Below are 109499 nucleotides of genomic sequence, written 5' to 3'. Positions count from 1 at the left end.
GCTTGAGGCTTTGTTGTGTTGTGTACAAATGTAATATTGATGGCTTTTATACCTTGGCATACATGAGAGAAATGGGCTCGGGCCCAATTGACTTGCCTTGTGGACTGATCTTGACTTTAGCATTATTTGGAGAGTTGAACCTTGACCTTGGGCCTTTAATTGGATCATTTAATGACTTGGCCCAATTGGACTAAATTGGACCCAAACACCATGGATACTAGGAATTTTGGATGAAAACGGGACATTATTAGTGCGATAAGTATTAAATATAGGTTAGAAATAAATGAAAATAGAAATAAAGCATCTCTCATTTTCAAGAGTTTTATTTGAAAGTTGGTTGTAAGTTATATATTTCGTTTGTTTCTTTTTAGTTATCGCGTTTTTTTATTTTAGACATGTGTGATAATGTTTAAATTCAAATCGTCAAAAATGAGCTTTTAACAAAATATAATTCACTATATAAATACAAATGAGCTTCTAATAATCCAAAGCTATATATATGATAACAGAAGACTTTTAACCTTATAAATTAATTAACTCCCTCTTTGTTTATCAATGTCAGATACTTACATAAACTTATCTTTAAAACAAAATAGTAAGTATAAAAAATTATTCATACTTCTCAAAATTAACATTATAAACAAGAAAAACAAAATGGAACGGAACTGTATATCACAATATCACATATATGGGTAATATGACCTAAACAAAGAAGTGGTTATGCATTTTAGGAAACTGATTCAGAAAACGACAACTTGTTTCTCTAAATGTTAATCAACTTTGTAGTTTTGTATTTTAAGTTTCTCGGTTGTAATAATTAAAGGCATGTTTATTAGGGTATTGTGGGGGTTATAATTGAATGTGTACAATACTCATAATTCTTATTTTGTTTTGGAGAATTTGAAGGTAACATGCTATAACTTGGCCAATTAATTGATGCCATTTACACCATCTTAGATTCTTAATCCACTTTATAAATTAGCACTTGTTTTCTAATTACTGCCTACTTCCCTAGTATCCAGAAGGTTACACTATTAAGCTATTTTTTTCTGCCAAAGTTGTCTTTAGTAATTATCTCATTTATATATACTCTCTCTTCATCTCATATTGTTACTCTATATATATTTTTCAATTTTCCATTTGTTACACATAGAAATGTCAATGCGCCGTGATAAGTTGAGTATTTATAACTTATGGAGCTACTTCGAATTACTTAGGGCCGGTTCTCGTTTATTGAACTGAGTTGAACTGAACTGAATTGAATATTTTATGAGAGAAAGAAATTAGAAACTTAAGTGAACTGAACTGAACTGAAAATAAGGTGAAGAGAACCTGCCCTTAAAGTCATATCAAACTTTAATCAAACTTGGCTAGTGAATAGCTTTTTATATTTATAGGGGTTACTGAGTAAGTACGTATTACAAGGGTTATCTCATCAGTGTTATAGGGGTTACTGAGTTAGTACGTATTACAAGGCCAGGGTTATCTCGTCAGTGTTATAGGGGTTATTCGATCAGTGTTATATAGTTTACTTTATTATTTTACAAGTGGTCAAACTGGTCATCATGTGAACGGTTGCACATAAAATGCATAGTTTTCTTTATTTCTTAATTATACTATTACTATAGATAATAGAATCAATATGTAAATATGTGACATAAATATATTTAAAATAAATAACTAGGTTTATCAGATATATATAATCTGTAATCTGTTTTGAGCCATCAATCCCAAATAATAACTTATCGTGTAAAACAAAAGCTCTATAACTACTTCTGTGTCTTGAATTCTTGATTTGGAGTTATCAAATTTAGCCCCCAACTTGTCATCGCTTACGTAAGTACCTCCTGTCAAAAAAAAAAAAAAAAAAAAAACGTATTGTATAATGAGTCTCCCTCCATGTTTTAACAGGATTACACTACATAATAAATGCGGCCGTATTTTAATAAGTGTTATCCTTCTTTTTTTGGCAAAAAGCTACATTTTAATACTATATCTCTCTCCTCTCATGACCCCCCAAAACCCACAACTATTTTTTTATTACTTACCTCCGTTTTTTTTTTTTGTTGATGACACATATTTCTTTATATGAAATTTATTTTTAGTTGATATGTTTTCTTTTTGTGTAAGTTTTATACCTTACATTTACTAGTATGCCACATTTGCTTTATCATTATTCTCTTTACTCTCCTTAATATGTATGCCTAAATTGAACGCGTCAACTAAATAGAAATGGAGGAAGTATATTTTTCCTCTTACATTCATTACTTTTCAATAAATTACTAACCACACTATCTTTCTTATACAATTTTTTAAAACTCCAACTACCCCACTTATTATTTTATTTAAGTTAATTAAATTTCTTTAAACTATGTGACAATTAAAGTGTAACACTTATTAAAACATAAAAAGGGTAACTGTATATAAACTTGACACTTGTATTAAAAAGATTATGCTCTCACATAAAACCCAGATGTACCAAAAATCAATTTTTGACATGTAAAAATTTATTCTCTTGTATTAATGTATTATGTAAAGAGAAAAACAAGAAAATCTTTTACAACATTGTGAGATTGTTCTAATTCAAAAGGGGTTGTTCTAATCTCTTACAAAAGGTACAAATATTGTGTAGGGAGTGTTCATTTGTTCTAATTCAAAGGGGCACGTACTAAGACTTACTCTATGAAGTAGGATGCGTGTTTTGTGGATTGTCGCCTTCCACCTTAGTCATCGCACATATGATATATATCAATCCATTTTTAACTCCAATGCATAGCTTAATTAATCACATATATACTAGCTTACCTTATTTGTTTAATTATACCATTTATTCAATTCTTGCTCCTTTCACGAGAGTGTAGTAGTTGTCACGGAGTACTACATTTGTCTATAAAATTTCTCAACACTTTCTGTTTTCGTCTTACGGTTTCTCTTACACACTCACTCAACATAACATACTTTCACTCTAATAGTTTGTGTGCAAATTGCTATAATTAGTTAAGAAGTTTGGTTCAAATTAATTCAAGTCTTGAGTCCAATTACGAGTAAAATTTTCAAATTTCCCTCTCTTCATGACGGAGGCTTAATTAGCTTTATCTAATCAAGTTTACGACTCCGAATAAGCACCACTATGTCCATAATTACGAAAATATCTTTGATTAGTTTAAGAATCCAATTTTCATAATAGTAAAATACATTTATATTAATATCGACAAGAAATATAAGATCTTTTTCCGAAACCTTTTATAAAATAATGCTGACTTGAGCATTAGAGGGGCGAATTGAACTCAAATCACTCTCCAAGGCAGGTCACCTTGGAGAATTACCCTTGGATGATCTCGTAAGGACACCTACTTAAACAAGTCTCTATAGCACCTTGGTTTCGTACAATTACTGCTGTTCCAAATAGTCAAAAACAGCAGTGAATAGTGTAAGATCCACTCTACGTACCTAACATAGGAACAATTATGTACACCTCATGGACTCATGGTTGCCTTTGAAAGGAGAGCATCGAATTTCACGCACACAGTGAGATTTTGTTATAAACTTCGTATGTTATTTTAAAAGTCTTTTTGAATCCTTTCAATATATTACTTCCGTTTAATATTATTTTCAACGATTTGACATAAACTAGAGTAGAAAAATGTCTAATCATTGCAAATAATATGTAACGGAAGTAGTATATCGAATTTTCCAAAAGACCTCACTTTTTTTTTTTTTTTTGATAATACAGAATTAAAGATATCAAAATCAATTCATTAATAAAATGTCATCCGACATCTACAAATGAAATCTAAATTGATAAATAAATAAAATTGAACCAAATAAAGGGTTCCTTCATCAAAGCTACGATCGTTGAAAAGATCTTACATTGTAGTACATGCCTCGTACATATCACTGAAAAATGCAGCTTTTCGGAGAGACGGTCTAACGAGTTGTTGTAGCTGTAAAGATGATTAGTATATGATTTGCTTCAAGGCATTTGAAAATTCGACAATAGTTGCGGTCCCGAACAAATGTTTACCAACGAGCTGATAATAGGGCAAAGGATAATTACTTTTTTTGTTAAGCCCTGACACACAAATAAACCCAAATGAAAAACAAACAACTAAACTAACAAAAACTAATGACTCCACCATAAAGAGACACTCAACTATAGGGAGACAACGAATACCTACACTACTCTCGTGTAGATTTATTGAAACCTAAAAAACAACTATAAAGGAAAAACAAGATTAAAGGGTCGGAAATAGTCTAATTGTCTACTTTTTTGAAGAAATTAGACTATTCCGGCCTAATAGCCAAAAAATAATAAACCCTAGAAGTGAAGAGGACATATACAGGAGGTTTTGAAATGTACACACAATTTAAAAGAGTGCTTTAAATGAAAAAAAAAAAAATTAAGTGAATTAAAGAAAAGAATACAGATCGAGAAAGTCAAAATGTAACAGTTACAAAAACATAGAGGGAGTTAATCAAGAAAAAAAATGAGTGAAAATAGTATAGAACAATCTGAATAAGAAATGAGTATAAGGTAGGTAAAAATAATACGGAGTATAATGGGGTTTGACAAATTAAAATGAAATATTCCCGTCAAAATAAAAATTTAAATAAAATATTGTAAAACTATATCGAACTTATTAATACCTCATCAAAATGAAGTGATATATACCATCACATATATATCTTCAGTGCTGTCAAAGGCATACTAATGATTGAAATTAAAATCAAACATAAGTGTGGTTTTCATAATGATTATGATTTGAATCTTCCTAGCTTAGTATCCATCAATAATTAGTCATTTTAAATAAATAAATAAATAAATATATATATATATATATATATATATATATATATATATATATATATATATATATATATATATACACGTATAAAAAACAGTATCATTACACATTCTAATTATAGAAAAACCTTACTCATTTAACATTTCTTTTGACAGGAAGACCTTTCTATTTGTTAACCAACAATTGAGGGTCAAAATAAGGACCAGCAAATTTTATTTGGACCATTACTTTTGTTTTAGGGGTAAATAAATAAATTCTAATTATTTTGGCATTAACATAATGACATTGTATCTTTCCAAGCTGAAAAGTAAAAATACCCATAATTAGTAGGTAATCTAATTTGAGGATGAACAATTAATTACGTAATCTAAATTAATTAGGACTTAATACCAATTCCTTCAGTTCTTTACAGGTCAAGTTTTTAGGTTGTGGACACAAATCTATAGGTTTACGTGCATATCATGGATTCCACAAATTCAAACTTAAGACAATATTTTATACAATTTTGTCCAAACTTATTGACAGCATTAGAGACTAACTAAGACCAATGTTGTTTAGGGGGGACCATTAATTAAATAATTAACTAATTTAGAATAATTAATCTTGCTTAATCACCTTTTAAATTCTAGCTTTAGTGTGTGTAGAATACTCTTAATTCTAAATCTTAATTTAATGGGTACCTACCTCATACATTAGAGGTTTGCCTGCCATTGTGTCCCCCCTAATTAGTCATCTAAACATTAATATTAATTATGTGAACAAATTAAGTTGCTAGGTGTTGATACGTGAGGCAATATAGTGGACATGTATAAAGCATAATTTTTCCCAACTAAATCTAATTAATTATCCAAATCTAAATCCAAATCCAAATAGGAAAAAGTTTATCAAAATGATTGAGAAATAGGTTAAAATGACTGCGTTCATGCTTCCACTTCTCCCGCATTGTTGGTTTAAGCTCCCATTAGACTTGTAGTTTTATTAAGGAAATTTTCACAAGGCACCCGGCCTTGAGGTTTAGCGCGTCTCACCATGTACTCGTATTTTTTTTTTTAAATGCATAACTTTTCCTGTTCTATGAAGCTCGTCGTAATCTACCTCATACACTAAGAAAGGACACGACACATGCCTCTACTTAAAATTTAATGAAAATCAGACAACTCTTGAATGACTTGAAGTAATATATATATTGATTGCAATTGCAAGTGGTCTAGTCATTTCTAACGATTGTTAATGAAGATCTTCATAGTATATATGTTTCTTTTTACTCTCTTTTACTAGTCAGGAGTTTTTTTTTTTAAAAAGATAGCAAGTACTCTACTTATAAGTAGTTTGTGACGAAATGTTTAGAGAAGAGAAGATAAGAGACCGGAGAATCTTGCCATTATTCGTTAAAACAGTAGTATGTAATTTATCAAAGTATGAAATCTAGACCAATTCAATGTGTAGTTGGTCTTTTGTGCGTTAAACGCTTGTTTGATGGTGTAACCTAATTAACAACTCTATCAAACCATTACCGATATCCTCTTAGAATCATTATTAGTAATCTCATCAATTCTTTAGCTATCTCATCACTTTAGTTAATATAGTGATCTCAATTATGCATGTGTGACCAATTCCTCCATCATTAGCCTCATATACACATTCTAAATAACTTCATTTGAATTTGTCACACCATAACATAATATTGTGGTGTATCACAATGCATATTGATTATGAAATAATATAAGATCATTAGATATTACGGAATTCTTAAGATTTTGAACAAGTTGCGTCCCCAATTATCTAATATAATTAAACTATTCAATCAATAGATTCACAATTTGTAAAAAAAGATTTTAAAAATTATTCTGAATATATAACGGTACAATATTTACAATAATGCTCTTTGAATTAATTGTTTATGAATCAAATGCGTTTAGAAAGCTTGTTGTTATTGTCATGTAATGTGTGTAGTGGGAATGGCTTTGAATCACAAACATAGTACGTAGTGTATGATAATGGAATATAACAATTTGATAACTTCTTTTTGCATGTATGTTTGGCAATAATACATGCAAAAAGAAGCTGAAATTAATAAAGCAATAGTTGAAATTAATAGGCTGATAGAAAATTACTTCAACAAGTATTATAATGTAAGAGTAAAGTAATTTAGATTGATGTATACAAAAATTTTAGCACCACTTTCTAAATAGTACTAAAATTAACATTTTAATTTAAGTCCTTTTTATTTGTTTAAAGCATTTGTCAAACAAGTATAATAAGTTTCACAATTTTTTATATGGGACTAGCCATACCATGTGGCAGGGGTTACTTGTAGTCTTGTAGAGGGTTACTCGTTTGGTCAGGGGTTACTTGTAGGTGGTTGCTCGTTCGGTCAGGGGTTACTTGTAAGGGGTTATTCGTTCGGTCAGGGGTTACTTGTAAGGGGTTATTCGTTTCGTCAGGGGTTACTAATTCTAAGGTTATTTGTTTGGTCATGGGTTACTTGTTTAGTCAGAGGTAAATTATAGTGGTTATTTATTCAAGGATTACTTGGTCCGTTAGGGGTTACTCTCACACGGGAATCGTGTTAAGCGACTGAGTAAGTAACCCATACAAGTAACCCCTGAATAAGTTACCCATACAAGTACGTAACCCTTGAATAAATAACCCCTGTCACGTGGTGTAGCCACTCACACTAAAAAATTGCTGAATAAGTTTTGATAAAGTGTCTGAAATGTGTTGTTCAACATATCCTTTATACATTAAACTTTACAAAGCTGAAATAATATGAAAGTATGTAGATTATCCAATAAAATCTAGATACAATAATAAAACAAAAATTAATCAAATTAAATAGATAAAATTTGGAAAAGGAATTAGAAACTTAAGCTAAAATCTATCCCATTCATTTTGCGCACAAACTTTTGGTAAAGGTTTAGTTACATAGTCATAATATAATATTAAAAAATAAATTGTGAATAAGTGCCTATATATATAAGACAACACAATGAGCAATTTGAAACCATTAGCAACGTGTCTCTCGTTAAGAGGATCTATCAAGTTTCTCTTTACTTTCTTTTCTCTCATTCTTTTTAATACAAAACACAAATAATAATGGTTGATAACATAACTTCTTCTTACTCAAATAGAAGTTTACTTCCCAACTATAACCCTACACCAAATTCTTCATCATCTCAACAACAACATGGTAATTACAATCAAAATATTTACCATGAAGGTAGTAACATAAGGAACTCGAATGAGCACGATGATCACGAGCACGAAGATCAAGCCCTAGGGACTATTAAAGAGCAAGATCGTTTGCTCCCTATAGCTAATGTTGGGAGAATAATGAAGCATATATTACCCCCCAATGCTAAAATCTCTAAGGAAGCTAAAGAAACTATGCAAGAGTGTGTTTCCGAGTTTATTAGCTTCGTTACGGGTGAAGCCTCCGATAAATGTCACAAAGAGAAGCGCAAAACTGTCAATGGTGATGATATTTGTTGGGCCTTGTCTTCTCTTGGGTTTGATGAGTATGCTGACCCTTTGAAGAGGTACCTTCATCGATACCGTGAATTCGAAGGAGAAAGGGTTGCTAATCAAAACAAGGAGAGGGAAAATATCCATGGTTGATGCTTGTCATCGATCAACAACTTTTATGAGTTGCTAGCTTGGTAATATATATATTTTGGCTTCTTTTTCTTTTTTAATTTTATTTGTTATTTTAGCTTGTTTATGGTTGTTTAATTTATGAGATAAAAAAAATATGGGGTTTTAATTTACAACCTAATTTGTAAGGAAGAGATTTGTTAATTAATTACTAGATCTCTTGTGTTAAATTAAAAAGTACTAATTGAATTTGATAGGATCGTAACTGGGTAAAAGAAACCCTCAATTAATTTCGCGATATTTTTTGCCCCGTTACCCTATTATCAATTATGAAAAATCGCTTTTTATTAAATTTATATATTGAATTTGGTTCATTCAACCTCAATTTTTGTTCGGGTGGGTAGAAAGCCACAAACAACATATGTAAATAAGAGTTGATTTTAGGTACTGGATTCTACCACAAATCACCAATACAAATCTAAATTCATGGGTAATATATTAGAGTTTATTTATCTAATTTCATCTCTATATAGTTTAAGTGTATAGTTATAATTGTTGATTGATCTAATTAAAGTCTATACGAATAATCTTAAAAGGTAAAGTTTGCATCTTTGACAATTAGGTCATGACTTAGTCAAATTAATTATTAATTAATTATATACTTTGGTAATTTTAAGTTGAATTTTTTCCCAAAGATTCCTTTCGTTTGAGTAAAATGAGATAGATGATTCGTTTCTCTTTAGCTAAATAAAGTAACCCTATAATTATTTAAACATAAATTAGGGTTTTAGACTGACTAATATATATGACAGTAATGCAGTATATATTGATTTGATTATTTATGTTTGTCGTTCAAGTACATGAAATATAACTTATTTGTGTCTTTTATTTCAAGACATTCTTCTCCTTATGTGCTGGAAACATGTGCCCCTACTAACCTACTTGTACTTAATTTTACTTGAATTAGTAATTAATCTGGAATTATATTCAATTATTCAGTGTCACTTTTATAAATATGACTGTATGCATGTTAATTAAAAAAGATTAGCTTTTCTAAGGCACAAATTAAACTGTAAATTTATAATTGTATCATGATTATAATTACTTGTATATTATGTTAGTATGAGACTATGACTCTATGAGTGTCGAAATCTGTTATCCAAGTTGTAAAAGCAAAAGAAGGAAGCTTTGTGTGTATCCTTTTGGTACTTCCTATGTGCTTCAACACTTCTGCACTCGTGTTGTCTGTCTTTCGAATTAGATCATAATGTTCAACACTTCCTATGCTTCAATCTTGTTTTGTGCTATACGACTGCCCTTATTATGACTTGTATATGTTACATCGGACATGGCTTGGGATGGGTTAATTTAGGTTTTTTTTCAAAGTGGTGATTTATATAATTGTCATCAACCCGAATGGCTAGATTGATATTCAATTCAAAAACACCCTATTACCATATGATCGACCTGAGTATTCTTTGAAACAAATCTTGAATTGCAACATTCTTTGTGTAAGAGTGTTTAAAATCTTTGTTTGTCATTTTGATTTCTTTTTTTTTTTTTTTGTTTTCCATTTGTGTTTATGATAGTTAGAGAGATGCTATGTAATCAATATTGAAAAATATATTTGTGTGATTAATTTTACAATTTGATAAGTAATTAGGATATATGTGTTTCACTATTGATAACATATAACTAACATAGCTTTTTTATTTTATTATTATGAGTAAAATGCCAAAATTGAGTATGTACGTAGAAATAATATAGAGGATGGAATAATAAAGAAGAAATAAAAAAAAGGCATACCACATATTTGTTATTGATATTTAAATAACAAAGGGAAGAGTGAAAATTCATAGTGACCACTTGTAAAAGAACAAAGTAATCCCTATAACACTGATCAAGTAACCCCTATAATGATACTGATTGAGCAACCCTTAATAAATTGACAAAGTAACCCCTGTATCACTGACCGGGTAACCCGTATAAAACTAACGAAGTAACCACTATAATGATTGGCCATATGGTGTGGCCAACCACATATAAGAATTTGTGCAATATTTTTCTTGGTAGAATTAAATGACTAATATAAGCTATTAAAAAATATCTATCTTTTTTTTAAAAAAAAAAAATATATAGTAATCCTTATTATTCTTTAATATTTCAAATATGTAGAGTAATCTTTTGATAAATATTTATGATTTTATCCAAACATTTATCGTTCTAATGTTGGTTAATAATAAAAATAATAATAATAAAGTAGTCTTTTTATTCAAGTTTTTGTAGTATCTCACGGTGCACGATCTAACCAATATTGTTGTTATAGCCTATAGGCCATTGATTTTGTTATTTATAGATGCAATTGCTGTCACTTCTTAATAAAGAAAGTTACTAATAGTAGTAGATTTGTACTATAGTACAATTTAGTATATTATTTGTCTTTCATTCTCACCCAAACACTTGCTATGTGACTTCCTTCATCTAATTATGAATATTATAAACTAGCTTATCATATATAATAACTCAATGAGTTGGTTAAACTAACATTTTCTCTATTTACTTATTTATACATAAACTTTGACATTGTGACTTATAAGTTACTACCCCATAACATATACAACTAATACAAGTATGTTTAAACATGACAAATTAATTGATCAAAATCAGTGAACATTATCTATATATTACTAATCACTTTGTGGGTGTGAATAATCCGGAGTGATAGTTTTTGTTTTAGTTTCTTTCTTTTTGTTGGTTCAGCTAATTGATTTGTTTGCAAAAAAATGTAACGAGTGAAAGATGAGTTGAATAATCCTCGAAAATTATATGGTAGAGACTTTGAACATGCTCGGGTAAAAGTAGCTATTATGAAAACCTAATTGTAGTGTTTGTTAGTTGCTGTATTAAAGGTTGGTACAATTAGTTGTTGATTTATCGGGTTGTTTTAGATTTGATGTCAAGATATTGGTGTTTAATTACAATATTAAACAATTTTTTAAAAAAAAATGTTCGGTTGCAAAACACTAATCAAGCACACTGGTTTTGAAAGCCTTTTCAAAGCATTAAACTTTTTCTCACAGGATTATTATTCAAAACATGAACCTAAACTCTATAAAATAGTGCTTGAGAATTGCTACTATTTAATTTGTTGAACAATACATGGAATAATAATACTTTCACTTAATCAAAACAAGCAACTACTACATGAAAAGGGTAAATGCATTATACCTATTACCTAAAAATAATACTTTTGTACAAGGGTTTTTGCTAGAGATTTAAACAATATACTACCTCCGTTTCATGTTAGTTGCAACTTTGGGGTATTATTTATGAGATACAAAATATTCTAAAGTTGCAACTAATACGAAATGGAGGTAGCATATATTTTGTGATTAAGCAAAAAAGTGATTTATTTATGTATATGGTGCGATTAAAAGGGTTAATACATCTAAGATTAGTTTAAGTTTTTCCTCAAAAATCAAAATCATTTTGGGACCACATAATTGTACAAGTCGCTAATGACAAATTGAGCCAACCAAAATGCTGGTCTTTGTCACACAAGTACTTTAATCAGTCAACTCATCGATTGGATCTTAAGAATAGGTCAATTATATTTGTCACCACAACAAATAATATCACTAAGAATAGCTCAATTTTTAAATCAAGCTTTATTATGAATAATCCAAGTTGACAATGTAGGCCATAGCAATTCTTGATTTATGCACAAAATTTGTGAAAAAAATATATATAATAATATATTACTCCGTAAAAGATGTTTCTAGAAACGTTTATACGTCACGTAAATCCCCTCATTTTGCCACATCACTTACATGACTTTTTATTATGCCACGTCACTTACATGACTTCTTATTATGTCACGTCATCCACACAACCAACAATACTCCATGTTGTCTCAACTATATATATTAGAAAAAATATATGGATGAGATGGTTCGAATACTTGACCTCTTAGAAAAAAGGTTATTGTTTAACCATCTATGTTAATTGTCAATATGCTTTGACCTTGAACAATAAATAATATTATACTACAAAGTATTGAAGACACATAATACATACAAACTATTAGATGCCCTTAAAAATCAGCAGTTGCACAACTATACTCACTAGTGTATCAATAATAAATAGTCATACTACATCTATAATAATAACCTAGATCTATAAATCACATATTTAGAGAAAATAACATAACTTTTACAATCAAAACTATAACTATTTTGCATATTTGACATAACTCACACTCCCCCGCTCCAAGCTTGACGCGAGCACTGATTTTCGATATATTTGCATCTTTTCAAATAGAGACTTTCACAATTGTTTTGATCATAGAGTTCATCAAAAACCCTAAACTCATTTGAATCCAAATCAGCTTTCCTATTATTATTAGAACCATAAAAAAAAAAAAAAAAAAAGTAATCCCGAAAAATTGGAAAAAAGGAATAACTTTCACGAATAAAGGGAGCAAAGCTAAAAGCGAAAAAAAAAAAAAATTAATTAAAGAAAAAGGTTTGAATAGTCTTATTTTTAGAAAATTAGACTATTTTTGACCTAAACGACAAAGAAAACTAGAACCTTAAAAGAGGATAGGGAAGAGAGAGAAAAAAAATAGTTATGGATAAGAACTTTTGCACTTGTTCTCTTCACCTGAAACAAGTAGATCTGGTCTAATATTTTTAAGGTCTGATATGGTCTGATCTGAATTTTTATTATCTTGTATGGCATGATCTGATTTAACAATTTGACTAAATTTTGACCAAATTTTAATACTAATCTATAAAGAAAAACATTATCGAAATGGATCTTGTTAAATTTTGACCAAATTTTAACAGAATAGTTAGGCCCTGTTCTTTTGAGCTTCAGAGCAGAGCAGGACTCAGCAGAGTAGAGCAGATTGAAGCAGAGCAGAGCAAAACAGATTGAAGTAGAGCCGAGCATAGCAGATTTTATTATTATTATTATTATTATTATTATTATTATTATTATTATTATCGCATTATTATTATAATCATTAAATATTATTATAAAATATCAATTATTATTACAATTACTATTATTATTATTAAATATTATTTAATTATTATTTTTATTATTATTATTAAAAATTTATTATTATTATTATTATTATTATTATCATCTTCAAATATTAGTTATTATCTTTAAATATTAATTTTTATTATAAAAAATCAATTATTATTATTATTATTATTATTATTAATTATTAATTATTATTATATATTACTATTACTATCATTATTATTATTACTATTATTATTAAATATTAATTATTATTATTATTATTAAATATTAATTATTTATTATTATTATTATTATTATTATTATTAAATATTTATTATTATTACTGTAATTCAATGTTAATTATTATTATTATTAAATATTATTTATTTATTATCAATATTATTAAATATTAATTTTTAATATTATTATAATTGTTATTTTAATTATTAAATATTTTATTATTATTATTATTAAATATTAGTTTTTAATATTATTATTATTATTAAATATTAATTAATAATTATTATTATTAAATATTAATTATTATTATAATAATGCAATATTAATTATTTATTATTATTATTACTATTATTATTATTATTATAATAATTCAATATTAAGTATTATTTTTAAGCAGAGCAGAGCATAACAGATTTCAGCAGAGCAGAGCAAATTTCAGCAAAGCAGAGCAGGACTCAACAGAGCAAAGCAGCTCTAAAGAATGGGGCCTTAGAACACTATTCAATATATCACATGACTTTTTCACTACCACTAGTATGTTCTAACTATACTACTAGTATCATACTAGTAGTATAGTTAGAACATTGTTCAATGTATCACATACAAGTAGTATCATATACAGAGAGTTTTCACTCTCCCTCACATTCAACAAGATAAATAAGATAAATATATATGAAGTACTTCACTTCATTTCTTTTAATTGACACGTGTTTCATTCTAATAAGTTTATGCTTAGTTGACACATATTTAATTTTAATAAGTTTATTTTTAGTTGACATGTATTCTATTTTAATTAGTTTATTTTTAGTCGATACGATTTCTTTTTAGGTAAGTTTTATACCTTACATTCACTAGTTTACCTCACTTGCTTTATCATTTTTTCTTCTCCTTAACATGTGTGTCTAAATTAAATGTGTCAACTAAATAAAAACAGAGGAATTATATTATATGAATATGTTAATAAAATGATACTCCACATTTGAATATCTCTTTATAAATCCACATATTTGTTCTATAATTATTAGTGTCTTGACAGCTTATCACCTACGAAGTAAATAAATATAAAAAAAAAAAAAAAAAAAAAAAAAAAAAAAAAAAAAAAATATTTGTTAGAGTGATGCGAAAAGAGTATTTCATTAATGAAAATTTTGATTGAGTGAGGGCAAGTGTATCGTGTGTGTAAAAGAATGGTGCACGTAGGTGCTTGGGTGTTGGAGGGGAGCAGATTTGGAGAGGTGAACCGATGGTTATGGAGCTAGGCAAGGAGAGGAGAGAGAGAGTGATGTAATTGAAAAAAAAAAAAAAAAACTTTACTTTACCTGCTTAATCTTTATACTACCTCCGCTAATTATTATGTGCAACTTTAAAACAGAGGCGGATCCGGTGCAATTTTATTAAATTAGGCCTTAAATTTTATTTTATTTAGGAAAAATATGTTACTAAATTCAAAAAATGAGGCTCTTTTATAGTAGTTTCACTTAAGGGACCCGTGCGATCGACCACCCTGCACATGCTCAAAACCACTACTACTTAAGGGTATGCCATTTTAATGTTTCGCCAATTGTCGCACTTGTAAGCAACAATTAATTATAAGTATGACACGTATGATTTACTTGAATATATTTCTATAGGATAAAATAAGTTGGATAGATTTAGATAGACTTTTTAGAAAGAAAAAAAATTGCTTGAGTTTTATTTTCAATAAAATTTGGATATATTTTTAGGAGAAAATTTAGATAGATCTTTAGGATAAAATTGTTGGTTTTGATATAAAATTTCAATATTTCGTAGGTACTTCCTCCGTTTCACAATGATGTTCCTGTTTACGAATTGATGTAAATTTTTACCTTTTGACCGCAAATATCTTTAGTATCACATTAGCAAAAATTATAAAAATTAGACATTAATAATGTATTCATCAAGATGAATCAAACTAGATCCTACATAACTATGTTTGTTCTTATAAATTGGGAGAAATTTAGAAGATTCTCTCTTATTTTTAAAAAGTCAAAGATTCCAAACAGAAAAATCATTGTAGAACGAAGGAAGTATAAATTAAAGAGTATCATATTCTTATATATTATTGTTTTTATAATATAATACTCCTTTAAAAGAGTACCCAAAATAAATCCATTTATGATGTCTATTAAAAAACGACCTGCTAAAAAAATTTATTTCAATCATTATTAAATATATAAAGTTGTAGATTAGTCAAGTCACGATATAACGACACTATACTTTAGTCGTATGATTAGTCAGGGCACGAGACATCAACACATGACATTTCAACTTTTCGTCAGTGTGTCGTGCCACATAGACAACAACTAATCATTATTATAATATGATATATTTGGATAGTTTTTTTAGGATAAAAAAGTGGATATATTTGGATATATATTTTTTAAGTTAAAAAATTGGATTAGAGTTTTATTTTGATCAAATTTCAATATTATTTCATATATGTAGGTGTAAAAAGTATTTTAACATTCAATAAATATCTTATATATTGTTAATGTTTCGCTAAGTGTTGCACCACATAGACGACCAATAAACATTAATATGAGACATTGACACGTATATATAGTGTTAAATCAACGAAAATAAATTATTTAAGATCAAAATTTGATTAACTTTTTTTTGGTGTTTAGAAAGCCACAAGAACAGGGATGAGAATCAATTTTTTGATAAACTTTTAATACATCATAGGTATCAAATAAAATTTATAAGTAACTACTTTCAATAAACATCTTATAAATTTGTTATTTTTTCAACGATATATTATTTTTACATACTTCATTGTAATATCAGTTTCATAAAGTGCAAAAGTTTCTCATATTATTAGGCGTAGCAAAAGTGTGGCTATTTGTTGGAACGAAAGTAGTAGACTTATCTTATTAATATTTATGATAATTATGCATTAATATGACATGTATGATATCAAATAAACAAAATTATTCTATTTATTTTAGGATAAAAAAATTATTTTTGACATTTTTTTTAACTTCATATGTTATAGAATATTTTTTAAATATCAAAATTCGTTTTAAAAGGGATTTTAAAGCAAAAATCATTTCATATATATTTAAATCAAATAAAAATGAAAAAGTTTACAATGACTGTCATATCGTACATTATACGAATTATATTTTTTATGAAAAACGTTGCAGATATAATTAAATTGAATCAAGAATCGCCAATGTTTAAAGACTTGGGAAGTCAGTTGCATCTTGCATTAAGTATTCCAAATTTATATGAATTTCCCATCTAGCTATCAAATGAGCAGACGTATTACACAATACCATTGTTAAAGATATTAAAATCACAACTCATCTCTATAACATCAGTGATGGTAATATACTACCTCCGTTAACATTTACTTGCAACTTTGGAATATTTTATGTCTCTCAAATAATATCCCAAAGTTGCAAGTAAATGTTTATGGAGGTGGTATTTTTAATTATTAACTTATGATAATTTTTTCAGGTGTATATTTCTATAATATATACCAGACTTTTCGATGAGTTAGAAATTTGGAAAATGATGTTTTTGGGAGGAGAGAGGGGTAATGTGAGTTTGGAGGACTTTTCAGGAAAAAAGGGTTTGTGAAAAAGAATATGAGTTTAGAAATTGGATTGAAGAGAAAGTGATATTGTTTTACCATGAGGAAGGAAGCAGAGAGTAGGAGTGAGAACAAAAGGCTAAAAGGAGTGTTAATTTTCTATTTGAGGAGAGATTTGTAGTTGTCACACCGCACCAAAAATAAAAATCAAACTTAGGAATTGTCGAGTGAGTCGACAGTTAAGTGACAAGTAGCGAACTATATCGGCCAAGTGGTGTATGATATTTCCTGCCACATGTATGTAAAAAATAATAGTACTCCCTCCGTCTCGCGTATTTATCATTTATTACTCATATAATAAAAAAGAAGTAGATATTTAATTAAGGGATGGAGGGAGTACTTTTTTTTGGTACACTTCTTAATTAGTTTTGTGCCTTATTGAATTGTTAAGATATTTCTTTTATCTATATACCAAATTTTAAAACATATTATTGATACAAACAATGTTATAAAAAAGGTGTATATCTCTTTTAATTTAGAATATTTTGACGTATCCTACCCTTGACTTATGTAAGAGCAAGATGAAGAAATTTAATGATGAAGAAAGAGATAGAAATATAACGGGGATGAGGAAGAATATGAAACATTAAGTGATGAAGGTGATTGGATGATGATGAATTAAGATGGAAGGGGATTGATTTTGGTGGAAATGGTGAAAAAGTAAGGGCAATTATGTAAATTCACACAAAAAACTTACTTAAAAAAAATCACTTTGTTACGAGTAATGTGTGAGGCAATCATTTTTGTAAATGTTGTGAGTAATGCGAAGCGGAGGTAGTATTATAGAAAATTTCAAATATACACTCTACATGACCTCATGCTTGTAACTTTTTAAAATATATATATATATATATATATATATATATATATATATATATATATATATATATATATATATATATATATATATATATATATATATATATATATATATACCACTCATAAAGATATGGGTGGTTTTGGGAAAGAGTTTGAGCTATCTAATAGCTTTTGAAAGTGACGCAAATAGCATGACCAGAGCAATGGATAGTAATCGGTTTGGAGTTGCACCTATTTTCATGTTATTGGACAATATCTATCTCTAGGATAAGTTGTCTTTAATTGTACATGGTTGACAGGTGGATAATAAAATGCTCATATGGTAGCTAAGTGGGAGATTAAAAACTTAATAACCTAGCTTTTTCTTATTTTGATTTTCCTTCGTCTAATATTTTATTTTGTGGACTTAACACTATACTTATACATATCAATGTATATCACATTAACGCTTATTTGTCGTGTGGACATGATGAGAAGTTAACGACTTTATAAGATATTTTTTGAAATTTATAATTTAACTAATACATATGGAATATTGGAATTGTATTGAAAATTAAACTCTAAATCAATTATTTTATCCTAAATATCTATTCTTATGTTATTGAAAATAAAACTCAAAACTAACTTTTTTATCTTACAAAAACTATTTAAATCTACCAACATTTTTACCGTACATGTCATACTAAAAATTAACTATGTTGAAATGTCATGTCACTTCACAAACACCTCATGACGCCACCTCACCCAAGCAACCCACATTACTTCATATAATAAAAATATAAGGTTAAGGGGATTTGAACACCCAACCACTTATAATAAAGTTGGATATTTAACCATCTTAGCCTATTGTCACGCATGTTATAAATATGAAAAGAATTGTACATATTTGCAAACTACATGATTTATTTACTAGAAGGGGAAAAAAAAAAAAAAAAAAAAAAAAAACTCAATAATGTTGATTTCAGATTTTAAATTTTATAAAAAAAATCCCAATTTCACAATTACAAAAGTAGCCTCGGGGCAATGCCCGGGCTACTCAATAGTTGATAAATTTTAAGGATTTTTAGATTTAATAATATATACCTCTTTCCTTTCTTTAAAACCCTACCCTCCATCATCTAATATGAAAGGGCTTCCATCGATTTTTACTGGTAGAAAGCCCCAATCTTTGTTTCTTGTCACTTTTTTCTTAGGTTTATAATAAAACTTCCACTTCCAGGATGATCTTTTCTCCCTCGAAAGAAAGAATTTTTCATCTCTACTTTTTGAGTTGCTTTTATTTTTGTGGGAGTGGGGTGAAGAATTATACAATTTCTCAAATATTATCTACTACCTCCGTTTCTTATTTCTCGCAACAAAGGGGTATTATTTGTGAGATATAAAATATTCATTTGTTGCAAGAAATAAGAAACGGAGGTAGTAATAAATTAGATAAAACCATCATCAAGAGTCAAGACTACATCATATTGTTAGATTGTCTCTCCCAAAAACGTGGTAGATTCCAGCGATGTAATGTAAGCGTAAGATTTTCCATAGTGCAAGATCTATTCGACGATCGTAGCTTGTATGAAGGAATTCTTTATTTGATTCATTATATTATGTACTTAATAAGTTCAAACAGTTTTTTTGAATGTCATATGACAATTTATTAATAGATTGATTTACTATTTCAAAAGAAAAATAAATACTTTATTAAAGAGTCAAACTAAATCCCTACCTTTTAAGAAGTTTGAGGTTACTACTATAAAAAGTGTTGATAATTATACTTTTAAAATGTTTATTTACTTTTCTACCTTTATTAATGTTAATTGTCACTTCTTTCGAACTCTTAAAAATAGTGTGGGGATATTTATACCCTTAAGAATATATGTTTACACATTTTCCATTATTAATATCATAAAAAGTAAATTTATAACTAAAAAATAAAAAATAAAGAAATTAAAAAAAAAAAAAAAAAAAAAAGTAAATTTGTAACTTAAGGCCAAATCGAAAGACCCCGCGGACATTACAAGTTATAGCACTCGCATCGCAGGCGTAAGCTACCAAAATTACAAACTAGTAAAAACGAGTTCGAGAAACACATAGGCTTTACTTTGCGGACGGTAGTCCAAAAAAAAAAAGAAATAAAGCCCATAGTCCAGCCCAAAAGAGATATAGCATACGCCAAACCCTAACCCTAATCACACAAGCTATTACAGTATATAAACCACAAATTACAACACTCAGTCACATAACTCATCATCTCTGATTATCATTCTGTGTTACATTTTTATTGTGTTTTTGTTAAAATTTCTGTTAAATTTATATAGAAATAGGAGAGAAATTGCAGTGATGCTTCAAAACTACCTATTTTCTGAGAAACTTTATTGTTTCTTTGATTAATATTTACCAATGGATCCTTCTGAGCTTTCTCTCTTATATCTCTTTTCTATTTTTTTTTTTTTTTAAATTAAGAAAAGAATTTAAATGTTTTTTTTTTTGTTATGAATATTTATATTTTGGTATATCGAATAATTTCATCGATCAAAATTATTTATTTAAGTATTGATGATTGAATTGAAGTTGATGCCATTGAAGTGATGAAATTTGTATCGGAATATAATTATGTCGACTAAAACTACAGACTACAATTATCTGATTCAATGGCTCTATTTCTTGATGTTTACCAAATTTATTCCTCAAAGTTTTCCTGTTTTTTTTAAATAATAATTTTATTTTCTTCTGTTATGTACAATTGAAATTGCAATCGAAGACTGAAAGGTTACAGTCGAGATTGCAATAAATTATAAATAAATACTGTAAAGTCGATAATTTTAATGATAGAAATCTCTTTATGAATTGAAATTGGAGTGATGAAATTTGTGTCGGAATATAAGTATGTCGACTAAAACTACAGACTACAATTATCTGATTCAATCACTCCTTTTTTAAGCTATGTCCGAATGTCCGATTAATATAAGTCCAATGACTTGTAAGTTGTGAGGATTTAAATATGCGAATTAAATTAAATTTTAGCTACAGGCTTGTTTGTAATTTTTGAAAGTATAAGCTATTAGCTTAATCTACTCCTTCGCTTCATAATTAGAAGCCTATTTTCTATTTTGGGAGAGATGAAAAGAAAAAGTGCTGAGAATTGATTTTAAAAGTATAAAAAAAATAAAAAAGGATGACAAATCATTAAAAAAAAAAGGGTATTATTGTCAAAAAGTACTATTTATAAATAAAAATAGACTTTTAATTTTAAACACCTAATAAAGGAAAACAGGCTTCTAATTATGAAATCGAGGGAGTAGTGATGACTAACAAACGGATTTTGGACATGTCATAGATTTTTATTTTAATCTTAATCTTAATCATAAATTTAGATGACCTATAAAACATTATTTGGATCTTGTAAAAATTAGATAATTTCAATTTTCTGAACAAAAACTTAAATTTTATGCAAAAGTACACTGTATTTTCTGTAAACAAACTATACATGCAGAGCTTCGGGAGTGTATACCCAATCATCCCAAATGAATCACTAGAACAATCTGACGATCATCGAGTTTACTTCTAGAGTAAATTGCATTCTCAAACAATAAACACAAAAGCAGTATATTAATACGTGAAACGAAATACTCCGTAGTACCTTGCTAGAAAATTGCATTGCCAAAAAAGCAGCAAGTTTAGAAGCACTGCTGCACTGCGTACAAGACTGTACATCAGTCACCTTATCCTTGTTTGTATGTCTGAAAATGGACTTGTTTATACAATTATATGAATGCATCTCAAGAACGGAAGTTTCTCTATTTAACTTCCTTCTAACCCTATGCATCACACCTTATATCCCCTTCTGCGATCCACAGAAAGAACTATATAACCATTTATGATTTACCTTCAGTACACATAAAGATGCTGAGGTTAGTGTTATTTTCCTGCAGTATGTACTCATGTCTATGACTTCCTCCGGGACAAGCATTTCATGTTTATAAAGCTATCTATAATCCTAGCAAAAAGGTGTCATAGTCTCAGGAAAAATTACGAGGGAGTTGTATGGTTAGCAGGTGTAAGCCGCAACTGAACATGAACTTGAATGACATCAGATACTGTTCCGAGAATCTCCTTTTTCACTTCCTCCGCCATCAACCTTGCATCACTGACACAGAAATCGATATAAAAAATATTTACTAGTATAATTGAATGAAGTAAAGGATGATTCCTGAAGCATTTTACCTGATCATTATGTCAGGTGGCATGGAGACCTCAACATCCAGCATAATCTTGTTTTGCAACAAGTGAGGCGTTATGTGCTCTAGCTTCATTTTCTGGAAATATAATTCAGGGCCTGATGGATTAATAACAGAAACAAAAACAAAAAGAAAATCTTCCGCAGAAATCAAGGACACATACAACTACAGAACTAGTAAGTAGTAACTACCCCCATTATAAGTGAAAGAAGGGGGCGGAGGGGGGAAGTTGGAAGCCCACCTAGAGGTAAGAAGGGGGAGTCATTTTCATTAGATTTTAGCAAGATCAGGAAGCTGAATCATTTTCTTAAAACCTACTGATTATAATGAAATAGTCAAATCCTATCTAAGCAGCAAAGTGACTCATTGAATGTCTCCAAGTCCACATAATATCAATCCAAAGTTCTATTACTGTCTCTTCTCTTTTCCTCCACTGGAATACAATAAAATTGTTCTGATTAGACTCCTTCACGTGAAATTTAGAGAACGTGTCCTTGACATGTTTCTCCTCCTTTGACTCCTACACAAGGGTAGCTAGAGAACGCAACAACGTGTCTCTGTTCTAGAAGATGTGTCCTTGTTATTTGTACAAAATTCCTAGTGACTTGAGGAATATTAATTACACACATGTGGATATACAAAATGTTTTAAAATTAAATGGGCAACAAAGCAAAGCTACGTTTGATGTTATCTGTACACTTCCTAGATGTGAAAATTTATAATTAGACTGATCTGATCTGAAGCAAATATTTGCTTAAAATGTTGAATTGAACATAGCCTGTGAAAGATAGAAGAATGAACCTTTGGAAACTGTGATGAGAATATATCAGAGATGATATGATCAAAGTCTTTGTCCTTTAAGGAGATACTGTCATTAGTTTCATCCAAGCTGTCCAAATTTTCTTTCACATCAACTTCTGGTGATATTTCAGAAATAGAAGGATCTGCAATAGAAGTTCCAATGTTAAAATGAACCCACAAGGTAACAGGATCAAGAATAAAGGTGATGCAACTGCTATAATATAGTTAGCATTAACAAGCAATGTCAGTGACTTCAAGACCTAAAACAGATAACAAATGTCATAGTTTGAACTTTGAAGCAGATGTGCTTAATTAAGTGTGTATCTTTAGAAAACTAAATTTGCATAGCAGTGGTCATTAATCATAACGAAGATCCACTGGCAGCAAAACAACATATGAGAGTCAGAGACTGAATCAGAAAATGCTATTTAAAAAAAAATAAATAAATAAAAAATAAAAAAAAAGCCTTGACCAAGCAAAGAAGAGGCAAGATTGGGACATTGCCCTCAATTCACTGCTCCCTCTTCCTAAACCGGCAACCTAGAATAATAGCCATCTTTTCTCTTACAGACAACGTGGGGGATTTTTAAAATCGCTAAAATCTTATAAATGATAACCTATCTTCAAAAAAAAAAGAGTTTATTTTAAAGATCTTTCACATACATATTTGAATAGATCGTTAATATTCCTCTCTAAACAACTGGAATTTAATTCAACAAAGGATATTCAGTGAGAAATTTTGGAAGCATCAGTTCAGGCCTCAGGGTCAAATCAGAAAGATGTTAAAACGATAAGGATGAGAAAGATTTAATGAGTAAAATTTCTTAAAACTGAATGTGCAACTTTTTCTTAACTCAAGCATGATGTGCATATTATTCAAACCAAATGTGTAAATTTAATATTTTTCCATTTATATCAAACATGGTTGGCTCACGATAGTTTCCGCACTCTTGCACTTTCATCTATTCAACATATTTCAATACACAACTAGTTTAATTTTCACCTTATTCAGTACCTTCTGCATCTCCTAAACTACTTCAGTAAAAGGGAGTCAGGGTGGCCAATGACATCAGCTTGCTATCCGTCCAATATACAACATATAACGCAGCAAAGACTATCAATTTAAAAGCAAGCACTAATGCAGAAATGCCAACACAATTTTCAAATTGGTGAGTTTATCACTAGGTCCATTGTGCTTTTCCACAATCCAACCGATGAATAGAAAAACAAAAGTTAATTTCGTTATTCAATCACTTCATCTGAAACCAAATATAGGTGCTTCAAATAGCAACAGCAAAGATAATCTATGTTATGCCAATATGAGAATTGAGTTAAAGTACACTTGCAGCACAGCAGCAGTATCTACCTATGTGTATGAAGACTTCAGCCACTTCAGGATGAGACTCGTGAATTCGGTGCCTAACATTTTCACCAATATGGTGAGCAGCACTGACACTGGTGAAAGGATCAACCTGCAAGGTACACATTGATTCAAATCTTATAACAAGAGATGAAACAAGGCTTCCAACTTATATCCACACTCTCCACTCTTTCAGCAAGTATCCCTAATATTTTATACGGAGTACAACAAAAGAACAATAACAAATAAAAACAGCTTTACAAGAAAGAGGTATTGGACTAGGTAAACAAGTTCCATATATAGAAAATTTGAAAAAGAAAAACTTTTAAAACAAGAGCGCAAAACACACTGGACATCAATCTGACAATAAACAAATAAAGGAATATATATGATTCATATCAAGATCAAACAACTTCTCAAAATCTTATTAATCCTAACCACAACACACAGGATAAACAAAGATTTTGTACCATAAAATCAAGCTAACTTTTCTGCTTTCACAAAAATAGAGAATACAGAACTATATACTTATTAAACCGGGTAATATAAATCTGATACAGGTGCAGATTCAAATGTCTGATCCTTGAAAAGAATATTCAAGGATACAGAGACTAATTTGAAGGAAATAAGGAGGAACTCAAAAATTCGTATATTAGATTAAAACTAAAAGCACAGCACGATGATAGAATATGCATATGGTTTATGCAGTATTTCAGATTTTTATCAAAATTTTTGGAAACCTTTTAGTGTCATTTTTTCTTGAACATCATCTAAGTAACTTTTTTTTTTTTTTTGACGGGGTCATCTAAGTAACTTGCCTCCTCTAAATTCTGAAAGATATAACGAAACATCAAAACTACCCATTTTGCATACACTTGATATCTGTAAATCTTTGCTTTACATAGAATGGTTTGGTTAGGATTTGGAATGGTCTGCCAATTACACGGAATTTATAAACTTAAATATTCCTTTTCTATAGGAAAAATACACAAAAAGATTAGGTAGACCAATGCAAGTTACACTTTACAATATCATCATTACCACCAATCCTCCTCCCAGATTTGCATTATAAGAAAAATCTAGGGGAAAAAAAAAAAAGCTTAAAATGCAGCAACGTATATCTCCCTCCTGAGGCTTGGTGGCTACTCCATCACCTTCTAACAACCGGCAGCTCACCGACCAAAATCAATGATAAAACCATCTAGGTTGACTCACCATAGAGTGCAGCTTTTCCAATATCATCACTTCTCCCTTCCATATATAAATCCAGCACTTTGTGAAAAAACATCAGATCTGAAATATTTTCCTTTGGGCAGGTAATGGCTGCCTTTTTCACAATGAGAAGGGGTATCGGATGACCAAATTACTTTGTTTCAAATCCAATTTGATTGCAGGGTTGCATCCCGTACTATATTAAGTTGGGTTGGATTGAATTGACAATTTGACATGACATGTGTACATCCCTTGTTTGATGAATTAACGTTAAGGAAAAATGTCCTTATTTAGGCATTGATTTTGCACATCCATCAGTATCATTGAGTTTGTCCAAATTTTAAATTCCAATCAAAAGGGTTCACCAGTTCACCTTATACGGAAAATATTGACCTCCAAATGTCAGTTGAGAGTTGAGACGAGGAAAGAATGAGGTTTAGAGGAATTGCAAACATGATATAAGGGTTACAAACAAACCAACAAAAGAGTCCTTCACTCAAAATCTCCATTCTGACTACTCAAGTGCCTGACTAATCAATGAGCTACTATATCTCACAATCAATAAGAGCTGTCAAAATCTACCGACTTGAAAGCTGCAAAGGAGAAATTAAGTAGCATAGAAAAGATGTATTCAAGACAACGATTTTGAGGAAGTATCTCTACTCCGCTACTTTCTAAATGGAAAATTCTGCACCATGACTTACCTTGTAACTGACCAAGAAAATTAGAAAGAAACCTGTGAAACAAAAGACTAACATAGAGAGCTGATTAATGGTCAATGCTTCACATCCAATTTTTTAAGTCTATATGTAACGAACTGACTTAAGGGAGGGTATTATGGGTAGTTTAGTATGTTAGTAGTTATCAAATGCAGTATGGGCAATTTGGTAAATCTAGTATTATTAGGTTAGTAGATTGTACCCTTAGTATAAATAAAGGGAGGGTAGAAAGAAGAAGGCAGGCATGAATTGGGTTATTAGAAATAGAGAGTTGCAACCTCAAGTTGCTAATAGGAGAGTTGTAGGCTAAACCTACTACCTTTGTAAGCTTTCAGCCATTATCTATCAAATTATCAAGCTTTTATCTCTAGTAATTCTTAGAATTCATACAATATTTACTAAGCTAGAATATTAGTCCATTATACTATACCTCATTTCCATCACATTGCACCTAAAAGAGTTGGGTCCCAAAAGAAACTACCAAAGACATTACCCTTTCAGCATATGTAAAAGATAACATAATCTTCAAGTCCTAGAGTCCAACCCTAGATTTAGGCACACCAACCTTCTGGATGTCCCCTCCTATCCTATACTACCCTTGGCTCAAGGATAATTTCTCACTATCATCTCGCTCTTATTGGAGACACCCACAAGCTTCTTAAAGGAGACCAGAAGTAGGGAGTGATGTTAGAAAGGAAAAACTAAATACGATCTCCAAATAATATCATTGATACTGTTTTGACTTTTTTTTAAAAAAAGCTGATGCTCACTATGGTCATCCTTTCAGCTAAAAGTTCTGAGAAGAAAGATGAAAAGTGTTTCATACTCGCTTCTAAAATAGTGAGAATAATTACAGCAATAAAGAATGATCTCCTTTTCCAGTAAATACGGCATTTTATTTTCTCTTCATAAACGCCCTTCACTAAATACTAGCAACCTTACATTGTCTAATTAATTTTTAAACCCTATTTTACATCAATCATTCAACAATAACTGAGAATTAATTTTGTGGTAAAAGGGGGGCACAGGGTAGTAGCTATACCAACACCCCCTTAGGGAGTTGTCTACTTTCTAGCCAACACCCCTTAGGGGAATGCCTTAGGGCATGTCTATCACCAAAGCCAACTCTCATCCGTTTTAAAGTATGGAAATTTGAGAATTTTCATTTGCAAATTTATCAACTACTAAGGTTTTTAAATTTGACCAAAAGACGTCGTTGACAGAGTATAAAGCTTTAGAACCAGACAATATTGAGCATAGAGGAAATAATGGTATTTTGTGAGTATAAGGACTAATTTTCATTTAATTACTGTATATAGTGTTTTCTTTTTTCTTTTCTTTATTTTTTTATTATTTTTGATTGACAGTTGTGAAATTTTATCAATTATGTCATCCTTTGAGTTAAAAAATGTTTTAATGATGGCAAAATAGCATTCATTTATTAATAAAATTCAGCTAAGCAAAGTGTAAAAGCACTGAACATTCAATAGCTTGTTGACAAAAATTCCAGAAATATCATGATGCACACATCCCATCCGAATTAGTTAACATTAAACAATGAGAGGGTATCATACCTCTATGTGTACATCAAGGTGCAAAAACGAGCCAGCCCTTCTTCCCCTCAGACGATGACATCCCTATATACATAGCCAAGGGTGCCATTTAGCAAGCAATAATGTGAAGATTGTGAACATACAAGCACTAATTGCAACAGAAGGAATGTAGTTATTTATACGGACATACGGTGTCCTAGTGACTGAAGAAACAACAGATTTAAAAATAAATGAATCAGCGAAAATTGGATGGTGAATGGGTATCAACATTTCAATCAGCAAGTTGTTAAGTGCTAATTGTTGCTAGAACTTATATGGCTAACACGAGAATTAAAAGATATTGGGGACCATTTTGCAAATAGAATGCTTCAGAACATGGGCCCCAAAAAATCTGCTTTTATGCTATGCAGCAGCTGCTAGCCAGCTAAACAAAAGAATTCCAACTTGCTATCGCATAACAGATCATTCAGTGATGCTAAAATAAAATCATGACATTGCACCTATAAAAGTATTTTGTTTCACATATAGGCAAACTTTTAAATCCATTCTAGAATTTACAAATGTAACTCAAGAACTTCAAAAAATTTAACCTAAATTATAGATTATCCTAAACAAACACAATGCATAATGGCCTTTACATATGACAATGAAGTTTTATTGGCCTCAACTCCCAAAGGAAGATCCCAATATTCCACTTCCATGAGTAGTGACCATTATGGCAATGGCATTGCAACACGGTAAAAACTTCAGAAACTATATCTACATGATTACCACAACAAAATGAATCCACTATCTGGTGCTTTATCACCATTATGCTGTAATATTCTCAAGTGATGTAGAAGAATCCTAGGTAACTACCCTCGTGCAGCGGTAAGCTAATTAGTTCCGCACTAAGTGCACATTCATTCAAATTTGCAAAGGAACTAAGCCTTAACTTGAATTTTAGAGGATGGGATTTACCTTCACCCCTTCAACTTGTAGAATTGTTTCTCGATGAGGGTCCAATAGCTGCTGTGGAACTGCAGCATCCACCAGCTCTAAAACACTAAGGTTTTGAACAAAAAAGTTTATATTAACTTATCATTGCAATGTATTGTCCACATGTTTGTCAACTTGAATTTACACCCTAGACTTAATCTTCACAAAATCATACTTCAACTGTGGAGGACCAATAAATTTCTTAGAAGCGACATGTCTGTTAGCAGTATAAATTGTACAAATAACTAGTTCAGATCATATAGCAAAGATTAGCAGATATAAATGTTCCAAACTGACATGACTGTTCTCTACAACACAACACTACATAACCATTAACTTTGTTTCCAACACTAAAAAAGCTTTCATACTGCCATTAGTTGTCAATGTATTTGCCATCCATACATCATACTTATTATTGATTAAACATCACATCTTGCATAATGAAATGAAAAAAAAAATAATAATGAAAAAAAGCTACAAATATGTTCAAGTTTAGAAACTGTACAACTTTCAACGATTATTTTGAAATTCGATTATTCAGTTTTTCGGATTATTTTGCTCATCTCTAAATTTAATACATTTTCCATCATCCCTTCCCTTCACTGCATCACATATTCCAATTTTATGACAAGGTTTGCAAATAAAAAATAACATGGCAAATACAGTTAAGGCATCAATCTATGAAGGTTGACAAACAGGATACCTCTGGTAACCAGTTTCCAGACCTGCTTTTAGAATCATGCCAGACACAAGAAGTCCAGCAAGGGGATCAAAAAATTTTACACCAAGAATGGATCCTCCTGAGACAAAAATTAAAAGACACTTGTCATCAATTCTGTAAGTCAATATGACAAAAACAAATACAATATAACCACATTTCCACGTCACTATTCATAACAAATCATTGAAATGACGATAAATTTAACTTTATATTTTCATAAAGTGAATTGGTAAAGCAATCATCACAAAGGTTAAAAGCCAGCCCTCTTTCTACTGTTAAATCTACAACTCTTCCACTAACAATATATCAAGAAAGATCCCAACTTTCAAAAGCTAATAATTTGTGCAAGGAATTTTTTTCTTTGGCTAAGGAGAAGGAGCTCCTACCGGAGTGGAACCTTGCACAAGTCAACCCGACCTGAGTTAGCAGCAAGAGCCCTAGGGAGTGGCTTCCCAAGACCAAGATGGGGAGCCACAAACCAAGAAAAAGGAAGCTTAAGGTTGTGCTTGTGCCAGCTTGATACAAATGACAGCCATGAAACAAATGTACCTTGGCATGCAACTAATAATGATTTCCAGCAACAAAAAGGTAAGGGGCAAATAGTTGAGACTAATCATGTAACCGTAAGCAACACTAGTGTTTTATTTTGCAATATATGAACCGAGGGTAAATATATTAAGTATCAAGACTAGCAACTGTCTGCTTAGAGCAGTGTTAAACAGAATAATAGAATACTTGATAAGAGTAAGAAAAGTGGAAAGAGGCCTTGCTTCTATACCCAAATAAACACTAAAGCTTCTGGCATGAGTTTCAAAGACTATGCAAGATCGTATACTCCATGTATGATGACTTAACATGATGTTTTACTCAGTGTGAAATCTGCCTAATTTAACACACCACACCAAGCTTCCTGATTTTCGTAAATCAATTACTGCAGAAGTTTAATATCAAAATGACGCTGGTACTGAAAGAGTGAAAGCTTCAAAGTTGTGAAGTAAAGTTAGGCTGTGGGGATCAAAACCAATCTATAGCTACACATTCACAATAGACAGTTCTTACCTACCCCAATAAGAGCAACGAAAGAAGAGATAGCATCAGCCCTGTGATGCCATGCATTTGCTTTCATGAGTCCACTGCCTTCCTTTTCCCCAGCTCTCTTTGTTATCCGAAAAAGACTGCAACAATAATAGAACATATAAAGCACGGTCCTTCAACTTTATATACAATTGAGCATGAGGGAAAAAAAGAGTCACAATGAAAGGGATCTGAAACAAACATCAGAATGGCAAAAATCGAAATAATAATTTCTCATAGGTGAGATTGTCTAGTAACAAAAAGCTAGAAAAAGTTTGTCATAAACTATTACTATTTATTGTTATTCTACCTAATTAGTTATAAATTGGAATATTATTGCTACCTTCGATCCAAAAAGAAGATCAAATTTTCAAGTGTAGCTGTCCAATTTTTGGTACCATTGAAATAGAAATCTGAGTATTAAATATGGGTGACGAAAAGACAGAGACACAGACATATATAGCAGATTATTATATTACCAGGAGCAGTTTGTTATATCCACAATAAATTTACTCGTAACACTTACATTCAGATGACGGAGGTTAAGAACTGGTCTGAATGTCTGATGCATTATTTTACTTTATTTTTTACACCTATCAAATGATATGAGCTTACACATTTTAGTATTAGATTGGCAACTTCTAAGCATTGTTATTATTTGGAAATTATATAAATTCTATGATGCCTTGGTGCACTTGAACCTTTTAATCCCATTTTACTTTCTAAACCATCATTTATAAATTACATGTTAACCATATGAGTAGCTTTTGTCTACCAATATCATGGTTGTTGAACAATATAACAAATGACTAAGCCATAACAAAACAACAAATCTGTGCATCATAAGCATTACATACAAAAAATGAGGGGAGAATATTTTGGAGCAAATACCTAATTTATTTCTTCAACTTAGCACTGGCAAGGATAACGTATAAAAACTACTCTAATATAGCACTATCCACAGTATCTACCACTTACCAGCTTATACTAGAGTGAAGTTAAAGGAAGTCACACGATTACTTCATTCAATTTGAATTAAGCACCATAATCAATACATTGAAAAGAATCAAACCTAGGACTCTCCAAGAGCAAGCTAAGAACCATAGATTATTTAGAAAGTTAAACCTAGATCTCAAAAAATAAAGTACCGAAATATTTAAGGGATGCAATACAGGAGAAGCCAGAATCCAGAGTAACTAGGGGGTCTTATTAGCATTACAATGTAACATAAAGTCAGTGTCATGAAATTGACATTTTGGAAGTGGTACAGCAGTCAATGTCAAGTATGCTTCATGACAATCATAGATGCATCAGAAGGGTTCCTAGTAGAGTATAGAAGTACAGCTGCTTATATAATATCCAGCCCAACTAAGTACTTATTTGGGATGGATAAATGCCTTCATTTATAATAACACAATAATATCAATAAGAGAGTATGAGGTCCATTGTAATACAAATCAGAATTGATTGAAGATGCATTTAAGACTAAAAAAAAGGGGAAAGCCAAAAATATAGTCCAAAAGGATAACAGGCTAACAGCAAATTTAGAGGCGCTAGCCAAGCTTCTATGGATTGGATAAGTCATAGAATAAATTATATACCCTTCTTTTACAGCGATGGATAAAATAGCCATATTTAATGCGAGAATCGGGTGATCCATATCGATCTTATGGTCATGCCCACTATGATGACCATGCTCATGCATCAAGGATTGACTAACAACTTCAGGGGATGCTGTAAGCAAACCCTGCAAAACAACATCATAGTTTAGTTAGGGAATCAGGCAGCATTATAATTATAAAAAGTTATATAGCTTCATACAAATATGAACTCCAAGACAGCCTAATACTTAAGCCAAAGTTTCTTGAAGTGTTAAACAATATCATTTGTTAAAATTGAGAAGGATCAAGGGGGAAAAGATGAAACTAGAAAGAATCACATTCAACAGACACAGGGAGATTTTGAAAATTTCGCCTCAGTGGACCAGCAGCCAAAGATTTTAACCATCATAATCAAGCTTGCCATGAAAATTAACACTGCATCCGCCATCCATCATCAGTTACTCCCAGATCTCCCCATTGATCCTTAAAAAATACGCACACATACCAGCCAGAATTATAGTATTCAGTCTTCAGATTTTCAAGCTGTTATGTAACACCATTTCAAAATCATCATACAACGTCCATAACATATACTGTTCCTAAACCTGACACTAATACTACTTGGGCTTTATTAAATTTCTAAAATGATAAAAAATTTGTCTAGAGTTCTAACTTCACAAATTCTAGAATTTCAAAATCATTCAATTTAATAATTGAGCATACAAACTTATCTTTCAGATAGAGTTAACTACGAGACTATGCCAAGGTGCTTCAAAATACTAAGGCAATTAAGTGGATTACATCACTTACATGTTTGAAAAGGCTCAACAATATTGATACTTTGCAGAAACAAAGACCTACTACATGTCAATCTCTAAATGTGCATATTTACTGTTTCAGTAGTGAATCCACTCTCAAAGCTTTATTTATAGGCAATGTGGGTTGACAAACTTGGCAACCTTATCATGCAAACCGATATTAGTATATAACCCTTGCAAGAATATTAGATCACTTCAATTCTCGACCTCAAGTGCAATCAAGAAATTGGTAGATTTGACTTAAGAGTAAACTTCACTCAATAATAATTAATCCCCGCAGGAGTTCCTTAACATCCTTGAGATGCCAGAACCCATTGCCTATAGGGCATGATAACAGTGACTGTGACGGGTGACAACTATATTATTCCATGGAACAAGCATGCACTTTCACGCAAAGTAGACACACATACAAAAATAAACCTGGCAATGAAAATAAGGGATTGGGAGAGAGGGAAACAAAGTGATAGGTCCTACCAGCAATATATCAGCAGCATGCCATGCAATACCTCCTGCAGTTACAAGGAGCATGCCAGAGATTCCTAGAGCTCCTAGTGTCTCAAATTTACCATGGCCTGCAGTATATACAGAAAGAAAAATGAGGTCTGGAAATTAGAGTAACAAATCATTTCATAACAAAAGAAAAGTAAGCTCTCGTTTTTTTTTTTTCATCTTTCTTTTTCCCCTTTTTTTTTTTTTTTTTTGAGGCAATTTAGAAAGTACAAAATCCATTTAATGCCAGAACAACCAGCTCTTGAGACTAGTTAACTGAACTACATGGCTATATTTCTTTATAAAATACTTGGTCAGGTTGGGGGCCAATGAAAAATCTGCCACATCCTGAAGATTCATCTATAAGCCTTTATTTCCTCAAAAACATAATTAAAAAAAAAAAAATTTAAATAAATAAATCTATAAGCCTTTATCTACTATGTAAGCGGTGTCTTCCACTCTTATCTGATATAGAAGAGAACAGGCACTATCTTCTTGGGGTGATTCTAAAAAGGTTTGTGTTTCTGACTCAATAGAAGGTGGTGATTGGTCAGGGGTCAAAGAAAGATAGGCCAGAGCCTGAAGATTCATCTACAGCAAATGGAAGGATCAAAATCTTGGATTGGAATTAACTCAAAAGGGCCTTCATCTGCCTGTGGAAATTAATATTCTTCCCCGAAACTGCTTACTAAAGGTACCAGTTTTGGAATCTTTTTGGACCAAAACTTGGTCAAGCAATGTACAATCACCACTTCTGTGTAAAGGAACCCAGAATTCCTACAATCTTGCAACATTAAAAATTGGGATTAACATAAAATCACCACTTTTGTGTGATGAACCAAGAAACAATGATGCAAGTGGATATATTTTCTTTTTATGCGAAATAGGGTTCACAAATTTCCTTTCCTCATAGATGCAAAGGGTCTCCAACATGGGTGACTTTGGGCTACTAGACTGGATAACATTAGAACTAACAGTTGCGGCATTGTTAGAATCCTCATAACCCCTACTTGGCTCACTAATGCAAACTATCCTCGTAGTTTTGTCCGTGTGTACCAAGTTTGGTTTGTTTGAAACAAGTTTATTTTGCAAGGAGATATCAAACATAGCATTAGACAACAACTAAGACAGAAAAACTCATGCCTCTTCTAGGGAAGGTTCAATTAGTGAACTTTAGGATCCAATGAGGACCAAATGGTTAGCCTCTTCTAGGGAAGTACCTTCATTTACAAACTTTACCATTTTCTCTCACCTTTTATACCAGCTTGCTTTGCAAAGAGTTTTTAAGATAATTAAGGCAAATGTGAGAGCATATGGTAAAGTTTGAAAATTAAGGTAATTCCCTAGAAGAGGTTGGACATTTCCTCCTCACTGGATCCTCAAAGCTCATTAATTGAACTTTCCCTCTAAAAGGAAGGTCACTCACCTCTCACTGGAACCTCAAAGCTCATTAATTAAACCTTTCCTCTAGGAGGAAGGTCACTCACTTATCATTGGATCCTTAAACTCACTAATTGAACCTGGATCATGATTTCATGAGTTTTTCTGTCCTACAAGTTGTCTATTTTTATATTTGATATCTCCTCGCCAAATTGCTGCTTAAAACCCTTTCTTTTTTTTCTTCGTTTGCTTTCGAGATTTTTAACTGACCATCATGTCATTGTGCTTTCTTGAATTATACATAGCCTATTGGAAAAATAAACATAAATACTAACAGAACTACAACAGGAGTTTGCATGAGTGAGCCAAGTACGGGGTCATGCCGTCATGAGGATACACTATGCCCACATGTTAATTCTAATGTTATCCAATCTACCAGCCCAAAGTCACCTACCTAAATTTGCAACCATTTGCGAAATTGTGAGGTAAGAGGAAAGGTAATTTATGGACCCCCCCCCCCCTATAAAAAGTAGATATATTCACTTGCGTCATTGAAAATATAGGGTTCCAGTTACCTTCCCCCTAAAAATTTTTTGTTCAAAACAAAAAAAAAAAAAGTCATCCCAATTTTCAATTTTGCAATAGCATAGGAAAATAAAAATCCAAATTTGATTACAAATCAATTAAACTAGAGCTCTACTCTGACTTAACTACTTTTTTTAATACAAGCCAGCCATACAACTACGCAAGATGCTTCAAAAAAAAATCTCACTTGCATCATTTTATAATTAAGATGAAGAAAAACCAGCCATATAGACAGCAATGGTTAAGGCATCTGATGAAATAATAATGAGTACGTGACTAGTCACGGTAGGGTAGTATGATTGGGTTTAAGGCAAGTGAAGGTAGCCTAATAATCTCACTAATCAAGTATAAATGAACATTTAGAATATGCATTGGCTTTTCATTATTGGAAGGCAGAAGGAAGATAAGATTTATATGTCTATTATCTATTAAAGTATTCAAGATTATCTATTTTAAGTAATCAAGATACTATCTAGGAATCCTAAAGAAGCAAAGGACACCATGTATTGCAGCTCCACAATAGGATGCCAAAAGGACTACCTCGCACCACAAATGTGGTAAAAAACAAAGTGAAACCACATCAGTATGATTGTTGAATATATACAATTGACTAATGGCTAGTGGCAACTGGGAAGGTACAAAGAAAATGAAATTAGCCATTAAAGTTATATTATAGCAAAAATTTGAAAACAAAGTATGTAGTAATAATTTCAAAAAATATATATATGTCAATAAACAAATTTATAATGGGCAGAGACATTAAATGTTATAGACATGCATACAAAAATAATACTAGTAGCAAAAACCATCAAAGACTTAACCCCAATAAAGGGATCAGCAAAAGCGAATCAAAGGGAAAAAAGTTAACCATATGGGTGTTCTTTGTCTCTAGGCACTCTGGCAGCTTTAAATGAGAGTAAAGCAACGCTGCTGAGAACCTGCAATACAGTTATGCCAATTAAAGTAAGCACACATATACTTTTCATCATCACCAACATAACTAAGACAAAAATTCATGACAAAGACAATGTAAGCTAAACAAATTAACAAACAATATATGGACAGTTATTTGTAAAAAAGGAAGCAATTTTATGATATCTGATTGTCTTCTTCTTTCTTCAGTCCTTGGCCACAATACAAAAGACAGGAGGGAGAGGGTAGGAAAAACATTTGGCAAGTTAGTTATTCCATAGATAACCATTTCAATGCAATCAATGGTGTAAAACAGGGTATAATTATTCTTTTAGGCAGATCAACATCTCTATAACTCAAATCAACCCACGATCTGTAAATCCCCAACGGTGGTTTCCAGCTTTCATTCACGTACCCAGCTACCTTAGACTATGTTCTTATCACATTATTTCATGGACTTGTTATTTATTCCACATCAGAATCAGACCATATCTTCATACTCCAGTTTACTTAATACTTTGTTCGTCCTTATTTGTTCGCCTCATTGTATTTTTTGTGGTCAAACTTTAGAAACAAACCAAAACTTCACACAAACCTATAAGAAATAATATAGTCAAGTGGGATCTTGTTAGATTCATTAGTTTCTAGTTTAAGAATATCCAATTTTTATAATGTATGAGCATATAAAATTGGAGACTTTTATGTTTTAAGATGTTGAAAACTGTGAAGAGTCAAATGGGGCGATTGGGCAAACATATAGGGACTAAGGATGTACAAAATTTCTTTGTTTGTGTAATACTCCCTCCATTTCTTTTAAATTTACACACTTATCTTTTCACATTAAACAAAAATAGTACATAAATTTAGGAGAGAGAAAAAAGAAAGTAAAAGATGAAAGTGACAATCAAAATATATTATTTGTGAAAGTAATAATTGTGGGCCCATTTCTAAAACTAGAAAGTGAAAAGTGAGTAAATTAAAAAGAAACATTCAATAAAGGAAACTGAGTAATTAAAAGAAGACGGAAGGAGAAGTAAAAATATGATTTTTTGATATTTGGGAAAATTTTAAGAAAATAACGACACATGAATCTAACAACACCCAAAACATAAATGTTTTATCTAAAAATTAACATCACATTATTGTGAACATTTAATCAGACTAGACCAGATTTTAACAATTCATATCAGAAAAGATTAAATATACTCAAGCCAAAACACCTTATTTCAAGTGAAGAGAACAAAGCCATAGGCTGATCATAATTAACCAACATAAACTAACATCCAATCTCCTAAACTACTAATTATCCATTCTCATAGAGTCAAAATATGAGCACAAATCCACTCCAGCATCAGCTTAAATGTCTTTCTTTCACATATCAGCAAGTAACCAAGGCCATAAAATACTAGTACCAAATTATTAGTTCAGATTATACAGCTCCACTACAGCCCTACAGGTCAAAATATGTTTGATCACCTGGAGCAGCAGATGAGGTGTGATTTCATTTTAACTCATATCAAGTGATCAAATAACTACAATTATTATACATCTCTAAAGTCAGATCATGGCATGTAAGCCAGGGCTTCCTTCTTGGTACCAAACTAGCTTAAAGTCAGAAATATATACATGATTGCCATTTTTCCATGATGAAGGAGATAAGTGAGCCTGTGCCAGGGACCTTTTCTCGTCTATTGAGGGGAACAAAAGGGCCTCCACCCAGCAATAGGAGCCTAAGGTTCATTGAGGGTCCTCTTCTCGCCAAATTGTATTTGATCTTGCACCCAATACTTTATTTTAACTCATATCTACAATTATTCTTGATAGTCATGTTGCAATTTAAATCATAATCATTACTTGAAAACCAATACCATGGTATTTACCAGCCAGATTAAGTGAAGCAACAAACTTCAGAAAATTTAAGTGAAAAATCTGGCATTCTTCACTGTACTTTGGACCACCCAATATTGAAAAATATTTTATAAACCCTGTTTCAAAACAACAATTATTCTCCAATCCAATCACGGGCATTACTATCGAGTGTCAAGTCAGTGTACAATAATTAAGTACGAGAAAACACACTTTTAATCCACAAAATCAACTATCCCACAACTATTGCAAGATCCCATTACACCTAAAATAGAATAGTAGTTTTCATCTATTTTGCAAGTCATTCGACACATAAGAAGCCTTGTTTTGCTCAACAAGCCTAGCTTCCATAAATAATAAACAGTTCCTCAAAAGTGACATTTCCATGAAATGAGTTTACAATTACGATTTTCATTTTGGCTGATAGCACAGGTTTAATAATAACCCCATTAACAACAAAAAATAGCTGTAAAGGATGAAAAAGGATACATTGAGGTATAGATGAACTCTTAGCCTTCCTGATTATCGATCCAAGCTTCAAACTTTAATGGTTTCAAAGGAAATAAGTCAACTAGAGATTAAGACATTCAGTTAGCTACAAGGTGGTCAACCAAACATTATACTACTCCATTTCTATATTAATTTGACTGAAAATAACAGGTGACTTCCTAAATTTAATATAATTATCTTTAAAACTCTTTACATTACTCCTCACAATACCCTTAATAATGAATTCCAAATGACAAGTATACTGATGGCAAAGACGAAAAGTATAAAACAGCAAAGAATTATTGTGGACCTGTGGTATATTGATTCAATTCCTTAAAATGACTTCCAGATTCTTAGTTAGTGGTTATTATAGATGCAGGAAGCAACTATTTTTTTTATCAGAACTTAAAATCTTATAGTTCCCTTGAATACTAAGAACCAAACAAACAAAGACCTAGGACCTTAGTACACTATGAATGTTAGTCATTGCTAAACCCTATATGATAATTAAACTGGCAGAAACTATAATGTTTTGGGTAGACTTTCACACACCTCTTAACACCCTATATCAAGCGAAACTTAGAGGTATATATTTGTTTCATTTCTCAAGGACAAAGTAAGATCAAGCTTATAACGTGGTAAGTGTAGGTCAGATCACTTCAAAATGCTTAGTAAAGAGCTTCCAAAATTTCATCAATTTCAGCAACTTAATGCATCACATTGGGCATTAGCCAATACAAACAAATACCTACATAAAATCATAAAACATGCCATGTTTCCATAATACTTAGCTTTCTCACTTCTGTAACACAAAGAAAAAAGGACTACTGGAGCATGCCATGTTCGGAACTTCATTTTTAATTTATTTGATAGCTAGAAGTTTGGTATGAGTGGAATGAGCCATAGTCATCTCCCCCCTTGTGTTATTAAACCCTATACCTTGTGGGTTTGAGTTTAGAATATGGAATTTACTCAACCAGACATTAGGCATGGGTTCTATTCATTCCAAACCCATACCTCATACCTAAAATCTACAAATCAAATGCCCCCTAAAGATCTTTTCTCTATAATTCCCACCTATAAGTGTAGAACATTTCAGAAAATGAGATCACACACAGTCATTAACTAGCTAATGACAAATAATACTCCTCGAGTCTTTACTATCATCATGGCATTGTTACAAAACACAGTTCTTTCCCTCAAAGCATTATACTCGATATTTTCAGAAACCTTGCAAAGATTAGAAGGTACATAGACATAATAAGGCACAAACTTCTAGTTAGTTTATAGGAAGATAAAGATCCCAATAACCTCCATTTACATGTCCCAGCCTTTTTTGGAATTAATCTTCAATATTAAAAGTGAAACTCAACACTCGTTCTTCACTAAACAATTAATCAATAAAGCCTGTACGAGATGTAGAACTTCCTTCAAAAGTTTGCCTAGCCATAAATCCAGAAACCCGAAAACAATTTTCGAGAAAAAATCACACACAACTTGGCTCCTTGGATCACTCTAGTCAAAAATAACTTTCTCCTAATACATAACAATCCAATTCACTCATATACTTCTGAACAGTCTGCATAAAATGCACATACTCCTTTGAAACCCAAAAACATAGTATCATTACAAATATACTGTAAATTGTACTCTCATCGGGCGTTTGGTTAGTGTATTTTTTGGATTGGAAACGGATTCGATAAAACCGATACCGTTACCGTGTGTTTGGTTTGAAGGCATGGTAACAATTACCATTACTTAAGGGTAATGGTTACCTCTCATTTGTAACCTCTCAAAAACTTGGGGTAACAAATACCCTTACCCTCCTCTTAACAAATACTCTTTCCATGGTTAATCCAAACAAATGAAAAAGGTAATAGCTAAATGATTTCTTTTCCCCTTCTTATTTGTTTCCTTTCCACCCCGTTTCCATTTTTCAAACCAAATACCCCCTTAATCAAACTAAATAACCCTCTTTCCCTAATTAATAATCAGAACAAAACATGCACATTGCCAATTCCAATATCAAATTTCTAAACAACCCATCAAATAAAATAGCACAAACATCGATATAATTACACAAACAACAAAAATGCACAAACTATTTCAAAACCCGAAAACTTAGTGTCATTACAAATACACAATTGTACTCTTAATCAAACCAAATAACCCTCTTCCCCGAACTAACCATGCACATTGCCAATTCCAATACAAACAACCCATCAAATAGAATAGCACAAACATCAAATAATTACACAAACAACATAAAATTACACGATAAAATGCGGTAATAAAATTGGTAAATTACCACATCGGAGAGAGAATGCGCGGCGTCGGCAATGATAGCGGTGCTACCAGAGAAGTAACCGGTGACAGCTTTTCCGACAGTTAAACCAATATCAGCAGCAAGTCCAAGCCTAAAAATGTTCTCACTCTTCTTGCTAGAATCATGATGTGGGCCATGATGATGATGATGTGAATGCCCAAAATGCCAGCGCTTGAAAATTTGGGAATTTGGTGGGTTTATAATCACATTTGAAGGATCATTAATTTCTTGCAATTGGGTAGTTAAAGAGTTGATTTTTGATGGATTGTGAAGAGTAAAGATTGAGCTTTTATGGGTAGTTGAGGGAATTCTTGAGAGATATGGCTTGTAAATGAGATTTAACTTGAAGATTCTGAATCCCATTTTAGATTGAATTTAGCTACTATTCAGTTTCTAAGAGAAATGCACACACATTTGAATGAATGTTTCCTATGTTGGTGATCTTTTGGGAAGCTGATTAATGTGCTGGCATGAAACGAACCTGATTCTCTCCCAAATTTCAAGTTTCAACCTTCCTTTTGAGAGTTCATAGTAACACTAGGTGAAACTAAATAAGTCCCGTGCATCTCTAAATAAGTCCCGTGCGATGCACAACATAAAAAAATTTATTGAAATAAATATATATTTTATATATGTCCCTCGTATGAAATAAATTACTACCTCCGTTAACAGTTATTTGCAATAAAGAGGGTCTGCGTGGACTCTTAGGCAAAACTTTTTAAACATGATTATTAAAAGTTATGGACATGTAATTAACTATTAATCAATTATTTTTTTTAAAAAAAAAAATTACAATTAAACTAGAATTGCCCAGAACCGCCACCACACGCCACCTAGAACCACCACCCATGCCACCCAGAACCCACCGAAACCACCCATAAACCATCGAAATCCACCTAAGAAGCACGAAAACCACCCAAAAACCACCAGATCTAAAACCCAAAAACCACTCACCCACGAAACAGCCGCCCGTGAACCACCAACACCCGTAAATAGCCAGCTACGATGCCCACGAACCCCCCACCAAAACCAGATTTGAAACCCAAAAACTAGCCACCCACGACCATCGACTAATCACCAAAACCCTTCGACGAACCACCAACATTATCCCCACCGAAACCCGATTACATGAACCACCAAAACGACCACTACAAACCACCAAGATCACCGACAAACCATAGAAACCCTTTGACTACCACCAAAAACACCCCCACGAATCACCAAAATCATCGACAAACTACCAAATGCCACACACCACCAATACCCCGAACCACCCGATAACCAAACCCACCCACGAACCACCCCCACAAACCTGCAAATTCACCCACAAGCCACCAAATCCAACCATGAATCAAGCAAATCAGCCACGAATAACTAGATCTGAAATCCACTAGTAGGATGGATTAGAATTTGAAGAAAGATGAAGAAGATAAAATGACAGATGAAGGAGGAGAGAGAAAGATAATTAATTTAGATTAAGGTTTTAATGTTTTGTAATTATGGGTGGTGTTATGTGCTAATAATTTTTAAATGAGGGTATTTTGGTCATTTTGACAGAAAAAAGTTACTAAAATAGGAAAGAAATAAGTTTGTTGCAAATAATAGTTAGCACCCTTTTTTGGTAAATGTTGCAAATAACTGTTAACGGAGGTAGTATAAAAACATAACCGTTAATTGCCATTTGTAATGATATTTCGATCTTATTAATTTTGAAGAAGAGTAAAAACTTAAGCAAATTATGTATTACGGAGTATTCTTTAACCAAGAGTTTTTGAAGTCAGATAGTCACTCATAAATTCATAATATAAAATATGGAGTATAATATAATAATAATAATAATAATAATAATAATAATAATAATAATAATAATAATAATAATAATAATAATAATAATTGTCTTCAAAAAAAATATTGTAATAATTTAAGGTAAAAAAAATCTATAAAAATATGATGTCAGCAATTGATTTAGGCGGGAAAAATTTTAACAACAGCTTGACATGTGTACAATTTTAAAAAGAGATGATGTCAGCGGTTGTTATTTTAGTATATTTATAGATAGATGATTTTGGCATTATTTTCTATGCTCTTCTCAGATAAGGGTGTGCCAAAATCAATTAATAATGCGTCAAAATCAATTTTCTAATAGTACTAGGTACTAATGTTTGGCCAAAATAGCAAAAAAAAGGTATTGATGTTTAATTTGTTGCAAAGAAGGGACTGAGGAGCTCACCGGAGATAAATTTTACTGTGTAACTTGTTCTACTCGATAAATTGCATTTTTATTATTATTATTATTATTATTATATATATATATATATATATATATATATATATATATATATATATATATATATATATGTTACCAAATCTTGGAAATTGAAACTAAGTCATCATTACACTTTTTTGGCTGGAGAACTAAAAAGGCAGCCTTTTCATATCCCTTTCTCTATAGAAATTTCCACTAGAAGCTTCCCCATATCATTTTCAATTTTACAAAACAAAAAAAAAAAAAAAAAAAAGAGAGAGAGAGAGAGAGAGAGAGAAAATTTAATCTGAGACGCCATTAATGTCCAGGCCATAAGCAAAGTCTCCAAAAGTTGCAAAATTGTACACTACTGAAGGTATATTCTATTCTCTTGTCTTTTTTCTCTTAAATTTGAAAGTGATTTATTGTTTGTAAGTGAATTATGATAGGGTTTGTGATAATGAAATGCAAATTATGCTTATTTTGTTGGTTTTCCTCGTTTTTTTTTTTTTTTTTTTTTTTTTTGTAATTGGTTTTGTTTATGAGTATGGAGCATCAAAAACTGGGTTGATCATTTTTTTTTGGACTGTAATGCTTCTGAAATTTGCAATTATGTTAGGGTTTTGGATAAAATAGGGGGTATTAGTTGAATAACTTAGAATATGACCTCTATATGTATATAGCCTTAAGTACGGACGCATTGGCTCACGCTCACCCCATCTTCAACCAACAAGACCTTCTGGTCATGCGTGCACCTCTTCCCCAAGCTAGACTGGGAGGACCGTATTTCAGTGGAGAGAGTGTGCAAGAAATGGAGGCAATGGTGCTACCTCCGTCACTTGACTTTCCGTCCCCTTTCGTGGGCCCATACGTTGATGTGGCTGAGTGGATTCTCAACAACATCCTCTTTAACAACGACAGGGACTTCCATGCCTAGATGACGAAGGACATGATGGTTTATTTTTATTGTTTTCCTCAGTTGTTCAAGGAGAATTAGCCAGGGGAAAGGAAGCTGGGGGATGTTGTAGGAGCAGCAAGCAGGTTTTTGGAGTCTCCTGCTTTTTAAAGCTAATGTTACTACCTCTATTACAGGTTATGTGCAACGATTAGACATTTTCCTTCTCTGCTTTATGTCAAATCGTTGCACATAACCTGTAACGGAGGTAGTATTTGTAATTATCATTTTAAGTTTTTAGGATGCTAACTTGGCATGGGAGGTAAGTTTTTGTGTGTGACAAATGAATGTATATCTTTTTGGGATTTGTCATTACCATGACAATGTAGGAAGTATGTGAAAGGCTTAAGAGAGCTTATCTTTTGTAATTAAACAAGTTGTAATTAATGAACGAATTATCAGCATCTTTCTTAAATGATTTGAGTATTGTTCTCTGTTTTTAATGCAATAATTTATGGTGATATTTGAATGAATTACATAAGTTGATGGTATTGATATTGAATTGTTTACTTCATCTTATGAACTTATAAATTTTTGTAAAAGAAAGTAATTGACTATCTAAAGTTTGTTGTGATCCTAATGTACAGATAATATGGTTGATTGATATGTCTACTTTATATAGTGCTTTACCCCCGTCCCTTGGTCATAATTAGGAGTATTTTTAGCTTTTTAGAGACACTTTTATTACTAATATGTGTTTTCTAGTGTTTTCGTAGTTTTGGTATTGTTTTGTAGAAATTACAGGTTTTGAGCATTTTCTCGGATTTATTTGGAGCCACTACGAGTATTAGAGAAGCACGACCATCTTTCATAGCCTAAAACCGATTAGAATCATCAAATCGTGATTAAGGGCTCGGCATAGGAGAAATCGAGGCAACGGACCAATTTATAAAGACCCAAAGAAGAGATACGAGTTTGGGACAAGAATAGTGGCCTAAACGAAGTCAAAATGTTGCCCAAGGAGCTCGCCCAGTCCAAGGGTGTCCTCGCCCTGAGGCGCGCCCGACCGGGCGAGGCTGAAGAGAAGGAAGGCTCTTTTGCCCTGTCTTGCGCCCGACCGGGAGCGAGAGAAGTACCCCCTCAAGAAAAAGCGGGCCCGACCGGGCGAGATGGCGCCCGATCGGGTGTGTGTTTGGAGAAGCTTTTCCGACGATTTTTACTTACTTTCTAATTAAGATTTTTAAGCTTTGTATAAATACATTTTGTTTAGTTTTCTAGACATTTATCTCTTTCATTAGCTAAAATTCTCATACTTAGTTTTAAGCTTAGACTTCTCTCTTGTTTTCTCTCTCTACAACTCTTGCTTTATGCAATTAATTATTTCGTTAATTTTGGTAACAATTTCTTCCCTTTTTATTTTCAGTAATTTAATTGCTTTAATTCATCATGTCTTGTTTAATTGCTTTGTTTACTCTAGATTTTAATATTTGTGAGTAGATTATTTTCTAAGGTTGTGGGGATCCATAAATAATATGAAGGGGTAATTTATTATTGTTGATTATCAATGCTTGATTAATTTCCTATTGATTGATTTCATGCTATGCAATTAGATTAGGCCTGGTTTCATTGTATGAGTTATGCAATATTGATTCGAGATTCAAGAAATGAGAATTGATGTTTAGGCTTAGTTTCAATAGGCAGGTTAATTTATAAATGGTTAAGTCAAGATTCGAGAGATGCGATTTAATAACGGTAGATTAATTCTGTGATTGTAATACGTAGCGAAAGCCCTTTATGATCTGATTAATTATTGCATTGGTGATTGATTATTATGTTTTACCTTGGAATATTGCTTATTGGTGAACCTATACCCTAGGCTTTTATTTATTGATTTCATCCTACTTTAATTCTCCTTAGTTTAATTCGTCATATCTATAATTTAATTACTTAATAATTTAGATCATTTTAATTAACTAGGAATAGATAGACTTGTTTCCCTATGAATTCGACCCTACTTCCCTATCTGCTTTAGCTTAGGAATTGTTTTTTATTAGGTAATACGACTTTAGCTTGTCAAAATTTGGCGCCGTTGCTGGGGAGACGGTTTTATTTTTATTTCTAATTGTTTTTGTAGTCTAAATTATTTTCTCCCGTCTCAGATAACGCAAGTTCTTTGGGACAAATTTCTCATATTTGTTTGTTTAGTTTTGTGTTTATTCCCAGGGGTTCTAGATCAGGTTACATTCCATTCGATCCTGAAATCGAACGATCTTTTCATAAGAACTTTTCCAAACAGATACGATCTACTTCCGAGGGTAATACACCTTTGGAACCCCCATCTGATTCTAGCGATTCGGAAGTTTCTTCAGAACCTGAATCAGAGATGGCGAATCCACCACCTCCTCCACCTCGCAAGCTTAGTGATTATTCGCAACCATCCCTACAAGATTTTCTTCATCTTGCTCCTACACCTAATCTTGAGGGAGTGGAATTTGAGATTAAACCCCAGTTTATTACTACGATTGAAAGGAAGCAATTTAGCGGAGCTAAGGGTGAAGATCCAAATCTTCAAATTTTGGATTTCTGTCAGTATTGCAATACTATTAGGCAAACTGGGGTCACTTAAGACCAAATTAGGGAGATTCTTTTTCCTTTTCTTTGTGTGGTAAAGCTAAATTGTGGTATAATGGATTGAATAGAACTGCACTTGATTTTACTGACTGGGAAACTCTTGCTTTGAATTTTTATAATAAATACTACCCTACAGAGAGGACAACTTTATTAAGGAGTTAAATCTAAAATTTTGCCCAAGAAGCTAATGAGAGTCTATAAGATGCTTGGGAAAGATTTAAGGATTTGCAAAGGGAATGTCCCCATCATGGATTAGCGCAGTGTGAGATAATCCAAGCCTTCTACAATGGGCTTGGAAATTCATCTAGATCAATTCTTGACTCAGCAGCTAATGGAAGATTTATGAATCTTCAAGTAGATGTATCAAGAACAGTTGTCGAAGAGATGGTGTAGGGAATATTTCAAGCATTACGATAACCCCAAACTTGAACCCCACTGTGATCATACACTAAAGTACGGTGGCGTTCCAAAGGGAAAGACAAAGAGCAAAAAGAGTCGCCAACAAGTTTTAGGAACTTGTAAACCCAAAAGACAATCCAAAGGACCGTCAACTACTCCATAAGGTCTTGAACCAAACAGGGTCCGGGGATGAGGGTACGAATCCAATCTACAAAAGAAAGGACCCGCCCTATAAAATAGGCCTCTACTTTGTTCTGCTCGTATTCATGTGCGCTTTTCGAATAACATACAAACATTATATTAAACCTACCCTGTTTATCTATGCTGGTTGAAATTAATGCACAAATAATACTATTATTGGCGATCACTTGAATTAAAATCACATTAGCCTAAACCAAATTAATAATTATCTTATTAAGCGTGATTTCAAGTACAAATTCTCTTTAACAATCATAAAAGGTGTGATCAAGCAATAACAATAAAAAATCAAGCAACATAATAATAAATCAATAATAATAATAACGATGATAATAACATGATAAGGCATAATAAAGCTCAATAATAATAGCAAGATCCTAGGCATGATACTAACAAGATTAATAACATCTCCTAACATGTCACTAAGCAATAAAGATCAAAGCTTTAAACCTAACATGGTACTAACATGATATTAGAAAGCAATAATAACATCCTAACATGATACTAGAAAGCATAAAATAACATCCTAACATGATACTAGGAATATTAAACATCCTAACATGATACTAGGAATTATAAGACAATAATAAACAAATCTAAACATGCTTTCTACATTGAAAGAGAGTAATAAGATTACATACTTTGAAGCCTCGTACCTCTTTCTAATAACAAAATACACAAGTTAGTAAACTTCAATGAAAATAATAAAGAATAATTAAAGAATTAAATTAAAATCAAATTAAATAAACTTTTGACTAGTTTTGGACCAAACCCTCATAAATTATCAACCTTGCACGTCTAGGGCGAAGGCAACTTCGAACTTGGCTAGGTGTTTCAAGATCTTGTGAATGCGGAATATTGTATTTTGAAAAGCTAGTTTAGAAAGAGAGAGAGAAAGAAAGTATATATTGCTTAGAGAGAATAGAGAGAATTAAGGATGAGAGTTGATAGAGAGAATTGATGATTGTGAATTGATGAATCAAAACAGAGGTTCGGGGACCCTATTTATAAGGAAAAAGTCCGGAAAATCATAGAATTTGATAAGGAATAAAACTACACGCTGTCGCTAACAAACCGACCTTGTCGCCAGAAATTTATCCTGTCGCCATGCGACAGAGTCTGTCGCGAGGCGACAGAGTCTGTCGCGAGGCGACAGAGTCTGTCGCGAGGCGACAGAGTCTGTCGTTTGGCGACAGAGACAGTTTTTTTGGATTTTGTTTTTATCATATCTTTTGATCTAGAAGTCCAAATAAGTCATATAATATGTCGTTAGAAAGCTCTTGAAGTCTAATTTCTAATGCAATTAGAATCAGATTAAAATCTTTTGTAGATAAAAAGATATGGATGAAATAGTGAAAGAGTGTCAGTTTTGGATAGAGTTTCGTATATCTTTAATATCTTTTTCGTTATAGCTCGGATTTAATATTATAATATATCATTGGAAAGATAATTTCAAGATCTATCCAACCATATAAAATTTGGATAAAATATATGAGGCACGAAAATAATATCTGACTATCTTTGAACATCTTTAAATCCGAATAGAATTAGGAAAGTTTTAAAAAAGGAAAGTTTATATTTAAATCAAATTCCATGATCTTATCTTTTCAAAAAAGGATAATTAAGATATTTTAGAAACTTATAGAAGATTCTAATCAATCCTAATTAGTTTAGGAATAGGATTAAACCTTTGGACCCTCCTCATGATCATTGGGTCGTAGGTAAAATCCGGTTTGGGCCCAGTTTAGTATTTTGGCCATAACTTCCTCATTATTCATCGGAATTGGGCTTATAATATATCGTTGGAAAGGTCTTTTAAAGCCCCATCCAACTACACCATTATTGGACCCTTATCATAGACCAAAATAAACTGAAATGGACGCTTTTATAAAATAGAGTGGGTTTTCGAAAACAGAAAGAAGGATTTTAATAAAAACTAACCGCAACACTTGACTTTTCACACTTTCACCTTATTCGATTATGGTTCGACGCAAAAGGTATTCATCACTGGGTTTGATTTTGGGGAGACACAAATGGGTGTCTACAGATGGCAATTCACAATTCCCAATACAGGAATCCTAGAGGCTTTGTAAACAAAGGCAAACATAGTGTCGATTCTGTATCCTTTGTGCAAGCTCAATTAACTTCTATTTATTTGAAATTAGATAATCTTAGTACTGTTTATCCTACTACATACTTTAGCTAATGTTTTTGCTGTTAATAATAACACTAATGAAGCTTTTTGTGAAAATTGTGGACTTGTAGGTCATTAGGAACAAGATTGTAGGAGTTCTGTGGAGCAAGTTAATGCATTCCAAGCCTATCGAGAAAATAACTCATACTCCAACACCTATAATCCTGGACTCCGAAATCATTCATGCCTATCTTACCGTAGCACCAATGTGCAAACCCCCCCCCCCCCCCCACAACTCCACAACCATCACAACTACAAGCACCACAACAACCACAGCAAAAATACTACCAAACCCCTTACTAAATGACCCAATCACCAACTCCACCTCCATCCACTGACCCTGCTTTGTTAGAAATTAGAACGATGTTAGCTAATATGCAAAAGCACACGCAGAGTAGGGATACACAAATTGATTCAATCTTAGCACATAATAAAATCATGGATAATCAGATTGTGCAACTTTCCTTTACTCTACATACTCGCCATCAGGGAGCTCTACCATCACAGCCAGTACACCCCACGGATCATGCTAATGCAATTATTCTGAGGAGTGGTTCACACTACACTATGATGGGCCTTCTATGCCCAAAGATGATGAATTTGTCACAACAACAATTGTTAATCCTGATTCCCTTGTACCAAGTGCTAATGTTACTAACCCTGCAGGGCCCCAAGAGAAAACTAATTCTTCTAATGTTTCTTTGCAGGGTAAACCTCAGGACAAGTTTGGAGATGTGCAGGGTCCAGTTATCAAACTTCCATTTCCTAATAGACATTTGAAGAGTAAGTTTGATAAGCAATTTGATAAGTTTTTGGAGGTTGTGAAAAATCTGCAAGTAACAGTTCCTTTCACCTATTTAATCACTCAGGTTCCTGCATATACTAAATTTATGAAAGATATTTTGACTAGGAAAAAGGCCTTTGATAAGGTAGAAATTGTAGCTTTTACAGAGGAATGTAGTGCCTTATTGCAAAATAAATCCCCTCCTAAATTAAAGGATCCTGGTAGTTTTTCTATCCCTTGTCATATTGGTAATGTCTTCATTGATAAAACACTGTGTGATTTAGGTGCTAGTGTTAATGTTATACCATCGTCTATGTGTGGGTGATTTAAAAGTTACTAATGCAAATGGCAGATTGTCCTATTAGGGTAGGTAAATTTTTTATCCCTGTTGATTTTGTTGTTTTAGACATGGCAGAGGATACTCAAATTCCCATATTTTTGGGTAGGCCTTTTCTCCATACTGCAGGAGCCATTATTGATGTTAAAAATGGAAAACTAACCCTTTCTATTGGAGATGATAATACGCTCAGAAATTCCCTTATTTTAAATTACTCTTTTTATTCTAACTAAAACTATTTTAAGGAAATATCCAAATATTACCGCCACCGTAATAACGGCTAAGGCTATTTTTCAAAGTCACACATCGGAAGTCTAAATTAAAAACCAACTTTTAAAATAAAACTTGATTTCACAATCTCAAAACAAAATAAAAATAATTAAACAAGTTAGAACCATTCCAAACATAGCCCTTTTTAAAAATCCAACTTTAAATAACACATAAAGGTTAGTCCATAATAAAATAATTCAAAACGTAAAACTAGGAAAGCATAACAAGTAACTCTCTGCACTCATTTCCATCATGCTCTTCATGGTTCAAATACCTGTCACTTTCCCTTTATTTCAACCCTCTACTCACTATATAAATGGGTCATAGTAGGGCCAACCAAAGGAAAGCCAAACATAAATACAAAAGTACGAATCAGCAAAAGCTGAGTATATATGCACCACACTAACATGAATATCCTATCAATATGAATAGTAATAAAACATGCTTGCCATACATTCATAGTCAACTTACCTTTGACTCATAACTAGCAATATTAATTATTTAATTAATAGCTTTGGATTACGCATCGAACAAGTTTCCTTCCTTAAAAATATAGCCCACTAAAAATGGAGCTTCCAATCAGGGAGCTACCCCAATTGGCACCTACTATGTCACACCTTGGTGACGGAATTCCAGCTCATAAATAATAATAATAAAAGAAAGTACATCGTCCTGTACCCCTGTAGAAGCTATGGTTAAATATAAAACCCCATAACTCCTTCCATATGTTCATACTCAAGGTATATACGTTCCAAGAGTTTTGGTGCGTATCATCTTACACTTTACGTGATTTACCAATTTAACATGTGAAGACTTCAACCAATCAATCAAGAATAAACATAATAATAAGCAACATGTACTTCCAATTAATTCTTGAATTAATTAGTGAGCACATACTATTTATTTTAATTAAGGTTCCTTTCCTAATTTTGTGCACAAAATTGCACGATTACTACCTTGGCGCATAGAATGCACTAATAAAATTTCTTGACTCGATCTCAACTTACTTGAGTGAGTAAATAAATAAACTAACTTCCTTGACTCAACACCAATAATAACTGGTTGAGAATAAAATTCATGAATCATGTTCAATAATTCTAATTATAGCTCTTTTAAACATACATAAGTTTTGCTTATTAATTTCACGCTTCCTTGATACTCAAAAATAAAACATACTTCCATGATTCACATATATTCAACTTGTATCATGTTTCAAATATCATATTCACATGCTTGCATAATAATTCATGTTCAACCAATATCAATTCTAAACATATAATCAACCATACATGCTACTAATCCATCACTTCAATCACAATTCACAATCCTAGCATGATACTACGCATACACAAATATTCTTGTACACATACGTACCTTAAATATCGCCTAAACTCGGCCACACTTGCTAGAAATCACCTATCTCGAAATTTCCTCCAATTAAAAATACATAACTATAATTAATCCACTATTCTCACAATTTCCAGCAACTACAATACTATTTAAACCATACTAATTAACCCCTTATGATGACATAAAAGCCATAAAACTTTTTCTTTAAGTGGGTACTTTAAATCCTTTCAAAAAGACCTGATTTTTATGACTTAAATAAAATCCCAGCATACTTATTTAGTATAAAACTCACTTTTAGACTAGGAAATCATATATAAATCATTAAAACCTTTTTCCCTTTGAAGGTTAATCAAACCCTAACTCAATAATTAAAAAGTAGTATGTGTAAATAAATTCCAGCATTAAATTGAAGGGTTTAAACTCATCAAAAATATGATTAGACCATGAATTAATCAACAACAACAACCTAGCCTCAATCCCTAACTAATTATACAATATTTCGGGGTTTTTTTAATTAAATAAAAATCTGAAATTTATATCAATAAATTAGCAACATCAAAATCTCAAAATCAACGCCAAAACATAAAAAAAAATCATGCCTTTAAAACAATAAATCAATAGAATTAATTTTAGGATTAAAGAAGTTTTTTTTATACACAATCCGAAAAAGGAGAGAGGGGGAGGAGATAGGCGCCGACCGGCTACTGGCGCTGCTGCTGCCGCCGGTGGTGGTGGTGGTGGCGCCGGTGGTGCTGGCCGCGCAAGTGGAGGGAGAAGAAGAGAGAGTGGCGTGGGATTTTTAGGGGAAGAAGAGAAAAAGAAGAGAAGAATAAAGGAAAAAGAAGAAAGAGAAAATAAAGAGAAAACCTTTGAATTTTTGTAAAATCTGACAATTATGAACTTGTGTGGAAAAATCTTGAGATTTTAAAGTATTTATACTCTCCTTTTAAAATTAAAACTCATATTTACAACTTTGTCATTACTAATTCCTACTCCCTTACAAATTCTCCCTTTGGGCCAACTTATTGGACCCCTAAATTCCCAATAAGTTGGTCCACCTTTTTAAATAGGATTGACACAACTAAAAATACTTTTGTTGCCTCAATTTATGATCCATTTTATTTATACACACTTACAATTTATTTAAATAAATAATTTATTTTTAAAATGAAATAAATCATTTTAATAAATAAAATAATTAATTTATGTATATAAAAATATAATAAAAATACGGAGTATTACACTTTTAATTTAGGGAAGGTTTTGAAAGGTGCTATGTTAGAGGAAAATTGTTGTTTAATTGATGTTATTGATATCATGGATGTTGTTTGTGAAGATAGCTTACCACAGGTTCTTGCAAGGGATCCCTTAGAGGAAGTTTTTTGTGCTAAGTTAACTACAGGTGATGCAGGCATTTGGAGTAGAAAGGTGGATGCCGTAGAAAAAGCTCTTGCAATAGATGAATTAGACCCTAAAGAGAGCAAGAAGGTAGTAAAATTAGTTTAGGAATCAAAACCTGTAGAGGTTAATAAACCTGAACTAAAACCTCTCCCTTCTCATTTGAAATATGTTTTTCTTGATGAGCAGGAATTACACCATGTGATCATTAGTACTGCACTTGATGACCCACAAACTTCCCAACTTCTAGAGGTTCTTCGAACTCACAAAAGGGCAACATGGTACAGTATTAATGATCTCAAGGGTATTAGCCTTGATTTTTGTATGCACAGGATACACTTAGTGGACAATTACAAGCCATATATTCAATCCCAGAGGAGGTTGAATCCTAACATGCAAGAAGTAGTCAAGAAAGAGGTTATGAAATTAATTGATGTAGGTATTATCTATCCTATTTCTGACTCAAAGTGGGTAAGTCCTGTACAGGTGGTTCCTAAAAAGGGTGGGATGACTGTAGTGAAAAATGATAAGAATGAATTAATTCTCACTAGAAATGTTACAGGGTGGCATATGTGTATTGATTATCGTAGATTAAATAGCGCCACTAAAAAAGAACACTTCCTTCTCCCTTTTATTGATCAAATGCTTGAGAGGTTGGCTAATCATAAGTTCTTTTGTTATTTGGATGGGTATTCAGGATTTTTCCAAATTCCAATTCACCCTGAAGATCAAGAAAAGACTACATTTACATGCCCTTATGGTACTTTTGCATATCGTAGAATGCCCTTTGGTTTGTGTAATGCCCCTGTTACCTTTCAACGTTGCATGATGAGTATCTTTTCTGATTTCATAGAGTATATCATGGAAGTCTTTATGGATGATTTTAGTATTTACGGGTCTTCACTTGATTCATGTCTTGGTAATCTAACTAAAATTTTGAAAAGATGTGAAAAATGCAATTTGGTTTTAAGTTGGGAAAAGTGTCACTTTATGGTGACAGAGGGAGTAATTCTTGGTAATATTGTATCTGATAAGGGTATATAAGTAGATAAAGCTAAAGTTTCTGTGATTGAGCAATTACCTCCACCAGTTAATGTTAAGGGGGTTAGGTGTTTCTTAGGTCATGTAGGATTTTATCGTCGCTTTATCAAAGATTTTTCTAAAATTGCTAAACCACTAACTCAGCTTTTACTCAAGGATGCCCTATTTGATTTTACTAACGAGTGTCTTAAGACTTTTAACAGGATTAAGCAAGCTTTGATATCGGCACCTATCATATGTGCTCACGATTGGAATCTTCCTTTCGAGATCATGTATGATGCCAGTGATTTTGCATTAGACGCCGTGCTAGGACAGAGAAAGAACAAAGTTTTGCATGCTATTTATTATGCAAGTAAAACTTTGGATGAAGCCCAAGTCAATTATGCCACGACAGAAAATGAGTTTCTTGCTGTGATTTATGCTTTAGAAAAATTTAGATCATATCTAGTTGGTTCTAAAGTTATTGTTTTTACTGACCATGCAGCTTTGAAATATTTAATAGCCAAGGCAGAATCAAAGTCTAGGCTCCTCCATTGGGTTCTCTTGTTTCAAGATTTTAATGTGGAAATTAAAGACAAAAAAGGTGCAAAGAACGTTGTTGCAGACCACTTGTCATGAATCAGGTATGATGAGGGTAAGGATTCTCTTCCTATAGATGATTCTTTCCCTGATGACCACTTGTATGCAGTTGTAGAGCAACACCCTTGGTATGCTGACTATGCTAATTATTTGGTGGGCGGTACTATACCTCTCGATGTGTCCTACCAACAGAAAAAGAAGTTCCTTTATAATATTAAACATTATTTTTGGGATGATCCTTTTTTGTTTCGTGAGTGTGTAGATAGATTATTTCGCAGGTGTGTTCTCGAATGGGAAGTTCACGGTGTTCTCACTAGATGCCACAACTCACCTTATGGAGGACATCATGGTTCCACCAAGACGGTTGCAAAGATCAATGAGTCGGGTTTTTATTGGCCTACCATGTTCAAGGACGCTCACTCTTTTGTTCAAGCTTGTGACTCTTGCCAGAGGACTGACAACATCTCGCGGCGGCATGAGATGCCTCAAACTAGTATATTGGAAGTTAAAATTTTTTTATGTTTGGGGTGTTGATTACATGGGACCCTTTCCCTTTTCTAGAGGGAATCGTTATATCATTGTCGCCGTTGATTATGTATCTAAGTGGGTAGAAGCCATTGCCTCACCTACCAATGATGCTAAGGTGGTCCATAAGCTATTCAAGAAAACAATTTTTCCTTGATTTGGAGTCCCTAGAGCGATTATTAGGATGGAGGATCTCACTTTCATGAGCGGAAGTTAGACACCCTTCTCAAGAAGTATGGGGTATACCATAGGATGGGTTTAGCTTTCCATCCCCAAACTAGTGATCAAGTTGAAGTTTCTAATCGTGAAATTAAGGCTATTCTAGAGAAGGTGGTAGCAAAATCTAGGAAAGATTGGAGTGATAAGTTGGATGACACCCTTTGGGCATATAAAACTGCATTTAAGACCCCAATTGGTACTTCCCCCTATAGACTTGTGTGGAAGAAAGCAAGTCACCTTCAGGTGGAATTAGAGTACAAAGCATATTGGGCTATTAAAGAGCTCAATTTGGATGCTAAGTTAGCAGGAGAGAAGAGGTGTAACACCCTAGAAATTCCTTTCTTTTAAAATACATGTTTTGCCCTATTTAAAACTTTAAATAGGAATATTTAAGACATTACCGCCACCGTGAAAACGGCTAAGGCAACTATCAAAGACACAAAGCGGAAGATTAATTTCAAAACCATTCAAAACAAGTCAACTTGAAAAGTCAATCAACGAAAGTAAAGTCAAACTGAAATCAAACGAAGTAAAATAAAATCAACCTACAACTTAGAACCATTATAGGCCCTTATTAAAACCAAACCAAATTCAAAACCTTTTTGTTAGTCATGCATAATATTAAAATCATAAATGATTAAAGCAATAAACACATCACATACTTATAGAAATTAGCATGATTCGCTCTTCACTCTTGCCCATTCATGAATATGCTTCATCACCTGAAAAGCTTATCTCTATCTATTTCCACTACTATCCATTAAAAATGGGTCATCATAGGGCCAAGATAAAGACAAGACCAACAAACGCACAACACACACAATCAGCAAAGCTGAGTACATAAGCGTAATTAACACACTAGCATACAATTCCCTATCAATACACAACTTACCTCGTTGCACCTGTTTTTTTTTTCAAGCATACAACAATCAATAAAAGTTCTCACTAGACACTACATAATTTATTTAATGTTGACTACGTATCGAACGGGTTTCACCCTAACCTCCCCCAAATAAATTGAGGTTACTGACACGGGAGCTAACCATGCCAGCATCAAAAACCACTCGTAAGTGGCGGAATTCCTGCGCATAATAATAATAAAAGGAATGTACAGCGTTCTGTACTCCAGTAGAAGTTATGGTTAAATATAAAACCCCATACTCCCCCCATATGTTCATACTCAAGGTATATACGTTCCAAGAGTTTTGGTGTGTAATCTCTATCACTTTACGTTATTTACATTAATTAAACTTGGTGATGACTCTCAACCATAATCATTCAATCAACAATAATCATTCGAACAATCAAATGTACCAATTTAATTCTTGAATAATTAGTGACCACATAATATTTAATGTTGAACCCTTTTTAATTCTACCTCGGTGCCAATGACACCTTAAACGCGTAAAGCGCCACAAATCCTATTCCTCGATGTTAAAACACCTTAAGTGCACTAAGGCACAAAAAATATAATTTACTCCTCGTTTACAAAGACACTTAAATAGCTCCTTCCTCATGCTTAAAGTATTAATAAAAATTATATGAATCATAATAAAATTCCTTTTCAATATCTTAAACCAAATTAAACATTTAGTTTAATTGAACATGCTCTCTAACATGCCACAAATAAATATGTGCTTCATAAACAATATCCAAACTATAATTTTCCATCCAATAATCCATCACAAATAAATCATGCTTCATAATTCAATTTATCAATTACTTTCAAGTCATAATTTCCATTCCAAATCTAGCATGATACTACTTGTAATCAATTAAACACATTTAGCATGCTACTACATCAATAAAATTATGCTAAGTACGCGAACGTACCTTGAATACGATCTTAATATCGCCACAATTAATAGAAATCACTTACTTCGAAATCTCCTACAATTTAAAATCATAGAAGAGTATTAAAATCCTCTCTACACAAATTTCCGGCAATATATACCATTATAAAACCACTCATAACTTAATTAAAATAAGCTGAAATTATTTTTAAAACATCATACTTTAATCCCAATTAATGGGTAATTAAAATTCCTTAAAGAAACTTGATTTTCAAAGCACTACCTAAAATTCCAGCATTATATTTTAATGAAAACTTGTTGTAATTTAGCCTTAAAACACTTTAATCAAAGGTTTACACCATTATATATCATAATCCTTCAATAATTTATAAATCAAGAACCTAGGGTTTCAAAAATTGGGGCTTTTTAATTAAAAACATAATCTGAAAATTAATTAACATAATACTCATAATCAAACATCAAAAAATCAAATCCCAAAACTCATAATTTTCAATTAGATCTAGGATTAAATTGGTTTTTAAAAATAAAGTTTTATTTATTTTTTTTCTTCGAAAGAAGAGGTGGCAGCCGACAGCCACTTGGCTGCTGCCGGCGCCGGTGGCTGCCTGTTGCCGGAGGCTGGCGACAATCGTTGCTGGTGGTCGGCTGGTGGTGGTGAAGGGGGAGCCGAAAAAAAGGGGAAGGGAAAAAGAGAAAGAAAAAAAAAGAAAGAAAATAAAGGGAAAATGGAAAGAAGTTTACCTTGGGTTTTCTCTACTTTGGGCAAAGTTTGATTTGCCTCATATGTTGAATATTTATAACCCTTCTCTAGAAACCCTTCTCTTAAACTTTCCTCTTTTAATTTTTCCTAATCCCCTCCCTAATAAAACTTTACTAAAATAAAACTTTCCTTAAATAAAATTCCAACTTAATTAAAATAATTAATTAAATAAACTTTCCTTTTATAAATATTTCCAAACTTATTTAAAATACTTTAAATAAAACAATTCAATTTAATTAAATACTTCTAAAATACTTATTTTAATTAAAAATACGTATAAAAATACGAGGTATTACAAGAGGCTTCTACAACTTAACCAGTTATATGAGTTTAGGTTGATGGCCTATGATATTACACACGTCTACAAGAAGAAGACCAAGAAATGGCACGACAAGATGATCCTTCCAAGAGAATTCAAAGAGTGTGACAAGGTTTTGTTGTTCAACTCTAGACTAAAACTTTTAGCAGGAAAGTTAAAGTCAAAGTGGTCGGGTCCTTTTACTGTGAAGAGGGCAAACAAATTCGATTCTGTGGAATTATTTGATGAACATGGTGGTGAGTTTAAGGTAGATGGTCAAAGACTAAAGTTGTACCACGCAGGGGCTACGTGTAATACCCGAATATTTTATGATTTTATATATAGTTTATTTTTATTTATTAAATAACTTTCCTAATCTCATATTTTTATTTTAGAGTTCGGAAAGGTTTAAAACCCTATTTTAATTTAAATAGGACTCTATATTCGTAAGGGTATATAAACTATTTTAGCCCAAGTTTATTTGATAGTAAACTTGTACAGCCGTTTTAATATAAAAATCCTAGCTTTCTCTTAACTCCATTCTGTTCGTGGGATTATAGTAGCAGCCATATGTGCTATTAACTTTTAGATTCATGATCATCAATTGGTCAAACTAATTATAATCTTTATTCCAAAAATCTTGAGTCTGCACTAGTGGATCGATGATCGAGTAGTAGAAAGTTTGGAGTAATCACGTCATGTGTAATTGCAATATTGCACTCTACTTTTAGATTGGTAATCACACGAACCTTATATATATTGGAGTTGTTTGTATTATATTTCGTATAGTTATCTGTTAATTGTATGAATTATTATTGGTACTCTTTGTATATATGATTAATTATTATGATATTGTATGATCTTGTTTGATTTGATTTGAATATCATATTATTTTTGTTGTATATAATTAATTGTACAATTATTTTTAGGGTTTTTCATATTGTTGCTATAGGGAGTATTGTTCTTGAGGTTTTAGGGTTATTAATGCAGTGTATAATTCTTGGGTTGTGAGTTAATTATATTTGGGTATTAGTTTTATTGTCCTATAAGAGTTGAGATATTTTATGAACCGAATATGTCGCCATATATGAATTGGGAACCTGTGCCAATATTGAGATATTATTTATTATCATGTGAAAGATTATTTGATCGATGTATGAGATCAAAAGGTTGAGAATTATTATTTTGTTATGGGTTAGAGGCTCAGCGTTATATACCTTAGTTCTTAGCATGTTGGTAAGATGATGATAATCATGAGTCAAGAATGAGGTACAATCTTTATTATTTATTTTTCTATGGTCCCCTACAGTGGGAATTGACCCGTATGTGGTCTGGTTCAAGGTGTTTTCTGGTTATTGGGAGTATTCAAGTTTTTATACTTGTTGGTTTGTTATTCGAATTACCCATGTCCAAGGCTAGGTTTAGAACAAAGAGCATGGCACACTTATAGGTTATATGAGTTAATTGAGTAAAGTTCGTATTATTATTCGAGGTTACTTTCAGAGTGTGAAGTTAATTTTATCCTTGAGTTTGGTATATTTGTGAATGTAGTTTCGGGCTACATTGCTAAGTGAGCTAGTTATATTGAATTGATTATTATATTGTTTAATTATATTTTGGTAAGTGGTGATTACTCAGTTTTTTGCTGATGTGTGTATTGTTTTGCTATGCTACTTGTGTTTGCGGCCATGTCTTTTTCTTATGGTGGCCCTGCGACGATCTATTTTGGAATTTGTCCTTAATGGTGAGCAGACAAGATTGTTTTAGCAGGTTGATCAAGTGATCGTAGCTAAAGGAGCTCAAGTGTTTCGATTAGTTTGTTATAACGAGTTTGTAAAGTTGTACAAGTAGCTCACCTAGATTATTGGGTTGTAATTATTGGGATTTTGTAAGCCTTAACACTTGACAGGTTGTCAAGTGTGGCGGTAATACCTCTGATTTAGGTGTATGCTTCCGCAATTTTATTTAAAGGTTGTTTATTTTCCTTTATTTATTGTTTATTATTAGCTAGTAAATCGGGGGTGTTACACTACGATTGGTGCGGTTGAATTACTTCACCTAATCGATTCCGTTCCATCTTGATCGACGTATGGTAAGAAGGTCGTGCGAGACCTAGATAAACTAGCGCTTTGCGGGAGGCAACTCGTATTTTCTTGTTTTTTAGATAGATTCTTCTTTACCTTTTTATCTTGTGAGAGGAGAGAGGAGTGAATTTAATGTGTTTTAGAGTATTTTTGCACAGGTTGGAGAAAGAGAGTTAGCCAAATTTAAAGAAAAAGAGAAGAAAATCGGACCTCAAAGTGTTGTAGTGCGCCCGACCAGGCACGAGAGAGGGGCCGATTGCGATTCTCTAAAACTTTGATCCAAAGTCCATTGTAACCCATGCACGCCATTGCCTCTGCAAGTAAAGTTGATGTACAACCCCGAAGTTACTTCCGCTAATGATTCGATCATCCAACAGGTTACTATTATCCAAACACCATCCATTCTCAGCTTGGTGAGTATCTTTGAACTAAGAACCATCTATTTGTTGAGAAAGTAAAGCACTCCCTTGGTTGATTGATCCAATCGAAAATGGCAAACAATTGCGGGGTTTGATCCCAAAAATTCATGGTTAAGCCTTTGTGAGATGGGGAAAGGGTTAGAAAATCTCCGTCATAAAGTTATTTAAGTGGGGTTTGACTCCACAAATTCATGGTTAAAAAATAAAACTTTTTCATTAAACCAAACCAACCAAGCAGCAAGCCTTATTTAAAATTTTCCAACTAAACCAAGCCAACAAGGCGTGTTTAAATTTTTCCACTAAACCAATTCTTACTTCCCCCGTTTTTTTGGTTGACATCGTTTGACTTTTATACTATTCACACATTGCATTTTGACTCGATTTTGTGATTTATAAATACAATAAAAAAAATAGTTATGTGATATCTTGTTTGAATCGTCTCAATGTATATTTTATTAATATTCACTTTTTATAATTTTACAATATTTATAATTAGAGATGTTAATTATTAAAACATATATTGACAAGCCTAGTAATAGAAATGTATCAACTTAAAAAACAAAAGTACTTAGTAAGTTGGTACTCCGTAATAATGTGCATTGTTTACTTTTTTTTTTTTTTTTTTATGAGAAAATGTGCATTGTTTAGAGCATCCTTATTCATGAAAAAAAAAAAAAATTTGTTCATGTTACTATTTATTAAAAAAATATTTTCTCTCTCATATACATAAACCAAACAAATAATTTTCAAAATCCTCCTCTTAAGAGTGAGGGCCATTGGATGACCAGGTCATTGGTCATGAGGAGAGAGAGAGGGGAGTTTTTATATTAAAAAAATAAAACAAAGAAAAAATTGGATGAAAGAGAGTAATGACCAGGTCTTGAAGATGACCAAGCTGAAAATTTGGTCATGAAGATGTAAATGACAAGTGGCAGTGTATTATTGGAAGAAGAAAAAGGAAAACTTGCATGTACTAGCAACAAATGACAACAACGATAATATTGTTGGATGATCACGCATGCATTCAACGGCTAGAATTATTATCGTTGCAAATTTTTGCAACGGTAATAATTTGAAAAATACAAGTAAAAAAAAAAATATTACCAACGTCTTTATTTTTTTTTCTCTATAAAAAGAGACCAATATTGAGGTATTTTTGAACAACTTCTCATTAAGCTCAATTTCTTCATTTAGCTCAATTCATTCCTTTTAAAGTAATTTATTTTTTTATCTACAAAATCCAAAAAACTATTGAATATGGATAAATCCAATCGGAAAAAAAATCCTTCAAAATCGAAAAAAAATTCAAATACTCAACCTTCATTTTCTGATTATCAAATAGATCTCAACTCTCAAGTGGAACCAAACTCACAAATTTTTCCACAGTTTCCAAATTATGGAATGAATAACATCAATTTCACAAATCCAAGTTCTATCTCACAATTCCCTTTACGACCATAACAAGTTCTTAACTTCTCCTATTCTCAAAATGTTCTTCCATCTGAAGGACACTCACCTTTTCAAAATCATCAATTTGCTGAAAATGAAACATCCTTCCCTATGTCACAACACTTTAACATGTCAGAAGGTGAAGGTGCAAATTCAAATTTTAATTGGTCATATAGATCAACTGCTGCCTCTAATGACGATAATGATGACGAAGCTGAAGAAAATGAAGAAAATGAAGGTGGGGATGTAGGAGGCGGAGGTAGAGGCAATACAGATCGAAGGAATTTTTGGTTGCATGCTGAAGATGAGGTCCTTGTGAGAGCTTGGCTTGAGGTAAGTAAAGATAAAAAAAAACTAATACCAACCAAAAGGGGAATGAATTCTGGGCAAAAGTTGAGGCAATGTTTAATAATGTTAGATTATGTAGAGAGAGGCAATTTGAACAAGGTACTGAAGAGATTAAGAAGGATGATTTTCTAAGAGTAAGGGCTTTGGAGCCACTTAGATGTCGGTGGAAAAGGCTAAGTGCTAATTGTTCAAATTTTTCTGGTGCATATGCACATGCTGCATCAAGGAGAGGAAGTGGTCATTCTGACGACGATGTTATTAAGGTTGTGCGTAGAATTTATAAGGACGAAAAAACTAGGAAAAATACCAGTAGAGTTTTCCAAGATATGCATGCTTGGGATATTCTGAAAAATGAACAATTATGGGCGGAAAATGAAGATCCAGTCGAGACATGTAAGCAGAAGACAGCAACCCAATCCAGTGTTTCAAAGAGATCTCGGATTAATGAAGCTGGTAATTACTCGTCTTCAACAAACCCAGATACACCGACCAATGGTGATGTTTGGTGTTTAGGCTTCCCCTCTATTGATGATTGTAGCAAAAATAAAGGTAAGAACAAAGTTATGAACATGGCGACAGAAAATTCTCAGCAATGGTTGCTTACTATTCAAAACATGAACATAACAAGGCAATCTGAAACTGAGATGGAGATGATGAAGTTGAGGTTCCAGAGAGAGAAAGAAGCTGAAAATGCTCAGCTAGAAAAGGAGAGAGAAGCACGAAAGCAAAGGAAAATCAACTTGGAATTGTTCAAGATACTTGAAGCAAAGTCATACTTATTGGAAGAGGATCAAGAACGAAGGAACAATTTAGTGAAGATATTATTCCCATCCAATTAATTTATTGTCTTCAAAATGTAGTAGTGTTAGATTCTAGAATGATTAGGTTGTTGTTTAGTAACCGCTTTGAACTTGAAGTTGTAATCATGTTGTTTAAGTTGTTATTTATTATCAATTAATGTGTAGTCATTATGTTGTTTTTAAATAGCTTTAATATAGTTGTACTATTATGTGATGTATGACTGTCATATTTAAATAGTTTACTATTTTTAAAAAGTTGTGCACTAATGGCATTACTGACATTGATGAGATGTAACAATAACAAAAATTGTGCATTGCTCACATGAACTTACGTATTTGTATTTTTCTGATAAATGTAGGTGTTTAATTTGATGTGATTGCTCACTGGAAAAACCAAAGACTTACTCTTCTGATAAAGTGAAGCAATTCTTGATTTTGATAAGACATAAAAATGACCACACAACCTATTGATATGAAATCACATTGAAGATTTTCAGTACATTATTTTTGATGGTGAATGATAGCATTATAACAACACACTATTATTAAAGTTCGTACATTGTTCTATATATTGCTATATGTTTTAATTTGGTTTTACTCAACCAATAATCTATTAGCTCTCTCATCAAAGTAGCTTCCTTAGCTTTGAAAATGTCTGAGAGTTCTAATTCATCCAACTCATCTTCTAACTCTTCCAATTCATCTGCCAACACAAATCAAAATTCCGATGATGACTACAACCGACGTTATGAGAGATGGAGGCAAGCAAATTGTCTTGTTGATTGAATGATGGATGAATATGACCGATCCAGTTGAATTCTTTCAAATGGTTAATCAAGTTCCAAGGGCACCAAGGACGCTGGTCGAAAGGGATCATGAAGACGGACACAACCGTTTATGGAATGATTATTTTGCTGATCCTCCAGTGTTCCCTCCAAACTTGTTCCGTCGGAGATTCCGCATGAGAAAGCACGTCTTTCTCCGTATTGTGCATACTTTAGAAGAACGTCATCAGTTCTTTCAACAAAGGTAAGATGCTACTGGTAGATTTGGACATTAGCATTGCAGAAATGCACCGCGGCTTTAAGATTACTTGCATATGGAACTGCTGCTGATTCCGTTGACGACTACTTATGGATTAGTGCATCTCTTGCGATAGACTCCTTACAACATTTTGTTGAAGGAGTTGTCTCTTATTTTAGTGACGACTATCTGAGAAGACCTAATGAAGAGGATATGGCCAGACTCCTATGAGATGGAGAACGTCGAGGCTTTCCAGGGATGATGGGATCCATTGATTGTATGCATTGGCGATGGAAGAATTGTCCTTTAAGATTGAAGGGCATGTTTTCCGGGAGAGCTAATAAGCCCACTTTGATTTTAGAAGCTGTGGCATCACAAGACCTTTGGATTTGACATGCTTTTTTCGGGGCGCCAGGTAGGTGTAATGATATAAATGTTCTTGATAGGTCTCCATTATTTAATGATATAATCGAAGGTCGTGCACCTTCGGTTCGTTAATGGCCACCAATACAATATGGGATATTATCTCACTGATGGTATATATCCTACATGGGCGGCATTCATTCCCACAATATCCCTCCCCCAAAATGAAAAAGAGGGTCTTTTCGCCAAAAAGCAAGAAGGTCAGCGAAAGGATGTCGAACGTGCATTTGGAGTACTACAAGCTCGTTTTGCCATAGTTCAGCATCCTGCTCTGGCTCGTGATGTATCAATGCTTGGAAAAATTATGATAGCTTGCATCATCTTACACAACATGATCGTCGAGGATGAGCGAGATGCATACACAAGATATTATGATCCAAGGTATGATGATCCAAATGAATATGAGCAAGCTAAACCACCGTCTTCAAGTAGAAGAAATTCTGAAGGACCGTTTCAATTTAGCAACGGTAGTAACCGAACAGCTAATTTGGACACTTACATGGCTAATAGAGCTCGAGTTCGTGATGAAGTTACGCATAGAGCCTTGAAGTCAGAATTAGTGGAACATTTATGGCTTAGATATGGGGAGTCTTATAATAGGCAGTAATTGATGTATTATTGGGCCTTTAAGAGTATTTTCTTTAAGTAATTATGTTTAGTGTATGTTTTAGCTAATGCTAAATAATGTGTTCTAATCATGCATGTGTTATCTTACTATCGTGTATTATTATTACTTAACAAGGTTTTAAATTAAGTGTCCATGTATTTTACATTTGCGCTTCAATAATACATCATTGATTACAATTAGTGTATAATTATATTTATCATTAAGCATTTTAAATTTTAATTATGTGCAACAATTATAGGAATTATTATGTTTTTAACAACAATTTTAAATTATATGGTGGCATAAAAGAGAGAGAATATATGGTGAGGTATGGTAAAAGTAGGAGAGAGAAAATCATGACCAAATTAATTTTGGGCAATCTTTGGTCATGGTTGGTCATGTGACTTGGTCATGGATGAGTGGAAAGAAAAAGAAATTATATAATAATGCATGACCAAATATTTTTGGGTCATCCATTGGGTATACTCTAACCATGAATAAAAAAATAAAAGTGTTCATGTTACTATTTACCCACCACACCTCAATTTATCTTTTATTAAAAATTACTGTAAAATACATACATAAATAATAATATTATAATGTCATGAATGGACAACCAATATCCATGAATGGTTTGGAAAAACCAAACCATTCGTACTTGTTCATTCCACTATTCACCAATCACAATCACCTAATTTTTTTTATATTATTTTATTCGAATAGTAACCCAAACAATTTTATTTATTAACGGTTAAGGTTGCTCTTACTTGCAAGAGAATGCAAAGTACTTCGTATAAAATATAAAATAAATAAATAAATAAATAAACAAAATTCTTGGGTGTATTTCTGGATCTTTCTACATAGAGAAAATCCCATTGTTAAACCTCCATCTCTCGCTCTAGATTCTGAATTTCAGAGACTAGAAGCCGTTGAAGATGTCCCTAATTAGGGTTTCAGGAAGAGCATCAAGAACTGCTACCACTTTGTGCCGGAACTACTTGATATCTCCTATTCTTCATTGCAATCGAGTAGGGTTTAATTGGGGTTTAAGAATTTTTGTGCATTACTCATTTTTTGACCTCAAATTTATCATTTTTTGTTCTTTGTTTAATGGGGTTGTTGAATTTTCTGTAAATTTGTTGTTTTCAGGAATATGAATTGTTAGTTGCTTTGTGTTTGTTTAATGGGGTTGACGATTTTTGTGTAAATTTGTTGTTTTCAGGAATATGAACTGTTAGTTGCTGCTCAACAACGTTCGTTTTCTTCGTCTATTTGTGGATTAAATAGGATTCTTTGCAGCCCCTTTAGTAAAAATGATACCTTGAACAATAGCTGGTTGCGCAATGGAGTTTCAATCGGAGTATTTGGTGCTACAAGATCGATTCATGGCTCGGGTAATCATTTTTACTACTACTTCCGTTTCATATTTTTTGTAACTTTAGGGTATTATCTGTGAGATATAAAATATTCCAAAGTTGCAAAAAATATAAAACGGAGGCGGTACATTCATTTGTTTGTTTTGTGTTATAGGTCTATAGAGGTTAGACCATAACTTCTTATGCAAAAAAATTAAAATTAAAAAATGATGTCATAGAAATTATAATGTGCAAAATCTTTGAATAGAGTTTTGTGATACCAACTTGATTGTTTCTTGATAGGTGTTATGTCAAAAGATTATTACGATATACTCGGTGTGAGCAAGAATGCAACTCAATCCGAAATCAAGAAAGCTTTCTATGGGGTATGCTTTCAGCCTCACATCATTAGATGTTACAATTCGATGTTTTGTACTTCTCTATTAATTAAATAGTGTACAATCGAGAAAAGTGGAAAGTTTGCAGTGAAGGCGATAAATATGAATGCTTTGATGACACCCATCATTGTTTTTCTCTGTACTTAGTATTTATTTTGATTTGTACTTTCTTCAATTGTTGGGTGAAATTGTGCTGCAGTTAGCCAAAAAGTATCATCCAGATATGAATAAAGACGATCCCAATGCTGATAAAAAGTTTCAGGAGATCAATAAGGCCCATGAGGTATTTTTTGGTGTCCTAAACTATAGTTGTATCAGCTTTCTATACAAGAGTTATATCTATTCAGGTGCATAATATCTTGTTCTGTCAATTTATAGGTTTTGAAAGACGAACAAGAACGCGCAGCTTATGATCAGGTAAGTAAGAATGTGCAATACATGACAGTGTATCAGATGCAATTGTTCCTGTTTTATCCCTTGGAAATTGTGATGTTTATATTCTTCCTTGTTTGGGGCTTGGGTGTGTATGCTTAATTAATACAACTATTTAGAATTATGTTCCAAATGTTAGGATAAGACTCTATCCAGAATTAAAATGTCGCGAGGAATCAGTATGAAATTGCTTAATTCATTAATGCCCTTATTATCTTGTCTTTCCTCCTTTTTTTTTTGAAGGGATCTTGCCTTTCCTCCTTATCTTATCTTGTCTTCAGTATTTTGGGCTTCTCATTTTACACTCTCTTTTGATAGTGTTTTGAAACAAATGAAGATATAGTGGTTTGTGCAAGCAAGCTCACCTAGTATTATCAATTGCTGACAAGGTGTGGGCAAAAATTCTTAGATGTAAACTGATTGCTTTCTTTTATGGATAAACGTTTTTAAGGAGTCACCTCCTTCAACTTTTTATATACATTTATTCTTGTGCAATAATAGTCTAATAGGCTTATAAGAGTTAGAACTTGGTAGCTGTGCACATTGGGTGCTCTTACAGGTTAATTCTCGATTCTTGAGTATGGCATGACAACACTTGGTGGAAGATATTTTTGTTAACGTTGTATAGAACTTATATTTGTACGTGAGGTCATGTAAGCTGTATATGTTTAGGAAATGCTTGTACGGTTTCTTTGCAGTGCAGGCACATCTCTTTTAGAGCCTTGTTGATTTGATTTTAAACCTATTTTAACATTTCCTTTCCCTTTTTCCTTTATCTTTGGAGTTTTTGCTACCTCCTAACCTGATTCTCATCTCATCCCACCCACCCTTTTCCATTTATTTTTGGAGTTCTGCTACCCCCCTAACCAAATTCAAGCAATAAAGAGCTAAAGACTCAGCATACAAAGGCATGTGTTTTTGGGCTGGGGCGGGAAATAGGTGGTGATGGACTGCCGATTGTGTTTTGTGGCTAGGGAGGTTTGAGATGTTAGGTAGGTGTATTTTCTGCCCATGGTGATCAGAAAGGTTGACCATGGTCGGTGGTGGGATTCTAGCAGGTTGTCGTTGTCGTATTTATTTTATTGGGATGGTGAGGGAAATAGGTGGTGATGGACTGTGGGTTGTGGGATAGGGAGGTTTGAGATAGTGTCGGCCTGTCGGGTAGCTGTTAGTACTGCCCATGGTGATCAGGAAGGCAGAAAGCTGATCATGGTGATGGCCGGTGGTGGAAAAGTAGGTCATGTAGCTGTTTCTTGCTGTCTGATTTATTTATTTGTTTTTACTTGAACAAACACATAATGAAATTATGTAATATATAGTATATACCCCTCCCTTCCTCAAAACAGATGAGGTGGGTAATTGTGGGTGTTTTGATTCAATTCCTTCTCTGTCTGTACTCTTGTTTCCTTTATTTCGGTTTTTACCCACCCTTGGTAATATTGTGAATCATGTGACTATATTGTTTTGATTTTAAGTAGAGCACCTTGTTTGTTTTTTTTTAGAACTAACTAATGTTTTTTTTTTTAGATGGGCCATGATGCATTTGTACAAAGCAAAGAAACCGGTGGTCCTGGTTCATATGAGAGCAGTGGTTTTAATTTTAAGGATTTTAATTTCAATCCTTTCAACGTAAGGCTATCAAACTTTTCTGCATAATGTTATTATGTTCTTACTTTTAACAGTTTTGTATTGATCTTTATTTGGCTATTGTGAATTTGCAATTTGTTGGTATGTGTTGCTATATTAAGAGGTTGATTATTATCTATCTCCTCACATGGTCTCCAATCCTACCCTTCCCACACCTATTTTAATTTTTTACTCACATTCCTTACCTTTTTTTTTTAATCTTTCTAAATTCTCAACAAATCCCCCTTGTAGAATATATGAATGAAATCATCTCAACCGCATAAATCTCTGCGTGGGTCTAAGTGTTGCATTTAAAAAGATGGAGGGGGTATTATAAGAAGATTCTTGATATGTGAGAGAGAGGGAGATGTTAATTTTTTTTTAATGTGCATACTTTTTAAGTTGAACTTCTTTTTCTTAGCAAAAAACTCAAAAAAGTTCAAAATCTATGCATACTATGCTCGATACTTATGTAAATTGAGACAAAGAAATTTGAAACTTTTGCTCAAAATATGCGCGCATTCTCTTCGAAATTCTTCACATAAAAACCTTCTCATTTTAACACCCTTCCTTATTTGAATAAAATAAAATTGTTTTTTGGTTAGTACAAAAAAAAAAAAAAAAGTTACACATATATCCTTTTCATTTATAAGAAAAATGACATTCATTTTAACACCCTTTGAATTGCCTTCTCGTTTTCACACCATTTTTGTATTTGAAGTGAAGGATGCATGTGCATATTTGCAAACCAAATGTGCAGAGTTTATTTTGAGTTGAATTTATTAATGCCTGGGAAAGTGATAATATTCACACATTCTATTTAAAATAATACTCACACTCAAATGATATTGTTGGTGACTTCTCTACATTCTCCCCTTTGTCATTTTTTTTTTCTCTCTTTGTCCTTGGTGTTGGATTGTTTGGTGAACCATCCACCATTAAGCAAGGAAATCAAAGTATGTGAGCATATTAGTGCTTGAGTTGATATTTAAGTTGCATTAGCAATCAATTGATATTAGTAATTTGTCTCTGTGATAGCCTGGACTTATGTCAAGTAGCATCAGCAAGTTCTAGTACTTGAATTTATGATGCTCTGAGGAAAATAACCAAGAAAATGCCAAAAGATAGCCAAATTTGGTTTCTGAATTCTTTCACAATATTTAAAACTGCCTACTTGTTGATAGTCCACTGGTAGGAGTGCAATATTATCATTCATTTTATTATTTTATTTTATTTTAATTTCATGCTCTGTGTTTATATGAGACTTTTGCCTTCTAGCTTTGAGGGCATTGCTACATTTTTTTTAATATCTAGACCTAATCAGGGCGGGCTGCACTTGGCAAGTTGGCATTGTGTTGTTAATGGTTTTTTTTCCCAGCGTTTTTGTCTACAGCCATCTGTTTGTTGCAACCTTTAATTGAACAGAAAATTAGATTGGGGCTCTTTGGCTGCCCTCAAGCAATTAAGCATGAAATAATTGCATCTAGTGACTTGAGCCTTTTTTTTTGCTGCTTATAGCATGTATAGAGGCGGCAAGGAGGTTTCATTTTGTAATTCATTTTTTGCTATTTCTGGTTAACACCCATGCTTCTGGAATTTACTTACATATCTCATCTGAATACTAAGTAAGAATGTGAGAATATTTATATCAGCAATGTCAAAAGTGATGTTCTTACCTTTTGTGGAGCAGTTTTCTGACATTTTTACGCAAAAAACGGGCCAAGATGTGAAATTATCCTTAGAATTATCCTTCATGGAAGCTGTTCGGGGATGCTCCAAAACAGTGAAATATCAAACAACTTTAAACTGTGAAGCTTGTGGTATGTTGATTCCCCCTTCCCCAGTAATGTATTTTCAAGATCTTTCTGTTATTTTATTTATTTTATACTCCAAAACTGCATTTTTTTTTTCAGCTTGCTCCAGTTCTTACATATTTGTCTTTTGTTATCTATTTTAGGTGGAACAGGTGTTCCTCCTGGAACCAAACCTGAGACATGTAAACGATGTAGAGGGAAAGGCATGGTCTGTGAAATAAAGCACAATGTTTATATTATTCGTTATCTGATTATAGTACATAAATTACAATCTCTAATCCTGATGTTTTGTATTTCTGATTTTCAGATTTTTATGGAAAAAGGTCCAATTGCCTTTCAGACTACTTGTATTAATTGTAATGGAACTGGGAAAACATATACGGTACAGTCTGTTTCCTTTTGTTTATATTTTTATTTTAGTACTTATGAACTGATTCTTTATGCCGAGATGGTTCATGTTAAATGGATCTAATGTCACCCCCCCCCCCCTCCTCCTGTTGGTTTGCTTATGCACTGGTTATCTAAATAGATTTAATGTCACCTCCTTCCCCCCCCCCCCCCCCCCCCCCCCCCCTGCTTATGCCCTTTTTTTTTTTTAAAAAAAAATCAGCTGATAATTGAAAATAAGTTTGTTTGTACTTCATGAAGATATCATTTTATTTACACCCTCCCTGCTGTATTTTTATTAATGCTATAACAAATGTTAACATTTAAAGCATTGCCATACTTTATTGTTTTCTTGTGTGATTTTGAACTGTTGTGTTGAAGTGGTTTTCCTGTTTTCATGTCATGGAAAATATGTACTCTTGTTGCCATGTCATTACAAGATATTCACCAATGATGTTCTGTTCAAATGTTATAAGAATGCTTGTAATTTGTTTATTTTTTTGGTCTTTGCCATGTAATTATTGTTTATTTTCTGCTGTAGAATCTTTTATTATCTTTGGAAACTTGTGTGGTATTCTGATGATAAGTTTGGTTTGCTAACTTTACTTCACATGAAAAACTTATCAGCAACTTCCTTCGTTGACAATAGTTGCATCATTTTGATTATGCACGTTTATCAATGCAATGCTTTGACCTTAATTATCTATAATTATATTTCAACAAAATCATAAAAAAATTGTTTTAATTAAATATATAGAGATTAACCAAACAACAATTAATGTAATGATATTTATTGTTACATACTTCCTCCGTTTCTTTTTAGTTGGCACGTTTCTTTAGTCACGTTTGCCAATGCACATATTCAACCGTCAATATCTTTAATTATTGGAAAGCAAAAATTATTAAAAATTGATATTTTGAAAATATATATCGCGACGAATCTAACAAGACCCCATATGGCTATATTTTTCATCACGTATATATCACAAAATACGGTCAAAGGGAAGTGTGTGAATAGTGCTAAAGTCAAAACGTGTCAACTAAAAAAAAACGGAGGTAGTATTAGTTATTAAACTGAGGTAGAATCTTTTATTATCTTTGGAAATATATATCGCGACGAATCAATATGAAGTGGATAAAGTCAATATGATGCAATTATTGTGAAACAGAGGAAGCAATTGCTTTAGCTTTGTCACAATTTTCAAGAACCATGTTTGACAATTATTTTCATTTGTACTCCGTAATATATTATCTTATTGGGATAAAATTCTTATGAAAATACTTTTCAAGAAAAACCCAACAATGATATTCTTAAAACACAACCCATTGTAATTTTTAATATATTGATATTGAAGATTTTGAACTGAGGAAGTTCAAAGAGATATGATGAAATAGGAATACTAATTTGGAATGTTATGTAGATAAGTTTAATTTTCTGATTTTTTTTTTTTAAATTTTAAGTAAAATCATTGACTTGTACTCCCTATGTCCCATTTTAGTTGTCAGATTTAGGAAATGAAAAAATTTGAACTTCATTTATAATCATGTTTCCCACCTTTTAGATTACTTTTGATCAGTAAAATTTGAATTTATTGGCATATTAAATGCTTTTGTTCATTTCAGAAAAAAAAAAAAAAAACTTTTGTAAACATTATACTTCTTCTGTTTTTATTAAATGCAGCATTTGTAAAAACACCTAGGCAGTTTTTGGAGATGAGAGAGTTAGAGAGAAAAAAGAGGACCCATGTGACATGAGAGAGACAGAGAGAATTTATTAACTAAATAGGGAAGTGATGCATCTAATTTGAGACTTCCTTATCTAGAAAGTGAAATACAATGCTGAAAGAACACACGGAGGCAATTGACTAATCTCTGCATCAAACCTGTTAAACCTGTTGCCTGCATGTTAACTACAATTTTCTTTTAGGCATACCCTCTTTATTATTAATCCCTGTAGCTTATGTACAATCAGCAATATAGGGGCTTTAGGCCTTCAATGGTTTTTGCACTCTGCAGTAGGCTGCAAAACTTCCTTAAAGTTTGATGACCATGTAGCCAAAACATGAAATATATCTCCCCCAACCCCAATGTCTCAATATTATCAATCATCAAAGAATCTGTATGTATTCTGCACCTTTTATTTCTGTTCTATGACAATTCCTTTCTGGATGCAATTTTGCTTGCTGATGTGACTCAAAGCTATTTGTAATCAAACGTTCAAGAACAATACCTACTCGAACAATCATGCATAAAGATTTGAGCTTCTCATATGTATTAATTCACCAACGCACTTGAATATGGATAGAACGGTTGAATTTTGAAATAGGTTTTAGTTGCAACCAAGGCTGTTAGGATTGGGATCCCTGGTTGGATTGATGAGGGAAGTAGGATTGAATCGGTAAAATCGGATTGTAGATTTGTAAGATCCTACAAATTGATAAATGAGGCAATCAAGGTGTTGCTACATAACTAGATACCCATCTTTCAAGCAATAAGAATGCCAAAATGTATATTTAATACTTGCAACAATATTCTCAAGTAGTGTTCGCATTACAACTAAATATGTTCATGCTGTTGTATACTGTATTTGTCATTAATAGTTTCTTCTTAGAGCATCCTTTTTGCTGATGAATTACCAGTCCATACCTTGAAAGCTGCCTACATATTTGGGATGTCTTTACTAAAATGCTGGATTTTTTTTTTCTTTATCTGGTGGTGAACCATATTTGAGATTCAATCAAATTTCTTGTTAGTACCTTCCCTGCTATGTGGCATACAGAAATTTGTATGTGGTGAATAATATGTTGAATCTGACAATTCTTTTTGCTTTTGATATGTGGCATACAGACATATTGCAAGTCCTGCAATGGTAATCGAGTGGTGCTGGGATCAAAGTCTGTTCGACTAGACATTATTCCTGGTAAAAGCTTCTTTTTGATTAGCAGATTATGCATGTTTCTGTTTATGTGTTTCTTTTAATTATGTTATATGACCCTATCCATTATTATCATTATTATTATTGTTATTGTTAGGGGTGTTACGGATGATTATTGTTGCCCAAGTCTCCAAATTATTGATAATATGTGCATTTGGAATTTGGATTGTGGGTTGGTTGTGTGCTATATTTAATTCATAGCTAAGAAGGCTACAATGTATATATCTGTAAGCATCTCTCAGCTTATCTCAGGGGAGAGATGGAAAAGTTGATCTCTTCTATTTGTTTATATTTAGTTTTTTCATATCCAGCACCTGTTCTTTAATGGAAAGATAACTTATATAATCATGCAGATTCTTGGACTAGAAAAATGTCATAATATAGTACAATGATGGCTTGGTAAACTATCAAATAACTTTGGGTTGAAACCTAATAATAGTCTTTGGCTTTAATACAACAAACTGAAAATTATATAAACCAGTTTTCAGGGTATTGTTACCAAAATAAATGAATAAATATGTATAATATGTACCATTAGAATTGAGTGACCCTACTTATAACTAATTGCTTTATTTTGGTACACTTTTGGTTTTACCTTACTCTTAAGTGGGGGTTAAGTGAGTTTTTATTATTGTCTTAATACTCCCTTGTTGTTTGTCAATGAATTACTTTGACCATAAATATCTTTAGTTTCATATTAGTGAAGATGTAAAATTTGAATATTAATAAACTACTCATTGTGACAAATCATATAAAACCCAATGCTTTGTTTTATATATTGAGAGTAACTTAGAAGATCCTCTTATCATATGAATAGTCTCTAGATTCCAAATGGATAGAACAAATAGGGTTAGAGGGAATATTAGTGGGGCCTTTGGCTTCCAAATTATTGTTAATTAGTTATTAAGATGTCATGGGTCGTCAATTATTTATTAGGGCTTTTTATTTAGTTTGCTTGCGAGGCACTTAGGTTAGTTTTATTTTCCTATATATATTAGTTAAATGTCATCAATTTTGGATGTTTTATGAAATAAAAAGTAGATTGTTGATCTTTGGCATGAAGAGAATTTTGTTAAGGTTTAAAGTAGCTGTTAGGGTTTTAGGATTGTTGCTTTTAAGATCAAACTTGGAAGTTGTTGCCTTCTATCACTATCCAACATTTTTCTACCATAAAAGATCAAACTTAGAAGTTGTTGCCTTCTATCACTATCCTACTTTTTTCCACCATTAAATCTATATACAACCTTCCATCCATTCATATCCACATCAAATTGGTATCAAGAGCCTAAGATTGTGAGTTCTTCCTACTTACACGATCTTAGTTTATAAAAAAAGGAAAAAAAAAAAGAATTGTTAGCTGCGATTTCTTTTGAGGGTCAATATTGGGTTGCCAATTCGCGTCAACTTGGCAAATAATGGGCTTTTGGGGTGAGACCAGAGATGGGGATAAATTTAACTTTGATATTAGCTAGTTTGATGGATTATTTTGTAACTATGAGTTTAGGGATGTGGTGGAGAAATTGTTCGAGCATTTAAATTTTATTGGTTATGGACTTGTTCCAATTGTGATTTCATCGTTCACAAATTTTGCTATGGAGTGGTGAAAAACAGTGGTTGCTTAAAAGCCAAGACTTTAGTAAAAAAATTAAACTAAAGCCAAGGGCCCAAGAGTTTAGCAAAAATATTAAACTAGATATTGACAAATTTTGGAATCTTTATTTTCTACGGTGAAAAATGAAAGGAATTTATTGTTAACGACAATCTACATCAAGAATCAGATATGGTGATGGAATTGCACCAAGGCTGCATTATTGAGGAGCAACCAATGTCTCCTAAAACTTGGTAAAATGTTTTGTTGTATTATATGAGAGACCTACAAGTCTGTGTGTTCCAGATTTTGTGGCCAAGGAAGAACAATTGACAAAGGTAGAGTCTTTACATATGTTTATTCCAAAGGAGGATTACATAACTTCTCCATGCATGCTAAAATATGGGTATATGCAACATTGGGAAGAAGCTAGCGGTTTGTTATGCTGTGATTATTTTTGATGTGTCATCGTTGAAGTCCTATTGGATTCGAGGACGAATCTTTTCAAGAAGGGGCCTTTTCAATATATTTCAACATATTTTCTTTCTATATAACAAAATTAATAAAAAAGTTACACATGTAGTTAGACAAGTGGAACCCATGTCCACTTTAATTTTGCCCACCATATGCCCACGTTGCTGGCATTATATATTTGTCTATGGGCGTTTTCTCATTAGACCATTGGTGGGATTCCTTTTTTTTTTTAATGCCCATAATTGGCATTGCTGTTATAATGAATCTGGAGCTCCCAGATTAAGGCGATTGCACCATGTTGCTAACCTACATGTGACAACCGACTTTACATGGCCTGTGGCATCAAGAAGTACTTGCAAATCCCATATATATATACTATCTCCGATCCAATTTACTCGCAACAATTTCCTAAAACGGATGGTTCATATTACTCGCAACAATTGTGTTTCTTTCCTTTTTTAGTATGTTTTTGGGTGGTAAATGACCAATATACCCTTACTTTTTTTTTTCTAAAAAACAACCTTATTAAATTACAATTCTGATTTCATTAGATTAAACCCTAAGCTTAAATAATTAAACCCTCATCCCCTCTAATTTTCTCTCTCCTCCTCCAACCCCATTTTCATGGTGGTTTCATGGTGTTAAGAGCGGCGGTGGTCGTTGGTAAATAATGAAGAGAATGAGTTTTCTCTCTCCTTCCTCATGGTTTCAGGCGGCGTCGTGGGTTTTTAAGTCGGTGGGTTTCAGATCGGTGGCCTCGTGGTTTCTGATCGGCGGGTTCAGTGGGTTGGTGGTTTCGTGGGTTTGGTGGGTTGGTTTCGTGGTTTCAGATCGGTGGGTTCGGTGGTGGTTGTAGATCGGCCGGCGGTTTCGTGGGTTTGGTTTTGTGGTTTCAGATAGGTGGGTTCGGTGGTGGTTGTAGATTGGCTGGTGGTTTGGTGGGTTGTTTTCGTGGTATCAGATCGGCGGGTTCGGTGGTGGTTGTAGATTGGCTGGTGGTTTCGTGGGTGCGGCGGCGGTGGTAGATGGTGGGTGCGGTGGTCGTGCGGTGCTACTGGGTGGTGGTGGTGGGTACTTCAGTGCTGCGAGTGGTCCTAGTGGTGGTGGGTTATTAGTTTAATTGTAGTTGATTTTTTTTTTGGGGGTTGGATTAATCCTTAAGTGTATGCCCTTACCTTTCCTAACTATACTTAAGATCTTTTGACTTGGGAACCTCAAAGTTGTCCTTTGTTGCGAGTGAATTGGACCGGAGGTAGTATATATTATTGCAACTTGCTTATGTTTGTCAACTTGCTTATGTTTGTGTTTTCTGTGGTATTATAACTCTCTAAATGGAGTAGCTAGGCTGGTATTTCAAAATCAACACAAGAAGTTTATTTATATTTTTTAAAGTGATACGTCATTATGGCTTTCCCATGTCTCCTTTTGGTGGTGTGAAATTATATGCTGGGTTAGAAGCAGCCAGATGGAGGCTGGATGATAACCATTCTTTTTATGTCATGGAAACCAGCTCCATACCAATATTGACATTTTGGTTTGTTTACAGGTGTGGATAATAATGAAACAATCAAGGTATCTAGAAGTGGTGGAGCTGATCCTGATGGATACAGGCCAGGTGATCTTTATGTTGTCATTAAGGTATCCTTGCTAATTCTTGTTCCTGGATCTACTGTTGCCATTGCTAGTTCTGCTGCTGCAATGATCTTACCAAATTTGCACCCCAGGTTAGAGAAGACCCAGTTTTCCGAAGAGAAGGATCTGACATTCATGTCGATGCTGTTTTGAGTATTACCCAGGTAAATGGCTCTCATTTTTTCTGCCATTTTGTTTATGCTTTTGGCTGAATAGTTTCTTTTGCTTTTACAAGAAAAGAATATAGTTCTGTTACTTCAACTGGGATTTGGATGTCGTGTCTAACATGGTGTCAAAGGATCAAACACTCCTCCAAAATTGTCCAACACTTCGACACACTTGGATACTGCTACCATATAAAGTGTCTGGGCATTCATATTATTTAAAAACTGTACAATTTTAAAAACAATAAGATGAACATAAGTACAAGCATTAAAAGAATGATACTTCCTCCAATTGGAATTAGATGCAATACTTCCCTAAAATGGATGTTTTGTTTAGTTGCGACATCACTAATTAGTAAGTTTTTCCTAATAAAATACCAAAAGTAGCCCATGTGGGGACCAACACTCCCTTTTTATTATACAAGGGCTTCTTTGTCTAATCTCATACCCCACGTGGGGACTAAAACCCACTAACTCCCTTTTCCATAATCTTTGTGCCCACACCCATGTTGCAACGAATTCCAAACGGATGAAGTATTGTACATGGAAAATAAAAATATACGGAGTAAAAATAAATGAAACTACTCCATAAAAAGCCACGTGGCCTACTTCTGTTTTACCCCACCATTCAATTAAATGTAGTGAATCTGAGAATTAAATCTAGGGTGTTGTTTGGTTGATATGAGATTTTATTTCCCATAGGCAATTGCATTTTATTGGAATTAAATTCCCACATTCAATTTCCTAGGAATTGCATAAATTTGTTTGGTTGCTATAAAGGAAATTGCAATTCATGGGAATTTTGAGTTACCAAAGGGGGTCTTGGTAATTTATTTCCCACATTTTGTAGGAATTAGAAATTCCCATGAATTTGCAATTCCTACATATTTCACTTTTTATAGCCAACCAAACAAACCCCAATTTCTAAATTCCCATTATTTTTCAATTTCCCCATTTTTTTTGTTCAACCAAACAAGGCCTAGATCAATTTCCATGCCCCATCATCAATTAAATGCAGCACTAAAGCTTTTCTTCCCTCTTTCTCTTTCTTCGCTCTCGTGAAATAGCTTCCATGTCAGCCATGGGCCCATGGTGAATATATCCACTGTGGAAAACCACCTCTCAGGTTTCTATAAGCCCTATCGTTTTATTGCCTGTAGGTGTCCTCCATTTTATGAATTTTAAATATAGGTTTTTGGTCTAAACTAGGTCTGTAATTACAAAGAAGATAATTGGGTCAACAGTGAACTGGATATCGACACTTGTCCCAACACTTTTCTGGAGCCGTGTAGCCCGTGTTGAGCGTTGTATGTGTCGGAGAACAAATAAAACTAAATATAAAAGTAGGATTACAGCTGTCCTAATTCAGCAACATCTTTACAAATTAGGCTTAATTCGTAACACTTGAATGAGTAATTTACGCCACAAGGATGACAATTAGTTGGTACGATATCAATAAACCTATCCAAGTCTAATTTTTTAGCTTGACTTGTTTATATTATGGTGCCGCACTAAAAGGTACGTACGATAAAGGTTGGTTGAAGATGTTACGCAGCTTTCAGAACAAGTCAAAAGTAATATTCGGTCTATTTGATTGTCGTTATATTGGGTTTCTCCCATATGGCCACAGACTGTATGATGCCATTTGATGATTGCTTTCAGGTTAAAAGTACTAAATGGGTTTATGATCATATGTGAGCTAGGTTCTTTTGTGGCTTCTTATTAGAAGAGGCTAAGAGGGTTATAGGAGGAATTATTTATTCTTTGCAAATAAAATAATTGTTATTAGCATTAGTTGATGTATCATTTTTCAAAAAATTTAGACTAGCATAGTTATTTTTATTTTGTACGAATTTTCTATAGTAATGCTAGGGGGGTTAGTAGCTTTATATGGGATGTACTTGCTCTATTCTTTTTTGTTCTACTCATTTTTCTTAATTGTATTTAGGTTTGCCCCTTTTACCAACACTCTGTCTTATTGTATTTTCTCTTTTCTCTCTTGCTTACTTCATCCCACTCTATCTTACAACCATTCACTTTTTTCAATATTTTCTTAAATTGTGTATCTACAAGAATTAGGTAGAATATATAAGATGGATGAAGTGTTTTTTGATAGATTACATGACTTCATAAAATTAAGTTTGCAATTTGTTTTAAAAATAAAATAAAAATTTTAAGGTTGCAATATTTTATTTTATTTTTGGTTAAAACAGAATTGTTAAGCATCTCTTCTGAGATTAAGAACACCTTTGTTTGATTCAGATATGAATGTTAGAACATTTAAGTGATTGAGATTTCATCTAGATATATGTTCTTCACCTTGTTCCACATCAAAACCACTTGTGATCTTTCTTCCATTAACTTGGATCATCTTGGAATCATAACAATAAGTTATTGTATCACACATCAAATTGCATGACTTAGTAGTTCCTGTGAAGATGCGCAAATTCTGCTGAAGAATAGCAATATAGAATCTTCTTCTCCTTGCACCATCAGAACCCCACAAAATGCATTTGCAACAAATCCAAAATAGTTAAGGGTAAATTAAAGTTTTCCATGAACACTACAGTAAGGTGAACTGTGAAAGGTAAAACATAGTCATTCCTATATCCAGAGTTCCGTCATAGGGACGTGACTAGGGAGTAATGCTGCATCATTTGTATGATATACCCCTTCCTGGAACTCTAATCCCAATCCTTAGACTTCAAGATCATGTTTAATGCAACAACAAAGCCAGACTATTTTATTTAGAATTATATAGTCTAAAGCTGGAAGGATTGTCTGTGGCCATGACCCACTTTTACATCTTCATGAACATGAACAGATTGCATGTGTTTTTTTTTTTCAACTTATGGTTAGTAATTCCTGACACCAAGTCTTTATTATGATCAGTGATGAAACTCTCTCCTCTTGTTTGACTTACCAAAGGTTATATTATTAATATTTGAGTACTGAATCCCTTATGCAGGCAATTTTGGGTGGGACAATCCAGGTTCCAACTCTAACTGGAGATGTTGTTCTTAAGGTTTGTGCAATGTCTCTTTGTTTGTAGAGTCTTGAGGTTTTATTGGCAGTGAAGATTCATATTGAACTCTATTTTTTTTCTTTTTCTTTGATAAAGGTTCGTCCTGGGACCCAACCAAATCAGAAGGTCGTGCTGAAGAAAAAAGGTGAGCAGAAGGCATTACTGAATGCTATATTTTGCATTTTTGCATGTTCAATTTTATCCCATATGGTTTCCCCGATTTCTAATTTGTATGGTTTGTAATTCTGTTTTGAGGAACATGGATTGTTGTTGTATCATGTAAGGAAGCTGTTGATATGTTTTGCAAAATATATAATACAAAACTGTAGTAGTAGTAGCTCAACTCTGTTGTTTTAAATATTAGTGCAGTCTCTCAAGTCTCAACTTTAATAGTAGGGTAAAATTTAATTTACTATTCAGAAATAGACAAGTTTGCTGCACCATCTCGTTTCTAGGCAATATCTTTCATGCTTAAATTTGTGTTAAATTGTTAATAACATTTTAGCTATATCTTATTCCCAACCCAATCAAGCAACTTATTTAACCTCTAGTTTTTAGGAATCTGGTCATCGTTACGGCAGGGGAGGTTTTCAAAGATAGAGTTAACATCTCCCGTCCACTAGGTTTACCGAGCTCTCTGTGTGGCATCATGCATGTTGAAATTTTGTAACCTAAAATCTTGTTACGTTATGTGATTCTTGCAGGAATTAAAGCAAGGGGCTCTGCCTCATTTGGGGATCAGTTTGTGCACTTCAATGTCAGCATCCCAACGTAAGTTTGCTTAGTTTTTCTAATGCTGATGATTTTTGTAGAGATTTTACATGTGTTTTAGGGTTTCTTTAACAATAATTATCCCCTATCTAATGTGAGGGTGTTATGTGGGTGATGAATAATTGGCAGGAGCTTGACCCCAAGACAGCGGGAACTAATAGAAGAATTTTCCAAAGAAGAGCAAGGAGAATGTGACAAACGTGCTGCAGCTGGTGCCTCTAGATAGATAATCTGGGTTTTCATAAACAAAGTAGCAAATCTGAACTGCATGATCTCTCATGCAGCTAAAGAAGAAAATTCGATCTGTTATTCCTGGATTTTAAATAATTTACGTTTTTTTTTTTTTTTTTTTTTTTTTTAAATTTGTTGAAGGGGTTGGAATTGTTAGCGAGGTTGCTCTTTTTTGGGACAGTGGTACGGGGAGGGGGTTGGCCGAATATGTGTTATAATGATTAGCTTAACCTATTAGTGAGCTGAAAATTTTTGTAGGACATAATACTTGATCGATTTGACGCTGTTATATGCAAACAAGAAATGGCTGCATTGCCAGGTTTGTACTGTATATATTAAGTCTGAATAAATACAAATTACAATGTACCTTATTGAGGTTTTTTTTTTTTTTTTTTTTTTTTTTTTTTGGCTTATGATAAGTAGATGACTCATTTTTCCTTTGTGAATTAAACATTTTTTTTACTGGTTTTATAGGTTCAAGGAATGACATTGCATTGTTCTATTAGTTCCCGTTGTATTCGGGTCCCAGAAAAAAAAAAAATAAAAAAAATGGAATGACATTGCGTAGTGATTTGTGATTCAATATTGGTTTTCCAATTTTATCAGTAGTACATATTGGACATATCTACCATTAATCCTCTTTACCCGTATAACCTTAAATTGAATTGACTTGTGAGAGGTTTTAATCAAATAAGACTTCATACTTAATAAAATAAATTTTAAAAAAAAAGAAAGAACCTGAATGAAATGTAGGACAATAGTTCATTCAGCAGTATTAAAGGGGATTTGTGTTGGAGAGTTTATTAGACCTTGTTATTGGACAGGTCAAGTTACAGTTAATTATGGGTTGGGTCAAAGAGGGTCGCATACTATAATAGGGGGTTGGATCAATGCTAGTTAATGGATGGGCCTATAAGTTATCAATTAAAATAAATATTTAACAAAGTTATAATTAAGTACATACAAATACGAAAATATGTAACTAGAATACCATATAGAGTAATTTTTACATTATCTTTTTTCTTTATATATTAAATTGTACAAATATTTTGGCTCTGAACTTATTCAATAAGGGCCTTATAAGCTGGATCCTGACCCTATTATTATTAGGCTACCGTATCCAATAACTAGGTCTAGGGTTTATTAATGACTAAATTTATTTCTCTGATTTCATGAAAAATATTCTAAATTTAACCGTAAGCTCATTCCCTTCATTAAGTTCATTCCTTTTTTTTTTTTCTTTTTTTTTTAGAACAAAGAAAATTCTAAATATCTTATTCTAAATAACTACGTAAAATATTATGCAAAAACTATAATTTCATATCTAATTAGCAAAGTCTAGCATAGTGATAAGATCCAAGCATAATAATGCTATAAATTTCTTATCTAATTAGTAAATTAAATTCTAATATTATGATAACATGATACGATACATTGTTAACATGTAGTTTCATATCTAATTATTAAAGTCTATCAATATTAATGTAACATGTAATTTAATTTATGGTAACATGTAATGTAATATTATAGTACAATATTATGGTAAATAGATAATGATAAAATGTAATTTCATATCTAATTAGTAAAGTCTAGCAATATTATATCTTTAAAAATAAAGGTCTAGCAATATTATGGTACAATCAACAGGGGATTTGTGTGTGGCTGGCCACACCACACAAGTAACTCTTGACTAACTTAGTAATCCCTGATCGAGTACCCCTGATCAACCTAGTAACCCCTGACTGACCTAGTAACCCTTAACCGAGTAACCCCTGACCTATGCTAGTAACCCTTGACCGAGTAACCCTTGACAAACTTAGTAACCCCTGACTGACTTAGTAACCCCTTATCGACTTAACTCCTGACAAAGTAACCCCTAACTGACCTAGTAACCCCTCACCAACCTTGTAGACTAAATAACCCCAAAACCCGAACTCCAACAGCCACCACCAACCACCAACTCCATAAATTTTCAACCACAAATTAAACAATAAAACCTTTAGATTCGAAAAAACGACAACAAAATAAAATCAAAACTAATATATATATATATATATATATATATATATATATATATATATATATATATATATATATATATATATATATATATATATATATATATATATATATATATATATATATATATATATATATATATATATATATATATATATATATATATATATATATATATATATATATATATATATATATATATATATATATATATATATATATATATATATATACCTTAATTCAACCACATAAAACCTAGAAATTGGTTTTACGAGGCCAAATTCGACCTTAGAGTTTTCATGATCGAATTTGACCTGAAAACCTTCTTTTTGGGCATGGGAAGAGAGAGAAAGGGAGAAAAAAGACCGTTTTGCTACATTGTTGTTGTGCGATTTTGTTGTTGGTGGTTGTTGATGTCGGTGTTGGTGTTGTTACGGTGGTCAGTTCCGGTGTAATCTCCCGTATTTTTAAATATTTTATAAATGAAAATTTATTTTATTTATAATATTTATTTGTTATTTTTCATAATTTAATCTCAAAAGTTTCAAATTATTAATCTGGGTCGAAAATTATTTGAACAAATTATTTTATGCACCTTTATTCTACAATTTATGTCCAATCAAACCAGCCTAACCCATTTGTTTACTTAATCGACCCATTATTTTTATGAGGCCCAATCTTTCTTTTTACCCTACAATAATTCTCTCCTATAAATACCCCATGAATCTCCAAAAAATTTCCCACACAAAAAGGTTAGTCTTATTTTCATCCTCTTTTGTTTCATTATTTTGCTTAATGTTAATTTAATTGTTTTGGGTTTTGATTTTAGTATAAAGATTATATTTTTAGTATCAAATTAAATTTTAATGGTATAAAGATTATAAATTTCATATTATATTTATGTTATAAATTTCATATTTTATGAATTATAAACCTAGGGTTTCAATTTATTGAAAATCATGATTTTAGGGTTTTTATGAACAATTGATTTAGGGTTTTTATAGTAATGATGTTTTGAAATTTTGGTGATTATAACTACTGATTAGTTTAACTTAATTCCAGATTATTTTGAACACATAGATTCGTGTTTTAATTTTTAGATTTTCGTTCGTTAATATTAATCCCGTTTTAATCCCGATCAGATTCTGAACTCATCCGATTTTGATGAAAAAGTAGTGTTTTCCATGTGAAAACAACGTTTTAAGAAAGACTCACTACTTTTGGTAGTGAGCACCACCCTCTTGTGGCCAAATTCAGCCTCTAAATATGATTTTCGGGCAGTTTTTGATTTTAACGAAGTTTTTTTATACTTAAAATATTATCCTTGAGTTTGATTAATAAAATTAATTATGTTTAAAGTTAATTGAGCATAAATATATGTTTTTATTGAAGTTTTAAGTGTTGGAAATAGTTTCTAAGTACTACTTTTGATGTTTTATAAAGAGGGTTTAATCACCCATTAAAAAGGGAGATTTTTAGTTGTTTTTATATAATTTTCAGATTTTTATTAGACTTTGAACTTGCTGTAATTTCATGTATAAGAGTGTATTTTAAGGTTTTTATGAAGAAAAATTTAAAGAACTATATATAAGCCTTTAATTTTAACTAAAGGGAAGGTTTTAAAGTGTTGTTTGATTTGGATTTTGAAGGTTTCAAAGTAAGTTAGTATTGCTGTAAATTTGATTGATTGGGTATTGATTGAGATGTTATTATTTGGCTTAGGAGAGGAGTTTATTGAAGGTGATTTCTAGTTAGTAAAGTGGCATACCAATTCGTTTGCTCAAGGTACGTACAAGTTACGAAACCTTTCTTTTAGGTGCATGTTTAAGGACGACGGATCGAGAACTTAGTATCATGTATAGGGATGACTGAGTTAAATTGTTTGGTTATACATTGTGAATTTCGTATGACGTGCACTATTTTATATTGCAAGTATTATTTGTGCTCTAATTATGCAAGGTGTGCTTAGAGGCAAAGGTATATGATTGGTGTAATGATTAATTTATTACTCATTCATGATTATGCAAGCAGGATGAGTAAAGGAAGAATTTAAGTCTTCTAAGACAAGGTTGAGGTTTTGGGGTGCCTTATGCATCAAGGTGTTTATACACCGAGGTAGTAAAGGAATAAATAATAAATGTTGCTTGCCACTAATAAATCAAGAATTGAAATTGAAAAGTTGTTTTACTTGATTGAATTGATATTGGATTGATTGTATTGTTATGCATATGAGTCATCACCAAGTCTAAACCTGTAAATCACGTAAAGTGCAAGATGGATGAGCAATAAAACTCTGGATTGGTGCACTTCTGGAGTAATGACAATCAGGGGTTGGGGTACATGGGGTATTAGCCGTGTACTTTTTCTCGAGGCCGTCTGATCTACGAGTCTCTTATTTCAAATATTTTTCAAAACTAGGAGTTAGGTGAGATCTCATACTAACTACGGTCACGGAGTCGCGCCCGTGGTCGTTGGATTTTTATTGATGTTTCCGAAAGGAGCATGGGTTGGACAACCTTGTCTATTGCGTAATCCAATGAATAAAAATAATAATTTACCTATTATTAATTAATGGAGTCTTAGTAATATAAATAGTTGAGTCGTGTGTTGAGTCTATAATTTAATGATGCATGATGATTGATTATTAGTAGCATGTTATGGATTTCTTAATTTATTTTGCAGCTTGTATGTACTCAGCTTTGTTGATTGCGTGCTTTGTGTGTCTTTCTTTGGTCATGGCCTTCGCCTTTCAATGACCCTGTGACGATCCAATTTTTACACTTGTAATATTGGGGAGCAGAATTACCACAGGTTCTTACACATACAACATTCATCAGGGTTGTGGGATCTTGAGTAGAGAGTTGGTTGTTTGCATTTTATTTCTTTTGCAAGTTTGAATTTATTTTAATTCGATTTTATTCGACACTATTTCTTTTGGGTTTGAATTTATTTAAACACTGAATTTAATCACTTACTACTTTTATTGGGTTTTGAATAAGGGCCTTAATGGTTCCAAGTTGTATGACTTAATTTGGTTTCATTCGTTGGTTTTGAAACTTATTTATAACTGATTTAGTTTTTCCGCTGCTATTTTCTGATAAAGCCTTAACGTTTGAACACGTGGCGGTAACACGCCAGTAATTCTCTTGAATATTGTTCAGGGTCCTCACAGGTTTGAAGAGAGAATTATTGGGGTGTTACATCCGGCGATGGTGGTTGGAAGATGAAAGAGAAGAAGAGAAAGAGAAGATGAAGAGAGAAAGAAAGAGAAAATGAAAGAGAACAAGAAGAAAAGCTTAAAGAGAAGAGGAGAACGAAAGGATGAGAAAAGGGGGAATTTAACAAAAAAAATTGTGATTGGTCACACGGTGTGGCCAGCCATATATGAAAGTTATTGATTATGGTAAAATGATACGAGCATTAAATATAAAAATATTTTGTCAAATATTTCGTACACAAATATGGCAAAAACAAAATATACTTAACATATTAAAATCAAATCATAATATTCAAATAATAAATTACGATACAATATTTTTTGTATTATCATCTTTATACTTAATAGCCAGTCATAAAAGTCTTTACAATCTTCATTTTAGGTCATATAATCTATATATATACGTAAAGGTTAATATATTGTTGTTCAATATGGCATTTACTATGATATCTAACATCACCGCTCTTAAAGAATCATGGTGAATACAATTTCGAATTGTGAGGTTATGGTACCAACTTGAATATTCCAATACAAATAAAATTTAATTCACTTGAGTTGATTTTAGTTGATGAGAAGGTACACTATTACCGATTCATAGTAATTTTTGTCTTTTAATTAAATGTCATGTATTTACTTTTTGTAATGTGTTTACTTTAAAAATTATAATGTAAAATTGATTTTTATATATATGATCATGTTTACACGCAGGGATCTAAGATACAAGCAAATATCAAACAATCACTCATTCAACGATTTGAAGGTCTTGTGAAAGAGGGCACTTCCCGTATTATCTCTAACTTCGAAGTGACTAATAATAATGGCAAACAATTGGCTACTAACCATGCCTATAAAGTGAACTTCTATTATAATAACCATGTCTATTGATAAATAAAAAAATCTACCATCAATAGACATGGTATATAATAAATACGATGCATAATTTTCTACGAAAATAATATTGAATTAGTACATTTTTGCGAAGACAAGCGAATAAGTTTTCACTATAAGACAAAGGAATCAATGTGTAGCAGTGTCACTCTATGATTCGCTTGTCTTATATCTGTAATATTATATCTGAACAAGACTTGACATATTTTATTGCGTATTTTTTAGTTAGTTTCTATTATATAAATTATTTCTATTCCAAAATATAGTTTATTGAATTTGATTGATTCTAAATAATTGATTAAATTTCCAATATGGTAATTTTTTTTTTCAAAGCTTATATATTTATGAATAAGTTTTGTTTATTAAATTTCAAATACATATGTATATCTTTTTTTCACAATTTGTATCTACCTATCCAATATAATTTTAGACTACATATCTAATGTAATTTTAGGTTAATATTGAGTTTACGAATTGTGAATGTACAAAATTAAAGTAAAATTAAATTCACTTAGAATAAAAAAAAATATAAATCTAATGTAACTTTTTCCTAAAAAAGGTTAAACAATATTTTCCTAACAATAATGATATTATTTCAAAAATTTATGCATATATAATAATAATTAAAGATTTTGTATAATTTTAAAATATTTTTTTTTCATTAACATAGATTTTTTTTTAATGAAATTTATATGAAGAATATTCATTTCTATAACCATTAAATTTTATATTTCCTTACTAACGTAATGATAGTATTCAAAATTTAAATAATTAAAGTATAAGAATACATGTTCGTATATATATAAATTAACATACATGATTGGTTAGTTGATGAAATATGTCTATTATTCTTAAAAACCTTAATAAATATCTTTTATTCATATATAATTTATCAATATCCATATCTATATATTTGTGTTGTATATTCAATTAGTTGTTGATTGGCTGTATGGATATTATGTAATTGTTTTTTACACAATGTTTTGCTTAGGAAATGTATATAGTGGTGGGTCAAATACAAGGTTATAATTGTGTCTATAGATTTGGTGAATACGATGAATAAAGCAGATATTCGATTATATAGCTGCTGAAGCGAATGGTATGACAAGAAAATTTTAGTTTTTATCTACGGGAGATAGGAAATGAATGAGTCTACTTCTCTTGTATAGTTATGTGGAGCATAATTAATTTATTTTTCATTTTTAAAAAACAACATCATTAAAAAATTAAAAGGAATAAAAAAATAAATGTAAATGACACAGAATACTATTCAAATTACATTTTTAAATTGTTGTACATATCGCATTTAATAATTGAATTATCTTTGTTTTTTTTCCCTACGCGAATAATAATGCTTTTTTTAAAAAAATTAATAGTTTGATTTATAAACCGTGCATCGCACGGGCATTATGCTAGTTTAATTGGAAAATGAAATACGAGTAATTAATTTTGATTAGTTTATTGAATTAGTATGCAACTCGGGGAGCAATATTGACATTGGCATTCTAAAGTATTGGAGTAGTTTTTCGAGATCTCATAACATCACCATTGTACATGTATTCAAGACGTTTCCCAATGGAGTTAAACACAAATTAAATGTGACATTGTTGGAGGTCTTTCTCCTCCTTATACATTTTCTTTGATGTCCGTTTTCAAGTATGTCTTCATCATCATAAAGACTGATAAGAATGCCAACCGTATGTTTACATTTTTTCTATGCTTGAGGAGATAACATATTGTCATCACCTCTAAACCCTTTTCTTACTTTGACAATAATTAAATTTAAAAAGTATGAACAATCTAATATATATATATATATAAACCAACTCCGAGTTTGCCTTTAATATTTTATTAATTATAATAATAATAATAATAATTATTATTATTATTATTTTTTTTTTTTTTTTTTTTTTTTTTTTTTGTGGAAAGTTAGTGGAACTTTTGCTTTGTATTTTCTGTTATGCCGAAAGATAAAAGCTGGTTTGATACCAAATCAACAAATGAAAGATTAAGAAGCAGCACAATATGTAGATCAATAAATCATCGATCATCAAACAATAGAGAAAGTGGATTGTCTTCCAAGGTTCAAAACTCATTAGAAAATAGTTCATTTGCCAAATATGCCCTCTTATTTGCCACACTTCTTGTTGTTTCACTTGTGATTAGAGATGATGTTTTTACTCCTAGTTGTCAAGTAGTACTTGTTTTTTTTTTTTTTTTTTTTTTTTCGATACTATATTTTTTTATTCGAAATTAATAAAGGTCGTCATTTTGACATGAATTTGATGGCAGCTTTATCTTCTACTAGAGGGATCAAATAAGTTTCATCAGCTTTAATTGATTATATGCGCTTATATTGATACTTGTACTCCCTCTCTTTCATTTTTAGAACTAGTACTTGTAATATTGGTACTACGGACAAGTGTGCAACAAGTGTATGTATAACATTTGTACAATAACAGTGCAATGTACGTAAATTAGTTTTAACTCATTCTCTTAATGCATGTGAAAAGTTAAAATGGGTTAATTATGGGTCAAGTAATATTGTCCATGATCGATAATTTCAGTTCAGCAAAATTAATTTTGGTTAGGTAAAAATACTTTAAGTTTAGCAAAAATAACTTAAATTCAATAAAAATAATTTCAATTCTGCAAAAATAAGGTGAATAGAACACAACCTTAGTTGATATTTTTTTAATCTCTTCTAAATTTTTTTCATCTTCTCATCCACTCTTCTTTGACTATTATTTATCTCCATTCTTTGACCTTTCTTCATTTTCCCCTCTAATTTATTATTGATTGATTTCTTGTACTTTTACTAATTTTTCATTCACTTTTCACAAATGAAACTGGAAACCACTTTACAAAGTTGAAAAATTAAGGAAATATCATTAATGACAAAAGAAGCATGTATATTGTCCGATTAACATTATTTAAGGGCCCATATATATATATATAAAAGTGAGAGGGGGTTTTGGGTGATAAATTTCACTTTTCCAAAATACCCCTCTCAATTTTGCCTTTTTAAAAAAAAAAAAAAAACACTACAATTCTTAGAAAAAAACAAAAAAACTACCATCTAAACAAAAAACTACCACCTTAAAAAAACTACCATCTGAAAAGAAATAAAAAAAAATAGAGAATCGAGCCTCTTATATTTACACACACGAATTTTTGTGTGTCGCTTAGCTTGTATATATAATGAGAACTAGCTCTATAATAGGAACTAAAAACAATCACAACCATGGGATTTAAGCTATGGCGCGATAGACCGATGGCTACGATCAATTTAGACAGATTAAATGCAAACAAAAAATTAAAATGTGAATTCTCTCTCCTCCGCCATTTTCCCTCTCCTTAAAAACGTTGAAACAATTCCAAAAACCGCAAAATCGCCATTGATAACTGCTCAATTTCACTATTTTAGGGGCATGTTCGGCAAAATATAGCTGTAAAGGTAGCTGTAGCTGTGGAGTTAGCTGTGACTTGTGTATGTAGCTGTTAGCTGTCAACAAACTGTTAGCAGTGAAGATAAATAAATTAGATATGAGTGTTCGGTAAAGTAGCGGTTGACTAGCTGTTACATATAAAAATCAACATTTTATTTTTAAAACTATAGGTTAAATTTTCAACAGCTACCTCCAATTTCAAAAGCTGATCTTTCTAACTTTTCATAAAAGCTACCTCCACCACTAAAAGCTACCCTAACCACTACTTTGCCAAACACTCACATTTTTTGTCAAGTAGTGATTTGACTTGGTCAAACCACTAAAAGCTACTCAAAAGCTAGCGCTGAACACGCCCTAGCACAATTCATCTGACATTATCTACGTTTCTTCATTGTTGAAAAAAATTTGGAGGAAAGTGGCGAAATTTAGGTATACTTCGATACTTTGAAGCTAATACAATTTCGTTTATTTTTGTAGCAATTTCTTACTTATTTTTGTGTTTTTAAGTAAAAATTTGCTGAAATTGAAGTAGAAGAAGTTAAATCGAAGTGTTTCGAAGTTCAAATTCCTAAATAATCAGGTTTTTTTTTTAAATTTGTTTGTATTTTTTAGAAATTGAAGTAGAAGAAGTTCTATGGAAGTTTTTTGTTGTAATTTCATTTGATTTACTTTTGATTTGTATTTTTTATTTACTTTTCGGAAATATATCATGTTTCAAAGTGATTTCTGGATGAATTTGTGCTAATTTCAATTCGTTTTATTTAATTTAAATTTGGCTACAAGTTTAAACAAAATTTATGTTTAAAATTGAAAGTTTGTGTGTTTCAATAAATTTATGGATGTATTTTTTGTGTTTGAGTGTGTTAGTGTAAGTTTTTGATCAACATGCAATTATAATCATGTATTTGTTTGTGTATTTAGCAGTTTTTTTTAGTGATTTTTGGATGAATTTGTTGTAATTTCCTTTGGTTTACTTGAAATTAGGTTAGAAATTTGATAGAAATATAGTTTAAGTATGTATTTGTATGTTTACTTTTGTATAAGTTTTTGATTTGCATGCAAGTATAATTATGTATTTATGTACCTAGGTATAAATTTGGTGCAAAACAAATAGATCTTCTGAAAAATTGAGCTTCATAATGTTCTATTTAAAGTAAATGTTTTAGTTTTAATAGTAAATACATAATACTTTAAAGTTAATGAAATATTATGTAATAATTTTATAATAATAATGAAATATTAAAATTGATCTTTATAATGTTGTTGTTAGATAATATGAAACTCAAGGCCCAGGAATATGTTTTATACTCTATCAGTTGTGTTAAAGTAAATGTTTCAGCTTTAAAAGTAAATACCTAATACTTTATAAAGTTAATGAAATATGTATATAATAATTTGATATGACTAATTTTCATTTTAATTTGAATTGCATGCAGATTTAAATGAAGAAAATTTCAAAGAAAACGGTTGCAGTTACAAAGAAATCTCCAAAGGTTGCAGCTGGAAGAAAACTACGAAGATACCTCCGATTGCAATTATGAAGAAATCTCCAAAGAAAACCTCATGTGGAAATTTGAAATCTCCAAAGAAACCTCCTGTCGTAGGCTTGCAGCTACAAAAAAATCTATAAAAAAAAACTTGCTGCGCCTACGAAGAAATCTCTAAGGAAACTTGTTGCAGGTATATTATCTTGAATATTCAGTTCAAGTTCTGTTCTACAAAATTCCTTCTGAAATATGCAAAGTAAATACAGTATATGTGAGGAGGGTAGCCCGTCGTCGGGGAGCCCACTTCCTCTTAGCCCATGGCCCTTTAAATAGCCTAGGAATTTAAACTTTTGAAGGAGTGTAGGATTTGAATTCCTGGCTATTTAGGAGACTATGAATTAGAATTGATTCTATCATCATGCTTTTTTGTCGAAAACTAATATAGAGTCACCAATGAGTTTTAGGAAAACTCATAAACCTTGTTCCTGCCTTTTTCCCAAGTAGTAGAGTTCAAGGGATATTTAGCACGAATAATAAGTTTACCCATGTCCAAATTGGTCTACTTGTACCAGAAATGAGTTTGGGAGCGAGGGTAGTAAAATAAAGTTTCCTTTAGGAGGGAATCACTATCCTAGCCCAAGTGTGGCCGCTATTACCTCTTCGATCCTTTTTTCACAATTTCATCACAAAACAATATATGCAACGTGGTACCTAAAACTAAGTTAGTTGATTTTATTTACACACGTTAATCACATAAAGATTACATTACAATGAATGTCGTTATTCTTATTTAGTCCAAATTCATGAAAGAACAAAAGTAAATAAGATTCGCCTTGGCTTAAGTGATAAAACAATCAATTAATTTGTCCAATTCCAGTCTTGTTTAATGATAGAATACTATGTCAAAATAATTAATTAAATGTTTATTTTATTGTGATCAAACAACATTAAGTGATTTAAGACAAGAAAAGTAAAGTGATTTATCTAAGTGCTCGGGAATTACCACTTTTCCTTACTAGATTTTCGTTTAGAACACTTATGGACTCCTTCTTGTTGGGGAACCTCCACCGTAATTAAGAACAAAATAATTAAAGGGTGAGTGTTTGGGACAAGAGGGTTGATTATTGCATAAGTTCATAAAATATTACTGCTAACCTTTAGGCTATTTTTCTGTCTTTAAAGCTCGTATTGAACCTCTATTTATAGGGAATGGGTGAGATTAGGGTTTCGGAGGTTCTTGCTGTAGCAAGTGGCGCGCGCAACTCTGAAGGTTGCGCGCGGCTACTGCGCGTAAGTTATTTGGTTGCGCTGATCATGGCAGCGGATTCAACGCGACCTCTGGTCTTGCACGTGACTTTATGGTAAAATTCAATATATTCAGTATATTTTTGAAATTCTAAATCTTTCGCAAGCGCATCTAGTGGGTCACGTTAGATGAATAGAATGTATTACTACATTCGTTTTTTGTTATGTGTAACAAAGGAATATTTTATATCTAACAAATAAAACAAAAAACAGAGGTAGTGCATTGATAATTATGCAACACAATACTTACAATTTTGATCTAGTTACATACTTGAACGGTAAACTTTTCAGTTTAGAGCTCATATGTCATGCCAACTTTAAGCAATTGCTTACGAGGAATGTCGAACATCTTATCACTTTGTCTCAAATTCCTCTTTAAGAAATTGAATGCCATATCAATGACAATCTTCTTTCCAAAACTAGAAGTTTTACTTGCAATCACTTCGCTTTCACCCATCATGTGTACAACCCCAGAACACCGTGCTTGATCAATCATGTCAATTTCATTTTCTAAGGCGTCTTCCTTAGCCTTTAACATGTATTCTTCATTCTCATCATCATCCCCATGACAAATAGAATCCTCTTCGTCGCTTTGATGATACTTGATTTGAGTTTGATAATCGTTTCCATGAACCCAAAAGTCGTCCCTTGTAAACTCTTTTAGCCTCTCTATTAACATCGTCTCAAAAGGTGCATCCTCATTGCGAGTTTCAGCATAACCATACCTTACCACACAACGGAACACATTGAGCTCCCTAGGATGAACTCTACGAAAGAGAAATCGTTCCTCTAGAGGGATTTTACTAACAGGCAATGACTTGACGGAAACAAAAATCAACACTGAATGCAAAGCAGGGATGTTCTCCACATAATGTTTGAAAATAGGAGGTATTCCATGGACAAGTTCCGAATAAAAGATTGCTATCCCTGGAATACGACAGAAGTTATTTTGACCGACAATCTCCCTTAGAGTATTGGGCGAGACCTTGTTTTCCATCTCATAGTAGTACCTCTTCCGATATACATAGTTCCAAATGAACATTATAGTTAGTAGGATGCTCGCAAATGCTATTGGAAAGTATCCACCGTGTGGGAATTTGTATAGTACTGCACTCAAGTAAACGAGCTCAACTGACATTATGCAACACACATACATTATCACTAGTATTATGTGCTTCTTCCAAATCACAAGCATTACAAGAACTATGAAAGACGAAGTGATTGTCTCAGCAAACACCACTGCAATGCCTGAAGTATAAATGTGAATCATTCATTAGTTAAAACAAAAATTGCGCCCAATCTAGGTAACTAGAAGACGTGTTTAGAGCATGAATAAAGGTAACATACCATAAGCATGACCAATCTTTTCGGTTGTTCTGAAAGCAATCGTTACAAGTACACTAGCCAACATGAGGATATAGTTAATTTCTGGGATATATACTTGACCTTCGAATTTGGCTGACGTATGAACAATTTTAACACGAGGGAAACATCCTAACGCAAGGGACTGTTGAATGATAGAAAATGTCCCGGAGATCATGGCCTGGCTAGCTATGATCGCTGCTAGAACAGCTATAGCGAACATTGGCCAATAGAGTGGACCTAAAAAGGAAACAAATCAAGCAATCAAATTTCTTACACATTTTAGTTACAGAGTATTTGAGGTACATAATACAATAGCAGAGCAATTGGTTATTACCTGGTATAGCGTTAAAAAATGCATTATCAACTTTATCTTGATGCAATCCAAGGAAAGATGCTTGTCCTGAGTATGTTAACATAAGAGCAGGGTATGCAATAGATGACGTACTTATTTGGATCGACCGAACAGAAAAATGTCCAACATCAGCAAATAATGCTTCAGTCCCTACAAATAGATACATAAACTTCTATATTAGGCTAAGATTTGTTTTCCAAACTAACGCCCTATTCACTCTACCTTAAAAAAATAATATTCGATAAAAATATTTTCAGTTCATTAAAAATAATCTCAGTTCGGCAGAATTAAGGTGAAGTGAATGGAGCCTAACAATAACATACACTTAAAACAATAAAATTTAGATGAGGGCTGTGTGACAAACCTGTGACACAAAGGACTACACCGCCGAGAGAAATCCAAGCATCTTTGCCATTCCTTACGAAATATTGAATGATGTACCATGGATTAACAGCTTTAATAACCGTTGGATCATACTTAATGAAATTGAATACACCAATTCCAGCATTCATTATGAACCAAATACTAACTATAGGAGCAAAACTATATCCTACTTTATCCGTTCCAAATCTTTGAGCAGAGAAAAGAATAATCAAAATGCCAACAGATATCCAGACCACCTTTCCTATGAAAGAAATACAGAACAAAGAGTTATCATAATCGCGATGATCACATATACATTAACTTGTGATTGAAATCAGATCAATTGTACCATGAAGAAATTAGCAATACTACAAGTTATAATTATTATGCTTTATAATAAGTTTTGTTACCTTCTGTGAAAATAGGTGAAGCTTCTCTTAACCCTCCAACCGCAGATAAGACTGGGGGTCAATGTACATAAAACATAGAAAAATGTTAGTTGAACTTCCGTTGCTATACATTACATTATAAAGGGATCAGATATTTAATTATAAACATCATGTTAAGGATAATTTTGGTAATTTACTTGTTTAATTTTCTTTTATAATTTTTGCTAGTGTGAGATAATTAATATCTAACTTTTATAATTTTTGCCAGTGTGAGATTAAAGATATTTGCGGTCAAAGATGGGTAAAAATTTGAATCGATTTACAAAACAGGAACATCATTCTGAAACAGAGGGAGTAGTACAGTAAGAATGAAAGATCATTACAAAATACAGGTTATAGTACATTTTGTTATGTTAGCCTTTTATGTGATTATAATGCTTATCTTAATTGTTCAAATAGGTAGTTCATATAATGTAATTTAGAAGAAATAATAAGATAAGATGGATACCTGATATAGAGGGAGTGAGGACACCATCTCCTATGACCAAGGAGGTTGAGAGCATTGTGACAAGCAAAAGAATGTATTTGGAAATTAAGCTATTTTCTAAGAAGGTTTTGAGCTTCAAAGACAATCCTAATTGATTGCTTGGCAACTGAAGTTGATAGTTTGATACATCTTGATCTTCTGCTTGTTGACTAGGCAGCAAACCCACCTTTGCATTTCGGCACAAAAGGGAATACAACGCAAATGTTCCACCTATTTCCGTGTCACAACTTTAATCAGCAATCTATAATATATTTTTTATCAATATATGAATCCCTACCTTATAAAAAGTAGAAACATTCTCTTAGAAATAGTGTACTACCAATCATACCCTCAAAACTATGTACAAAGTTATGTACAAAATGTGTATTTACTTTAATACCCTCATTAATAGTTTACTATCATTAATATATTTAATGTTTTTTTATCATTAAACATATCATCAATTAATTTTGTTTTTGTTAACAAATAATTTGTAATGATTTTTTTTAAAATAAAAAAATTCTAATGCTTTACACTTATATGATATTATTATTATTATTATTTAAAAAGAAAAAATTTGTATGTACAATGAAACGGTTTATTACCAAGTGACTGTTTATTTTTACTTTTTCATAGTTGCTCTTCTTATTTCCGCAAAGTCTCTTGACTCTTGCGAACTTTGATTTGGAATAAAATCCTACTAACTTATCATCCCCCCCCCCCCCAAAAAAAAAAAAAACTTGTCGTTTTTTAATTGCAACTATTGTTAAGGTTTATTAGCTTTGTTTTGGTGTTTAGAGAGCCACAAGGGCGAATGATGAGAATCGATCCAAAGATCTCTTGGACCGGGAGGGGAGCTCTAACCACTTGAGTTATCCCTCACTATGTGGTTTATTAGCTTTTTAAGTCTACATATAAACAACATCCATCATAGAATTTGAATGGGATTCATATATTAAATAGTTTGGTGATATTTGAGCAGGCGTATGTTATCAAGAGGTGTAAAGAACTAAATATCCTAAAATCAAGGGAAATCGGTGGTAGAAAAAAATGGTGTTAATTATGAAGAGAATTTAAGATGAAAAATATAACTAATTGGCTATTGCTTTAGTATTGATATAGATATTAGGTGGTCGTCGTAGAACATTAAAGAACTTGTTTACATATTATTACTCCACATGACCAAAGCTCACAAAAAAATTCATTTGAAGAAAAACACGATAGAAATATTATACTAAGTACTATTGAAACATGCACAACAATTAAGAGTTCTAAACTAACAATGGCCGCTTAAAATATGAAGGGATGGAAAACAATCAAATATTATATAATAATAATAATTTTGATATAACACTATCAAACTTTAATTTTGAGGATTTAAAAAATAATTGTCTTAAAAGATTTTGGTGGCTTTCTTATAATTCTACAAAATTCACCACATATGCACATAAATCAAATAGTCAGTATTAAAATTACTAGGTCTACCACCCTAACCAAAGGTGTAAATACACGCCAATACAACTTCTCCGCAAGAGCTAGGCCCTCCGCGCGCATCGCGCGCGCAGGATACCCTAGTATTATAAAAAGTTAGCATTTTGAACACATATGAACAAATCCAATAACAATAAGTCAATAACAAAATCTGTAATATTTATTTTTATAAATTACTACTCTGTATTTTGATAATTAAAGGAAATTATGAATGATTAATAATATAAAAAAGTACGGAGTATGTTTTCTTTTAAATATTTAATGTTTGTATTTTAAAAATTAAAAATAAATAAAATAATGACTAGTTTTTCTTCAAAATAAATAAATTATACTCCATTCCACAATGATATTCCTCTTTGGAATCTTTGATTTTTAAAAAATAAGAGAGAATATTTTAAATTTCTCTCAATCTATATTAACAAATATAGTCATGTGAGATTCTGTTTGATTCGTGTTGGTGAGTAAATTATTAATATCTAACTTATACTGAGTATAATTTTTGCTAGTGTGAGCTTAAAGATATTTGCGGTCAAAGATGGATAAAAACTTGCATTGATTTACGTAAATAGGAACACCATTCTAAAATGGAGGGAGTAATGACTACTCTCGGAGTCCTTGATTTAACACAAATTGATATTCCGTATACTAATCAATCCCAATTGAATACTATTCGAATTAGTTTTTTCTTTAAAGGACAACAAGGCAACAAAAACCAAGAACTTAGAGCATGTTCTGATTTACTAAATTGAGTTGAACTGATTGGAGCTGAACTGAACTGAGTTGAACTAAACCGAATTGTTTATGAAAGAAGGAAATTATAAACTAAAGTGAGCTGAACTGATTGAAGTTAAACTGAACTGAATTGAACTGAACTAAAATTAAGATGAAGAGAATATACCCTTATTAGAGTTAGTATACAAGAACATACAAGTTTAGGCGAGAATATTGACTTTATAATTAAAAACATGTGCGTAATAGTCATGATACTTTGAGAATATGCAAGTGATTACGTAAGGAATATTCTTAAATTTAGTTTGTATGACGTCAACATCCAAGTACATGGATACACTTAGCTACTTAAGCAGTTAAAGCCGCCAAGGTGCCAACTATAAGTCAATAAATAGTCAATGTTCTTCGAAAGACTATGGTACGTTTCATGATATAAGTTCTCAAAATTGGAATACAACAATTCATTATGTTTTTTGTATGTAATCGTGTATTGCTTTTACTCATCATTCTAGTAAAATCAATATTCAAAATTTGAGTTCAATGAATTTATGAATGAATAATAAAACGGCAAGATAAGCAGCTGAATAGCTTACAAATATAGTGTCATCCTCAAAATTGAAAATAATTTTAAGTACGACAAATTTGTTAAAACATTAATCACAAGGGTCACTTATATTGTAAGAATGTAGCAATTGGTTGCCCCGCAGCCTTGTAGTGGTGGTTTTTTTTAATCAATATCTTTCTATTTCAGCTCCTATGACCAATTCTCATGCTACTTATGATTTTATGAATACGTACTATCAATAGTAGCCCTCAAATTTATGACATAAATTTTCTCTACTCTACTTAAAAGACAACAAAACAACAATATATATGTTACAAATATATTAAGCAAAGTCTCTTCTTATAAAGACAAGCAGCTTAATGTCATTTAATGACCTAAACCCCTTAAAGGTCATGGACGTGACCTAGTCATACTCTTTCTCTCTTTTAAACTGCAATTCTGTACATTTTTTGTTAAAAAAATAGTATTTTTTTTCAATCTTGACGCCCACATTGGTTGGCTTTACTATGAATAATATAATTTTCACTATTAGAAAAATTTAATTTTCTTGTATAGAATTTTTATATGGGTGAAGATTCCCTCCACCAAGGGGATATTATATAGGATAGTTAAAGTTGTTTTAATATGTACTAAATTATTATTAAAATTTACAAGTACATAATAATTTTTTTTTTCCTCCTTTTATAAAAGTGTCTTTTTCATTCTTAAACTAAGGCCCCGTTCACTTCACCTTATTTTTGTTGAACTGGAATTATTTTTACCGAAACAAAATTATATTTTCTAAAATTAAATTATTTTTACTGAATTTAAATTAATTTTATTGAACTAAAATTATTTTTACTGAACTGAAACTATTTTTACTGATTTTATATTATAATTCTTCTTTAAAATAACTGAATTTTACTGAACTAAACTTATTTTTACCGATCTGAAATTATTTTTATTGAATTGAAATTATTTTTACTGAACCGAAATTAATTTTACTGAACTGAACTTATTTTTACTTAATATTATTTTTTTTAAGGTGAAGTGAACAGGCCTAACAAATTTAGTCAATACCGCAAATATATATATATATATATATATATATATATATATATATATATATATATATATATATATATATATATATATATATATATATATATATATATATATATGAAATTTATGGCCCAAATAATAAAGAAAATGATGACTTACCCTTTCCATTGTCATTGGCCCTCAAGACAATAAAGACATACTTGATCATGGGTAGCAAAGTAATTGTATAGTAAATGAGTGAAAGAACTCCCAATATATCATCTCTATTTTTAATTCCATTCGAAAAAGTGCTTGCATACACATATAGTGGCGAAGTACCGATGTCTCCATAAATCACACCTATACTTTGGAAAGCCAACGACAATACCACTGCCCAACTTACATCCTATTCAACAAAGAAAAATAAATACCAAATTAATTTATTGGAATTAGCTAATTAATCAAGAAAATAAAACCAAGATGTGAAAATAATGTCATGCTATTAATAATAATGTAACAACAAGTCTAATACAAGTACTGTACTATTTGTCTTTTTCATTATCAAATGTTAATACTTCATTCATTTCAAAATAGATGATTCAAATGTACACCATTATGACTTTATTTGTGCACTATAAATGAGATTGAATAAAGTAGATTATGTATAGTTTTTGAATTTTGAATATCAGTTTTTCATAATTTATCCTCCGTACATTTAAATATTGGTCAAAATTGATGTATTCATCAATGTGTCAATCAAAATAAGGTATTATTTTAAAACTAAAAGAGTAATTTACATTATGCGTAATTTACTAAAGAGAAAGTAGGGAAAGTAGCCAATTCGAGTTGGAATAGAGGTGGAGATAAAACTCGATTTACCTCACAGTCATTGAAATAATATCTGAGGGCGTACACAAATTTGGTTAGGGGTTAGGGTAGCACATGCCCCACAATTTTATGAGATACGGAGTATATATTATATTTACAAATTACAACAACAAAAATGGAACTAATAAGTGTTCCACCACATTAATTACATGCTAAGTTTAATAGGGAGAAATGAATGTATTTTTTCCAATAATGAAAAAGAAATGGTATATTCCAAATCTAGTTCAAACTCCACACTAGTTAAAGTGAGTTGTGAATATTAAAGAGCAAGTGAAATATGAGGACGAAAAATTAGTAGGTGGGATTTTATTAATATATTTTTCATCTCTTGTACAGTAAGTGATGAGAAAAAAATAAATAAAATATTAGTTCTATCGAGGGTCAAGCCTAGAAACAAAGAACAAAAATTTAACAATTAAAATGTGACATAGCCAAACCCGGCAAATGATGAGAATATAAGTTAATTATTAAATGGTTGAACTTTTATTTTTATGGTTTTAATAATTTGTTCCTCAAATTTTTCTAGGTATTATGGTGTAATTAAAAGAAGTTTGAAAAGGAAACAACTTTTTCCAATTTTCTTGCCACCCTAATAATATTGCAAATATACACTAACCATGCATGGAACAATGAAGAACAATAATTACCTTGGAGTCATGAGCATGGTGGCCTTTAACGTTAGCGGATTCGAGATCGAGGGAATCGTAACGATGTAGTTTCGTCTTCCCTTTCATCTGAGGATAAGCAATTTCTTGCTCATCATTAATCATGATATTATCATCATTTGACATTTTTAACATAGAAAATTCACTTGGAAAATAAATATGAAGAGAAAATGATGACTTTGGAGTTTTTTTTTTTTTTTTTTTCACACTTACTTTGAAATGGAAGTTACAAACAATAGGGGGTTTTAAAGGGTTAATTCTACGTACATAGGGCGGCCTACACTCATGAGATCCATGGTATAGTGCTTAGAATCTAAAAGTCTTAACACGAGAAAGAACTTAGTTTTGGCAGTATTTGGGAAGGGTGTTAACTGTTTAAATTAAGTAAAACTTTGGCTTTTCATAATATGCGGGTTGGTGTACTGTATATTTAAAACTATTTTTTAAATGTGTTTGTTTATTTGGGAGAGTTTTAAAATTTAAAGCGCAGTGTTTAATGATATACTAGCATAATAAATTTTAAGATAAAACGATTTAATGAATAATAATGATTTATTTTTATTTTTTTGACAAAAATAATGAATTTATTTACATAGATGTCTTAATCATGCATTTTAACCTCTTAAAATAATGATATCTACTTTAAAGACAACTTTTTTATTCTTAAATTGAATGTAAAGTTTTTAAATATATTCAACTCAATCAATTAACTACTGATAATCAATCCCTACATTAAGTCATTTTTAAAAATGATTAAACTCTGTCGGTGTCATAGCCGTTATTATTTCTTTTTACAAGCGGAAAGCGGCCACACGGTGTGTCAGTCGCATAAAAAATGTGTTGTATATTTTGTATATGTCGTCACGAGTGATATGTAAGAGTAATATGCATTTTTTTTTAACTCCTCTTATACTTGTGTATATATAAACTTTTTTCTACTATATATACTTGTATGTGCAATAAAAATATCAAATGATATATAATAAGTAAAAAAAAGACAATTAATCAAACAATTAAGGGCAAGCCTATGCATCCTTCTAAGGTCATATATAGCTAAAGGTTACAATTTTTGAAAAAAAAATAAAATTATACTAAGCAGTGGCTTTTCAGATTTTTAGATGTGGAAGATGCAATATGTGTGTGGTGATGAGGTTGATTCATCATGTGATAAAATTTAGAAGGTGATGAGACAAGATAATTTCATATTTTTTATTTCTACTTGAGTCACTGGCTAGCTCATTTTAAAAATGATTAAACTCTGTCCACTAACTCAATATATACAACGCTTTTTCTATGTGACAGGCACGGCTGATACACGCCAAAACACGAGTAACCCCATACCAAGTAACCTTAAATTGACTGAGTGACCCTTGACCGATCGAATAACCCTTGACCAAGTAACCCCTGACCGACCGAGTAACCCCCGACCAAGTAATCTCGACCACACGGTGTAGCCAACCAGATATGAAAATTTGTGAACTCAATATATGCTTGGAAAAATAATTTCTATTATAAAACAACATGATTATTGTATTAATATTGTATTTCGTATATCACAAATAATGTCATATCTTTTTTCTCTATGGCCTCTAAAACACTTGAAATTTAACATATAACTTCTATAAATAGGAATTTTTATATTCACATATAGCATGAATATGGTCACATCTTTTTATAGACATTTGATATGTTTATCACAATTTTTTGTATGCGGCCTGCTGTACCGTGCGACAGGGGTTACTCGAGTTACTCCTGACCGAGTGACTCCTCAAGTAACCCCTGACCAAGTAACTCCTCAAGTAACCCTTGACTGAGTAACCCCTTGAGTAATCCATGACCGAACCCCTCAAGTAACCCCTGACTGAGTAACCCCTCAAGTTACCCCTAACTCCTTAAATAACCCTTAACCAAATTACTCGAGTATGTAACCCTTGACCGAACTCCTTAAATAATCCTGACCTAGTAACTCGAGTAACCCCTGAGCAAGTAACTCGAGTAACTCATGACCGAGTAACCCCTCATGTAACCCTAGAACCGAGTGAACCCCTCGAGTAACCCCTGTTCGAACCCCTCAAGTTTCCCCTGACCGAGTAACTCGAGTAACCCTGACTGAATAACTCGGGTAACCTTTAACAAAATAGATCGGGTAACCCCTACCATACGGTGTGGCCTGCTGCACCAAAAAAATGTTGTAGTTTTATTATGTATGTAAATATTAGTTCTAATATTTTTCTTTCCCTCATGGAGAATAAAAAATATGAAATTATCTTGTCTCATCACCTTCTAAATTTTATCACATGATGAATCAACCTCATCACTACACACATATTGCATCTTCCACATCAAAAAATTTGCACATCTAAAAATCTGAAAAGCCACTGCTTAGTATAATATTTTTTTTTTCAAAAATTGTAATTTTTAGATATATATGACCTTAGAAGGATGTGTAGGCTTGCCCTTAATTGTTTGATTAATTGTCTTTTATTATTATTATTATTATTAAGTAAGCCCTATATTTTCCTCAAAAAAAAAAAAAAAAAAAAAGTAAACCCTATATCACTAATTAAGTGATCTCTATAACACTAACTGAATAACCCTATGGTGGCTGTCCTGGTTGATGAATAACTAACACAATCAAACTTTGCCTACATGTCGATGCAATAGTTTGACTTAGTTTTTATGTAATTAAATATCAATAAAAATTATATTTTTTTTAATTATAAAACCTTATATCAATATCTATTTAACAACTTAAAATGATAAAACCTGAATTTATTACATTTATAAAATAAAAAAAAAAGTAAAATAAATAAACTACAATCAATGTTAATAATATAGATAGTGAAAAAAAAGTCTAACGTGTCAATTATAATAGAAAGAATGGAGTAAAAATTAGTGTCAAACTCTGTATTTAAAAATGAGAATTATAGTTTATAGAGAATTATATATCAATCAACTTTTTTACAATTTGTATATGTTATGCATGAGTGTGTTGTGACTTTAGTTGTCGAATAAATGATCTATTTATAGCTTTAGCAAAAGTTTAAAAACTTGTTATAATAATTCAGAGATTTCGCGTTTAGGAGTTCTGTAACAAAATGTTATAGCAAATGAATTATATATAGCATGCATGATTTTTTAAAAAATTAAGTATGATATACCTAAAATCATATGGTAGAAAATTTAGTAAAGTCATAATAATTGTATCACAATTTACATTTACTTTTTTTTAGAGAAAACACAATCTACATATTTATAAGCTATTTACGATTCACGACATGTCTAATTGTTTAAATATAAGCTAGCACGCACATTATTATCAAGTTTGATCTTATTAGATTAAAATTGTTATAACTTTTTAATATATCAACTTTGTATAATTTAAATTAGTGCACAATTATATATAAAAAAAAAAAATTAGTTGTCAAAATAGTGAATTGGAGATCGTTTAAAAGTAACACTTAACAAAGTGGAGGTAGTACTCCGTATTATAATTTTTAAATAAGATATATAATTTATACACATTAGTATATTTGAGTGATAATCTACATTTAATATATAATCAAATATATGTTTTACTAATCCGTAATATAAACTTGACTTAAATATAAAAGATATGGATGGAGGAGGCCAGGGTGAGATCATGAAGAAACTTGAAAAGGTCATATCCCACAAGTGTAGTCTCAAGTTGAATTTTACAGGATAAATAATTGGTTGAATTGAGTTTGATAATATTAGTGAGGTTGACAACAGAGCACAATTAGCTTCAACATCATTAGGAATGGTGTTAGTAGCCATAGGAATAATGTGGGGAGGAAAAAAAATTAGGTTGAAGGAATAACCCACTCTAACATAGTTGTACGTGTGCTAATAAGGAAACCTAAAATATAATGTACGGAGTACAAAATAACAATATACTCTCCTTGAATTAAGCAATCTAAAGTCAAATGATATGGATTATATATGCTGAAAATCCATGAATAATATTAATTGAGAAACAATATTAAGAAAGTCAAGATATTATCTCGGAGTATATTTAATAATAGAATCTTTGACAATTATACATTTTACCAAAAAAAAAAAAAAAAAAAAAATCCTTAAAACAAGGACATGTGACAGCCATGGAGCTAGTGTACCCTGTTTTAGTATAGTAATATAGATAATGTTTAGTTAATTATATCAGTTACGTGTAACTGTAAGTTATGTTATCTTAATATTTGGATATCACACTTTATAATGATTCTAAAAAGATGTTACATTTAAAAATAATAATAAGGTTCCACGTCCATTTTCCGGCAGTTTTCCCGGCGGTTTTCATTTCTCGGTGGTCATGCATTCAGGTCCGGCGATTTGAAGGCATTTAAGGTGATTTTTTGAGCGAAATTCTGGTGGATTTGGGCATCGCTAGTGTATTCTTGAAGGAGGTTTTCCATGCGATTTCGGTTCAGTTCTTGAAGGACATTTTGGGCGGTAGTCAGTTTTCGGTGGTCGTACATTCAGGCAGGTTTCACGGCAATAATCACTCTAATTTCCGATGTAAATTGGTCCGGCGACGTGCTCTGTTTTCGATCTTCATTTCGGTTGCTGTTAGGGGAGTTTTTCAGGCGTATTTTCAGACTATTATATGGTCTTTTGGTGCATTTCTCGCTGCAGTTTTTGGGCGATATTTGAGGCTATTGTCAGGTGCGTTTTGGGTGCAGTTTTGGTGCGTTAATTGCTGCAGTTTTCTGGTACGATAATCATGTTTTAGGTGTTACTTTTTGGTGCTTTTTGTAGCATTTGTTTGTTTGCTGTTTTGGTTTGTTTCGTATTGGTTTTTATTGGTTCCTAGAGGTGGTTTCTCCTATAGTTTTTGGTGGAGGTTGTGTGTAGCTATGTCGGCTGCCTGGGTGAAGTTTCATTGCCCCTTTGTGGGTCTTAGTGGTTGTCAAGATGGAAGTGGCAATGGCCTTACTAAAAGTTCTCTTATCAAGCATCTTAGTGATTGTCATTTTTGTATTGGTGCGCGGGATATCACTCGACATTCTCTTACTTCTAATTTGGCTATTTATATTGAGGCTGAAGTTATTTTTTCGTGTATGGGGATTTGGTTATGTGGGGTTTGCTACAAAACGCATACGCATCGTACTAAGTGTCGTCATAGTCCGACAGAGTTTGTGACTCCCCCGGATAAAGGGGATGGTATTGTTCGTTTTGTGCTTCATGGTTTCTCCAAGCCGCAAGCTCCCTCTTCTCCGGCTAAACTTAGATGCGTGGGTGGTTTGGTGCATGATCAACATTGTGGTTTTGATGTGGCTCTTCTTGATTGTTTGTTCTCCAAGGGGTACCGTACTGTGAAGTCTATAACTCCCAAGTGTCGTTTGGGGTTTTCTCGGGTTCTGAAAGATGCCCTTGATAAGGTGATCTCTAGGCCTGATGATATTTCTAGTTGGGTCTCATTGTTGGTGTTGCCTCTTTGTGCCCTTAAAACCTTTCGCCCACGGAGCAGCTCCGAGTCTAGGTCTTCGGTAAAACGTCGGCATCAAGAAGAGAGTATTTCCCGTGCTATTTGTTCTTGGAGTGTACCAGGTGGTAATTTGCAGCTAGTGGGGGATATTTTGGCAGAGGATTCTCCTACTTTATCAGTGGTTGGTGA

At 32.1% G+C, this 109499-nt stretch overlaps 6 protein-coding genes and 3 non-coding genes across 9 annotated transcripts; 6 read left to right on the top strand and 3 right to left on the bottom strand.

Moving 5' to 3' along the window:
* The first annotated feature begins 7901 nt into the window (after nucleotides 1–7901).
* On the top strand, nucleotides 7902–8423 carry LOC145572155 (nuclear transcription factor Y subunit B-5-like). Its single transcript, XM_081631175.1, has one exon. It carries the CDS (start codon nucleotides 7902–7904, stop codon nucleotides 8421–8423), a length of 522 nt encoding a protein of 173 aa, XP_081487301.1.
* Nucleotides 8424–20430: 12007 nt separating this feature from the next.
* LOC145573579 (small nucleolar RNA R41) lies at nucleotides 20431–20521 on the top strand. The gene has a single exon (XR_014097563.1). It is a non-coding gene; the product is annotated as a small nucleolar RNA R41 (small nucleolar RNA).
* Nucleotides 20522–20680: 159 nt separating this feature from the next.
* LOC145573580 (small nucleolar RNA Z155) lies at nucleotides 20681–20756 on the top strand. Its single transcript, XR_014097564.1, has one exon. It is a non-coding gene; the product is annotated as a small nucleolar RNA Z155 (small nucleolar RNA).
* A 981-nt stretch (nucleotides 20757–21737) lies between these two features.
* LOC145572153 (metal tolerance protein 2-like) lies at nucleotides 21738–41786 on the bottom strand. The gene is made up of 12 exons (XM_081631174.1): nucleotides 41207–41786; nucleotides 36500–36569; nucleotides 33652–33749; nucleotides 32360–32505; nucleotides 30744–30859; nucleotides 29667–29763; nucleotides 28946–29030; nucleotides 28007–28069; nucleotides 24508–24613; nucleotides 23142–23284; nucleotides 22327–22418; nucleotides 21738–22249 (listed from the first exon to the last, which is right to left on the bottom strand). The coding sequence occupies exons 1-12, from the start codon at nucleotides 41585–41587 to the stop codon at nucleotides 22132–22134; spliced, it is 1515 nt and encodes a 504-aa protein (XP_081487300.1). The 5' UTR covers nucleotides 41588–41786; the 3' UTR covers nucleotides 21738–22131.
* A 5358-nt stretch (nucleotides 41787–47144) lies between these two features.
* On the bottom strand, nucleotides 47145–47249 carry LOC145573421 (small nucleolar RNA R71). The gene has a single exon (XR_014097457.1). It is a non-coding gene; the product is annotated as a small nucleolar RNA R71 (small nucleolar RNA).
* Nucleotides 47250–65060: 17811 nt separating this feature from the next.
* Nucleotides 65061–65515, top strand: LOC145570990 (uncharacterized). The gene is made up of 2 exons (XM_081630100.1): nucleotides 65061–65234; nucleotides 65330–65515. Exons 1-2 carry the CDS (start codon nucleotides 65061–65063, stop codon nucleotides 65513–65515), a joined length of 360 nt encoding a protein of 119 aa, XP_081486226.1.
* Nucleotides 65516–65798: 283 nt separating this feature from the next.
* Nucleotides 65799–66314, top strand: LOC145570989 (uncharacterized). Its single transcript, XM_081630099.1, has one exon. It carries the CDS (start codon nucleotides 65799–65801, stop codon nucleotides 66312–66314), a length of 516 nt encoding a protein of 171 aa, XP_081486225.1.
* An 818-nt stretch (nucleotides 66315–67132) lies between these two features.
* LOC145572152 (chaperone protein dnaJ GFA2, mitochondrial-like) lies at nucleotides 67133–83317 on the top strand. The gene is made up of 16 exons (XM_081631173.1): nucleotides 67133–67342; nucleotides 67537–67708; nucleotides 67973–68055; nucleotides 68267–68350; nucleotides 68446–68484; nucleotides 70027–70128; nucleotides 71816–71945; nucleotides 72083–72147; nucleotides 72247–72321; nucleotides 75174–75246; nucleotides 78870–78961; nucleotides 79048–79119; nucleotides 82088–82144; nucleotides 82241–82289; nucleotides 82849–82915; nucleotides 83045–83317. The coding sequence occupies exons 1-16, from the start codon at nucleotides 67250–67252 to the stop codon at nucleotides 83139–83141; spliced, it is 1350 nt and encodes a 449-aa protein (XP_081487299.1). The 5' UTR covers nucleotides 67133–67249; the 3' UTR covers nucleotides 83142–83317.
* Nucleotides 83318–95803: 12486 nt separating this feature from the next.
* LOC145572151 (potassium transporter 5-like) lies at nucleotides 95804–103990 on the bottom strand. The gene is made up of 8 exons (XM_081631172.1): nucleotides 103847–103990; nucleotides 102492–102717; nucleotides 98489–98737; nucleotides 98002–98052; nucleotides 97593–97853; nucleotides 97211–97378; nucleotides 96859–97113; nucleotides 95804–96759 (listed from the first exon to the last, which is right to left on the bottom strand). Exons 1-8 carry the CDS (start codon nucleotides 103988–103990, stop codon nucleotides 95804–95806), a joined length of 2310 nt encoding a protein of 769 aa, XP_081487298.1.
* Between the last annotated feature and the right edge of the window lie 5509 nt (nucleotides 103991–109499).

Source organism: Chenopodium album, chromosome 12, assembly GCF_948465745.1.
Source record: "Chenopodium album chromosome 12, dcCheAlbu1.1, whole genome shotgun sequence".
Classification (NCBI taxonomy): Eukaryota; Viridiplantae; Streptophyta; class Magnoliopsida; order Caryophyllales; family Amaranthaceae; genus Chenopodium; species Chenopodium album.
Note: the sequence above shows the minus strand (reverse complement) of the source record. Positions and strands in the feature narration are given on the sequence as shown.

Excerpts from the sequence above, each read along its gene's own strand:
- LOC145572155 (XM_081631175.1), top strand. The coding sequence starts at position 7,902 with ATGGTTGATAACATAACTTCTTCTTACTCAAATAGAAGTTTACTTCCC.
- LOC145572153 (XM_081631174.1), bottom strand. The coding sequence starts at position 41,587 with ATGGGATTCAGAATCTTCAAGTTAAATCTCATTTACAAGCCATATCTC. Across the intron at positions 32,506-33,651 it reads ATGCTGCTGATATATTGCTG|GGTTTGCTTACAGCATCCCC; the intron begins GTAGGACCTATC and ends GTTGTTTTGCAG. Across the intron at positions 22,250-22,326 it reads CCACCTGACATAATGATCAG|TGATGCAAGGTTGATGGCGG; the intron begins GTAAAATGCTTC and ends TTTCTGTGTCAG.
- LOC145570990 (XM_081630100.1), top strand. The coding sequence starts at position 65,061 with ATGACCGATCCAGTTGAATTCTTTCAAATGGTTAATCAAGTTCCAAGG. Across the intron at positions 65,235-65,329 it reads GATTCCGCATGAGAAAGCAC|AAATGCACCGCGGCTTTAAG; the intron begins GTCTTTCTCCGT and ends TTAGCATTGCAG.
- LOC145570989 (XM_081630099.1), top strand. The coding sequence starts at position 65,799 with ATGGGATATTATCTCACTGATGGTATATATCCTACATGGGCGGCATTC.
- LOC145572152 (XM_081631173.1), top strand. The coding sequence starts at position 67,250 with ATGTCCCTAATTAGGGTTTCAGGAAGAGCATCAAGAACTGCTACCACT. Across the intron at positions 68,485-70,026 it reads AACGCGCAGCTTATGATCAG|ATGGGCCATGATGCATTTGT; the intron begins GTAAGTAAGAAT and ends TTTTTTTTTTAG. Across the intron at positions 82,290-82,848 it reads GGTCGTGCTGAAGAAAAAAG|GAATTAAAGCAAGGGGCTCT; the intron begins GTGAGCAGAAGG and ends TGATTCTTGCAG.
- LOC145572151 (XM_081631172.1), bottom strand. The coding sequence starts at position 103,990 with ATGTCAAATGATGATAATATCATGATTAATGATGAGCAAGAAATTGCT. Across the intron at positions 98,053-98,488 it reads CCTCACTCCCTCTATATCAG|TCTTATCTGCGGTTGGAGGG; the intron begins GTATCCATCTTA and ends ATTGACCCCCAG. Across the intron at positions 96,760-96,858 it reads AAAGATTGGTCATGCTTATG|GCATTGCAGTGGTGTTTGCT; the intron begins GTATGTTACCTT and ends TTTATACTTCAG.